Below are 144,179 nucleotides of genomic sequence, written 5' to 3' on the forward strand. Positions count from 1 at the left end.
TGTCCATTCAGTGATGGGTCCCTGTCAAATTGAGCAGTAACTGTGCAGGCCAGAGGGGCTCACACTGAGGTTAAACGTGGGCCATCAGAACAGTCACATGCATGTACAATATGAGAGGGCAAACAGTGCCTACACATGCGAGTCAGTACACAAAATGAAACAAATGGATGGGGGATGTTTCAGAAGTACAACAATCTGCTGTGTCATATGGGTATTTCCACCAAGAGTGTTAGCCTCTGGCATTTCACTCTTGTGCACAATGCTCACAGATCCAGGGTGTCAATGTCAAGTAAAAAATACTTCCATCTCCCTCTGGACGAAAGTCTTTGTAATGCCACAAATGAGCATGTGAAAACCTCATAGACTCAGACATCCATTCGCACAGGCAAAGTCTGGTCTGAGATACACTTTCAACACCAGCAGTGTCACTGTACGGCTGTAAAGACACTGCCTGCCCACCCATCCTGAAATGTAGCCTGGGATTTGTGGAAATTAGGCTACAAACCCCATTTACCCGAAGTCAGCATGCTAAGCAGTGTATCACACAAACCTACACTCTCAGGCACATACTACAGCAGATAAACGTCATGTGAGCCCTCCCTGCACTCTCCAACTTCCACTCTAAAACACTTACCATGACATCAGGAGCACCATATAGCCTCCCATACTGTGAGAGCACCTCGTCCACCAGGTCCTCCAGCTCCTCTGTGATGAAGGGACAGGCCCTGATGTTCTCAGTCCTCGACATCACTGGGTCCAGGAGACAGGAACACCAGCAGTTGGTGGTGAAGAGTGTCAGTCAGCAGTGTCTGGAAGCAGTGGAAATGTGTGTCTCTCTCCCACACATATATAGCCCCCTGGGGTTGTTTCAGTGGTACTCAGCTGCTGCAATTGGTGTTCCGGGTCATTTTTTTCAAATGTGACCAATGACCGGCCCGCAGTAGTGGAGCACGCCTACTGCGATTGTCAAAAGTGCATTTGTGTACCTCAAGTGCGTATCCCATTGGCTGTAAGGGCATGGGCATTGGCGCTGTCACACCGCAGGGGCTAGGCGGTTGCTACCACGATCCTGCATCTTTCAATTGCATTCAATGACCGGCCACACGGTAGTGGAGCATGCCTACTACGATTTTCAAAAGTGCATTTGTGTACCGCAATTACGGTTCCCATTGGATGAATGAGCATAGGCACTGGCGGTGACACACCGCAGGGGCCAGGCAGTCGCTACCACTATTGTGCATCTTTCAATTGCATCCAATGGCCGGCCCCTCGGTAGCGGAGCACGCCTACCGCAATTTTCAAAAGTGCATTTGTGTACCACAAGTGCGGATCCCATTGGCTGTAAGGGCATGGGCATTGGCGGTGTCACACCGCACGGGCCAGGCGGTTGCTACCGCGATTCTGCATCTTTCAATTGCATTCAATGACCGGCCACACGGTAGCGCAGCATGCCTACTACGATTTTCAAAAGTGCATTTGTGTACCGCAATTGCGGTTCCCATTGGTTGAATGAGCATAGGTACTGGAGGTGACACACCGCAGGGGCCAGCCAGTCGCTACCACAATCGTGTATCTTTCAATTGCATCCAATGACCGGCCCCTCGGTAGCGGAGCACGCCTACCGCAATTTTCAAAAGTGCATTTTTGTACCGCGATTGCGGTTCCCATTGGTTCAATGGGCATTGGCGCAGACACCGCAGGTGCCAGGCGGCCGCTACCACAATTTGACAGGTTAACATTAGTACCAATGGACGTGATTGCAGTGGCGGAGCACGCCTACCACAATTTTCAAATGTGTATATCACTTCCGTGATTGCGGTTCCCATTGGTTGAATGGGCATGGGCATTGACAGTAACACACCGCAGACGCCAGGCGGTCGCTACCGCAATTTGGCAGGTTAACATTGGTGCCAATGGCCGTGATTGCGGTGGCGGTGCACGCTTACGGCACCTATGGACACATCATGCTGTAGCCATGGCAATGGCCAGTTCTAAGCATTGAACAGTAAACACTTTCTGTGAATCATGCCACCAGATAGTGTAATTCAATGCTAGTGTGACATTGAACTCACTGATGACTACACGTGCCATGACAGTGCACAGGATTACATGCAATGGCATGTACTTCCTCACATGTCACTTATGATATTGTTGTGCATGTACACAGATCTGTGGTGTGATGGACTCTCAAATATGTTCACGTCAATGTGTGAGATGGCTAAGCAACACACAGTAATGAAGGTCTGACTACATAATGTGCCTATTTATTTATTCATTTCTAAAGCACCTGGTTACGCCAACCAGCGTGTCCCCGCGCTAATTGGACTAGTTACTAGAAGCTCGGTGCAAGCGCCTCCCAGTACTTACATGGGGGAGTTGGGCCTGTCTTTATTTGCATCACAGTACAGAGGATAAGAGCACGGTTTTCTGTATTTTTCTAAATGTGGTTTCACATTGTTCCACTCTTAGAGTTTCAGGGAGCTTATTCCACAATTTTGCCGCCATGTATCTAAAGGACCTTGACCCCATTCTAGTGGTCCGTATTCTAGGGATTTTTACCAGAGCCCTTCCTTCTGATCGCAACTTGCGGCCTGGGATGTAGTGTACTATTAAAGGGTGCGGGTATTGTGGTCCTTTTTTTCGCAAGAATTTTATGGCAGTAACACAGTGCCTTAAATTGTACTCTTTTTTCTACCGGCAGCCAGTGTAAGTCCTTCAAGGCTTTCTTTGCAGATGGTCTTTTAGGGAGATTCAGTACAAGCCAAGCTGCCGCATTTTGTACTACCTGTAGCTTGGTTAGCCCCTTTTTTGACGCTCCCAGGTATAGTACATTCCCATAATCTAATTGGGAGGTTACCAGGGCGTGCACTATGGTTTTCCTAGTGCTGGATGGCAGTAGGTCCAGTATCTTCCTCAACGTTTTTAGGGTACCGAAGCATTTACCCACTACCTTCCGTATCTGGGCATCAAAAGATAGTTTAGTGTCTAGCCATACACCCAAATTTTTTACCTCTGATTTTGGAGTGGGTACGGGACCCAATACTTCTGGCCACCACGCAGAGGACCATATGCTAGGGGTTTTACCCACTATCATCACCTCTATTTTAGTTCCGTTCTACTTCTGGCAATGATTGGACATCCATTTTGCCACATCCTCCAAGCATCTCGAGAAGTTGAGCGCTTTCTGATTGTTGTTTCCGGAGAGTGTTACAATCAGCTGAGTATCATCAGCATATGATACGCTGTTTACCTGATGCTTTACCACCAGTTTTACTAGAGGTCCCACATACAGGTTGAAGAGCGTGGGGCTCAAGATTGACCCCTGTGGGACTCCCTGGGATAGTGCCACACTTTTTGATGTTTGCGATTGTTGCAATACTTGGAAACTTCGCGATGATAAAAAGGAAGTCAGCCATCGTAAAGCAAGGTCTTCTACACCGCACTCTTCTAGTCTGTGCAAAAGCAGCTTGTGTGAGACGGTATCGAAAGCATCGCTTAGGTCCAGTAGGATTATTGCAGCTGTCTGCCCCTCATCCACCTATTGTCTCATTGTGTCTGTAGCCAATAGCAAAGCTGACTCTGTGGAGTGGGCAGTTCTAAAACCAGATTGAGAGTGGTGTAGTAAGCCATTTTCCTGTATATGTGCTGCTAACTGTTTGTTAACTAGTTTCTCCGCAATTTGTGCGACATACGGCAGCAGCGATATAGGTCTCAAGTTTCCTAGGACTACAGGGTCAATAGATGGTTTCTTTTTCAGTGGACGTACCATTGCTTGTTTCTATTTGTTAGGGACTTCACCATTCTGAAAGGAGGTGGTGATTAGTTCCGAGATGAATGGTATGATAACATCTGCTCCCATCAATAATTTATCTGGGCTAGCCGGATCTAATGGAGATCCTGATTTAATTTCTTTAGCAATTACTTTAAGTTCATTAAGTTCAGCCATTTTAAATTCCTCGAGTCTTTCTCCTGAAAACTCCTTCATGGGTCCTACATTATTCCCCTGTTGTGCTTCATTTGGGAAACTGCTGTATATTTTGGCTACCTTTCCTTCAAAGTATTCAGCAATTTTATTGCAGTTTTCCACTGAGGAAGTTACCTCCTTCTTATGGTTTTCATAGATTTTCATAGATTTTAGTATAGAAAACATTTCTTTTGAGGAGCTACTCGCGCTTTCTATCTTTGCTGTGTAGAATTTGCACCTTGTTTCCCTAATTAGTGCATGATACTTTTTTAGCTCTTTTTTGTAACAGACCTTGGCCATGTTGCAAAAATTTTCACGCCACTTTCGCTCTAGCTTCTTGCACTCTTTTTTTACTTTAGCAACGGTCTCATTAAACCCTGGTGCAGATGGCTTATGTCTCTTTGAATTCTTGGTACTCCATGGTGCTATCTTATTGATAGCATCTGTTATCCATTCCTCAAACTGAGCATTTCCCTAAAACAGGTTTATTTTTCTCCAGTGCTTGTGAAAAGGTGCTAGGGTTAAAATTTGACCATTTTCTATGTGTCGTTTTAATACTAGATCCCTCTGTCCTTACTCAGGCACAGCTATTGAGAAAGGGATTAGATAGTGGTCTGTCCAAGGGATCGGCCGGTGTGACTCTACTTCTATATCCTCTTGGTTGGTAAATATGGAATCAAGGGTGTGGCCCCCCTGGTGAGTTGCGCTCGTCACCTGTTGAAGTAGATTCATTGCCCCCAGATAATTACATAAAGATTGAACTTCTTTGTTTTCTTTCTTATCAAAGTATAAGTTTAGATCGCCAAGTATAAAAAACTTCTCATAGCGTAAGGCTGGTTGTATTGACTGTTCCCCTAGGCTTTCTATAAACTGTGTAGCTGGACCTGGTGGGCGGTATATTAAAAAGTTCGCTATTGTGACATCATCAGCTGCAGCGAGTTTGAATAGAAATGATTCACAGTCCTTTATCTTTGCTTCTGTTATATTGCACTTCAGGGAGACGTTATTAATTATAATTATAACGATTCCCCCACCTCTAAGTTCTCTGTCTTGCCTTTGAATCTCATAACCCTTAGGGAGTGTATCTATGATGTCCGGGTCTGAACTGTCATTTAACCAGGTTTCTGTAAGGAATAGTGTGTCTGGATTTCCTTCTTTTAAGATGTCATGGATTTCATATTTATGTTTTGACATAGACCGGCAGTTTAGTAACATTAATGACCATTTTCTGACTGACCGGCCTGTGAGGAAGATCTTGTAAGTGGGGTTGAAGTTACAGTGTTGGCATTTTAGAAACTTCCCATCAACATTTATATTATTTTTACAGTTATGTGTTCAGTAAGATTTTATTTCGATGATTAAAAACCATCATAAAAATACATATGTACATTTAAAATACAATTAAATCATATGTCTGAACAATTACTTTAAAACCAAGTACATTAGATAGACAGTTAAGAATTACAAAAACCATTGTAGTATACATATCCTCGTCATATTCACAAATTCATATTCATTAATGTTCACCTCTTGTGTTTCTTAGACTAACAGCTACTCCGAGAAAGTTAATAATAAAACATAAAGTTCTTGTGTCGCTTGCCCTTTGTAAGAAAAGTAAAGCAGCCTTCGCCTGACAGAACTTTTTCTCTTCTAAAATCTCCACCAAAAATTTCCACCTAGGATTCTGATAAAATGGGCATAAAAGTACAAAATGAAGGGTGTACTGCGGAGACCTATTGTCGCAGCCGCAGGCACCCTTCTTCTCAATTGTCGCAGTAAAACCAGATGGATAAGACAAAATGTTTGGCAACAAGTTGAGCCTAAAACGGCACATTAAAAAACTGTCTTGTGGGTTATACATCAAAAAAAGGTAAGGTTCCATGCCCTCACCATTAGTCACAAGGCGATGAGCAATTACAGATTTCTTTGACATCTCTAGCTCAACTCTACAGAGTGCAAAACAGCTGTTTCCTAGTCTGTGAGATACAAGAGATGGCAATGGTATCTGGGTTGTTAAAGAGGTCCTTCCTATCTATTGCCTCCAGAGTCATCTTGACATAATGTACCAACTGGATTTGGGACCACTTATCCCTTGATAGGCAGTCAGCAATGATTGTTCTACTAAGTTCTGCTCAGGGTTTTTCCAAATTCTAAGCCAGGCCATTATAGGTCTTAGCCTAACCTGATCAGTAATATGGGGGATTCCTAATTCATTGTGCACAATCTCCGCTGGGGTACTCTGTGCTAATTTTAATAACCTACGAAGATATTTATCTGTTTCCCGCTGCAGCTGGGAGGCATCCACAAAACCCCAGACGTCTGCTCCGTACAGGGCTTTTGCAGTACTTATAGAGGTGTATAGGTTTAGTACCTGTTCGGCTGACCAACGACCAAGCCTGTGGGCAGAATCCAGTATTGTACCATCAGAACGAACCAACTTAGAACAGTGTTCTTCAAACAAGGTTTTACATTTTAAATCCCCGTCAAAAACCAGGCCCAGGTATGTGAAGGTTTTTACGGTTCTCAAGCTGTGCATCCCTATGTTGTAGTTATACCTTCTGCTGGGTTTTTTGCCTGCCCACATTACAAAGGACTTGCTCAGATTTACAGACAGATCTAGACTGTCCATAAACTGAGCAAACCCTGTGATCAGACGCTGTAAGCACCTTGGGGTGCGGGCAAGCAGGACCGCGTCATCTGCACACAATAATACCGGAATATGACGGGATCCTGCTTTGGGACAATCCATGTTCAGGGCAATGAGAGCTTTCTCAAGATTATTTATATAGAGTGAGAAAAGAAAAGGGGCAAGTATGCACCCTTGTCTCACTCCGCTAGTACACGGAAAGGGTTCGGTGCTCCCCCCCTCCGTGTTATAGCGGACCCTGGCTGTCGTGTTCCAGTGCAATTCTCTAAGAATGTTAATTAAACCAGGGTCAATCCCGAGACTGAACATCATAGCCCATAGCTTATTTCTATTTACATTGTCAAAGGCCGCCGCCAGGTCCATAAACCCCAAATAAACAGTTTCCCGGCTAGCCTTTGTGTATTTGGCAATGAATAAATAAAGATTTAGGCATTGATCGCTAGTTGATTTCCCAGCCCTGAAGCCATACTGTGTGTCTGCTATGATGTGGTGCTCCTCGGTCCAGTCCATCAGTCGGCTCAATACAACACGGCCCAAAATTTTTGCAGAGACATCAATCAATGATATCGGCCTGTAGCATTGGGGATTGTCCCTACTTCCCTTCTTAAATATCGGGACAATCACGGCTGACGACCTTGAGCAGGGAAGCCCAGATTTCACGCCTGCATTGAGGACCCTTGTCAGGATTGGGGACCATAAGGTAACATTACTCAGAAACAGGTCTGGTGGGGTGCCATCCGGGCGCGGGGCTTTGTTTCGGGTGAGCCCTTGGATAGCTTTGGTGATTTCAGTAAGGGAGAAATCTATGTCAGTACTCCGTGTTCCATCCCAGCCCTCATCAAGAGCCCTCCCGTGGGTGTGATTATAGAGACCCTCAAAATGTAACACCCACTGTTCAGGCAATATATTAGTGCCAATTACTGGGGCTCTAGATTCCTGGAAGCATGGCCTGTTTATTATCCTCCAGAATTCACTTACATCCCTGTTTTCCCCCGCCTCCCTCAAGTCGTCCCAAACTTCTGCTTGGAGCGCATCCTTCTTTGTTTTAGCACTGACTTGTAGGTCTGTCTTGAGAGTGCAACCTGGAGTCTGTCTCTGGGCCTGGCTTTCAGACTCAGTTTTAGGTCCTTTAATGCACGAGAGCAGTTGGCGTCAAACCACTTTGGCTGTGATGTAGCTTTCCTAGGCTTTTTTGCCTTCAATAAGTCATCAACTAGACTGGTTAAGAACCCAAACGCCGTGACCAGGGAGGGCCCCTCTATCAGTGGGTCTGGGCATTTTTCAATCTGGGTTTTACCCTTTTCTATCAGAGACTTATAAAATACCTGTGCGTCAATTTTCTCCCATCTAAGCCGTCTCCCCTGGTCAGTAGGCCTAAGGAGAGCGTCTATCTCAATACATCTATTTGGACTGCCCCTATGCATAAGTTCCAGCGCTAGAGGGTTATGATCACTGAAGGCGCTCCAATTAATCGTGACCCCAGTAACCCAGGTCTTGGCAAATCTAGATATTATAATAAAATCTATAAAGGAAGAGCAGCCTCTGCCTTTAAATGTGGGGGTGAGAGTACCGTCTTCTTCAGGGGTGACAAGATCAATGGTGTGGTCAAGAGCATATGTGTGTAAAAGATTTCTTAACACCCGCCCTTCAGAGTTATGCTCAAAATGAGGGCCGTTTTCGACCGAACAGGACGACCAATCAGGACTAGCTGGGATCAAATTTGGGCATAGATGGCAATTCAAATCGCCCATTATCAGCACTATGGGATTTGTCGCCCCTTTCCAAGCCTCTAGCTCTTGTTGCAGTCTATGTTCAAGTTCGAGAAGGACTGCATTAGTTCCCCTGACCGGTCCTGTATTATAGACGTTAAATAACAGGAGCCGAGGACCATTCCCTGAGAGTCTTAAGGCCTGTAGTGTGTGTGAGGACCAAGAGGGTGTCGTCCAGACCCCTTTTATGCTTAGGTCTACATAAGTAGCTAGTCCCCCAATTGCCCTTCCGGATCTAGCGTCTTGTGCTGGCACAGCAAAACATTTAACACCCGAGATTTGAGGGGGGGTACAGTCAGCCACCCAAGTCTCTTGAAAGCTGAATATGTGAAAACCATTTAAGTGCTTTCTCCAATCTGTGTTAACAAATTTACCCGCTAGGCCTGCAATGTTCCAAGACATTATTTTTAGAGAGCCATCAGAATCTTGCTCTGCCTGAACGCCCCGGTTAGCACAGATAGGTCCTTCTTTGGTTATTAGCGACCCCTGGGGAATACCCTGGCCTTGTGATGAGAATGGTGCACCGCCCCCACCCAGGTCGTTATTTCCTAGGCTCTGAGGGATAGTTACATCTACCTCACCACTAGCCTTGTTATCTTGGGGGTCTCCTTCCCTAGGCAGTCAATCGTTTACATCAAGGGATAGTAGAGGGTTAAATCTATTTGACCATTCCTGTAGGGACCCTACGTTTGGGGCCAGGCCTTCTAGTGTGTGGCGCCTGGGTCTAAAAATTTCTGGAGCCCTTCCCCTTCTGACAAAAGTATATCCAGAGCTGAGTGGAGCACGCTGTGAGGGATAGAAATAGTTTAGTGGCAAAAGGCGGATCAAACTGCGTTGATTAGTTTTCCCGATCCTCAATATGAACTCCGCTAGGTTGGGTTTTCTGAAGTTCACTATAACACAGTTGCCCGCTATATCTTTGCGTTTATTTCCTATCCAGTCTACTCTTCTTACGTTTAAAATCTCCCCGCTTTCGTTGTCTGGCAGAGGGGTGTTCGTGTTTAGCCAATGGATAATTTTGTTTTTTAAATCAACATGCGACTCTTTCTGTTCTGGCTTAAGTTCCGGGACCCCTGCTAGAATAATCACATAAGGGCACGCCTCGGGGGGTAAATGTATTGCTGGGAGTGAATTAGATTTAATCACTCTCTCAGCTGTCTTTTTACCTATGTTTTGTGCCAAGGGGAATGTTGGGGGGTAGGTGTTTGTCAATTTGAATTTGCACCAAGTCCGATTGATTTTGACCCATGTCAGTGCTCTTTATCCCTGCTACCTGGGCAATCCCTGACTCTACCTGAACTGTGGGGTTTGGGGGCGTATGTAGTTGCACAATCATGCTTTGCTCCACGTTGGCACAGTTACTTTTAGTTTTGGGTGCCTGTTGGGCCACTTTACAAGCGGAGGTTTTATTCGTGGTGGCACACTTTATTTTCTCTTGTTTGAGTAATTCACTTGTCATTTTGTCAAGTCTCCTGACTAGAGGTTTAATTTGACTTGTAATGAAAAGTTCTAGGTGCCCCTGTAGGTCCACTAATACTTGAGCTATCCACCCTGGTGGGACAATCCGCTGTGCTGTTACTAAGTCAATGACTTCTACCTCTGTGGTTTCTGTACTCAACCTAGGGACTTTTGAATTTATACTCCTAGAATGGGGTTTCTTTACTCCCCTGATTTTCTTTCTATTGATCGGGATTTTCCCCCTGGGTATAACTGTTACTGGCTCTTGGTCTAATATTGGCTGTGCAAAGGGAACAGTATCAGCCGAGGTTTCCAGAGATTCGGATGAGGGGGCAATTCCTTTTGGGGAGTCTGTAATAAAGATGGGGGATCAATTATTGGAGTTAATGACAGACGTCTCTCTGTACATTGAATCTCCCCAGAGACTGCACTAATGACCTTGGTTAACATAAGATCAATTGCAGTAGGCTGAGTTTTTTGCGGTTGCATAACATTAGGCTGTACAACTGTTATTACTGGTGATAGGGGGGTGTGAGGTTTGCCTTTAGTAGAGCGAGTTTTAACTTTGCCAGCCATGACAAACAATGTTGACTAGCAGATCACTTCACCCCACTGTCAGTAAAGACACACAAAGGGTAGCCACCCTCAACCCACCTTAATAAATGCAGATTACCCAACAATAACCCACCGCTATAATCCAGTGTTCTAGTGGGGCCAGTTCAAAGGTCCGGTTTCCACTTGGTACCAAGAAAATTAAATGTTCTTTATGAAAGGATATCGAGAGCTGGCCCAGCCCAGCCTTGGCCAGCCATGGATGGCCACAGACGGCCCGCCCTTTGCCCGGGCTTAGCCCGGCGATGCCCGCCCGCGCGCGTCTGCGACGCGGAGAAAGCTTCCGTGCTTTAAGGAGAGGTGTGGCTCAGTGGTTAGAGGCGGCAGACCCGGAATCTGAGATCGACCGTGGACCAGGGTTCGATTCCCCGCCTCGGCGGGTCTCGGGCTCATAAATTCCACGGTCTCGACAATTCTCGCTCCGGTGCCTCCTCGACTCATGGGGTCACACTCTGCGACTCTGGGCAATAGCTTGCTTAATCTCCACATCGGCCCCTCGCGGCGGGATGCCTGGCTTTCACCTTGTGGATACCCTGCCGGGGTTTCTCACAGGGGAATACCAGGACGGGTTCCCTAAGCAAGCGCGGAGATGCCCCAGGGTAAGTCCTGCGCTATATAAGTTTCATACATTTACATTTAAGCGCCTTCAGGCGCGCTATGGGCGGAAGTGGGTGGTCCAGCAATGCAGCCTGGGAGCTGCAGTCTCCCCCAACTGCGGCCGTTCAACGATGGAAGAACGGCGGCAGAGGAGACCAGCAGCGTCAGGGCCCCAGGAGTGGTGCAACAGGTGAGGCGGTGATGTTAGGTCCGGTAATGCCCCCGATGTCCGAAGCGTCTCCAGGAGTTCTGCAGCAGCGTGAAAGGGCAGTGTTCCAGGTGGTAGCCCAGGTAGGAATGACCCACGCCGCGGGGGTTGAGGCAGAGGTAAAGAGCGCGATCACCATGCCTCCCCCAGCGGCAGCTGTATTCAATCAAGGTCCGATGCGCCCTAGGATAGCGAGTCACACCAGGGATCGAAGATCGCAGCCCGGCTGCAGTGATGGCGTGACAGGCAGCTTGGGAGTTTTGCAGCAGTATCAAAGGGCAGAGTTCCAGGTGGTAGCCAAGGTAAGAATGACCCTCGCCGCGTGGGTTGAGGCAGAGCTAAATAGCGCGATCACCACGCCTCCCTCAGCAGCAGCTGTATTCAATCGAGGTCCGATGCTCCCTGGGACAGTGAGTCCCACCAGGGATCGAAGATCGCAGCCCAGCTGCAGTGATGGCGTGACAGGCAGCCCAGGAGTTTTGCAGCAACGTCAAAGGGCAGAGTTCCAGGTGGTAGTCCAGGTAGGAATGACCTTATGTAAAATAGGCTTACTCAGTCTTGTAGTGTAGTTCCTATTATCCCAATAGGCTCTGCGCATTGGAATAATACCTTCAATAGTATAGGCCTAGACCAGACGTTAACTAGGTCTACTACTGTCGATATTAGACTTAAAGTTTTGGGTTTGCCAGCTAGCTCAGAGTTCACTAGAAACTTTCTCGAATAGGCAAGGAGGAGTTGAACCTCCCTGGATAGACAAGAAGGGATTTAGTTTCTGACAACCATAGAACATGACAACTTTGCTCTCCCCTAATCAAGAGTGTATCTCGAGAGTCGTGTGAACAAAAGGCAATTTATTTTACTCAGTCAGTACGTGCATTCTTAGTCTCATCAGTTTGTAGAGAAAAGGAATAGACGGGCGTGTTCAATAAAAGATGTTATTTATTGATCAGTCTCTTTTCTCATACAAGAGAAATGGATCGATATTATTGCAATACTTATGGTTAAGTAAAGTGCATACATTAAAAGCAGAAGTATAAAATAATACTGTAAAAACATTGATATGGTTTCTAAGCCATATGAAGGTTTAAAATGAATAAAATATATTACATACACATATACATTTGGTTAATCGTACTCAACTGGTGTTTCTAGCTACGCCTACCCCGTGTACCTGACCTAAGCCTAATACGTGGGCGGGAATAGAAAGTTACAGTTTAAGTTAAGTTTGTTTTGCCAAGTGACTGACTAAAGAATTCTCTGTGAGGGGTTATTCAGTTCTGTACCTGGAATCTAGGATGGATGAGGGATGGTATCTCTCGTCTCTGGTCTCGATATTCCAGGCTGCCTGCGAGGGCTACCCGGAAGCGCCGGAGCTGGATTTCTCGGCAGGAGAAAACAGCGTCTCGTTCTCAGCGCGTCAGGAAGGCGGGGCTGCGCCAGCGGGGTCTGCTCTGCTCTGGGCTTCGGCAAGTCTGGCTGCTCTGATCTCGTCACCACCGCGTGTGTTTGCATAGGGCAATATCGGTAATATTTATACCTTTAAGGTGCCGAGATTGACGTAAGGATGGACATAGATACGTCAATATGGATGTCATACGACCAGGTCGTTAGCACATTCTTTTGCTGAAGTTCTCGGTGAAATCAAAACAATGGCCGCAGGGTTTTTCCCAGGTTGTCATAGGTTTGATTTGTTATGAGAACTCCGTATGCCTTATCAGGGGCTGGAGGAATATCGCTTGTCTAATTAGATGGCAAGCGTTATGACCTAATCAGATAACACGTTCCTGTGCCGTAGTGTGGCTTTATCAGATAACGGTTCCTGCATCATGGGGGTTTTCTGCCTCATGGGATGGCTGCTAGTTAACTTGTTAGTTTGCTAACCAGAATAGGGTCAGGAATAGGGGGATCGATACAGAATCTATAGGAATACATCACACCCACTCCACGCTAACTATGGACATATTTACTAATCTATGCATAGTAAAACATACTATAGAGTATTGTGTATACCTTACCACCCCAAAATACATAAATGCATTTCGAAATTATCAAATATACGGAAAAAATGCAGTCATATGTATAGTATGCACTCAAGCTGTAGGAAAAATGCTAAAGTAATCACACATTTGTATACATTATTGCTATTTGGTATATGAAAATTTACACATGAAATGGCTCTTAATACAGAAAAAAAGTTCGAGACCATTTCATCACAGAATAAAATATTTATGAACATACCAGCGGGCAGCTAATGTCTATAAACCATCTAAAATTAGAAATTTTAGTTCTCTAAGAATAGTTCTTACTTTAAGCAGAAGATAGTGTCCCGAAAAATATGCAAAAATATTTTGGGGCTGCTGAAAAATATGCTGTCCGTGAACTGGAGGGAAAATTGTTCATGTGACTGTATTATTAAAGATGAAGGCCAAATTCAGGGAACGCCGTGTACGAGCTTGCTCAAAAGTCTCTATTTCTGCTCCGGTGAGAACATCATATCATTTAGACTCTCGAAAAAGTTGTCAACAGCTTCCTGGGAGAGTTCCACTAACTCGGAAATAGGTGTAACCATGCATTCGTGCGCATGATTGTCTCCATTGACATTCTGATTTGGATTGCTGACAGAAGGTCGTACCTGATCGATGCTGCTTTCATCTTGAACCTCACTACCCCTTAATCGTAGTGGTGAAGCTTCCACGAATGCCGTCATCAGGATTGGTAGCCGTTGAGGGCAGCACAAAGCATGAGCCTTTGTTGGACTCAACAATGTTTCTGCATCCATTGGCACATCCGATTGTAGCGTCAGACAGGTGTCTAACACGCATTCTTCTCCGCATAGCAGGCACCTTAATACAGGTAAAACACATCGTTGCCACATTGGTCGAAAGGATAGAAACCAAGTCATGTTCAGGTCTCTAAGCCGGGATAGTCCCAGGATTTTTGATATCCGGTCCCGGTATCCAATGGCTAGGATTGTTTCTTCCCTTGTCGCAGGTGTTTTGTCTGTGACATGGTTTGCCATAACGAAATATAAGGACTAGGAATAGGATTCCTGCAATTAGTCCCAAAATGAGGGGAAGTCCGCCAAAAATCGAATGGACGAAATCTGGAAAAATACCCAGTATGGCTTTGAATGGTGTTAATGCCATCGAAAATACTGTCTTAAATACCTTTGAGACTCCACTGGTATCAGAAATATTTAAGATTTCATTCAGGATTTCTGCGAAATGTATGGGGGAATTAGTTGATAACAATGAATGTATCTCTGCAGTCGTCCTTGCGACTTGGAGATCATACGTTTCTTTTGATGACGTGAGCCTTGTCGGCGTCTGAAGAAGCACTGTTTTCATTCTGCTTAAAGTATCTATTCGAATAGAAGTAATTTTCAAGTTGGGCCATGCCCTTGCCTCCCTGTCTGGAAAGGAGCTGGGGAACAATGAGTGTCCACAGCACTTGACCTTCGCAGTCGTAGTTACGAGATAAGGAGTCCCGGGCATAAGACTACAGCATCTGCGGTCTACAATTAGAATGTAACTCCCATTATAGAGTCTTTGAAAGAATGGTTCAATCTCTGTTGCAGGTGCGCCTTGCTGGTGACATGAAAGGTTATTTGAGTTCCCTTCACAGGCTCCATGCAAACTAATTCCGTTAAACAGAAGTGTACCGCTTAGTGACATTGCACAATTATTGCCACTAAGAAACACTTTCTGTCCTTTATTACTGACACATGCATGTGAATAGGGCAAGTTCCATGTTGTTTTAATGTACCCTTTTCCCAGCTTTTCGTACATGCCAGCCTGTATATATTTTTGGCAGTATTGAAACCTGAAGGTTGATATTGGAATATTAATTATCCCATGTATTATCCATTCACTGACAGGTCGTTCTGACATTGTCACTGGTAATCTCTCAAGTTTCTCAATGCTCAGGATTGTATAATCAGCACCCTTCTGGGCCATACTGATTTGTCTATCAGTAAGGTTAAAGATATTGAAAAGTGACGTTGTGTTGATTAAACGCCAAGGCACATAGCCTGAACGCAGATTTTGTAACGTCCAGCCAAGCTGTACAATAGAACGCAATTGGGACTGACCGTGTTGTAATAACAGTAAGTCTTGCGATAATATGTCGATTGCTGAAGACACAATGCTGTCCAAAGAAAAAATTCTGGAGGACAGAGTCATTAACCCATTGTCCACTACAGAAAGTGATTTTTCCAAATTAATACGGTCAATTTCCCGTATCCTTTCTGCTGTCTCAATTTGAGTAACCTTCCAGGCCTCGTTGTATGCTGCATATACAGAGGCTGCTATGAAACGTTTTTGACGCTGTTTGCGCGGTCCCCTAATGAAATCACGCAAGTCAGCACCATCAGTAAGTAAAGTTAGGTGTTGCTTAATTTCTGCAAGTGTGGAAGTTTGTAGCCATTGAAGGCATAATTTGCCCACACTGTAGGTGGTTATTATTCCTGGGTGATGTCTTTGGGAATATCTAGGGTCTGGCCTGGTCATTTTGAACCCCTGTGTTTTGTTCAGGAATCTGTCTTGACAGTTATTAGTATCTGTGGGCCAGATCAACCACTGTTTCCAATCTGGATGTGTTCTGTTTTGGTTTAATACATAATTTACGTCTATCTCTTCATCTGTAGAGCTATTGCTGTTCATTGTTGGTTTTGGAATAGACGGTTTATTTAAGTCTTTGATTTTGGCTAAGCCAAGACAGGTGGTTTGTTGAACAGTGTCATTTAAAAATATAATTTGTTCTGGGATCATGCAGGCTCTAAACAAAGATTCTATACCCTGTACTTGCCATTCTTTTGTGCCCCAAACACTTTTCAATTCAACATTTTTGTCCCAATAATCAAAACCAAAAGTATTCATTTGTTCAAAGAATGAGTCTGAATAGATCAATTTTGTGTTTGTTATCATGGTCTTCGTTCCTGTCTTATTTGACAATTTGAAATAAAATGTTTCAGCATTACTTATGTTAAAACCTGAAAAATATGAATATTTGTCGTAAACGGTTCTTGAGCTTCCTTTTGGAGGGGTTGCACAATGTTCCCATTGATTATAATTTAAAACATTTCTAGGTTGTGCAGATCTATGTAGAAAATGGTTACCATAGTGGTTATAACAGTACATACTATCATAATTTGTAGAACCCTGCAAATAATCATGTTTGGTAAATTTAGCAGATATCACTAAGTCAGACATCATATTGTTTATACTTTCGAAGTCCCAATCATCAGCAAATGAGCTTGGTTTTACAAAGTCACTCAATGAGATCTTAATTTGGTGTGGATATTTCAGGATTTCAACCGGACCATAGATTTCGTAGTCAGTGTTGTCCCATGCTACCCCACCCGGTATAGGATTGGCTGTGAAGTTGACTGAAGAAAGTTCTCTTTTCTCGACGTGTGAAGATGTGTGTGGTTTGAGGATCAAGTTGATTTTCTGACTTGCTGTGTCCATTTTAGCATATTTTCCCTCAATGAAGCGTCCCAAAGTAAGTATCATGATGAGCCAAAGTATGAGGATAAATGCACCAAAACCCACCCAAAATTCGATCCATGGAGAAATTAGATATGTTTCTTTCAGTTGTTTCAAAAGTACTTTAACTTTATCTTTAAAGGTTTTTGTTGATGGCTGTGTTTTTGATTCAGTGAAGCCTTCAGAGGAATCATCGAAGTTTATGAAGTAGCCGGATGCAGTTCTGTCAATTGTTCCAATAGCTTCAGGATTACTGTTTCTTGAATAGTCGTTTCTTACTTCATTATAGGTTGGTGTGTCTCTGCTAAATGTTTTTATTTGGGTTTTCAGAGGTCTAAGTTCCATTGCATTGTTGCATAGTCCTTGTTGTTCTTCTGTAGGCGTTTCGAATGTGATTAGCCTCTTTGTTAGTACCTCTGTACTGGTAGCAAACCTTGGTGTTCTGCTACTTATGGGGAGTCCACTTGGCCTACTATTTGTTATCGGCCACATGATTGTGGTTTTACCAGGTCGATGGATACAACTCGGTTCTCCTTTTTACCAGCAAGCGGCGGTAGTACAACTGATCTTGTTCCGTTGACAGACAAGACAGGAACTGCTTTTCTGTAAGAAGGCCCAAATTCCTTCTTTACCGCGATCTTTTCTCTGACTAGATCCCCGATTTTTGGAATCCAGACAGGTCTTGCTGGGACAGGTGGTGGTTCTTCAGTGGTTGTTGGCTGCTGTTTCAACTTTATGTTGCTCAGGTCTTTTCTTGTTTTGTTTAAGTCCTGTAAAATAGCCAAACGATCTTTGATATCAAAGCTTTTTTCCTTTACCACTGAAGTCTGACTGTCAAGGTCAGAGATTAACATCCTAGTTCCAAATAATAATTCGTACGGACTGAATCCCTTCAGAGAATTTCTTGGCAGGTTATTTAGACTACGTTGGACACTTATTAGATGTTTGACCCACCCAGCTCCCGAACCTAATATCCTTTCCGTTATAGATTGCTTTATGCCTTGGTTTTTTCTTTACACCATCCCGTATCCCTCAGGAAGGAAGTGAGAAGATTCCCGCTGTGCTATGCTCATTTGGCCATGTTTCCCCTCAGGCTGGAGGGCTAGAGTGAAAACTATGGTCAAACGTAGCATGCTCTTAGCGTATATGCCATTTAGACTCGCAAATCTTTGTATAACAGTCCAGACGTCAGCCGAGGGCTGGTGATCTACATTATAAGTGGAAACTAGCCTGTATATGTTATTCGCAAGCCTTGCTTTTTACTGTTGATTTTTTCTGGAGTGAAACGACACGGTATTACACCGTTTCTCTCACCACTGCGATTCCTGTTGCAGTTGGGGCACTTTTTTACAAACATGGTGTGATGCAGGCTCATGCCTGGCCACCAGTACCTTGATTGTAATTCTTCCAGAGAATCTTTCAGTTTGAGGTGTCTGAGACCCTCGCCCATATGTGCGTCTGCGATTAACAAGTTTCTCCTGTCCATGTTTGGAATCACTCTATCCCCCACTCCAGGGATTCGAGCAAAAGGGACGGAGTTTGCATCGATTATGTATGTATAATTGAGTGGATAGTGGATCGGTAGCGCTGAGCAGTCACCTTTTGATGACGTTTTCACTGCCAGCACTGTTTCACCGTCAATATACTTCACTGTACGCTTTTTCCGAACTACGGAAGCCGATTTAGTTGCTACCGCTGTGGCTGTTTCAGCCAATGAATTCCCTGCAACGTGAACGCAATCACGCTGATGACTCAGTGAATGTGTCACGTGAGTCTTTGGTAGTTCTTTTTGTAAAAGAGCTATTTGTTCCCAAAGCAGTTTCTGCTTTATTGTTGCATCTGTGTCATCTTTGTAACCGTTTTGAATCCATGTCTGCAAATCGTTGTTATATGATTTGACGCAGTAATATGAATCGGACACTATAAGTGTCGGGAATTCGCGATCCGCATTATCTAGCGCCATTTTCAATGCTATTATTTCAGTCTGTTGTTCTGAATTAGTTTCTACTGAGTGTGTTTTTGTTAATAGAGGTCTTAGTTTACCTCCGCGCCACACTTCTTTTGTGATCTCACATGTTGGGTTGTATGCTTGTTCTCCCCAAACGGAAGGTTGAGCATGTCCGTCTGTATAGATTACACAAGCGTATTGTCGTAAGGGCAGAATGTCGATAGGCAGAGGGAATGTTCTTTCATATTCTAGATTTTTCAATTCCTTTAGTTCTGGATCAAAGTAGTAGTATACTTTGTCCGTTGTAATTGAATTCACCCATTGTATCCATTCCGGATTCAATGTTGTTGTTGGTAAATTACACGGTGTTGTTAATGCCTCAAAGGCTGATTCTGCTGTTCTGACTGTGATGTGTCTACCGTCCGCTTGATATTTTTCTCTAGCTATTGCGGTTTGAACTGCATGAACAATGTTTTCTTTAATGCTGAATTTCTTTTCAGCTTCTGTGTACAAGTGTGATTTGAATGCAATTGGTACCTTTTCTCCCTCATTAGAGGTCAGGTATGTGAATCCGCATCTTCCTGGGATGACTCGAATCACAAGATTGCGTGTGTTATCACGTGTTTCTAATTTTGTTTTAATTAACATGTCTGTTTGTAAGGATCTCAGAATTTCTGTGTGTATATGAGTCCAATTGGTTCTTTTAAAATCTGGTTTTATTAGATCATAAAGGGGTTTGACCCTTTCTGCGTAATTTGCAATGTATGTTCTTCCGAAATTTTGGAAGCCTAGAATTGACTGTAGGTTTTTTAGTGTTCTAGGTGCTTGGAGTACGGCACATTTCTCTAGGAAATTGTCAGCCAGGCTTTTGCCTTCACTTGATAATTCATATCCTAAGAACAGGACTGTCAGATGGGCAATTCTGAATTTTTTAAAGTTGAATTTGTAACCCTCTGCTGCGAACCCAAGTATTATGGTGTTCACTCTCTTCAAGTGAGTCTCCAAGTCATCATCTGTTAAGTATATGTCGTCGACATACGATAATGCTTCGTCGTCATATGTTTGTAGTAATTCTGTTACTCTCGCTGAGAATACTCCTGGGCTGTTCTTGTACCCCTGGGCTAACCGACAGAATTGTTTTTGAGTGCCATTTATTGAGAATGCAGACAAATATCTGCTCTCTGGTGCTATGTTTTGACAAAAGAATCCATTAGAGATGTCTAATGTTGTTTTGTATTTTTTGCGCACTATGTTATTCATTAGTGCAGCACTATGCGAGTTTTGCACTGCAAAAGTTTTGCAACATGAGTTAAGGTGTCGGTAATCCAAAACTAGACGATATGAATTGTCTGGTTTGGAGACCGGAAACAAAGGGTTGTTCATTTGTGAGGTGCAAGTTTCAATCACCCCCTGGTATTCTAGCTGATCTAGGATTTCTTTTACCTGTTTGTTAGCTTCTTGCTTAATTGGGTACTGCCTCTGTGCAGTAGGTTGTGATTTTAACTGGATTTTGTGAGGAGGAGAGTCCTCATCCCATCCTACGTGATTTTTATATAAAGCAGGAGCTAGGGCTACTGCCCACTTTCTTGCAAGTGTGTATTTTTTATGAATTGGGATATGATTTGAGAAGGCAGGCATAATTATTTCTTCGCCATGAGGGCACTCCCTGACAAATTCTGGTGGCCAGTCCTTTTCAGCTAGAAGGATGTCATAGCCCTTGGAGAGATTATCCCAAAATAGTCCCCTTCTTTTTCTAGTCTTATCCCCCTCTATACGTAAAGTTATTTCATATATTTTGTGAGGTTTGCTAACTCTGGTGTCTGCAGTTTCCACTTGAAGATATTCATTCGTGTCCACTGTCTCCAGATGATTCATAAGGACTTTGCGAGCTATGCTCACTTCTGCTGCGCTGTCTAGCATTGTCTGAGCCCATTCTCCGTTTTTCAGTTGTGTCCTCAGTATTCTCGGCATTGTTAACTACCTTGATACTGGCTACCTTCTTTTTTGGAAATTGTAATTTCTTTTTTAGCTGAGCAGGTTCCTTGTCTTTGGACTTGGCGTGCTCTTCTCTTTGTTCTGATCGTCCTCTTCTTTCCGATTTCTGCGAGGAAGTCTGAAAAGATTGAGAGGGACGTGTATCAATGTCTTGATATCTCTCAGGTTTCTTTATATTATCCCTATTTCTAAGGTTATATCTTTTCCCAGAGGGGTCACTCTGGGGTGACCTGTGTCTTTGGTTCGGAGATTTTTCTCTTCGCCTAGGAGACCTTCCTCTGGACTGGAATTTCTTTTCTTTAGGATTGGATTGTTTGTTTCCATCCCAGCTCTTTTTTTGTGATGTTGAGTTATTATTAAAAAATATTTTTTCAGGACTTTCAATCAGTTGTGGTTTTACTGGTATTCCACCTAAACTATCTCTACCTAGTTCCTCATAGGATTTTTCTATGATTCTGGCAATTTCAGCTGGTTGGTCTGCTATATCTGTCTCTTTTAACCTCTGGCGGATCGCCACGTTCGCTGCTTCTCCCTTTATGTTGGCTAATAATATAGCCGAGACCTGCTTGAAGTCTTTTAGTAATTTCATACCAAGAGTTAAAGCGGGTTCTGGACCATATTCATCTTGAATTTGTTTTAGCACATCTGGTATTACCGAAATGGATGGAACACCGTGCGTTTTTGTGTAGATGGAAGCAAAGACTGTACCCCAAGTGTCACAGTCCTCAATGTGTGGTGCGATTCCCATTGGAAGACAGATAGTCAGAATCCTGTGTTTTTCTAACGGGGTGGTGTCTGGAAACACAGCCTCGATTTGGGTGATTTTTTTGTGCTAACCAGAATGGTATTTGTTCCCGTTTAGCTGGTACTTTACCTAGGCATGATTGAATGTTCTGTGGTGTAATTTTATTTGTGTTCCCCTGGTGAGGGGTCAGCTGTGGAATTTTAATTGCTGGCTGAATTGTTGAAGTCCGCATCACATATTGGACTAATTGTCTATGTATTTTTATTAATTGTTTTAGCTGTGTTAACAGCTCTGCTGCAGACATCCAATTGATGTCTGGATGTGGTGTGTATCCGGCTAGGACCGGCCACGTTGCTCCTGGTCTACCTAAAGGACCGAGCCTGGTGATGTGATTATTATGTTTTAGGGCGCCATTAAATAAGAGCAAATGCTCTTGAAATTTAAGTGGTACTTCCACCTCCTCGAAAGGAGTGTACTCTCCAGGAGGTTCCTCTACTTTGTAATAGTGGAAGTACTTTGTTACAGCATTTGCTGCTGGAAAATGTATCCAAGAATAGTATACCTCTGTCTGCCGATATTCGTGTGCCTCAATTACGAATATGACTGTACCACCTCTAGGTGTCAGTCCATTTTCTATAAGTTTTAAAGTTATAGATTTCCTTTTAATGACCGGGATGAGTATTATATCCGGGTCTGCTTCTTGTAGTGCAGTATCAGCTGCTGCTATTTCAGCTGCTAATCTAACTGCCTCTCTTTCTCCTTCACTGTCTGACATTGTACCGACAGAAGGTTATTTTGTTTGTTTGCAGATCAGGTTTCTTATGGAAACAAAGGTTAGATGCACAATATTTTGGAACGGTTTATCCTTCAACGTTGACTAAACCAAGTACCATACATAGAGTTTCCTCCTGCGAGGTTTGGCGGATATTACCTTTCACCCACTCCAGACGTCTTTGGAGTATTATGGCAAAAAAGGGGTCTGAGTGAGAAAGCACGACTGAGTCACTCTAAATGTCTTACGTTAGTTTTATCGCCCTTCCAAACGCGTTGGGCGCCATGTAGTGTAGTTCCTATTATCCCAATAGGCTCTGCGCATTGGAATAATACCTTCAATAGTATAGGCCTAGACCAGACGTTAACTAGGTCTACTACTGTCGATATTAGACTTAAAGTTTTGGGTTTGCCAGCTAGCTCAGAGTTCACTAGAAACTTTCTCGAATAGGCAAGGAGGAGTTGAACCTCCCTGGATAGACAAGAAGGGATTTAGTTTCTGACAACCATAGAACATGACAACTTTGCTCTCCCCTAATCAAGAGTGTATCTCGAGAGTCGTGTGAACAAAAGGCAATTTATTTTACTCAGTCAGTACGTGCATTCTTAGTCTCATCAGTTTGTAGAGAAAAGGAAGAGACGGGCGTGTTCAATAAAAGATGTTATTTATTGATCAGTCTCTTTTCTCATACAAGAGAAATGGATCGATATTATTGCAATACTTATGGTTAAGTAAAGTGCATACATTAAAAGCAGAAGTATAAAATAATACTGTAAAAACATTGATATGGTTTCTAAGCCATATGAAGGTTTAAAATGAATAAAATATATTACATACACATATACATTTGGTTAATCGTACTCAACTGGTGTTTCTAGCTACGCCTACCCCGTGTACCTGACCTAAGCCTAATATGTGGGCGGGAATAGAAAGTTACAGTTTAAGTTAAGTTTGTTTTGCCAAGTGACTGACTAAAGAATTCTCTGTGAGGGGTTATTCAGTTCTGTACCTGGAATCTAGGATGGATGAGGGATGGTATCTCTCGTCTCTGGTCTCGATATTCCAGGCTGCCTGCGAAGGCTACCCGGAAGCGCCGGAGCTGGATTTCTCGGCAGGAGAAAACAGCGTCTCGTTCTCAGCGCGTCAGGAAGGCGGGGCTGCGCCAGCGGGGTCTGCTCTGCTCTGGGCTTCGGCAAGTCTGGCTGCTCCGATCTCGTCACCACCGCGTGTGTTTGCATAGGGCAATATCGGTAATATTTATACCTTTAAGGTGCCGAGATTGACGTAAGGATGGACATAGATACGTCAATATGGATGTCATACGACCAGGTCGTTAGCACATTCTTTTGCTGAAGTTCTCGGTGAAATCAAAACAATGGCCGCAGGGTTTTTCCCAGGTTGTCATAGGTTTGATTTGTTATGAGAACTCCGTATGCCTTATCAGGGGCTGGAGGAATATCGCTTGTCTAATTAGATGGCAAGCGTTATGACCTAATCAGATAACACGTTCCTGTGCCGTAGTGTGGCTTTATCAGATAACGGTTCCTGCATCATGGGGGTTTTCTGCCTCATGGGATGGCTGCTAGTTAACTTGTTAGTTTGCTAACCAGAATAGGGTCAGGAATAGGGAGATCGATACAGAATCTATAGGAATACATCACAGTCTCATTAGGTCTATTATTTCACTGTGTAGATTGCTGAACTCATGTTTATACTTGATCTTTCTGCCCACACTGTGCTCATTGTGTTGTTAATGTGTGCCCTGTCTGACATACGCAAGAAGCAGCTATGTAGATGCCAGCAGTGCTGCTGTTTCACACATGTGCTGTGTGAACTACTCTCAGGGCTGGTGACACAAGATGTTGGAATGTATCTTTTGGCATTCACATAGTCTGAATCTGTTTTGGGGGTACTTACTGTGTAAATACTTGACAAGTGTATAACTACTTTAGATCAAGGTGTCCCTACATGTTACTTGTGCTGTAAGCTGTAGTTTCAGGCCAGTCATTGTTGGTGCTGTGTCAGTCAAAACGTAAGATGTTGGACACATCTCATAGGGGAATTGAAATTACATGTGCCCCCTTTCATCTCACCTAGGAGGTGAACAAATGCGCATCGTCCATTCACATTGCTTTTGGACATGGAGGAGGAGGACATCATTCATAAATTTGGTTTGGATCGACTTACTCTTCAAGACCTATGTGGTCAGTTGGAGTCCCAGCTGAGGCCTCGCTGAACCTATCCGACTGCTTTGACACCAACGTGTAAGGTGATGGCGGCCCAGCATTTTTTTGCAACTGGTTTGTTCCAGTACACGGTGTCCAGCACGGATCGGATGTCTCAACCAATGTTCAGCATGGTGCTACGTGATGTCCTGTCCACTAAGATGACTTGCAAGGACAGCTACATCCTTTTCCCCAGGAGGCATGAATAGGCAGCTGTGAAGGGTGATTTTTATGACCTTGCCCACATCCTAATGTTGTTGGTGCCATTGACTGCACACATGTTGGCCTGGTTCCACCACAGGGACATGAGCACATCTACGGGAACAGGAAGCATTTCCATTCCATCAATGTGCAAGTGGTATGCCAGGCGGATATGACAATCTCCCATATCTGTGTCAATTATCCAGGACCAGCCCATGACTCCTACATCCAACGTAACAGCATCGTACCACAGCTGACAGCAAATCTGCATCCAAAGCATGTGTGGATTGCGGGTGAGTACGCAGAGTCAAGTAGCATTCTGTATGTGTGACATGCTGTCCTCTGCCACAGTTATTGTACAAAATTGCTCTGTGTATCTCACACCTAGGAGACTCTACATATCCCAACCGGCCTTGGTTGCTGAGCCTACTGAGGAATCACAGAAATCCCTGGACCCGAGTGAAGTCTGATACAATGATGCCCATGGGAGGACATGTTGTGTGGTGGAGCGTACTTTTGGTCTTCTTAAGCCTAGATTTCATTGCCTGGACAGGACCAGAGGTGCACTGATGCACTCTCCCTAAAAAGTGTGTCAGATCGTAGTTGCAACCTGGCCCTGTATAAGAGATCCCCCTGATCCTGGACGATGATGAGCAGCAGATGCCCCAGCCTGCAAACCCACACATGTCCAGTGACGAGGATAGTGGAGAGGAGGAAGGTGTCGACCTGCGTCAACAGCTCATCAACCACTACTTCTCTTGAAGGTGAGTGACATTGCACAACAGTGCCATTGTGTGCTATTTTGGATGTTGTTGAAACGGCCTAGAGGAGCTTTTTTACTGCTGCCTTTTGTTGCCTCTGTGCTGATGGCTAATGTTTGTGGCACAGGGTAGTTATGCCCAGCTACATGATGTCTATGTCAATATTTTTCCCCATTGTAATATGTGCAGGTTTGAGTACCTTGATAACAAGGGTTGTATACTGGCTGTAATGCCATCACCTGACAAGTGAATGTTGTTCTCTTGTGTCTTTCTAGGTCCCTATAGCCTTTCAATTCCTCAAAACAATCAGTGCTTCTGGTACATTGGAATCAGAGTCAACATTGTACATCCTGTGATAAACATGGAGCTGACACAAAAACATAGGTGTGTAAAGTATTTATTTACAATGTATATTTGGGACAGTGAAGTGATTATTTACAAAAAGGTACAAAGTGAATCAATGAGTTGTCAGTGATGGTAGACGAGACAATTGAGTGGTCACCACATAGATGTGGTGACACAATCCAACAGACGCCTGCCATCAACATGGCAGTGTGGGTAAGGATAGTCAACAAAATCAATGTCAAGGTGAAGAGAGGTGCTCTCATGGCTTGCTCTTTGACTGGCATTTGGCAGGTGCTTTGCCACGTGATCCTCCCATGCTTTTCCTCGGATGGCCCCTTGAGCGTTTGGCAGGGGGGGCTCAGCGGTGTCTGAGGACTCATCCTGTTCCAGTTCACCCTTCTCTGTGGCCGCAGGTGAGATGGTGGGACTGTCATCCTGCGGGCCACTGGAGGGAGGTTGAGCTGTCCTTTGGGCCGCAGGCCTGTCCCTCAGAACACCCACAAGCTGACCCAAGAGGTCCACGATTTGGCCCAAATGCATGTCCATGGACCTCAGCAGCAGGCAGACTTCACAAACTTCTTCCATAGCCCATTTGTCCCTGGGTTTGTTTATATGCCCCAAGGACTCTGGCGATGTTGGCCAGGGCTTTGGTCGTAGTGTCCTGTTGCATTTGTTGCCCAGTTGCCCTCCCACCTTCCTTGCTGTCCTGTCACCACTCGACTTACCCGCTGACTCTCCCTGCCTACTTCAGATTGTGGGGTGGGGTGGGTATTCTCTGAGGCAGGGAGAGTGTTGCAGGCAGCATTGGTGGGGGTGGTTGGGGCCACACAGGTTGTTGTAGCAGGGGGTCAGCGCAGTTGTTATTGCTGAGATGGTGGTGGTGGGGACAGTGGGGGCCATGTTTTGGGGGACGGGGGGGAGACTGGCTCTGCAGGTTGGTGTTGTCATCTGCAGCAGTCAACTCTTGGTCACCTATTGGACAGAGAAGAAATGGTCATTGAAGTGCACCCCACAAGCTTGGTGTTCGATGTTTAGTTGTTACATGTTATGCATCACTCAGTTTGCATTGATATCACATTGTATGGCTGCACAGTACTGGGCATCATAACATTATGTGGAGATACATACATTACTTGTCCATGGTGTGACATGTTAATAGGGAACATGTTCCACGTTCAGATTGTGTGATACAAAGGACATGTCGTCATCTAACGACTAGCAGCACAACAACTTTATGTGAAGCGTCTTTGTTGTTTGCATGGAAGACTAGCATTCTGAGCATGTAGTAGCCATAATTATCTCATGCATCCCTCTGTGAAATCATGTGCTTTGCTTTCTTTTTACAACTGACCATGCTTTTTTGTTTTCATATGGGCCTTGATGCTCTGCCCCATGGCACTTAGAGAGACTGCTGTGCATGATTGTGCCCTGAATTTCTTCAACATGTGATTTGGTGAGTCTAACTTCGATTTCTGTGACAGTTACATACGCTTAGCTGTTTGCACACTGGAAGTGGCTTTTAGATCTATGCTAAGTTTGGTAGGATGTGATGGCTTTTGTGGTCATATAACTCCATGCTTTTTGAGAGGAATGGCAGGGTGTATGCATTGGCTACCTACTCGTACTGTGACACAGTTGAGGGGAATTGCTGATACATATTTCTGGGTGGGGGGAGTGTTCCATCCTGCTGAGCTGTGGGATAAGGATGCCTGGTGGGAGTTGTGGGGCAGTTGTCCCACCCACAAGCACCCTTACCTGTTAAGATGTCTACCTACCTGTTAGGTGAAGATGAGCAATGCATTGGCTGCCACTTGGTTCAGGGTGTGGGGAGTGCTCCATCCTGCTGAGCTATGGAACAAGGGGGCCTGGTGAGAGTTGTGGTGCAGTGTTCCCACCCACCAACACCCTTCCCTGTTAAGATGGCTACCTACCTGTTAGGTGAAGGTGAGCAATGCATTGGCTGCCACTTTGTTCAGTGTGTGAGGAGTGCTCCATCCTGTGGAGCTGGGGAACAAGGGGCCCTGGTGGTGAGTTGTGGTGCAGTCTTCCCACCCACCAACACCCCTCACTGTTAAGATGGCTACCTACCTGTTACTTTCAAGTGAACAATGCAATGGCTGACACATGCTTCTGGCTGGGGGGGAGTGCTCCAATCCGCTGAGCTGTGGGACAAAGGTGCCTGATGGGAGTTGTAGTGCAGGCTTCCCATCCACAAACACCCCTCCCTGTTAATATGGCTACCTACCTGTTAGTTTGAAGTGAGCAAAGCAATGTCTGCCACATGCTTCTGGCTGGGGGTGCTCCATCCTGCTGAGCTGTGGAACAAGGGGCCTGGTGGGAGTTGTGGTGCAGTCTTCCCACCCACAAACACCCTTCCCTATTAAGATGGCTACCTACCTGTTAGGTGAAGGTGATCAATGCATTGGCTGCCACTTGGTTCAGGGTGTGGGGAGTGCTCTATCCTGCTGAGCTGTGGAACACAGGGGCCTGGAGGGAGTTGTGGTGCAGTCTTCTCACCCACCAACACCCCTCCCTCTTAAGAGGGCTACCTACCTGTTACTTTGAAGAGAGCAATACAATGGCTGACACATACATCTGGCTGGACGGGGAGTGCTCCATCCTGCTCAGCTGTGGGACAAGGGTGCCTGATGGGAGTTGTAGTGCAGGCTTCCCACCCACAAACACCCCTCTCTGTTAAGATGGCTACCTACCTGTTAGTTTGAAGTGACCAATGCAATGTCTGCCACATGCTTCTGGATGGGGGGATACTCCATCCTGCTGAGCCGTGGAACAAGGGGGCCTGGTGGGAGTTGTGGTGCAGTCTTCCCACCCACCAACACCCCTCCCTGTTAAGATGGCTACCTACCTGTTACTTTGAAGTGAGCAATGCCATGGCTAACACATGCTTCTGGCTGGGGGGGGGGGTGTTCCTTCCTGTTCAGCTGTGGGACAAGGGTGCCTGATGGGAGTTGTAGTGCAGGATTACCACCCACAAACACTCCTCACTGTTAAGATGGCTACCTATCTGTTAGTTTGAAGTAAACAACACAATGTCTGCCACGTGCTTCTGGCTGGAAGGGAGTGCTCCATCCTGCTCAGCTGTGAGACAAGACTGCCTGGTGGGAGATGTAGTGCTAGCTGCCTGTGCACTTGCCCCCATGGTAATGTTGCTAGCTATCTTTGGGTTGAATCAGAGGGAGTGAATGTTGGATCTGTGAGACATGTGTTGGGGAGAGTGTGGTGCACATGAGTGCATTGGGACCTATAAGGTATCACTTTGTAGTTGTGCAAGCCAGTACATAGCAATGTGATGGTAGACCCTTGTTGGTACTTACCAGCCTCCACTCCCGCGGCTATTCCTGTGAGACTCTCTGGATGTGGTATGCCAAGTTCCTTGTCCTTCCATGCGGTGAATGTTCGTAGGGGAATGGGAGGGCCACCACCAATCCTCTGAGCCAGCTCATGATTCTTGTTGTTCTTCTCTTTCACCCTGTCTTGAGGTCATGCTACCGCTTCACAATCTCCTTCTTGGAATGCGGGGTGGTCCCTACTGCATTGACCTTGCTGACTATCCTTGCCCACATTTGCTTTCTGGTGGCTAATGATGTCTGTTGGACCAGGCTTCCAAACAAATGTGGTTCTACTCTGATTACCTCATCTACCATGACTGACAACTCATTGTCAGTAAAAGTGGGCATTTTCTTCTGTGACATGGTGTGTGATGTGCAAATGGGTTGAAGGTGCAGGTGTGAGAGTCATGGTGGTGATGTGTGTGTTTTGTTGTGCTGGTGAGATGTGTGGTGAATTGCCTTTCCTTTCTACTGTGAAGTTGGTTCCTTCATAGTGGAGTTGTGCAAAGGATTCTGGTCAGGGAAGGGGCTAGTTATATACTCAGCTATGTGGGTGTGTCAAAATGGAGTATTGGTGTCAGGTGTGTTGTGTGGGTTGACCTGGGATTTGTATTTTTTTTAGTTGACATGGGGATGTGTCCTTGGGGTGTGTTAGGTGTTTTTGAGGCTGAGCCAGGTCAATGTGTACACTTGGTAGCCTTGTTGTGTGTTTTTTTTGTCAACAGCCATTACTGTTCTGGAGCAACTGCGGCAGTGGGTATACAACCGCCCTTCCGCTGGATCTCCCATTCATCAATAGTTGCGATTGCTGTGGTCGGAAACAGCTTATCGTTCTGCTGTCACCTCAATGGTGTCCTAATTTCATGTGCTGTCAATCTGCTGACCGTGCAGTGGTTATTGGGTTTTTCCATAGCGAATCCGACTGCCGTGGACGGATTTTCACCTGCTCCACACACTACTGGCGGTCTTTCATGGCATCGTTCTGCCGCCGTCTGACTTTTCTGGCAGTTCATCCTAATCGGACAGCGGATTTTGCCGCGGTACCTGCGGACGGTTAATTTCCGCTACAAAGGCAGTCGGAATGGTTTTCCGAGCGCCATCCTAATCAACCCCTTTGTTATTTATATATTTCTAGTGTCTGTTTTTTTTACCTTAAACTGCCCCTGACTCTGCATTAGTCTTTACTTATTTTCTATATTTCAAGTTTCTCTACTTTATGTCAAACTGCCTCTAGTTATTAGTCTGTCTGTAGCTTGCTTTCTTCTTGTTCTTCAGTCAGCTTTCCCTCTCCCCTTGTATATTTTGTGAACTGCCTAGTGGTGGTACTGTAAGTCTCAGAAAACCGATTGGTCCTTACTATTACTAGTACTAGTACTCTGCTGTGCAGAATGCATGCTCAAGTAAGGTATTCTACGCATGTTTTTTGAGATGAGAAGGCTTCTTTTTACTTTCTCATGCTCAATCAGTAAATTTTGGTCACCTGAAAGTTGTGTCTTCTTCTCGTCTAGGCCTAGTATTATAAATCAATCAATCAGGGGGTTTATATAGCTCACTACTCATCCATGAGGGTCCCAAGGCGCCGGGGGAGGGAGAGTGGCTCCGGATCAGTCAAAGAGCCAGGTCTTGGGGTCCTTCCTGAACGTGTGCAAGGATGGGGAGCGCAGTTAATGGTGAACTGATTATCGTGCAACATGGCTGGAAGGAAATATGAGTGATGTGTTTGGTGTATTGTATTTTCAATCTTGCTAGTGTAAAAAAGGAATAGGGGAAGGCATATATGGCATTTTTTCTATGAATACCGATCACCAGTGCCGGGGCCAGCCGGGAAGGGGACGTCAGCCAGGAGGGAGCAGATGCAGCAGCTGCAGGGGGTGAGCCAGCAGCAGTGGCAGGCGGTGGTAAGTCACATTCTTTGCTTATTGACAATCTAATTTATACACTCGCTACAAGGGTGTACAGTCACTGTATACTGTACTTTTGAGACTAAAGGGATGATTCCAATCTTGCTTGGAAGGGCTGTGGATCGCACCCGTCAAGATCAAGTCCAGTTCGTAGCCCTTGTTTCCAAATGACTAGCGAGCAAGTTCGATGCGTAGATAGCCTCGTGCTCCGACCGACTCGACCCACAGCGTTTCCATCTGGATGAGTCTAACATGGCCGACTTTCACTATGCAATGGGGCAGATTTCTGATCGAGCAAGTACGAAGACCCTATCTGTCAGCGAGACAGATTCGGTCCTGGCGATACATCGCAGTTGTCGATGATGGATTTTGTTGGCCCATAGCAGGCCCCCTTTCACCCATAGCCATACAAATCGGTCACGGGGGAACCAAGGGTCCCCCCTGCACATGCATGTATGGTGTGGGGGCACCAAGGCGTCCCCGTGATACGGGGCCTCCTTTTCCACAACTTACCTTTTTCCTATATGGGAGCCTATGTACCTGACGTACAGCAGACTCCCTTAGACTTCAATGGGACTCCGAGCGACCCGAGTCCACCAGCACGCAGTTGCATCATACTCAGTCGCTCGGAGCCCCATAGCCCAAGTCGTTCGGAGAGCTCTACTGGTCTGAGTCGGCCGCAGGGCTTTCCAAGCGATATCAGAATCGGGCCGTAAGTTGTGAACAGTTGAAGAAGACACCCTTTACTAAGCATTAGCAGGAATGATAGCCTCTTCTCTTTAACTCAGCAGAGAAAGTTTTATGTAGAAGACTAAGGGGCTCATTATGATGACGGAAGGATCACCACCGCCGGGCTGGTGGTGAGGTCCGCTGGTCCTGTAGACCACGATTCACCCACGGTCAAATTACGATGGCGGTGGGATTCAGACTGCGACCGCGGCGGAGGTAATGCCCAACCACCACGGAACCACCACAGGTAATCATTCTGATTATATTATTTTGTATCCACAAAATGGTGGCGGTGCCTAGCAAGCACCGTCTGCCAAATTATGATGAGGTCTCCAGCCAGCCTTTCCACGGTGATGCAACAGCCATTGAAAGGCAGGTGGAGTTTGGTTTTGGGGTAGGTGAGGGTGCATGGGGCGGTACCCATGGTCCCCCCAAACATTTCACTGCACCAAGTGGCAGGCACAGTGTAGTGCCTGCCATGTAAAGCAGTGTAATGCACAACATGCTCTATTTGACACCGCAGCGGTGCTGCTGTCATCAGCCACCGCCACAATGTTAAGGGTGCGGAACAAGACCGCAGCAGTGGTGGTCCCATCATAACAGGGCATGCAGGACCGCGGCATGCATGGCGGACGGTCCCAGTTTACACCACCGTGGCGGACAGAGCCAGTACGTCCGCCATCGTAATGAGCCCCTTAGAGTCAGACCTTGATGGATTGATGGAAAAGAGAAAGAGGGATGGAAGGAGGAAGGACAGGTGACATGTATTATATGACTGGCAGAGAAGGATGCGTGGGTGAAGGGGGCCAGGGATGCATATAGGTGGTTGATAGGATGCATGGGTGGTTGAAGGATGGGTGAAAAGTGAAATAAAGGATGCCTGCCTGGGTGCGTGACTGTGTATGGGTGAAAGGAGCCCTCCGGGTGTTCGATGGGTCAAACTGAAGGACAAGCAGGGATGCATGGGTGGTTAATTGACAAATGTATGTCGGTGAAAGTTTTTTTGCGAATAATAGCCTTGTTTCGATAGATGGTTGCATGCCTGGATGGAATTCAATCATAGGTGAAGACTCGATGAAGAGAATGTAAAAGAAAATTAAAGCGTGCCAGAGTAGCAAAGCAAATGGTGAAGAATACAAATAATGCTAGAAGAACAATGCAATGATGAATGAAAAAATCGCTGAGGAGAAGAATAAACAAGGAATGTTTTTTTCCAAGGTTTTTGATTCAAAGGTTTGAGGTTGTATTTCAGACCTCTCCCTTGACTCATGATAGTTGGTAAGCACAACATATCTATTATGTATGTACCCACCCATCATCAATCGCCTCCCTCCGACTCTGAGGCCCACTCCCTCCCTATCCATGTCATCATTTCGACAGTGTCAGCCATGGGTGGCCTATCAGCTCCATTATTGCTTGCACTAGTAGTACCTCACATCAAGTCGTGTGACGTTGTGCCATATATCATCATTTGTATAGTCATATCATCTACCTTGTTGTCTTAGTCAGGGTGAAAGTGAAATTGAGCATTTGCCATTGATTTAAAAGAGTGGCCGGTAAGAAGATATAATATTGAGTTTTAAATATTGTTGTGCTATAATATCAAGTTTTAAATATCAAAAGTGCAAAATGTTGTTGTTTATAATATTGATGTCAAGAATATCGATTTAATTTGTTGTAAAAATATCGTTGTAAAAAATATCGATATTGAAAATATCGTTAGTAAAACATATTGATTATGGAAATCTGTAATTTTCATTATAGTATATATTTGTAAATGTATTAATCATTTTTATTACATTGGATACGTTTTATAAAAAAATTGTTTTAGGAGGGGATGTTGCGTTTTTTGTAAATAAGGGTGGGGAGTGTGTTAAAAAAATTACACTTCAAAAGTTTAAAAGTAATATTAAAGACATTTCTAAATATTTTTTAGGAGCAGGATGTTGGGGTAATAGGGGATAAGGGTAGCAAATGTTTTAAAAAAAATACATTTTTTAAATGTTACTTTTTTATTAATATTAAAGAAATTTAAAGTTGTATTTTAGGAGCAGGATGTGGAAGATATAGGGGATAAGGGTGGGGAGAGTTTTAATTTTGTTTATTTCAAATTAACAGTTTCATTAATAATTAAGAAATGTAAAAATGTTTTTTAGGATTGGGATGTTGGGTTTATAGGTGATGAGGGGGTTGTTTTTAAATTAAATAATTACAATTTAAAATGAAAAAACAATTACAAATATTCATACTTTTTTATTATGGTCAAATTTGGTCAAATTTGCAGATAATATAGTAATGTTTACATTTTTAATGAAATTGGAAAAATGTAAAATTTGGAATAAAAAATATAATTATGATTTGTTTTTTTTATATGGTATTACAGTAGTAAAAAATACAAATTCTAAAAATATTATTTAATGTAGAGGTGTTTTGTATTGAGATGGTATTATTGTGCTTTTTTTATAAAAAATGTGCGATTATATATTTTATCTTTGGTATTGTAATTGAAAAATTAATCAATAGTACATTTTGAAGATGTTTAATGATTCAGTTAGAAATTATTAATGTTATAAAATTGACAATTTAATTTTTTTAATGTTAAATAATTCTATATAAAATTAATAATTATATTTTATTTTTCATTAAAAAAAATAATTATCATGTAATTTATAAATGCAAGAACATTTATAAAAATCATTTTAAAAGTCTCATAACGTTATTCTGGATGTGTGTTTAGAATTGGGGCTAGTTTAATATATACGTATAATGTGTATTATTTTATATGTGTTTATATAATTTTTGGGGAAATATTCCATTTTATGATTATATTGTTTTGCACTTTCCTTGAGTTAATATAGTTTGCGGTGGGAATAGTAAATTATATATGTTTAAAATCAAGCACCTTCCCTGAGTTAATGCACTTTGACGTGGGAATAGTAAATGATACATGTTTAGTGTCCAGTACCTTCTCTGAGTTAATACAGTTTGGAGTGGGAATAGTAAATTATATATGTTTAGTGTACAACTCCTTCCCTTAGTTAATGTAGGGGTCTATTATAATAGGGGGCGGATCGCCACTGCCCGTATGGCTCTGGCGATCCGCCGCCTTTATCTACCTCCCGCCTCCCATTTCCTCCCCGCCATATTACGATGGCAGGGGGGACCCCAGCGGACGGTTTTCTGCCCGTTGACGAGTCAACCAGGTAGAAAAGAGGCTGAATATAATGGAGGTGTCTGCAAGACACCGCCTTCCATATTACAATTTAGGCAGGGATGTGCCTTTCCATGGCGGCAAAGGCGTGCGGTCCGTGATTTTGGGGGCTTGTTGCGGGCCCCCAGGGTGTTGGGGGGGTGGGAGTGCTCTTGGGGGTACCTATTGTAACCCCCTGCATTTGCATGCACAATGTGGCAGGCACAGCGTGGTGCCTGCCTTGTTGTGTATGCAAATGCACAAGGTGCACCCACAGCATTGTGGCGGGTGGTGCTGTGAGCACCCCCACCACAATGTTGTGGATGGGGGATGCCACCGTGGTGGTTGCATCCTAAATGCCGGTGGGGGACCGCTGCACCACTGGCCGCCGTCCCAGCACCGCTAGGATGTACGCCCACCATCCAAATAGTCCAGATAGTTTGGAGTGGGAATATCAAATTATATATATGTTTAGTGTCCAGCACATTCCCTGAGTTTTTACAGTTTGGAGTGGGAATAGTAAATGATATATGTTTAGTGTCCAGCACCTTCCCTGACTTTTTGTAGTTTGGAGTGGGTATAGTGAATTATATATGTTTAGAGTCCAGCACTTTCCCTGACTTAATATAGTTTGGAGTGGGAATAATACATTATATATGTTTAGTGTCCATCACCTTCTCTGACTTTTTCTAGTTTTGAGTGGGAATAGGAAATTATATATGTTCAGTGTCCAGCACCTTCCCTGACTTTTTCTGGTTTGGAGTGGGAATAGTAAACTGTATATGTTTAGTGTCCAGCACCTTCCCTGAGTGTTTCTAGTTTAGAGTGGAAATACTAAATTAAATATGTTTAGCATCTAGCACCTTCCCTGAATTAATATAGTTTGGAGTGGAAAAAGTAAATGGTATATTTTTAGTGTCCAGCAGTTTCCCTGAGTTGATATAGTGTCGAGTGGGAATAGTAAAATATGTAGGGCCTGATTCACAAAAGTAATCTGAGTGAGAATCCTGACTTTACGACTTTTGGTATTCACAGAAGGCATTTATTAGTACTAAAGTTAGGATTTTTTCTCAGTTAAATTTAAGTTTTGGTCTTAAGTTAAACTTAAGACAAAAAAAGTTAAACTGAGGCAAAATCCTAGTCGTAAAGTTAGGATTTTGTCTCAGTTAAACTTGTTTGTCTTAAGTTTAACTTAAGACAAAAACGTACGATTGACTGAGACAAAATCTTGACTATAGTACTCCTTAAATGCCTTTTGTGAATACTGAAAGTCGTAAAATTAGGATTATGTCTTATATTACTTTTGTGAATCGGGTCCTAGTTTTTTATTTTGGAGTAGGGTTAATGATAAAAATGTATGTTTAAGTGGTAATAGTATGTCATGTATGTGTATTAAAATATATATTTATGTCTGAAAATTCATTTAAGATAAATATTTTATTGTAAATACAGAAAAGAAAATTAATATAGGAATTGAATACAGAACAATTTTTAGTTTTTATTTATTTCTTTATTTTTATTCAAAGACATGCAAAGAAATAATATGCATTTTACTATATTAACATTGTTTTACATATATTTTTATACCGAGAAATAAAACTGCATTTTTTATTTTTGAATACATTACATATTTAGTGCATATTTAAACATACATATAATATTTAAGTATTGTCAGCATGAAACATTTTTTTTATAATAGAATATTTATATACATTGTAAATAAGCATGACATATTTACATATATCGTAAATTTTTAATAACATACAGTGTGTTACAAACTTTTTAAATATTTTTGCATATTTTCTAATAAATAATATTATAGTTTGTATAGTAATATTTAAATTGTAAATACAAAAAACTATAAAGGTAGGAGAGCATTTTGTAAAAGAAAAATATTTTTTAACATTAATAACTTTTTCCAATTTTTGTCCACATTTTTAGCAAGCAGGACAATTTTGTTTAATACATTGGTAAGTTCACATATTTTTTTAAGGATTAACAATAATTTTTTTTCTAATATTTACTATTATAATTGAACATTTTTAAACAGCAAGGAAAAAACATTTTGTATATTAGTAATATTAATGACCATTTTTTAAAACTTTTTTTGTAGTACATTTTTAACTCCTTAACCGCGGCACAAATTCTGCTGCGATGCGGGAGTTTAAATGAGTGAGCGGGGCCGCATCGGCCAATGGACATGCGCAGTACTACAAAGGTAGTGCTTGCCACGGCCATTGGCCGATGCGCGCACGCAAGGGGTTAATGTACATTTAGTTTAATGTAAAAAAGTATTTTTATTATTTCAATTAGATAGCCATTTTCTAAACTAAGCTGTATTTTCTAGGATATCTGTGTTGTTTTAGGTCATTTCTGAGGGGAGGAGCTCGTGGTTGGAAGCTGCGTCGCATCGGTTAAGGTAATTTTAATTCAGTTACTTTAAGACTTAATTTAGATGCAGGACGAAGGTAGTTAGGTAGTCTATAAGTTATGTAAAGTTTGCATTTTGTGTCTTTTGTGAGGTTTCATTTGTAGTTTTGCGGATGCAAAATGAGGTTAGTGAGTTGATAGGTAGGTGTTAGGGTTTGCTATATAGGTTTAAATATGTTTAGAATATGATGTTATTAGTATGTTTATGTGTGTTTTTTAATGATTTTATTGTATATTTGTGCAGGAGGGATTGTGTTGTTTTTCCACAGGTTTTTGTCGTTTGGAAGTTGGCATTGGGAAAAGTATGCTTTTTGTTTTAAGGAACAGAGTAAGAGTTTCTAGTAAACCAATAATTATTTTTCAGTTTCTTTATTTTTCGGGCTTTCCTGAAATGTTTCTTTTTTTAATTAAATTTTTCGGGTTTTAAATGGCTTCAAGTCTATGGATATTTTGTTGATAGATTATATTTTATACAGGTGTATTTTTCCAATTTTTGGGGGACTTTTAACTTAGGGACTCATTACGTACTGCTGTTTTCCCCCGCCATAACATGATGGCGGGGGGAATCGTTGGGTATGGGTTCTGACAGGTGGTGCTTTTCCGACTGCCTGTCGGAACGGTAACACAGCCCAACATTGCGACGGTGCTTGGATTAGGATATCCCCTTTCATCCATTTGTTTTGCGGCGGCCAAACCGCAGTAAAACATATGGCAGGAATGGATTTCCCTTGATCCTTGGGACTGGGTCACAGGCACTGGGAGGCACCTATGGTGCCCCCCTACATATCTCAGCACCATGTGCCAGGCACCGCATGGTGCCTGCCACGTTTTGCAGGGATATACAAGTGCCTTTAATTTTGCATTGTGGCGGGGCCTGCTGATCGCATCAATCAATCAGTCTCAAGGTGCTGGGGGTGGGGGCGGCTCTGGCTCAGTGGAAGAGCCAGGTCTTGAGGTTTTCCAGATCGCAACGCATCCCTGCCACAATGCAAAATATAGGTGATGCGACCGCCATTGTGGCGGTGGCATCGTAATTTTGATTGTGCGGACGCTTCCTCATGGGAGGCTGGTCCTAAATCCGAAACGATGGCAGACGGATAGAAGTCTGTCCGCCATCGTAATGAGCCCCTAAGTTTTTTAATTTTTCTACGTTTGGATTTATTTATGGCAGTTTGGATTCAATTCTTCAGCTACAAAAAAGTAACTTATTTTAAATTATTTACAATGGGAGGGAAATGTAAGTTTTGTAATTGTTTTTGATATGGTTTAATACATAAAATATATTTATTTTGTAAAATATTTTTTTTTTAAGTTCAAATTAATTGACAAAATATTTATATTTTAGATGTTTGTAAATAAATGCTTATTTAGGAATTCTGTTCACCATTACGAATTTTCTCTGTTTATCTGATTAAGGCTTCTGGATATTCTTGCCCTTTAGTGTTTGGGTAGAGCCTCGAACTTGTTTTAGTTTGTTTAGTGTGTTAGTTTTGGACCTAGCTGTGTTACAGTTTAAGGGCCCCATTAGTATGGCAGGCAGACTTTGTCTGCCCGCCATACCCTAGGGAACCGGGACTGCCCACTGAGGGTGCAGTGGTCCAGCACTCCCGACTAGCATGCACCCGCAGCGAGCACCGCCCGCCGTAATGCCACAGAGGCAGGTTGTGCGTTTCAATGCACAATGTGACAGGCACCGCGCGGTGCCTGCCACGTTGTTCATTGAAAGGCACAGGGGGTCCCATAGATACCCCCCATGTGCACCCCCCGGAGTCCCTGGAGGCCCGCAATGGGAACCCCAAGCAGAGTCCGCTTGCCTTTTGTTTCCATGGCGGCAATGCCACCATGGAAGGCATGTTCAAGGCCACATTCTAATATGGCTGGCGGTGTCTATCAGACACCGCCACCATATTGAACCCTTTTCCGCCGCGGACCCCCAGCCATTGTAATATGGCGGGGGTCTTTTCTGCAAGGATGGCGGGCAGATTGCCCACGCCGGGCTCGAGGTGACTACCGCCGGCCCGGCAGGGGCGATCCGCCCGCCATCCTAATGGAGCCCAAAGTCTTAGCTGTTGGTAGCTTTGTTCTTTTTGTATTGATTGTAGTAATATATGTAGGGTTGGTTGGGTTCTGCCTGTTGTGACTTGAAAAGCATTATGCCATCGCTCCACAGCAATTATTTTTGCTTCTTTTTTTAAGGTACTGTTATATACATTCCACCATGGAATGTGGTATTTGGGCTGTCTTCTGTGTCCAGATCTGCATAGCCTTCCCACCCTGGTATCTTCTAAATAGTCGAGTAGGGGACTTAGTTTATGTTAATTTGTTTGGTAGTAGGGGCTTTCTATTAATAGATTGTAGTGTTCTGCTACATCAGCTATTGGGACATATGCTAGTGCAATTAGCTTTTTAATTTCATATGCGTAATTGCTATTAGTTGCATATTCTACACAAAGGGCCCGATTCCAATGCCGCTCGGAAACCCTTCCGACTGACACAAACCAGGAATGTATTCCGACCGACACCTACGCGCGCTGTCTTACCGGCGGAGTACAATACGACATGTGTCAAATACCACCAACTCGCAGAGAGCACAACATGGAAGGCCAATACGTACGGAATCAATCCGTCCGAGTACATCGTCTGGAAAAGAGCCCAACGCGACTGACTCATTCGCGAACACTGCAACATAGCATAATGTGAATAGGACAGACTCGGACAACCCCTGCCAATGCTTAAAAAAGCTTCCATTGCGGTCAAATGAACGCCTCTGTCATGCTTAAATAAATACAACAGAAACAGACATAAGAAGTCCAAACAAGCATTGACAAAGGCAATAAAATATTTAAACACACTTGCAGCTCCACCTATATAAAGGGCCAAAATCATTACCATGATCCTTTGCAAATTCATCATACCTGCCAGCAGATATCACCACTACACTGCACTGAGACATACACTCACAACCCACCCACCACACAAGCAGTACACCAATAGCACCTATCAAATACCACACTCACAAACACACACCTTTACTCATAATCACTCACCCTCACTTTCACACTCACCCACACATCCATCTCCACTGCCACCCATCACCATGCCCCCAAAGAAGAATCCAAAGTTCACAAACAGTGAGATGGAAGTCATGGTAGATGAAATTCTCAGAGTAGAGCCACAGTTATTCGGCACATTGTTCCAACAGACCCCATGTCCCAGAAAACCAAGAAGTCAAGAGGATTGACAATAAGGTGAGCACCTTGCCTGCGCACAATGGGCGATATCAGTAACAGGTACTATGATGTGCGAAGGAGGGTCCAGAAGCAGATTAGCAGAGTCCATGCCCTGAGCCAGCGGACCAGCGGTGGCCCTCCTGCAAAACCTATGCACTTCACTTCCTGGCAAGAGAAGGTGCGGGCGATCCTTTAACCGAGGGCATCCATGGATTATCAGGAATACCAGAGCCTGATGAGTACATAACCAACTAGCCAATATTGTGCCCAATAAACACCCACAGACATCACTGTCAAGGGGACAGTTATACCAATCACTGTTAGCCAAGCCATATCAACATAAAGCAAATGATCCTGTGATGTGTAAATGTAAATGTAAGCGTATTTGTAAAGCGCACTGATACTCCGGAGTGTCCTGGCGCTGTACTCATACCGCTAGGGAACCCTTCCTGGTTTTTCCCCGTGAAATGTCCACTCCTGGGCATCCCCAGGGTGCAACCAGGCATCCCTAGCGCTGTAGGAGGCCGTTGTGGAGACTAAGCAAGCTATTGCCCAGAGTTGCAGCGTGGGACCCATGCTTAGAGTAGGCACCGAGACGAGAAATCAGGTCAGAGGAATTATGAGCCCAAGATCCGCCGAGACCAGCCGAGGCAGGAATTGAACCCTGGTCCCGGGCCAGACCTCTGCATCAGGGTCTGCCGCTCTAACCATTGAGCCACACTTCTCCACTTGAGCCACACTTCTCCACTGTGAGGTAGTGTAACAGTGCTGGCAAGATGGCTGACTGTGGTGGGTGGTGTATGCCAGTAAGACAAACAAAGTACCTGCAAGCTTAGAGTAATATGCAACTATGTCATAACATGTACAAACCTACTAACAAACACAGCAAGGCTTTGGCCTCAAAACACCACCCACCAGTCAGCCATCTTGCCAGCACTGTTACACTACCTCACAGGGAAGCCGAGTCACAGCAAGGAAGGTTGGGTTTGCTGGGAAGGTGAGTGCAGCCAAAAACACGATGGGAATTGTAGTCACAGCTAACAATCCTCCTCCCTCATGGCCCATCAAGCCCACCTTGAACTATGCACATCTCACAAGGAGTGGAAAAGTACTGCCAAGATGGCTGACACTGGGCGCTGCTGTGGGAAGCACAAGGCCCTGTTGGGTGTAGTGCTCAAGCCAGGCCAACACTGTCAGACATCTTGCCAGAACTGTTTCACTCACTCACAGGGAAGCTGAGTCACAGGAAGGAAAGTAGGGGTTGCTGGGAAGGTGGGTGCAGCCAAAAGCATGATGGGAGTCGTAGTCAGAGCTAACAAACCTCCTCCATCATGGCCCATCAACCCCACCTTGAACTATGCCCATCTCACAGGGAGTGGAAAAGTACTGCCAAGATGTCTGACACTGGGCTCTGCTGTGCGGAGCACAAGGCCCTGTTGGGAGTTGTGCACAAACAACACCATGCCACCACTGTCAGACATCTTGAAGGTAAACTTTTAATCACTGTCACGGAAGCTCGGTTCAGGGTGGCTTACTTGCCCGGGGGGAGGAGGAGGGGTAGCTCTGATTACATCTACCAGCAGGCCCTGTCACACATACACCCCTCCCAACAACACCAAACACCACACTTCGGACTATGCACAGCCCGAGAGTCAAGGTAAATCTACTTCCAAGATGCCTGTCACTGAACCCTGGTGTGAGTTGCACCAGTCCATGATGGAATATGTGACCAAATGTAAATTGAAACCAACAACATACCTAAAACGTAACAGGAAAGCTCACCATGTAAAAATATGTACAAACTTACCACTAACTCAAAGCAAGGCAATGGGATCCAAACTTCAGTCACATACAGCAGCCATCTTGTTTGTATACATTCACTCCCAGGAAATCTGAGTCACAGGAAGGGAGGTTGGGATTGCTGGGAAGGTGGGTGTCGCCAAAAGCATAATGGGAGTCGTAGTCACAGCTAACAATCCCCCTCCCACATGGCCCATCAATCCAACCTTGAAATATGCTCATCTCGCAGGGGTGGAAAAGTAATGCCAAGATGGCTGACACTGGGCTCTGTTGTGGGGAGCACAAGGCCCTGTTGGGAGTTGTGCACAAACAAACACCAGGCCACCACTGTCAGGCATCTTGAAGGTAAACTTTTAATCACTGTCATGGAAGCATGGTTCAGGTTGGCATACTTGATCGGGGGGGAGTAGGAGTTTCTTCAATGACTACAACTACTATCAAGGCCTACCCAACACACAGCTTCTCAGCCAGATCAAATAGCACTCTTGTGATTAGTCAGTCCATTAGAGTGAAAGGAAATGTACCGGTGAGATGGCCTTATGTATGAATTGGCCACAAGTCACACCTAGGCTCTGGTCCTCTCACACCAGTCCACACTCTAAATATTCTTCACTGTACATTTCCACTCACTGTCTGGGGATGCAGTGTCCCAGGGGTGCCCCATCGGCTGGCTGTGGCTGTGTGTGGAGTACAGGACATGTGGTGAGATGCAGACACAGCTTACATGAAAACACACACACAAAGCAACATATCCATCATTGACAAGGGATACCTGACAGTGAATGGAATGGCCACAGCAAGATAGCTGACACTGTTGCATGGTGTCATTTACACAAAGCACTGTTGTAAGCAGCATTCAACTTCTACATCATGCAGCATTGTCAGCATTCTTGACACTACACTCCCCTCACTGTCATTGACACTTTCAACACACGGAGTAATCTGGACTGGGTGGGAGGAGGGGTACAACTCACAACAGCATGACACAGCCACATAAACCTCTCTACCTCACAGTCCTGGGCATGGAAAAGCAAGAAAGCAGCCTTGGTTAACTAATCTGTCCATGAAGGACAAGGACAATATACATGATGTTATAATACACAAAACTAAGCAGCAACAACATTTGCTAATAAAACGCATTCACATATGTGCAATTAGATGAGAACTAGGAACATATATAACAAAATAGTAAATCACAAATGCTCACATACATACTGGACTGTGAGTGTGTTGGTAGCCACACCAATGTGACTCGAAAATACATGCACAAATTCCAGCACACATGCACAAATCTTGCAACACATCGTAAGAGGAAGAGTACGTATGTCATTGTAAAAGCACAAATGTGGGAAGTAACAACCACCTATGTCAGGCACAGCATGGCACATGACTTTCAATGTCTATGTACAGTCCAAGAAACAATACATGATCTATTTATGTACAAAACTCAACACGCTCAGCAAAAAAAATCTTATTAAAATTACAATGTTCTTTACTAATATAGGCCTGTGTCTGTGACAATTGAGGACAATGCAATGTACATACACTCATCATAATGTATAATAGCAAATGTAATGTGTAAGACACGTTGACCTGTGCAAAAACAAAACATACATTGAACGACCTGGCCCCTCCGGTGTGGATCACCATGCATCACCAGCACCTGTAAACGCAGCCGCCCTTGTGACCACTCCCGCAACATCTAGCAACCCCCAGATGACCTCTACCAACAAGGACACAACAAAGCATGTACACATTGATGGCACAGCAACACGGGGCACTCTGGAGTTAGCAGACAACAACACAACAAGTGTCAACAATGAAGGAGGCTCAGTGTTGTCGGTGTCTGCAACAACTGGTCCTGCTCATTTGGGTAGGGGTGGTGTGAGGGGCCCCGGGGTGAGGTCACGTCATGAAGATGGTGCTGTTGAACAAGCTGACCCACAGTTGGGACACATTCTAAATGCATATCGAAAATGCACCAGAGACTTTGGCTAGGTAGTTGGGATCCTCAAGGACATGCAACAGCAGCAGGCTACCCATCATGCCAAAATGGACTCACACATGTCCAGAATGGACTCACACATGTCCAGAATGGACACACACATGTCTAGAAATGAGTCCAAAATGAATACAAATTGCATAGGGACATGCTCACCCCCCTCCGCCAGATTGCTGACAACATAACCCTTACCTCCCTGTATGCCCACTACATCTGTTGCCACTACATCTGCAACTGCCACAGAGAGGGATGAGGACTCTGGTGTAGAGTCCCCTGCACCACAGCGGCCTCACTTGAGGGTCCCCCTCGAAAGAAGAAGCGGGGTCGTCGGAAGAAGGACAAATGAGAGACAGATTGCCATGCATCCCCCACAGGAAGTGAAAACCTGCTCCTGATATCCTCCATTGTGTGCAAGCATTCACTTTGCTGACGGTCACTGAACACTCCCGCATTTGTGATAGAGGGTCTAAGGTGGATCAATGACTCAAATTACTATGGACTTGGGTCTGAAAATCTCATCTACTACAACAACTACTCCTCTGTGAACTTTGGATTTCTAAACTTTGTACTGCACTATCACTTACTTGTACTTTTTCACATAGGCATCGTAATAAAGTCAGAATCATACAATACTTGCCTCGGTCGTGAATTAAACACTGTTTGTAACATAGAGATGATGCCCTAAAAACAATTATTTTGCAGGAAAACAAGTACAGTACAGCAATAAAAACAAAGTCTTGTGAGTAATTGTGATGTGACACATATGAGATACACACAATAAGGTCTACACAACACAAATAGCACATGACATACATCCCCATTGCCTCCACTGTTGTAAACTGAAAAGACATTTCAATGCACAAACACTAAACATGGTCAGATAAAGTGGAAATCAGGGAACAGATACAGTATGCAAAGGAATGTTGAATGTGTGCATACAGACGAGGCACACCTCAATGTGGAGCAGAGGTTTATTACACAGTCCATTGTGTCCAATGTCTCTTTATTGTTTGGTCAATTAAAACCAGAACAGGTTTATTACACAGTCACAACATGTTGTATTCACAACAGATGCAATCTAATCACACTGTGACAATAAGCACAAATTAACCGTGACGCTACAAAATCTTCTGAATTGAGTGTGTGGCACAGCTTCCTATTCCCAAGAAAAGGTGCACTCTTTGACAGCATTGTGTGTTTTGCCGGTCACATGTCACAATACAACAGTCGAAGAACCCTGTGAAGGAGAGACATAGAACAGTCTTTATATAACTAAAATTCTACATACATCTCCAATAGACATTTCATACACAAGTCTCATGAATTGTGAACACTAGCTAGAAGTCAAGTCAACACTGTACTGGTGAACATACTAACTCAATACTCACATAACAACTCCAAGGATCATGTCAAGTAGCAGGCACCCTCATGTATGCATATATATTGTACAATAGACACATATCATGCAAAGAAAAAGCTTAGTCAAGTCATCATTGTATACTTACAATCATGGGAAAAAGTTATTGATGAGCTGTCTCCGAACATCCTCCTCCCGCTCATCATCACTGGCAACATATCCCAGGGCTGGATCCTCCCCTGATGGAGGCTGCTGGTCTATGTCACCTGTGTCAGAAACCACAGCATGTTGGGGTACCGGAGTCACCTAAATTTAAACAAAAAAACATTTCATGTGTCTGAGAACAGGGTACAACCTGACATACAACCAAAACACAACATAAAATGACATTACACACCAACAAGCCAGGCACACTGATTTGGCAGCTGAGACATGATCTGTGGTATATAAACTCAGCCGCACTCCGCAAGCGGCCTAGTGCGGTAGAAAAACGCTGTTCGCTATAATTTTCAGTGCCAGATGCTTGTCCGCACTGTGCAATCATCGCGAACGGCACCATGCACAGTGCAAACGAGCGCTGCTTCCCTTTCTGCCGCTTGAGTAGATTTTTAATCGAGTGCCAGCTTTCTCAACACGAACAGGCAGTTTCTCAACGCGAGCGGTCGCGAGCATACGTGACCACTTGCAATGAGAAACCTGACCCCCGCGTTGAGAAATCTGGCCGGGAGGTTTATTTTCCACGCTCCCGCTTGCCAACTTGATGTTGATGATCGCAAATGAAGAAAAATCTCGCTGGGAGGTGTATTCTCCTCGCTTGCTCTTGCCAACTTGACGTTGGTGAACATAAACGAGGAACTCCGCGAGCTTTGCGTAACGCGGAGCGCGAAAAACTCTGCTAACTCTGCGAGCAGAGTGGAGTTCACCGCCCAGGTTAGTCATGGGCTGATCCTTGAAAACGTACAGAGAAATGTGAGATTATCCTGTCAGGCAGACATACCAGCAGGCCATTTATGGAGTGAAAGTGCTTCTGATTCCTGTATGTTTGTTCATTTGCCTGTGATGGGACCAAAGCCACATGTGTACCATCAATGGAGCCAATGACATGTGGCATTCTTCCTAAAGCATAAAAGTAAATTTTGATGTCCGCAAATTGTTGTGGTGTTGGGAATTTGATGTACCGGTTCAATAAATGTAACATTGCCTCCAACAAATCACGAAGCACACGGCTAAACATTGTCTGTGACATCCCACCAGCAGTAGCCACAGTATACTGGAAGGTTCCCGTGGCAAGGAAATGTAGGACTGCCATCACCTTCACCTTGGGGGTTAGCGCAGGTAGCAAATGTGGGCCCAACTGCTCTGCCAACTCCTCAATGTGTGGTCTGGTGTAGCGGTAACGTCTGATGCTGTCATGTTCTACCATGGTTTCTAGGTCGGGGAAGGGTCCTTGGACAGCTGGTCTCCTGCGGTACATAGGTGACAAAGAAACATTATCAATTCACGTTCAATTGCAGCAAGTAACATGCTAAATATCATATGCAACATCAAAGCAAGACTCAATTAACTCAGGTGTGTAATGTTGAGCATTGACACAAAGCCAGCTACGTTACCCTCACAGAAAATTTCATGTCATGATGGTTTTACAACAAGTGCAATGCTGTGCTGTGACTAATCAATGGTGTCTGTCACAGTCCATGTAAACAAACATTGCATACTAAAAAGACACACATATGAAACTATTAAAGATGCGTGGAACAACTGACACGTGGTGGAAAGGTACACACCAGGGATCATGTAATGCCACCTGGACACTGTCATGATGTACTGCACTATCACTTACTTGTACTTTTTCACATAGGCATTGTAATAAAATCATAATCACACAATACTTGCCTCGGTCGTGAATTATGTGTGTGATGTACCATCACACACATAAAAACAATGATGTGTATCACATTTTGTTTGCATAACAAACAGGTATGTCTGTGACACAAACACACAACAGCAACTCACATGCCAAATACTGACTGATGTTTAAAGTGAATATAATCAACAACTTAAACAATGGAGTGTGTGCGTTGTAGAAATACTCAGATACTGTGGATTCACTAAAAAATACTGCATCCAAAGCACTTTGTAACACACTGTCCAATACAGCTGTGATTCTGTGTGTAAGTAACTTGTGATAACACAATGGGCCCATGGAACTGTGTCCAGGTCTAGGAGGGTGATCCATAAAGTTGTCACTCATGTTATGATGTGCATTACAAACAATGTATTTGGTGCACATGAAGGTTGGCTCATCATGGGAGTGTGAGCTATGAAAAGCTCTGTCCAATATGACAAGTTAATCTATGTACCCACACATTTCATAAAGCAGGAAATGACGTTTCCTAAACTGTCTGACATGCTTATTGATTGGTGTAGGGCACCTGAGCCTCAGCCAAAACAGTTGGGTTTGCACCCTTTGGCTGTTGACTGTAATGGGGTCAGACGAGGGTGAGTATTCAAAAGACGTGTTGTACACTTCAAAACCAAGCCGATGCACACATTGGCTGTTCACTGAAATGGGGACTGACATGGGTGAGTATGCAAAAGATGCATTGTACACTTCAAAACCAGGCCGAACACACACATTGGCTGTTGGTCGTTCTGGGGACATAGGCGGGTGAGTATTTAAAAGACACGTTGTACACTTCAAAACCAAGCCGGACGCACACATTGGCTGTTGGTCATCATGGGGACAGACGCGGTGAGTATTCAAAAGACGCGTCGTGCACTTCAAAACCAAGCCGGACGCACACATTAGCTATTGGTCGTCATGGGGAGAGACGTGGTTTTGCTTTGTGTATGAATCGTGTGCAAACAAATTCTGTTGGATTACAACAACAATGTATCAAACACAATAGTTTTATGATGCGGAATATTTGACTGATGCGGTAGGCGTGTCGGATGCATGCAATGTTATGGATTGGACAAATTCAGATAATGCAAACGTCTCCGACCTATCACTTTGGACGCATGGAACAGAATCCGCCTCTGCAGCACAGATATAAGGCTGCCTGTTCCCAAGAGACTTCACTTGCCTGCCCTACATGCTACTTGCCTACATCTCAACCTACCACTACTGCTGTCTCTGCATTCTCTGGGATCTGCAATGGCATGTACTATGGAGAGGGCACCAGCTTTCACAGAGGAGGAGAACCAGTCCCTGCTGGACAGCCTCCTGCCACAGTACAGCAAGCTCTATGGAAAACCAGGGTGGCAGGTGAGCGTTGATTACACTGCCTTTTCAATTGACCATGTTTTAAAACAGGCACTACTAGCATTGTGATCCCCAAGGGCAAGCATGCACACATAGTTATTGTAAGTCTCACAGTGTGTAGATTCATGTTATGGACAGGTACAGTGATGTAAAGGTGTATTTTGTGGAATTGATTTTCATGCACTGTTCTCATGTTGTTAAGGCAGCCTTGCACACAGGACAACTGCCCCTGATGATACTTGTACAACCTTCATACATTATATGCCCTTCTAACAATGACCTATATTTCTAATTGTGTGATGAACAAACATGTAGCATTTGTATTAATGGTGTGTCACCATGTCATCCTTACAGGTCGACGCCCATGAGAACCAGAAAATTTGGCTGACCATCGTCCGGGCTGTGAGATCTGTTGGGCTCTTCAAACGCCAAACTCGCCACTGCCAGAAGAGGTGGCAGGACCTCCGTGGCTGGGCCCAGAGGATTGCAAGAGTCCAGCTGAAGCTGTCACTTCCTTGCAAAAGCGGGGGAAGATGGACCCTGACCCTCCACATGCTCTGGATACTGAGGGTGGTCTTCCCTGACCTGGATGGGCAGTTGAAGGCCAGACAGCAGGAAGGAGGGGGTGAGTTTGTGCCATTTTGCTGAACTATGTCTGACATGCATGTTGCACTCCCTCAGCCCGGTAACACTTACACAGGTCGTCTGTCTGCTGAGACAATACTTATGTGGCAAAATGTAATGATGCCCCATTCTCATTTGATGCCCAGGTGTGTCCCTTTCCATCTGTGACATGTGTCACTTGGATCCTGCGTATTTGCTGCAGTCCAAGGTTAACGTGAACAACACCATATACAACAGGTGCACTGAGTTGACCATCATGAGTGAGGGTATTGTCTGACATGTGTCAGCACATTGACTGAAACATGGCATGTACTTTGTGTGATACATACATGAATGTTCAAGTTGCTGATCTGGGTCAACACAGGTTTTTTGAGAAATATACTACACACCCATGCAGCAGGTAAGACCAATGTTGATGCCCCAGACAAATGAAATGGATAAGTGTTCAAAATGTGTATTCACCTGCCAAGTGCTCCGGGGTAATCCCATGTTTCACATGGACCAAGGACAGGTATGCCAACCCAGGCCATCTGAGGCACTGTCACATCCTAATTTTGGATGTCAGCCAACACTTTAACCATTGCAAAATTGAAATTCATGTGTCTGACTCTGTGTCAGTGTGTACAGGCAGCATTATGGAAGGAGCGGTACTGCGCTCCGATCCAGGTGCACAGCTGATATGGTAGTTTCAAATCCATTTCAATAACTCTTTCACTTTCGTCACAAATACTCCATGTAATCCAAAGTTTTTATCTTCAAACCATTTTATTTTCATAGATCTTATTGCATGTGATATGCGTCTGTTATATAGCTTCTCATGCATCGGATATGCCGATCCAGGCCTTTTTCCATTGCTCGTTTAACAAAACATCCTTGGTTGCAAATTCATAAATTACCCAATGCATTTCGGACTTATTTAAGTCCTTCGTCAGGGCTTCTCTGCAAAGTTAAAAAACGTGAATATTAAAATCTAGCTTCAAATCTTATAACAGTTTATGTGAACATTCAAACAACTTATGTGCTGTCTTTCTAATTAAAGCACTTTCCCTCTAAACCCAGAGGCACCTGCCTCCATAGAAAAACTTAAAGATTGCTCTAAAGCCCCACCACGCCGTATGTCTTAACCTTCCCTTGCTTTCAGTAACGTCACTATGCTTGCCCTCCAGTTCGCTCCTGCCTCGCCCTTCATATGTTCAGTTTTACTTGCCCCCGAAGTAATTTGTTAAACCTCGTACCTTCGCAACAAGTGATCATGTTCCTCCTCACTGCAGCATGTTACTCTCTCAATCGGCGGTTGACTGCACGCCGAGTTTTAAACTGCTATATCACCTGGTCAGTTACCCCGCCTGTTTACTCTAAACCTATCACAACCTTTCAATTAACGCTGTGGTTGACATTCCTAACTACATTACCCATAGTGCACCTATCCTTCAGCCTAACAACCCTCACGCAGATTGGAACTTTTACTTGATCACCTTTCCAGTTTCGTCATTCCTTAGTCAAAATTATACTATACCCCGCCCTCCCTTCTGATGTTAACTAATGGGCCATAAATCCAGTGATGAATAATCTATTCATGATATTACACTTCAAGTAACACATAATACATGCTGAATAAAAAATGTTCCCCAGAAGGTATTTCAAAACCTAATTTGTGTCCATCAACTAATTTGAAACCAAAAGTTCACACACACGAATCTTAAGGTCCTCGGATGTGCAAATCACGTGTTGAACATGTCCTTTTTTAATCCGTACTTTATTCTTTTCTGTGGGTGCTTCTGCAGGTAGGGCAGAAAATCAAATGTCACTGTTAGGGGTTGCAGAGCACTCCAGTTGTCTCTTGTTTAAACCCAAATGTTTCCAAATTGTAGGCTGTATGCGTGCCGCCTGGATTACGTGAACTGCCCTCTGTCAAGTCGGTAATGCAACATTATGGAAGGAGCGGTCCTGCGCTCCAATCCAGGTGCACAGCTGATATGGTAGTTTCAAATCCATTTCAATAACTCTTTCACTTTCGGCACAAATACTCCATGTAATCCAAAGTTTTTATCTTCAAACCATTTGCATATGCGATGCATGAGAAGCTATATAACAGACGCATATCACGTGCAATAAGATCTATGAAAATAAAATGGTTTGAAGATAAAAACTTTGGATTACATGGAGTATTTGTGACGAAAGTGAAAGAGTTATTGAAATGGATTTGAAACTACCATATCAGCTGTGCACCTGGATCGGAGCGCAGTACCGCTCCTTCCATAATGTTGCATTACCGACGTGACAGAAGGCAGTTCATGTAATCCAGGCGGCACGCATACAGCCTACAATTTGGAAACTTTTGGGTTTAATCAAGAGACAACTGGATTGCTCTGCAACCCTTTAACAGTGAGTACAGGCAGAACATTTATAATTACACATGTGGCAAATAAGTTAAGTATGGAAAGACATCTAGGGGCAGATTTATGTTAACTGGCGCATCCCCAGGGATGCGCCAGTTAATGTGCGCCACAGTGCGCCACAGCTCCGCCACCCATGGTGCGCCGCATTTACAATGCGGCGCACCATGGGGCAAAAACGGCACAGATGCGTGACGCATCTGTGCCGTAAAGGCGGCGCATTGCTGGAGTTGCGTCGCAAGCGCGACGCAGCTCGGGGGGTGCCCTATCTGACCAATGCTGCATCAAGACCTACGCCTGCTTCAAGCAGGCGCAGGCTTTTGACGCAGCATTGGCCTGAAAGTGACTGAGTGAAATCTTATAGATTTCACTCAGCCACTTTTGCGAGGCGCACCTGCCCCGGAACGCCCACCCTGCGCCGGAACGCCCACAAGCGGCGCAGGGCTTTACAACGTGACGCATCTGCCTAGATGCGTCACGTTGTAAATCGTTCGTAGGGATGCGCCACGTTTACGCCGCCTTGCGTGACGCAACAGCGGCGTAAACGTGGCGCAAGGGCCTCATAAATCTGCCCCCTAATGTATGGAAATTGGCTCAGATACGCAGGACAAAACGTGTGTGTTATCCCTTGACTCTGCATAATGGTATCTTCAACATATATGTGTATGCTGCATTACTTTGTTCTTGGGCGCTTGCAAAATGTTCATGTATACAGATTTGTTAATTCATATACTCCAATGTCTCAGTAGACCAACGTGAGCTTGTCAAAGTGTTTAATTTGTATGTAGCACGTAGGGGACATGTATTCTTGACCACTACAGATGATGCTTTGACAGCGAATACATTAGAGTGATATGGTGCTGACTGTACATTTGGAATTCATTGCCCCTGTAACAAGAGTCAGTACAGATTGTTTATCAAGACAGGCCTGTGGCATAGTGTGCCACATGATAAATCTTGAGGATGCAGCATTTGTACTTGGTGACTGGGGATGGAAGTATGTCCATCATGTCAACTTATGAATTTGTCCATCCCATTTGCTGTGCCACTTCCAGACTCCCTTGCATGAGGTGAGACATGTTTGTAATGACACATGACACTCAGGAGCATTACAGATCAGACAACAGGCAAAATAGTGCATTGTTGGCCATGTATTTAGTGGAATTTGAAATACATCTGGTTCCATTGCCCTCATGTGTTTGGGAACCATGATTCACTGGCAGACTGACAAGTGCCATGTTCAAATATGTGTAATGAATATAAAAAGTGCCATTAACATTATGCTAGGGCTTGCTCTGTGATGTGTTGTTAGCAAAACTAATGTGTCAAGTCTAAGCAGATGACTGATGTGAATCTGTTTCTCCTCCTTGTTCACAGCATCATCTACGGCTACTGGAGGAGTCAGTTCCATGGACCAAGATGAAGTGGCTAGCCAGACTCGGTCCACTGTGGAGGAGGAGGAGGAACTCAGTGGCTCAGAGGGTGAGGGGAGCCACACTGAGGGCCGCTCAGAAACATGAACATCAGCTGAGGACCAATCCAGCTCCAGTGATGACTCCTTTGTGGTGGTGGGTGTTACCAGAGCAGAGGCCACAACAACAGAGTAACAACAGAGTCTGTACCCACCACTACCATCATCTCCACCCTCCTAGCTGCTTGCATTCCAAAGGTCAGTGGACACTCCTGTGTTAGGGAGCATATCTCCTTTGGTCCTGGTACCACACCCCCTGCATCTGTCACCCCTGCTGCCCTGTGTGTGGAGTCTGTGGACTTGCTCAAACAGATGCATCTGGGGAAGACATCCATGATGAGTGTCCTCCATGCACACACCAGTCTATTGACACAATTGATGTCATACATGGAGGGCATGGCATCAGACATTTCTGCCCTACAGTGGGCTAATCAGTCCATGGCCTCCTCACTGATGGCAGCAGTGTCCCTCCTACAACAGTCCCTCACCCTTCCTACCTCTGCCCCATCCACAGTCCACACTAACCTGTCTGACCAAAGCACACTCACACAGGCACATGCATACACCCCAACAGACACAAACAGCACACAGCAACCTAAAACAAAGTCCAAACAAACAAGCATGCACACTCAGGGCACTGACATCACACACACAAGGGATAGGGCCAAAAACACACCCACCCATCCACAACCACTCCGCATTCCTAAGCTACCTCTCCCTCCAAACCCCCTACCTTTGACTCTCCTGCAAACCCCCCCTTTCCAGCGGGTCTTCCTCTGTTACCTTGGCCTCTTCCCTAATGATACATGAGACCAGACTCGCAAGGGGAAGAGGAAATCACCACGCACAGAGAGGAAATCACCACTGCACACACACCCTCCCCTAAGAGTAGTAACATTGAGGCCCCCACTTGTACATCCCCCAGGACAAAGAAAAGCAAAACCCCACAACCATTCCACACTTCCACCACGAAATCTACATCCTCCTGAGCTCAGGCCACCCCTCCCAAAGTGCACACATCACAAGCCATCCCAGGTTCATCCACACACCATTACGCCATCCCGAAGATGATAAGGCACCCCCACCACAAGGACTTCTACTCCCACAACACCACACCCTCAGTCAGTTCCAGACACTGCAGTGGAGACCCTGCCCCCCCAATCTGACCTGTCCACTGCAGTGGAGCCCCAACCCCCTCAATCAGACATGAGCACTGCAGTGGAGCCCACACCCCTCAACCCAACATGTCCACAGCAGTGGAGCCACAACACCCTCAATCCGACATGTCCACTGCAGCTGATACTGACACTCCAGTAGCTCCCATCCCTCCCATAACCCATACTGGTACACCCTAATCCTGTCCCTGCTGTGCCTGGCCTGCCCCTAAAGATGCCCCTCCAAGGGGAGATGTCCCCTACTAATTTCAATGCAGGCAAGCAATGGATGACAACGCATCATGTTTACCCCCTGAAGAACTCATTAACATGGACTGGCTTGCCATTGGCCTTATTGTTAGTCAAGCATGTTGATTTGTTATATGCAAATGCTGAATAAAGCTTATTTTTGATATTTTTGTTAATTTGCATTTCATGTACATAATGTTGCTTATGAGTGTACTCAAATTGCTGTTGAAATATTGTTTAGTGTCAAAAATGAAATAATGATGTAATGGACTGCATGTGGTCAATGGTATATGTGTCCTATTACCGTATGTATCAATTGCAGGTTGTCAGGATCCACATTGTTTTGGACAAGGAGTGTGACATTCTTTTCACAACCTCCCATCTTTGGCTTACACATTTGCACATATGTTGGGCTGACATTTGTACACATTGTAAAGGTTTTTAACAGAACGCCCGTCTCCAATGGACATGCAGAATAGTGCAGTGATGATGAACAAATCATCTGTCTCATCAGAGCAACTTGGTAAACATGTATTTTGACTACGTGCAGATGACTTTGGAGACACAACGGTACACAGGCTGATGGGACCAGAGAATTATGTTTGTTGTAATTGTTGGATGGATGTCTGAGTTTCATCCTGATATGGTAGACCTCTGCCAAGACCAAGCTTGACACAGCTGACCTTCCACAATAGTGAAATCACCCACCTTGAAGCTTTAAAACACAGGACATCTGTTAGTAGATTAAAAAAATATAATAGGGTTTATGGTGAAATGTCGGATAGACCAGTCCTACAAGCCTACATAGAAATTATTCCACCACAATTCCTATATGGTGCTGAACTGATCTATTTGAGTGGTAAAAACAGTTGGGACGTTGAGGAAGGTAAAACCTTAAAAAATGTATTCTCATTGCCCGAATCTTCAATGGTCTAGGCAGTGAGATTGGAATTGGGAACCACCTCATGAAGCATATTAGCTTAGTACGTTTCTGGCAGCGCCAGGGAATGGGAGAAGAGTTTAAAATCTCACAATGGTGCAGAAATTAAATCTTAAAGAGTGAATTAACATGGGCAAAAGACATAATAGCTATCATTAGTAAAGTGTGTCACATGTTGAGGGTTAAGTCGTGTCTCCAGACCCTCCAAATTGAGGTAGATAAGAGAAAACTTAAGGGCTCAGGGAAATTAGATTTCACGAGCACAGGACCACGATTATCTCCAACAGAAAAGCTCTGTACATTTTATGGCCACCGTGTGGCACAACGAACAACAGTTCCCCTATATTGATAGTTTACCCGGCCTCTGGCTAAGAAGGGAATTATTAAGATTAAGAATTGGGGTTAGCCCCTGCTATGCTAATAGCGAAGTAAAAAGATTGATGATTGATAATACGGATAAGTGTGGCTACTCTTTGGGAACAACTTGTGACATTTTACATACATTACAAGACTGTCTGAAGGTTTTAGATATACGAAAATAACTTTCAATCAATCAATCAATCAATCAATCAATCAATCAATCAATCAATCAATCAAAGACATTTATAGAGCGCACTACTCACCAGTAGGGTCTCAAGGTGCTTGGGGGGGGGGGAGGGTGCCGTTACTGCTCGAACAGCCAGGTCTTGAGCTTCTTCCTGAAGGAGAGGTGGTCTTGGGTCAGGCGCAGGTCGGTCGGGAGGGAGTTCCAGGTCTTGGCGGCCAGGTAGGAGAAGGACCTTCCTCCTGTTGTCGCTCTTCGGATGCGGGGGACGGCGGCTAGGGCGTGGCTGGTTGATCGGAGGTGGCGTTTGGGAGCGTAGAAGTTGATTCGGTTGTTGAGGTAGCTCGGGCCTTGATCGTGTAGGGCTTTGTGTGCGTGGGTGAGGAGACGGAAGGTGATTCTTTTGTTGACGGGGAGCCAATGCAGGTCTCTCAGATGTCCGGAGATGTGGCTGTTTCGTGGGATGTCGAGGATGAGTCTGGCTGAGGCGTTCTGGATCCGCTGGAGTCTCTTCTGGAGCTTGGCGGTGGTTCCGGCGTAGAGGGCGTTGCCGTAGTCCAGTCGGCTGGTGACGAGGGCCTGGGTGACAGTCTTCCTGGTCTCGGTGGGGATCCACCAGAAGATCTTCCGTAGCATGCGCAGGATGTTGAAGCATGACGAGGAGACGGCGTTGACTTGTCTGGTCATGGAGAGGGAGGAGTCCAGGATGAAGCCCAGGTTGCGTGCGTGGTCCGTCGGTTTGGGTGCGGTGCCCAGGGTGGGGGGCCACCAGGAGTCGTCCCAGGCGGAGGGCGAGGAGCCCAGGATGAGGACCTCCGTCTTGTCTGAGTTCAGTTTCAGGCGGCTGGTCGTCATCCACTCGGCTACATCTTTCATCCCTTCGTGCAGGTTGGCTCTGGCGGCGGCGGGGTCGTTGGTCAGGGAGAGGATCAGCTGGGTGTCGTCGGCATAGGAGATTATGTTGAGGTTATGTTGGCGTGCGATGGCCGCGAGGGGGCTCATGTAGACGTTGAAGAGGGTGGGACTCAGCGAGGATCCTTGAGGGACGCCGCAGATGACTTCGGTGGCCTCTGACTTGTACGGTGGTAGGCGGACTCTCTGTGTTCTTCCGTCGAGGAAGGAGGTGATCCATTCCAGTGCCTTCTCCTGGATTCCGACGTTGCTGAGGTGCTGCACTAGGGTGCGGTGGCAGACAGTGTCGAATGCCGCGGAGAGGTCTAGGAGGATGAGGGCCGCTGTTTCTCCGTTGTCCATCAGGGCTCGGATGTCATCGGTGGCAGCGATGAGGGCGGTCTCGGTGCTGTGGTTGGCTCGGAAGCCAGACTGTGAGGGGTCGAGGGATCCATTTGACTCGAGGAAGGCGGCCAGCTGTTTGTTGACGGTCTTCTCGATGACTTTGGCCAGGAACGGGAGGAGCGAGATGGGGCGCTAATTCTTGAGTTCGGTGGGGTCCGCTGTAGGTTTCTTGAGTAGGGCGCTGAGTTCGGCGTGCTTCCAGCTCTCAGGGAAGGTGGCGGTGTCGAAGGAGGTGTTGATAATGTCCCGCAGGTGGGGTGCGATGACAGCGTCGGCCTTGTTGAAGACGTGGTGAGGGCAGGGGTCGGTCGGAGATCCGGAGTGGACGGAGTTCATTGTGCGGACGGTGTCTTCGGTGCTGATCGGAGTCCAGGCGCGGAGAGTGGTGGTGGTTGGCGTTGCTGCGGTCGTGGCGTGCGTCGGTTGGATGCTGAAGCTGTTGTGTATGTCCGCGATCTTGTTGTGGAAGTAGGAGGCGAGGGAGTTGCAGAGGTCTTGCGATGGGGTGATGTCGTTGTTTCCGGCGTTGGGGTTGGAGAGCTCTTTCACGATGTTGAAGAGTTCCTTGCAGTTGTGTGCGTTGTTGTCCAGCCGGTCCTTGTATGCCGTTTTCTTGGTGGCGCGGATCAGTTGGTGGTGCTTCCGGGTGGCCAGCTTGAGGGTGGTCATGTTGCCCAGTGTTGGTTCCCTTCTCCAGACTTTCTCGAGGGCTCTGCAGTTCTTCTTGGAGCTCTTGAGTTCGTCGGTGAACCATGGGGCTTTTTTGCTGCCGGGTCTGCTGGGCGGGGTCCTCAGAGGGGCGAGTTCGTCCGCGCAGTTGCTGATCCACTTCGTGAGGTTGTCGGCGGCCTGGCTGGGGTTCGCTGAGCTGGCAGGAGGGTGCTGGCTCAGGGAAGCGGTGAGCTGGTCGGCTGTGATCTTGTTCCAGCTTCTTCGGGCAACCTGTTGCTGGTGGTGGTGGATCGTCGTTCTTTTGAAGGTGAAGTGGACACAGCTGTGGTCCGTCCAGTGGAGTCCTGTGGCGTGGCTGAAGGCGATGTCTTTGCTGGAAGAGAAGACGGCGTCGAGTGTGTGTCCGGCGAGGTGGGTGGGGGTGGACACCAGCTGCTTGAGTCCGAGGTTGGCGAGGTTGTCGAGCAGGGTGATGGTGTTTCGGTCGCTGTTGTTCTCCAGGTGGAAGTTGAGGTCCCCCAGGAGGATGTAGTCAGCGGAGGGGAGGGCGAGCGGGCTGATGAAGTCGGCGATGTCCTCGCTGAATTGTGTGCGTGGTCCCGGGGGTCGGTAGATCAGGGTGCCTCTGAGGGTGGTCTTCGGGTCGGTGTGGATCTGGAAGTGCAGGTGTTCGGCGGTGGTTAGGGTGTCGTCGGTGTTGGTCGTGATGCGGATGGTGTCCCTGTGGATAATGGCGATGCCTCCTCCCGTCTGGTTGGCGGTGCGGTCCCTCCGGGTGATCTTGTAGCCCTCTGGGATGGTGATGGCGATGTCGGGCGCTGAGGAGGCGTTCATCCAGGTCTCCGTGAGGAAGGCGACGTCAGGGGCTGTGGAGTCGAGGAGGTTCCAGAGTTCGATGGCGTGTCTGTGGACGGAGCGGGTGTTGAGCAGGATGCACTTGAGGTGGTTGCTGCTGGTGTTCGGCTTGGCGGGTGCTGGTGCAGGGCAGGTCCGGATGCAGGTGAACTTGCAGGCGTGGCAGCTGAAAGGTCCGTGGGTGTGCTTCGGGGTGGCTCGGTGACATGCAGGGATGCCGCCGGTGTTGAGTGCGATGAGTTCGGCGGCGTTGTAGGTCAGTCGGGTCGTCTTCTGTCGGTGGGGACCAGGGGTCCTGGCACTGGGCGCGGTCCAGGCGCGGACGGGCGCAGACGGGCTTACCTTTGGCGCGCCTTCGGCGCACAATCGGCGCGCCCGCTGCGCGTTCGCACGGTCGCCATATATGGCGAAGTGCGAGGGGGGGCGGAGCAGCTGGGAGGCGGGAGCGGGGAGGGCACAGAAGGAAAAAAGGGGCGGGGTTAGCGGTGGTGGCGGGAAGCGGGGAGGGAAGAGACGATGGGCAACTACAAAACAGGAAAACAGGCACTACAGAAAGCAAATGTACAATACTAAACAATTACAACAATAAAACAGGGGCACAGGGCAAGAAGCGGCGCCCAGGAGCCTGCAGGTCAGGCGAGCACGGGCAGCAAGGCAGTCAGGCGGGGAGGCACACGCAGCAGCTGGTGGCCGTGCGGCGCGGGGGTGTCCTAGACTAGGTCACCAACTTTTGCGTCCGATTTTCAAAAAGTATGATATTAAAAATAGAGTCCAGGCAGTAAACCTTTTAACGGAAAGGAGTACATTGGACATAGCCTGTGCCATGGGGAAGTTCATTCAAAAAGTTAAAGAATTCCTTAAAAGTGAATATAGTTGAAAGTTTGTTTTATAGTTTTAGGTGACCTGTGTATATGCATTGTGGATAGGACAATTGTGTGTTTTATATGGAATTTCTTATGATGTTTTAAGAATTGTGATTTTATCATTGGTCTAAATAAACTTGTTCTTGAATTGGATTGAAATGAGTAGTGAAATCACCTCATGGCAGTGTGTTAATCTGTGACATTTCCTCGGCACATGGTGTTTGTTCTGTGAGCATGACTCTCTGTGTTCCAAGCCCTTTTTCAACTAAGACTATAGTCCCTGCAAATGTTCCTGTTTGCAAAGCTTGCTGTGTTGTCCAGTGCTTTCTCAACCTTTGAGTGTCCGGGATGTTGGTACATGGGAAACATTGACTCATTATTGTGTCATCCCTGGTTAGGCTTGACATAAGGGCCTGTGCTGTGGGAAAACACACATTTGACATATTTTGGATTCCCCGAGTCACATTTGTGCTACCAACATCAGCATGTTTTAATCTGTCTTCTGTTTTTGAGAGTTTTGCACTTGTATGACTGATCACACTCAGCAGATTCTAACCTTCCCTGTCGTCTGATGGCAACATGTCTTCTTTGTAGGTCTCCTTGAGTGTTTCATTGTTCTGGGACAGAGTTAATTTTCCAAATGTGTCTGATACATTTCATATTATGCACATGTACTCCATCCTATATGGTGGGAAAAATGTCACCAAGTGTAATGACTAGCTATGTGTATTGTGTTTGTAAAACACAGATCTTACCACCAGCCCTGGGATTGTCATAGGTGCATGTGCAATGTCATTGCTTTTCTCTCAGTAAGTTGCCTCTGCTCTCCTTTTTCGGTGCCACTGAGGATCTTAAAGCGCCGGGACACTCTTCGGAGTAGCTGCGCGGTATAAAAATCCCCCCTATAACATAACATAACGTAACGTAACCAGTCAATGTAGGCTTAGCTGATGCACATTGATGCTGAGCAAGGTGGGTGGTGTTCAGACTGACCAAATTTGACTTGTCTCTTAGCAAGGCCCCTAACTACATTGTGGCCTTACATTTCAGGCCATGCCCTGTGAGTAATGTTTAGGTATGTGTGATGAAAGGTGTTCTGTCAACACACGTGACACATTGCGCAAGAGTGAGTGTGCTCCGAAGTAAGGGCCACATCCTAATTTATCATCGCAGTGGGTCATCAGACAGGATACTGTCACCACAGTGTAGTGGCCTTGAGGGTACTGCGGTAGAGAGTCAGTCTCTTGATGTATTGTTTGTTGTTCCACCAAGCTTGTTTCACATGTGACTGTTGTGAACCTGCTCATCAAACAATGCCTGATTGCCACACATATATGTCTCAGTGGAGTTCAGCCCCCCATTGTGTGTGTTGGCATAGCTTAGAGACACTTCCACACACACGCACATGTTGTGTTTGTTCTGTAGTGTGTGGCTGGCTGGTTGTCTTAATGCATCTTCATCCATGTATTTCTACTGGCTTCGAGGGGCATTGAGTGGATGTTTGTTTGAGTTTTTTATCAGCTGGCCCTGGGGCTTCTACATCTTCAGTCTACACATTCATCATGTTTAGAATGTGCCATTGCTGTCACAGTGTGGAACAGGATCTAGTCAAAACTGTGGCTTCCGAAGGGTTCCTTTGTATGTGTGTCTGTTTTTGAACAAATGTGTGTTTATGCATTTTTATGGTCACTTCTTACAATGTCTAATTGGACATTGGTGGCAGTGGTAGCCCCCAATGGCAATGACTGGCTGCACATGGCTGAGGGTATTTTTTAAAGCACAACAATGTTTGCTTCAACAGATATGTGTTTGTTTGGCACACAACCACTACTTTGTCACTACATTACTTGTGGTTTTAAGCCCAAAAATCATATATGATTGTTTGCACATGCTGCGATTTTGAACCCCACACTCACCTTTTGGTCACTACACTGATGGAGGGGTTATACCCATATCCCCTATGAGATTGACAATGCTGGGGCTTTGAATCTCACACTCACCTTTTGGTCACTGCAGTGAGGGGGGTTATACCCCATTTCCCCTATGTGCCTTACAATGTTCGGGGTTTAAACCCCACACTCACATTCTGGTCACTGCAGCGAAGGGGGGTTATACCCCATATCCCCTTTGTGCCTGACAATGCTGGGGGATGGAACCCCACACTCACCTTTTGGTCACTACAGTGATGGGGTTTTCTGTCATTTTTTCCTTTGTGTCTCACTATTGCAGGCAGTTTACACACAAATCAAAGTCTCGAGATGACAGTAGTGGGGGAGTGTTCGCCCTCCAGCCCCTATGAAGTGGACAGTGCTGGTAAGGCTAGACATCCACCCCCTATGGGATGGACAATGCTGGTAAGGATAGACATCCACCCCTTATGTGATGGACATTGCTGGTGGGGATAGACATCCAGCCCCTATGGGCTGGACGGTGCTGGTAAGGATAGACATCCACCCCTATGGGATGGACAATGCTGGTAAGGATAGACATCCACCCCTTATGTGATGGACATTGCTGGTGGGGATAGACATCCAGCCCCTATGGACTGGACAGTGCTGATAAGGATAGACATCCATCCCTATGAAGTGGCCAATGCTGGTGGGGATAGAGATCCACCCCCTACGGGGTGGACATTGCTGGTGGGGATGGACATCCGCCCCTATGGAGTAGGCAATGCTGGTAAGGATACACATCCACCCCCATGTGGTGGACAATGCTGGTAAGGATAGACATCCACTCCTCATGGGGTGGACATTGCTGGTGGGGATAGACCTACCCTTATGGGGTGGACAGTGCTGGTAAGGATAGACTTCCACCCCCTATGGGGTGAACAGTGCTGGTGGGGGTAGACATCCACCTACTATGGGTGTGTAGCCTTTTAAGGGATTGTAACGTTTTTGTTTGTGGTAGGTGGCTGACTTACCGTCTGTGATGAAAGCGTCAGTTCCGGTTGTTGATTCGACCATAGCCGTACAGTATAGGGATGACATGCGCGATCGGATACATCGCTGCTTTGTCTTGTACGCAGTGATTGTGTTGTGGCATGAATTGGAGCTGAAATACAGCTCTTCTGGATGCTGTGACGTGCTTGAGGTGGTGACCTGTTTGGCGCGCAGGAAATATGCATCGTTTACTGCCCAGACGGAAACTGCTTTAGAAATGGCTCCGGACGAGTCCATTTAGCGTATACGGAGCCGGCTCATACGGAAAATGACACTGGATTCAGGGCCTGGGTGTCGCTCGGGATTGGACACATGTGCACATCGTACTTTGTTGTTTGGAAAGACCGGTTCCGGGAATGAGTCAGTCGGATGGTAAGGCTACTGATGGGTCTGGGTGGGCCATGTAGACAAGATCGGAATTGGCCGATTTTTGAAGGTGTCTTCATATGCATTGAATAAAGTGGTAATAGCAACCTTGTATTGCTGTGTGAGGGTAGTTTTTTCAGGATGGCTTGTATCATTGACTGTTATGATAATTTTTTGATGATAGTAATTATTAGTTTCTTGCTTTATTTTGTTAATCGTTCTACCTAGGTAGTGGTTTATTTGTTTGGTAACAGGGCATATATAAAGGAGATGTTGGTAATGTGATATTGTCCGTGGATTGTGTATAATTGGTAAAATGGTTTGGGACATATTTTAAATGTTCCGTCCATCATCCATGTCTCACAATTCTGTAGTTTAAGAAAGTTTGTGGGAGTTGCATAAATTATAATACTTTTGTCGTTAGATTTATTGTCATAAAGTAGAAATTGCTCCTCATTATGAGTTACAGTGAGTTCTGGTGGTGTTTGAATTTCACTGAATGTTTTGGGGGTAGGTGGGGTGGTAGCAGTTTATTTTTTTGTTCTTCCTATTAGCCTTTTTAACGTTGAGACAGAGGGTAATTGGCAACTTACATGTTCTGGAACTCTGGGGAGCACGTCTTTTAGTATTTCAATAGTAGGTTTTTGAGAGCTAGTGCTAGCTTCTTTCAGAGTCTCTAAAGCGTCTCTCACTTCTATTTCACCTATGTTAGGAGGGTGGGTATGTTCCTTAACATTTAATACAGTAGTTTATTTTAGTGTAGGCCTCCCATATCATGCATTTGAAAAATATTCGCTGCATTTTCAATTAATTTTGTCGCCTGTGTCTTTTTCTTGGGTGTACACATATCCTATATATCATTATACAAATGTTCCTTTCTGGGAAGTTATGAATTTTGCACCTTCAGTCATTCTGATGTTTCAAATGCTATGAGATATGTATTTAAAAATATCAAATGTATTGTGATTGCTTTTATTGTAATACAGATTTTTAAATACAAAGTTATATTTACATGCTTGAATATGTTGAACTTTTTTTGACCCTGAGGTGTTTCTTTTGGTGCTTGGCTTTTTATTTCCTTCAGAAAATAAGTTATAATTTTAATAAATGTGTTTAACAGCATTTTCTGTATTTTGGGGTTTGTGGGGTTATTGGGCGCTTCGAGTTGCAATTTTTAGTTGTTTTATTAGTTTAATTGAGATTTAGACTTTTTTGGCAAGATGTTTTTTGATGATGTTAGTAGTTAGGTGAGTGTGTTTGGGAGTTTCTGTAGAGGAGATATAATTATAAACAATATACATTCATTATTTAATTTTTGTAAAAAGTTCTTTACGATTATTTTATACAGTTAAAGTACTTCAATTGATACATTACTTACTTTGTGAAGTTGAAATCTGAGTTTTCAATGAGGAAGTACAATGTTGTGGAAGTCATCCGGCAGAGATTCCCCTTATTCTTCATTTTATTGTTGGAGCATAAAATCCTGTTACATTTTCTTCAGTTTATATAGTGTTTGTTTAATTGTGCTTTCAATCTTATTGGTTTATTTAAGTTGTAGGCGTTTTTCATTGGTTGTTACTAATGTTTTCAATTAATTTGGCGGTTGTTTCCTTATATGGGAAACATGAATTAATGTTTAGTAAAACTTTTTTTATTCCTACTTTATTTAAAAGTATAATAGTATATAATTTGTAATTTAGATTGTATTGAATGTATAATAAAAAAAATTTATTTTATATATTCTGTTTGTACGGAGTAATTCATTTGGTGAATTTAATTATGTTAAAGGCATTTTTTTATTATAATTTATTTAACTTTAATTGTATTTATTTATTATGTTTGTGATATTGTTTATTTTTTTCTTATACATTGTGTTATTAAAAATGTTTTTAAGGTATCAATATTTAGTTTCTGGCAATAATTGTGTGGTCTATATTTTCATTATCGATTCGTGTCATTTTGTATGTTTATTTAATGTTTTCAATATTAGTTATACAATATTTTTTATTGATATTTGTGATATCGATGTTACTGTTTGACGATATTTTTGTGTCGATATTTATGTATTTTTAAAAAAAGTATAGAATATCGATATTTATGTTCTTGATATTTGTCGGTCGATAATTTTGTAGGTCGATATTATGAGTGGCGATGTTATGTCTGTGATCCAAGTGGCTATAATAGAAAAAGAGATAATTGTGTAGTACAGCTGCCGACCTGCAGACAGTAGTAAAGTAACGCAAGTCTGAGACACGAGTATCTCTGTCTAGGGCGCAAGCTAAGCTGGCATGCCTACAACTACAAGATTAATTTAGCTGACCAAGCTCGAGAAGAAGAATTCTTGTCTACTTCATAGTGCCTATTGCCTGAACTTCTAATCTCATCCAAATCTTAGGGGCAGATGAATCGAGGATACCACAAATGTTATGTACTGCTGGTGCTACTGTGCCACTATATAATCATTTTATGTGTTACTGTTTTGCTAAGAGTACTGGTTACAATGTATCTTTTTTTTTTCTTGATATATCGACTCCTACCACACATCTGACAGGAGGGAGAGAGCAGCCAGGACTAAGCAAAGAAAGCTGGAGGCCATAAGTGCCGAATATTGGCGGCTGGTAGTCCTGGAGGAGGAGGAGGCAGCACCTCCAGCCTCTAATGGCCAAGTCCCCAGCCAGGCCCCAGTAGTGCCTCTGGTGGTACGGCACCGTGATCCGGCAGCTGCCCGCTGCCACTCATCTTCTACTGCTGCTACCTCCTTGACAGGGAGAGTGAGACCATTTGAGTGCTGAATGTTCCGTAGGATGACGTGCCTTGAAAGCAGCATAGAAGAGCGTTTCGAAAGCCTAAAGAGGAAGATCTGACTCCTCCTAGCCCGCCACTAGGCTGCTTTTGTGCCCCTTTTTTAATGTTTTAGTGGTGGGTGGGACCTGTTGGGGAGAGGGTGAGATATGGGATTTGGAGAAATTGGATTGGGGTTACGAACATTTGGATTTTGGATTCTAGTTGGATATTGGTTTGCGTTAGGGAGGGGGTTGCTATAGGGATAAAGGATATAGGGTATCACACCAACAGATAGATGCAGTACCCTCACTTGGCCTACTACTCTCTCCTCCTAGTCTATGCAGTCTGCAATTAAATATTTTTATTTAACCCCTATGGACTTTGGAGGGGTGTGGGTGTGTGAATTAATTATTTTCCATAGTATAAAGATTAATATTGCATCTTCAATGAATCCCCTACACTTTTTCTCTTGCCTGTAATTAATTAGGTGACACACTGGCTGCATGGTGATGGTTTGGTCTTCCAAGGTGCAATGGTGGTGGTAGTAGTAGTATATACAGAAGCAGTTGCAAAAAAGAAAATGAGACAGTCACCTGAGGGAGATTAGGGAACGACTAGCAGAAGTATACAAGAAGAAGAGTGCCAAATGAGAAACCAAGATGATAAGCAATGCTAAAGTAAGATAAAACTGAATGGTGGGCTAGGCTAGTACAAATTACAACTGAAGTCGACTCAAGCTATGAAGTGGACAAGGGTTACCTTTAGAGCTGGAAGGATGATGATGCTAACAAATTTTACGGTGGATTCTGTTCCTTTGGAAAAAATTAGAATATCGAATACTGTGCAAGGGTGGGCAATCTATTCCATATATTGCCAGACTGGGCTATATATAGATACGTAGAGCAGAAGAAGATCTTTGCCCTGCCTTGAGTAGGGGTTGCTTTCACCAAATCCACCCCAACAAGCATAAGATCAATTAATGGAGTAAATTTAATATAGTCACACCTCAATAAATCAAAGATCTCGGAGGGAAGAGGGTTAGGGGTTCGATGAATGGATGGGAACGGGGATTAGAGGGAAAGTTTGGACAAACACCACACATGGACAACACATTCATCTTGGCAGCTGCCCATCATAAATCTGTTATGGGAGGAAAAGAGAATGCATGCATAATGATGAGTAGTACTAGACTAGTATGGGGCAGTAAATTAATTATCCAATTGTCTGTCTGCCCCCAGAGAGACAAAAATTACATACATTATGTTTTCTTGTACCGAGCTTTGAAAGATAGCAAATTTAACTGAAATATCTGTAGGAGTCAAATGAGCAAATATAAACAACACACAGACTTGTAATGATTGAAGAAGAGTAAAACAATTATACTGTTTACTAAATTGGAATTTGCACCTCTGCCTTCCTCTAGGACTGTCCGTCCATCAATCGTGGGTGCCTTGCAGATGTGGTTTGGTAAGATAAGTGTGAGGTTTTTTTCCCAGTATGGCGCAGGGTAAAGGGCCTGTAGATGGAAAAACAAAAAATATAATGAAATATCAAGGAGAAAACTTAAACTGCATAAGGAGTGCAACAAGAAGACTTTCAGAGGCAGCATGGCTAAATCATGTCTGTTTCCGGCAGTTACCTCCAACAACAGGCCCCTCACCCAACCTACACTTAGCTTCGAATTTGAGCCAGACAGCAGTGATCACACACACAGCAACATAGAATTTTATAAATGAAGTAAAAAATAAATGCAATACTTACAGTCACACCACAATCATCATCACCACCACCACTACACAGACATGTAGGTTGCCGTTAACCTTTAGGCCACTTCAGAGTCATCATCATCATGCACATCAGTTGGTTTCAGTAAATTTAAAGATGACCATCTTCTTCTGGCGGCATTTCTCAAAGTTGTCATGCTCACGCCCACGCCCTGAGTTATCCATTAATCATCTCTGATCTTCCCGACTCTGACTCCGAGTATGGTGTCCAACTCCAAACCAACAGTGTCCTGAGTGTGTCTGGACTCGTCCCAACTCAAAATGCAATGGATCGGCCCGTAGTAGTACAATTTTGTTACTGAACAACAAGAAAGGAAAGATTGACTTGAGTCACTTTTTTGTGTGTAGAATATAGAAGACATCATTCAAAACCAACAACAATCACTCAGTGTACAATGCATGCCATCATTTACCTGTTTGTTCTTCCGGAGCAGTCCCTCTAGGGTAGAAAAGGATAGATAGATAGTCAGGGCCCAGCGGTGGAGGCAGGCACACATATGTTTGTTTGCATTCTCCATCCAATGTCTGGCTGAAGGAAATAGCTTTAGGGTGAGTTTAGACTCTGGAGTCGGGACTTACTTCTTTACCGACTGCAGACAGTTACAACTCCAATCCAGCAATAAAAGAGTAAGACGGTGGGGATGGATTTAGGAATCAGAGACAGACAACAACAAATAATAAAGTAAATAATGTTCCTTAGCTATATCTTTTTTGGGGGGCGGTGGGTGTCAAAGAAAGAAAGAAAGTAACTAGAGAAACTAAAGCCTAGTTGTCAGGGACGTAGAGCTCATCCTCAAACTCTGGTTGTCCACCCAGAAGTAGGTTACCTAATACACTACTTCCATGACCCGAGTCATCATTATCATCTTTCTGCTGTGCTACTTCAGGTATGGTGTCATCCGGTGGTATAAAGTGCTGATTCATTTGGATCATGGTTAATCTCTCCATGTTTTGGGGTGAGAGACTGGTCCTTCTCACTGTCAGAACGGCACCAGCAGCACAGAAAAAACACTCAGCAGAGACGCTTGCTATGGGGCAAGCAAGAAAGTTTATCTCCAGCCTGCTGAGCACTGGCCATTGGCGCTTTTTCCCATACCAATTCAGCAATGGGTTTTGATCAAAGTAGACCTCTGTTGGGTCATCCAGATAGGTCTGGACCATCAGCTCAATGGTCATGGGTGCTCTGCTTTGCTAGGCCTCTTTTGCCTTTGTCTCAGCACTGGACTTAATCCTGCCTGTAGAAACCATTGTTTTGCCGATTTTGGTGCTGATGCTCCTGTTCTTGTAGTTGTTGATGTTGTTCTTGGTGTTGTTGGTAGTTTTGACAACTGTGAGCCACCAACTGCCGTCAGAGCCTGAAGTTGAACTTGAAGGCTGCCCTGCAGTACTTGTTGTGCCCTGGAGGAGTTGGCCTCTAATTACTGTCCATTCTTTTTCTAGCTCACTGCCTTGCACAGCTATCCAAATGTTGTAGTTGGCAACATTCCCTTCTGAAAAAGGAATGAAAGTCTCCAGTAATGGTGTGTAACGTGGATCAAGAATTGTGGCACAAATGTAATGGTTGGATGACACATTGTCTCTTTGCACCCTTGTATTTGCAGATAAGAGAAGGATTAAGCTCTCCACCAACTCATAAGCTTCTTGTTTTTCTTCACACCTGAGTACATTGCAGACAGCTCCTTTAGCTGGTCCTGTAGCATGTGCAACAATGGGATAGCGTGGCCCATGGTACAGTCCTCCTTGCTGACTTCATGTGTGAATACCTCGAAAGGAAGCAGCATCTCAGTCAGCCATTTAACTAGGCACCATTGGTCCATCTCAATGATCATGCCTTTCACAGTTGCATCCCCTCTTTGAATGACATATTCATTGGTTGGTCTGTACTGCTGAAACAGATGTTCAAGCATGTAATAAGTCAAGTTCCAATGTGTTGGCACCTCCTGGATGAGAGCTTTAACTGGCATTCTATTATCATGTTGAATGATCCTCAGCTGCTTCTGGGCTTTAAAAGAATGGCTGAAAAATGTACAGAATCTTCTGCATGTGGTCAGTAAGTTGCTCACTTGGTCTTCTTTTTTCAGAAAGTCTTGAACAATGATGTTAATGCAGTGCGCCAAACACAGGACCCTGACATAGCCACCATCGGCCATGGGCTTAAATATATTAAAGCCATTGTCCGTGGCAACAAAACCAATGTTAAGCCCTCTTGGTCGCAGCCATTCAAAGACCTTTGTGTTAAAGTCTTCCAAAATGTTTGCAGCAGTATGGGGTTTCTCCATGGCGAGCATAAATGTAAATAAATGTAAATGTCGGAATTTGTAAAGCGCACAGCTACCTCCACCGGAGGTGTCCCGGCGCTGTCCGTATACCGCTTAGGAACCCTTCCTGGCTTTCCTGGTAAATGTCCACTCCTGGGCACCCCCCAGGTGAAGCCAGGCATCCCAGCGCTTTTGGGGCCGTTGTGGAGACTAAGCAAGCTATTGCCCAGAGTTGCAGCGTGGGACCCATGATCAGAACAGGCACTGAGGCGAGAATATCCAGTCAGGGGAATTAATGAGCCGGAGACCCGCCGAGGCGGGAATCGAACCCTGGTCCCTGGCCAGAGCTCTGCATCAAGGTCTGCCTGCTCTAACCATTGAGCCACACTTCTCCACAACGTGCTCTTGGGTGGTTGCGTATCGTACTGGCCCTCCGGCCTAAACTTGATGAAAATGGTAGCCTGGATTTTTTTCTTTTCTGGTGCCACTGATACAGGTGACTTCTTGAGACCAGATATTGTTACGTTCAATGTGCGTTTTTTCGCTGTGGTACTATCTTGCTTCGGACCCCCTGGTGTCTCGGCCTGACTCTTGTGCTGTTGCAATGCTGCTGATGATGATGTGGTCGGTACCACTGCACTGCTGGGGATAGGGATGCTTTCTATACCAGAGAAAACGTCTCCCTGTTGTTCACCTCACCATGATTAGATCTTCATCCCTTCCACCAACAACACTTGCAGTTTTTGGGCTGCTAAGGTGTGCTTCCCACTGGATCGAGTAGTGTTTTCTCAGATGGGTTGTTTGGCCTCTGGTACCATAATTTATACCAAGCTTACCCAAACTAACACCTACTCGACAAATGAAGCATATAGCAATGTTCACCTCCTTCTCATCTAACCAAAAATAAGTCCCACACCAGGGAGGTCAACTTTCTGACACTACTGGTGCCACTTGTAATGTTGGATGAACTGGTAGGTGGGCGTGATCTTTGACTCTCTGCAGTACCTACTTCTACTGATGTGGTTATGGTGGATGTAGGTCACCGGGACTTTATAAATATGACAGCTAGAGGTGGTGTTCGTGGTATCTGTGTTCCTGGTATCCGTGCTGCTCCGAGCTTGCCCCCCGGACACCGCTGCTGCAGGCGCAACATTTTTGTTTCCCAAAAAAGGTCTTGGGTTACATATCGGTGGTGGTAAGTGGCAGTGCCTTCTTCTTCTCACTGGCAACTTTGACTTTATTGGTACTGGTACCATTCTTTGGGGCCATCTTGAAGCTGTCAGTTAGCACACAGGTGCACTTGTCTTAGATTCAAAAGTTGAAGAGATTTCTATGTAGTCACACATCACGTGATATCGTGCGGAGTGTGCAGGCCTTCTGTTTAGCAGTACAATGGGTGATGTTGTCTCCTCCTCTTTTGTGAACCTAAAAGCAAAGAAGCAAGAAGAACATCAGTTAAACGTGGTATTGTTATAGTTGAATTACTAGTAGAAACAAAAATAATAGCATTTAGTATGTGTGTGGTGACACTTTTTTATCAATTGGAAGGTGCACCAGGAAAAGAGTCCATAGTCAATTTGATTACTCCAGCATCCTCTTTATTATTGATATGCAAAATACAGTTTAAAATCCAGCCAACGCATATTGTTACATGTTACCAAGGAACTTCATCAGGTCTCAAAATCAATCCTGTCGCGTAGGCATCATATATGTCCTTTATGGTATACTCTCTCCATCATTTAGCCAGCATTCTCCTCCTCAAATGTTACACAAATCCTAGGTCATGAGCGGTATCAAGGAGCACTATCTCGTCCCAAAAGTGATACCCTCTCCACCTCTGCCCTTGTGGACTGCTCCTGTCTTCCCCACTCTCCTGCCATGGTCTTGTAGACTGCTCCACACTGCATGGTCACACTTGTTAGTACTATCACATCAGTTATTAAAACAATTAACAATACAGTTTGACCATGTGTGAGACTTTGACAACAACAAGGGCATTCATGGTATACTGTACAATGCACTCAGGAAGGATAACAAGAACAACAAAAATACAAATGTAACAGTTTGCCATTGTGCATCACGTGGGTTGCAGCACTCAGGGAGCTGCAGCTGACAAATGACAATGGAGTGGATAAGCCAAGGGTAACAAAGGGAAGACAGACATGCAGGCCTATACGGCAAAAGCACACTGCCATCACAACATGGCCCCCAGCCACATGGTCACAACAACAACAAGCAGGAGGCCTGGAATACAATGAACTCAGGTAGGCCTATATGGACACAGACTTTTCAAAATGCCCCTGGCCACATGGGAGGCTCAGCCAAGGCAAATGATGGCCTACTATTACAAATACACTCACACACTTACCAGACAAAGCAGGCATGCTAAACAACACATCTCTAATGTAAAAATGCCACCAAAAAAAAATCCACAGGGCTAAAAAGGTTTGCCAGTTACAACAACACACACCCAACAAAGGCATTTCATTTAACACACATGACAAAAATGTGAAATACCACAAAAAACACATTTTGTATTTTTAATACAATGCCATCCATTGCCAAAACGATGTTTAAATCTAACAGACACCACAGAAACAGTTGGTTCATGCACACATGAGTAGCTTTGGGCCTACTGGCTGAGAAAGGCCTACTTTTGGTACACTACTGGGCTACATAGCAAATTAAATAAATATTGCAAATAGTTTTCAAAACATGGAGAAGAAATTAGTGAACTGTGGACAGTACCAGGAATTTGGAGATTCTGGGGCATTTTCTTCCTCTTGAAACAAAAAAAAAAAAGGACTCCTTGCACTAAAAAGTGTAGCCAGATGTCAATTTGAGGAGTTTTTTTACTCCAAATCTGTATTCCGAGAAGGTTTTGATGCTGCTCAGGGAGAGATACTTTTCCTTATTGTAGTCGTAGTAGATCCTGCGAGTTTGGGATTGCGATCTTCACAAAACCCCCACCAGAACTCCGCTGGCGCGCTCGAATTATGTGTTTGCCATCGCAAACTGTTGTGGGACCATGCGACCGCCTTGCAAATCTCTTGGTGCTTGCGAAAGGCTTGGTAAATCTCGTCAGTGATCGCAGGCACTGGGTAAGTCACTCCTGCATAAAAACGCACTTTCGGGCGGTTGCAGGCAAAAAAAACTCAGCTCTTTTGCAATGTGTGGAGCTTTTTGGCAACTCTGTGTTCTAAGCAGACTGAGGAGTTGCCAAAAAGTCCACAAACTCCGCAAGTGGAGCAGATTTTTACGCCCAGGGTTTGTTCTAGGGTGCTCCATGTGGAGGAGCTGCTCTCCACCTAAATTCAAGAACCAACCAGAGTTCCCTGCTTCCTTTTTTGTTATGTTATGTTATGTTAATTTATTTCTTCTATAGCGCTCGGCTACTCCAAGGAGCATCCCGGCGCTTTGGTGAAGAAAGAACAGCAAGCAAAACAACCACATAACAACTAAAAGCAGACACAAGAGAAAGATCAAGTTTTATTTAGTAAAGAGCCACGTTTTTAGCTCTCTTCTAAAAGTAAGGAGATTGGGAGCCTGTCGGAGAGGGAGTGGTAGTTCATTCCACTCCTTCGGGGCTAAATAGCGAAAGGATCGACCTCCAATCCTTGCACGCCTGATCACTGGGACTGTCATTTGAGATAGATAGGATGATCTCAGAGATCTGCTGGGTACATATCGGGAGAGGCGTTTCCTTATGTACTTAGGGCCAGATCCATGTAAGGCTTTGAAGGCAAAAGTCAGACACTTGAAAAGAATTCTTTTAGCGATCGGCAGCCAGTGTAAAGAATTCAGTAAAACTGTGGCTCCTGCTCTTCTCGGAAGTCCGTAAATAGCATGGGCTGCCGAGTTCTGGACTACTTGCGAGGGGTTCAAAAGATATTTTGGTAAACCCAAAAAAAGAGCGTTTGCGTAGTCCAGTCGAGATCCAATCAAGGCCTGGACAATAATCTTCCTATGCTGGAAAGACACTAGAGGAAGAAACTTCCTCAGCATTCGTAAAATGCCAAAGCATTTGCCTGAGAGGCACGAAATATGTGGCCCAAAGGACAATTCACTGTCCACAATCACTCCCAAATTTTTTGCCTTGAAAGACACATTGTCAGGAGGGAACAAGTCTTGTGGCCACCAAGCTTTCCAATCTGGTTCACAGGTGCATCCAAAAAAGAGCAGCTCCGACTTATCGGAATTGCACTTTAGTCCATTACACCTGAACCACTCAAAGACCGCGCTAAGGCAATCTCTGATCTTTACGCCGTCGAATGACCCGCCCCTATCACAAGTGAATAGGAGCTGGGTGTCATCGGCATAAGATACGATCTGGGCGCCAAAGGATTCCGCGACTACCGCCAGAGGGGCCATAAAGATGTTAAATAGCATGGGGCTAAGAATGGAACCTTGCGGAACCCCTACCTCTAGCGGAGTCATATCAGCGGAAAAAGGGGGCGCCCAGATCGTTTGCCGGCGGTCGGCCAGAAAGGATTTAAGCCATTTCCACACCGTTCCCCGAATGCCGCTCTCCCAGAGTCTTATAAGGAGGCGATCATGAGGAACGGTGTCGAAAGCCGCCGACAAATCTAACATAACCAACATGGTCCTTCCCCCAGAGTCGAGTACTTCCCTGATGGCATCAGTGACCTCGAGAAGAGCCGACTCCGTGCTAAAATTTGCACGGAATCCCGATTGCGTGTCATGCAACAGGTTGTTTCCTTTGATGAAATTGGAAATCGTCTGATGTGCAAATCTCTCGGCCACTTTCGCCAGAGCAGGGAGAAGGGAAATAGGCCTATAGTTGGCATGGATGAGGGGGTCCAAGGTAGGCTTTTTGATCAATGGCAGGATCAGAGCATGTTTCCATGCCTGCGGGACCACTCCCGTTGACAATGAAGAGTTTAGAAGAGGGTTCAACAAGGCATTTAAGGCAGGTGCCACCTTCCCCAGATGTTTAGCCGGGCAGGGGTCAAGTGGAGAACCTGATTTCAAGCCTGACAGAAGCTCTAAGGAAGTGTCAAGGCATAGGTGTGGAAATTGTGAAAGAGAAGGGCCTACATCCTCCCTGAATGGGGAGGGGGATAAGGGACCCACAGCCGACTGAGAGCTGGAGTGGAAAAGAGAGGCCTGAATGGTTGAGATTTTATTAACAAAAAAGCAATTTGTTTTATCCATACTTCTGAATGAGTATGAGCTGGTGTAAAAGTAGCTGGAGAGGTGAAATCCAGCACAACTTTAAAGATTTCTTTGCATCCATTTTCAGCCTCATCGATCCGACGCTCGAAATAAGCCTTTTTTTCATTCCAGATTGACTGGTGATAGGCTTTAGTTGTTGCTCGAAATTTCAATTTCTCAGTCGGGTCATAGGCCCGTCTCCAGACTCTCTCAGCCCCTTTACAACCCTGCCGTTGCTCCCTTAATTGGGGAGTGAACCATGGGGCCGACGCTCTACGTTCACCTGATGTAAGCTTTTTTTCGGGGATTAGGATCTCGAATCTGGCTATCAGCCAATCATGAAAGAGGCTAAGGTTCTCTTTCAAATTGCCCAGAAGCTGACATGGAAAGGTGGTAAGGGCCTCAGATAACATATCCACTGAAATCAGATGGAAAGGGCGTGAAGTTCGCGTGGTCACAATTGATTCTCTCACCCGAGTCAGAGCAATGGCAGGTACGGAAAAGGAGATAAAAAAATGATCAGACCATAGTACTGGTTCCATAGCCGTTATCGTAATAGATTTTGTTGAGAAAATCTGGTCTAAAGTATGGCCTTTATTATGCGTCGGTTTCTGCAAAAATGGAGACAGTCCTAATGGAGCTGTGATGTCACTAAGTTTCATTGCATCGGGGTCCAACGTGTTGTCCATGTGGACATTGAGATCCCCAAGTAGCATACAATGTTCAGATCTGAGACAAGGGACTGCTTCCTTTTTTGCATACCTGCTCACCTCAAATGTCTGTTTCTCTAGCAGAATTGAAGTCTGACAGGGTATTTACATTATATATATGATGGATTAAAATGGAAATCAAATAGTTTTTCATTGAAAAACAATTAATCGATAGCTTTAAAAAATAAATTAAACATTTAAAAAAATCCTAATTATCTTCAATGAATAAAAAATTTATGTTTTTTATGTAAATTTTCTAAATGTTACATGCATATTACAATGCCAGTGAGGGTGGTTAGTTTACATTTTTTTTAATATAAATATTTATAACCTAATGAATATCTTTTAATTATTTAATTATGTAGTAAACATTACATTTGAAATATATGAAATAGTATCATTTGTAAAGCGAACAGCTACCTACAGAGAGGTATCCCGGTGCTGGGAGCCGTCGGGAAGATTAAGCAAACTATTGCCCAGAGTCACAAGTTGCTGGCCTAACCTGCCGCCGGCGCCAGGGATCAAACACTGAGTCCCCGTGTTCCGGAGTCAGCCTCCCTTGCCACTGCACCACAGCACCACAGCTTGAGTTATTATGCTGCAACATTTTACTTTATAAGTTCATGGTTATTAATTATGTTAAATGAATTTAGTTCTTTATTTTATATTAAATATGATTAGTGTTTTTTAAGAAGTAATAAATATAATTATTCTCCCATATACTTTACTAGTGGGAGATATCCTCCCTGGTGGCGGAGATCTCCTCCACATGTCTCCAGACCCATATTTCAGTGGGTGGAACATGTAAGCCTACACTCAGATTTAAATCAGAAGTGGTGAAGAAGGACAAAAGTGTAGACTTATACCTAGTTGCAGGTGGAGATTTATACATGAGTACATCTACACCTGTAATTATCTTTGTGATTAAGGCCCTCAGTTTTGTTTTGAATATGTCCCCAGAAAATTGCACAGCATGGGGTAATGCAAGCTGAAAGCCATCCAGAAAACCAATTTGATATGCAATTCCCCAGTTCCTATCGGCACTCTTTTAATAGTGCCTGCTGGACTGGGCCTTTTTGCATGGTTATCCCTCAACTTTCTGGCTTCCTCCTCCTATTTTTCTGACCCCCTTTTTGTTGGCTTTAGGACTTTGGCCACTTTACCACTTCTAATCAGTGCTAAAATGCATGTGCTCTCACCCATAAAACATGGTATGATTGGTTTACACTTGTTTAGCATATTAAATTTACTTTTAAGTCCCTTGTAAGGTGGTATCCCTTATACTTAGGGCCTGTAAATGAAATGCTACTAGTGGGCCTGCAGCACTCCTTGTGCCACACACTGACGCAGCCTTTCAAGCCTGTCTCAGGTCTGCCACTACAGAGCCTGTGTGCACAGTTTATTGCTAGTTTGAGTTGGCATTTAAAACTACTACTATCTCCTTTTACTACATATAGGGCACTCGTAAGGTAGACCCTAGTTAGCCCTATGGACAGGGTGCTGTGTAAATAAAAGGTAGGAGTAGCCATGTGCCTTGATTGTGTGGCATATCCTGGAGTTGACAAACAGCCTGTTTTGTTTCTCACTACTGTGAAACCTACTCCTCTCATAGACTTGCATTGGGAATTCCCTTATATGTGTCTAGGTGGTAATTCCTGATCTGAAAGGAGTGGCGTTGCCAAGTTTGGTATGTTTAGAATGGGAGTGAAAAATCTTGCTTACTGGTGCAGTTGGAGTTTACATTACTATTTTAGAAATGCCACCTTTGGGAAGTGGGTTTTCTCTGTGTGTCTACCTCTAGTGTTTTGCAGTCTGGCTCCAATACATGTCTTGGGCAGAGTGACTGTTACACTTGGTGCATACTTTCCAGGCAGCCACAGCACAAGAAGTGCTGGCTGTGACCAGAGAGGCATCTACATCCATCTACCTACTGATAGTCTTCCTGGCTGGGAGAGAGGGAGGCGGGTGCACTCACATTGCCTACTGATATCTGCAGCAGGGGCTGGGGTTGAAAGGGGTTGTTGCACACTTGAACTGGTTCTTTTAAAGTCACCTCCTGAACAAAGACATTTTGAGTATAAGTACAGGTGCTCTGACCCAATCTTTTCAGAAACTGCATCAGACTTGTAACCAGACGCTGCTGGCTCTACATGCTGCACCTTGCCAGAAGGAACTGCTGTGCTACCGGGAAGGACTGCCACTTTACTAAATGCTTTGCGGTGTTGGCCTGCAGCTTGCTGTGTGCTGAGCTCCAGGAGAGACTACCACTCTGCAAACTGTTTCTGTATGCTGGCCTGCTACTTTGCTGCTGGTAACCTCAAGTGTTCTCCAGGTATTGGGTGGCTTATTCACTCCTGAAGCTACTTCAGTGTGGGAGTGCTAGTTAAAGCACATCGTGAATCTGGTAACCTACCCACTGCTGGCTGCCGAGAACCTCTCTGGCAGGGCCGCTCCGGGACAGAGCAGTGCACCTCCAGAAAGAGGGAACCCTCTACATTGAAGATGCGGGCCCCATGTTTGCGGCCCGCCAGCCCTGCCGAAACTGCCTCTTTGCCCGGACTGCCCCAGGGAATTTCTGCGGTGCCCGGAGTCAGTGACCAGTGAATGGGGGCCCAGTGTATATGTGAAGCCATCCTATGCGGTCAGTCCCAGTTGCCTGAAGGCTGCAAGATACGGACTGCTGCATTGTTAGTGTAGTAGCTGCATTGTGCATTTGCGGGCAGCTGCCATGGAGCATTTCTCAACCTAGCAGCCAAGTCAGATGAAGAACAGATAGGTGACATCACCGGGGACCCCTAAACCAGCAAGTGGCTAAACAAGGAGCACCCTGCCTCGTATGTCCCTATAAGGTATACAGAAGTAAAACATAAGGCTTAAAGAAGGCAGATATATTAGTCCGCCACACGTTTTATGGACAGCAGACATGTGAGTAAAATACTTGTGAGTCAAGAGAAGAGACCAAGAATTATGGTCTCTATGTAAAATAATGTGACCCGCACAACATTACAACATATGGAAGAAGAGTGACATTTGTAACTTAAACTTCTATCTCCCTCTTTATGTTCAATCAATCAATCAATCATGCCATTTGTATAGCGCACTACTCACCCGGGAGGGTCTCAAGGCGCTTGGGGGGAGGGGTATGCTACTGCTCGAACAGCCAGGTCTTGAGTTGTTTCCTGAAGGCGAGATGGTCCTGGGTCAGCCGAAGGTGGATGGGGAGGGAGTTCCAAGTCTTGGCAGCCAGGTAAGAGAAGGATCTTCCTCCGGCGGTGGCTCTTCGGATGCGTGGTACGGCTGCGAGGGCGAGGCTGGTGGACCGTAGCTGGCGGGTGGGCGTGTAGAAGGTCAGGCGGTCGTTGAGGTACTTGGGGCCCAGGTCGTGGAGAGACTTGTGTGTGTGGGTGAGGAGCCAGAACGTGATCCTCTTGTCGACGGGGAGCCAGTGCAGGTTCCTCAGGTGGCTGGAGATGTGGCTGCGTCGGGGGACATCCAGGATGAGTCGGGCGGAGGCGTTCTGGATGCGCTGGAGTCTTTTCTGTAGCTTGGCTGTGGTTCCGGCGTAGAGGGCGTTTCCGTAGTCCAGTCGGCTGGTGACGAGTGCCTGGGTGACAGTCTTCCTGGGCTTGGTCGGGATCCAGCGGAAGATCTTGCGAAGCATACGCAGGGTGTTGAAGCACGATGAGGAGACGGCGTTGACTTGTCTGGTCATCGAGAGGGAGGGGTCCAGGATGAAGCCCAGGTTGCGTGCGTGGTCGGTTGGCTTGGGTGCGGTGCCCAGGGCTGGGGGCCACCAGGAGTCGTCCCAGGCGGAGGGCGAAGATCCCAGGATGAGGACTTCCGTCTTGTCCGAGTTCAGTTTTAGGCGGGTGTCCTTCATCCACTCGGTGACGTCTTTCATCCCTTCGTGTAGGCAGGTTCTGGCGGTGTCGGGGTCTCTGGTGAGGGAGAGGATCAGCTGGGTGTCGTCGGCGTAAGAGATGATGTTGAGGTTGTGCTGGCGTGCGATGGCTGCGAGAGGTTTCATGTAGATGTTGAAGAGGGTGGGGCTGAGTGAAGATCCTTGCGGGACGCCGCACATGACTTCGGTGGCCTCGGAGCGAAACGGGGGGAGGCGGACTCTTTGTGTTCTTCCGGCAAGGAACGAGATGATCCACTCCAGTGCCTTCTCTTGGATACCGATGTTGCTGAGGCGCTGGACTAGGGTGCGGTGGCAGACCGTGTCGAACGCAGCGGAGAGGTCCAGGAGGATGAGGGCCACTGTTTCCTCCTTGTCGAGCAGGGTCCGGATGTCGTCGGTGGCTGTGATGAGGGCGGTCTCGGTGCTGTGGTTGGCTCTGAAGCCGGACTGCGAGGGGTCGAGGGATCCGTTCGTCTCGAGGAAGGCGGTCAGCTGTCTGTTGACGATCTTCTCGATGACTTTAGCAGGAAAAGGGAGGAGCGAGATGGGTCGGAAGTTTTTGAGATCGGTGGGGTCCGCTGTAGGTTTCTTCAGGAGGGCGCTGATCTCGGCGTGCTTCCAGCTCTCCGGGAAGGTGGCGGTGTTGAAGGAGGCATTGAGGATGTTCCGGAGTTGGGGTGCGATGGTGGAGTCGGCCTTGTTGAAGACGTGGTGTGGGCAGGGGTCGGTCGGTGATCCGGAGTGGATGGTGTTCATCGTGCGGGCTGTGTCTTCGGTGGTCACCGTGGTCCAGGTACGAAGGGTGGCGGTGGGGGGCATTGGTTCGACGGTTGGGTGCGTGTGTGGGGCGCCGAAGCTGTTGTGGATGTCGGCGATCTTGCGGTGGAAGAACGAGGCGAGGGAGTGGCAGAGGTCTTGTGACAGAGTGATGTCGTTGGTGCCGGTGCTGGGGTTGGAGAACTCCTTAACGATAGTGAAGAGCTCTTTGCTGTCGTGGGCGTTGTTGTCCAGTCGTTCCTTCAGGGATTTCTTCTTGGTGGTGCGGATGAGCTGGTGGTGCTTGCGGGTAGCGTGTTTGAGGGCGGTCATGTTGTCGGTGGTCCGGTCGAGGAGCCAGGCTTTCTCGAGGGTGCGGCAGGTCTTCTTGGAGTCCTTGAGGTCGTCGGTGAACCAGGATGCCTTCGGGCTTCTGGGTCTGCTGGCAGGGTTCTTTAGTGGCGCGAGGTCGTCGGCGCAGGCGGTCAGCCACTGTGTGAAGTTGCGGGCTGCTTCGTTGGGGTCCGTTGTGTTGGCGGGTGGGCTCTGGCTGAGGGAGGTGGTGAGCTGGTCTGCGGTGATCTTGCTCCAATTCCTGTGAGGTACCTGTTGCGGGTGGTGGTGGGTCGTGGATCTTTTGAAGCTGAAGTGGACGCAGCTGTGGTCGGTAAAGTGGAGTCCGGTGGCGTGGCTGAAGGTGATGTACTTGCTGGAAGAGAAGACGGGATCAAGCGTGTGGCCGGCGTAGTGGGTGGGGGTGTTGACCAGTTGCTTGAGTCCGAGGTTGGCGAGGTTTTCCAGCAGGGCGGTGGTGTTGCGGTCCTTGTTGTTCTCCAGGTGGAAGTTGAGGTCCCCGAGGAGGATGTAGTCAGTGGAGGGGAGGGCGTGCGGGCTGATGAAGTCTGTGATGTCTTCGCTGAATTGTGTGCGTGGTCCCGGGGGTCTGTAGACGAGGGTGCCTCTGAGGGTCGTCTTAGGGTCGGTGTGAATCTGGAAGTGGAGATGTTCGGCTGCGGCAAAGGAGTCGTTGGCGTCGATCGTGATGTGGATGGTGTTCCTGTGGACGATGGCGATGCCACCTCCGGTCTGGTTGATGCGGTCCCTCCTGATGATCTTGTACCCGTCCGGGATGGTGATGGCGATGTCGGGTGCAGAGGAGGCGTTCATCCAGGTTTCCGTGAGGAAGGCGACGTCCGGTGATGTAGCGTCGAGGAGGTTCCAGAGTTCCACGGCGTGTCTGTGGACGGAGCGGGTGTTGATCAGGATGCACTTGAGGTGGTTGCTGCTGGTGTTTGTCTTGGCGGGTGCGGGGCAGGTTCGGAGGCAGGTGAACTTGCAGGTGCAGCAGGTGAAGGGTCCGTGGGTGCGTCTCGGGGTGGCTCGGCAGCAGGCGTGGGTCCGGCCGGCATTGAGTGCGTTGAGAGTGGCGGCGTCGTAGGTCAGTCGGGTCGTCTTTCCTCGGCGGGGAGGGCCAGGGGTCCTGGCGCTGGGCGCGGGCCAGGCACGGACGGGCGCAGACGGGCTTACCTTTGGCGCACCTTCGGCGCTCAATCGGCGCTCCCGCTGCGCGCATCAGCTGCGCGGTCGCTCTGGGGGCGTCATAAGTAAGGAGCCGGGAGGGAGAAGCAGCTGGGTGGCGGGAGCGGGGCGGCGAATGGAATCACAGGGGGGCGGGGCCGCAGGGAGGCAGCGGCGGGAAATTCCAAGAAGCAGCGGGCAGCGGGAAATTCCCAGGAGCAGCGGGAAATTCCCAGGAGCAGCGAGAAATTCCCCGGAGCAGCGGTCAGCGAGCGAAGGAATCTGCAGGCAGGAGGTGGCAAAGGCAGGCAGGAGCGGCAGCAGTGAGTGGGGCGACCAAGCCCTGTGGAGGGCTGAGCGGTCACACTCTGTGGTCCCCTTCAGTAAGGAGCCGGGAGGGAGGAGCAGCTGGGTGGCGGGAGCGGGGCGCGAATGGAATCACAGGGGGGCGGGCCGCAGGGAGGCAGCGGCGGGAAATTCCAAGAAGCAGCGGGCAGCGGGAAATTCCCAGGAGCAGCGGGAAATTCCCAGGAGCAGCGGGCAGCGAGCGAAGGAATCTGCAGGCAGGAGGCAGCAAAGGCAGGCAGGAGCGGCAGCAGTGAGTGGGGCGACCAAGCCCTGTGGAGGGCTGAGCGGTCATGTTGATTTCTATATCAATAACAATAGCCAACATCGTACATGAAAGATGGATTCCTTGTGATCCCATAATCTTATAATTACATTTCGTACTTTACTATACTTACTTTTGTAGGTCCAATAAAGAGCTCAACAGCTCACCAGGGTCTTTTCTTGGTTATCAATGTACAACTGAAATACTTGTGTTCCCTAGATCAAGACGCCAGCTCGAGATGTTGCAGTAGCTTGCCTAAATTATTCTTGTAAGAAATCCACTGTTTGTGGTCTCCATGGATTTTATGCAGATTTTATGCTTTTGCTGTCAAGGTGTAATTTAACTCTGGGCACTTGGAAGCTGCAAAGTAGTTTCCTGAGCATGTGTTCTGATCTATAACCATGATGAAAGACTGGCTATCCCTAGTGGCATAGTTGCAAAAGAGTAAAACATCACATGTGGGCTGCAGAGCAGTGTTGTAGCACTCATCGAGTGACTCTAAAAGCAGGACTTCAGCAGTGAGAAAAGATTTCTGTTAAATATGTTGCTAAAATGTATTTACTATAAGTTGATTTTTTGACCCTGAAAATTAGGAGAGTAAATAATTCAGTTGTACCTGACTCTCTCCTTTTTGTAAAAGCTTTTTAGGATATAATATTTCTGTCAGACAATATTTTTGTCAATGAGATTCCCATGTAGAACTACTTACTCTGGGAGGAGGGAGTGGGCTGGAAACTCAGTGTTAGAGCTGGCACTTCTTGGTGTGATTACCCCTGACTTTTTGCCTCTACCTCCTCTATTTTTGACTGGCTTAGATGCTTTGGACACTTTGTCAGTGCTAAACAGTGTCAAAGTGTAAGTATTCCCAATATAAAGTAATGGTAATTTGTTTTCCATGATTGGTATGTTTACCTTACTAAGTGAAGTCCCTAGTAAAGTGCACTATGTGTGCATGGGCTGGTAATGCAACTGCTACTAGTGGGCTTGCCTAAGGGATACTATTGACTTCATTATTAAACTCAATGAAATGACATTTGATTCAGAAACGCAATTGATGGTAACGCTAGACGTTACCTCTCTTTATACTCAAATTCCCCAAGAAGAGGCCCTTGAGGTGATGGAAATCTATTTGGAACAACGTGAAAGACCACATAGAGTTCCTACCGCGTTTATTCTATCTTTGGCCCAAATCACATTGAAAAGTAATTATTTCAAGTTTGAAAATGAATTTTTTGTCCAGGTCAAGGGCACAGCTATGGGTTGTCCCTACGCTCCGGAAATGGCAGTGCTGTACATGTCACAGTATGAGGAGAAATTCATTTATAAGGATAACCCCTACAGCACAAACATCAAACAATGGTTGAGGTATATTGACGACGTCTGGCTCCTGTGGCAGGGGAGCCAGACAGAGCTCATGGCCTTTCATGAATGGCTAAATCTAAGACATCCTGATATTAAATTTTCCATTGATTGCAGTAATCAAAGAATGACATTTCTCGACGTGGCGGTCTGCACTGAAGGGGGTAAGTTCACTACTACCCTATTCAAGAAGGCAACAGACAAAAACACAATCTTACACTATAAAAGTGCACATCCGCAGGGTTTAAAACAGAACCTTCCGTATGGTCAACTACTTAGGATTAGACGTAATTGTTCTGAACTCGATGAGTTCAATGCACACGCAGACACCTTCTGCGACGAATTAGCCAAAAGGGGCTACCCCAAAAAACTTTTGAAGCATTCTAAAAAAAGAGCACGCTTCACTCCACGAGAAGAATTGCTGAAAGTTAAAAACAAAAAGGAGTTGGAGAAACTTGTTTGTGTCACCACCTATGGGGTCCACACAAATACATTTCGACAAATCATACTGCGTAATTGGCACTTGTTGGAGGGATTGGAATTTCCCTTACAAAAGCCAATTTTTGCAATGAAGAAAAATCCAAGTGTTGGCCAACAGATCATTAGAGCTGACAGTCACATACAGAAACCAAAAAGTGATCTGTTGGCTAAATGGAACCTTAAACCAATCTCAGGCCACCATAAATGTGGCACTTGTGTGGCCTGCAATAATGTTGTGGAAGGAGATGAATTTTGCCATAATGGTAGGAAATGGAGACATAGCTTACACACAAACTGCAAAAGCAAAAATGTCATCTATGGGATTCTGTGTGGATGCAATAAACTGTATATAGGGAAAACATGCCAGCAAGTAAATGTCAGGATAACGCAACATCGTTCGCGGCTAAAGAAAAAAGTCCAAAATGCCCCAAGGGTCGAGCACTTTTTGTCCGCCAACCACAAAGATACGGATTTTAAATGGACAGTCTTAGCTGGGATGGACCCACAGCACAAATCGCCTAATGTTGAGAAGGCACTGTTGCGCAAAGAGGCCTACCTCATACTTCGCTTTGACACCATTAACACTGGCCTCAATTCAATTAGTGAAATCACCAGACTTTGAATAGTGAACAGACACCTAAACTACAAGTCCCATAATGCACCATTTTGGAAGACCAACACGGGCCATCCGTGATTGGTCAAGAAAACAGCGGACCTTTTAGATAGGCCGGTGCAATTGAATTCCCATTCACTCTGTGTAAAGGAATGAGGAAGTGAAACGCGCTGCCAAACTGACAGGTACGTGCAGACAGTCCGACTGACTAAGGAAATGCGAGCAGGCGCCATGCCACACAGCGTCTGTGCCTCAGCAACAGACAGGCAGCCTCCGCATCATTTTTCATCTAGAGAGTGCCCCCGTTTTTCATAAATCCAACCTTTGAATTTGGATGCGGAAATGCAGCCGCGCCGCTTGTAAACAATTATGCGCGCGCCCTTCACCGCAACGATTAAAAGCCAAGACTCGTGTACGGCGTTTAACGTTTGACAAGCCTTTCACAAGCACAATGTGTGATTGCATCACAAATAATCAGTGCCCGTGTTCCTTCATGTAGGATCACTGAAACTGGTGGCAGCCTAAAGGGAGACCGGACACACCCTGGTACCTTCAGGAAACGAAGACGCTCTTGAGGGGCCCGCGAGCCGCCCACACTCACAATTCCAGACGACTTTAAAAACAACGCAGTAAGTTACACTATGCTCCGGCATACAACATCTGGGAGCTAGGTGATATTTATTACTGAAAGTGGGTAATCCGCATTTTTTAAAAAAATGTCTTTCAGTGCTGTATGTGAAAAAAACGAGGAAAATAAACGAGTGGCAATATTCCTAAATAGGAAACGGCAGAAATACAACAGGCTCTCCCCTTACTTTAGATTCAGGTACGAGACAATTGGTTTTTGTCTTTTCTTTTTTCCAATTTGCATTTTAACTTGCTAAAATTACACACAATCAGTATCTGATGTAAAAACACGTTTTTTTAGAAAGGCGCACAGACTCTACGAATCCATGAAATTTGCTTTGGATCAACTGAACTTACCTCAAGTCCCCTGAGGTATGTTCCATTTTAAAAGTTGTACATATGAGAAGGATGGAGCAGGTTGAGGGGAGCAATTTATAACGAGTGTCCACAATTTGTTTATGTTTTCACTATTAGGTTTAAGAAACGAGGGAAAGAATTCATTTGGCCCTGATGAGAGTTTGTGAAGAACCCTCCCAAACTCGAAACGCGTAGGCGAACAGGATCAAGTCCTAAGTCTTGAAATATAGATAAACTGCTTAGGAATTTGAAGCCTACTAACACTTCTACCGAGCGGTGGTTGTGTTTTCAGCAGACTCATTGGAAGTCCGCTTATCGGTCAAATATTGTGATTAAGTGCTCATTATGTTGTGATTGAAAAATACTTTGACATTTTCTTCCCTTTTGTGTGATATGGTATCACTTTTTTGCACATTACTTATTAGTTATATGTTTCCACATTGTATATGTAATTTGATTCATGTTTCTGTGTTGTGTTGTAAAAATTAGACATCGCGACATTCATGGTTAGTACATGAAAGGCAATGGTATTTCTCTTGACTTAAAGAATACTCAGCAAAGGTTGCTTTTTATTGAATAAAACGGCACAATTAATTGCCAAGATAAACATATTAAGTTTTGTTTATCTTTTTTCATCCGAAATTGAATGGTGTTAAATGTGAAGTGTGGGTACCTTTCTTCTTTTTTACAAAGTATTTGGGCCCTTACCCCACTTCTGTCCACATGGGCCAAACTCTTTTTTCGAAAAACTAGTGGGCTTGCAGCACTATTTGTGCTACCCACGCAAGTAGCCTTTAAAAGGGAACTCAGACCTGCCATTGCAGGGCCTTCCCGCTGTATGTTAAACTGCCATGTTGTTCTGTCAAGTGCATTCACTTGCCAGACCTTACCCTTCCCTTTCTGTGTACATCAGACACTCCTATGGTAGATCTAGGGTACACCCTGGTCAGGGTGCAGTGCATGTGAACGGTAGGACATGTACTAAGGTGTGTGTCATGTCCTGACAGTGAAACAATCTCCATTTCGTTTTTCACTGTTGAAAGGCCATCTTGCCCATAGGATAGCATGAGAAGGCTGTGTTATATGTTTTCCAGCCTATCTTCCCAAGGGCTTAAGATGGAAAGATGAAGTTTAGTATGCCCAAACTCACAATGTAATAACCTATCTTTTTATGAAGGTGGCTGTTGCTTTGTGTGTTCAGAAGCCACTCTTTTAGAAGTGGCTGAGTTTTTGTGCTCTAACATTTCTGTGTGTCTCTGCCTGGCTATGGATTGAATGTCTGGATTTCTAAGTGACAGGATCTGGGGAATGTCTTGACCCAGGGGAGGAGGTGAGACAGATCTGGGGCTGGCCTACAGTTTGCTGTTTCAACCAAGGAAAGGTTAAAGGGACTTTGCTGTGTGCTATGTCCCCCTGCTTGAAGGACTTTGCTGTGTGCTGTGTCCTGAAATAACAATCCCCAAGGGCCTGAGGTGAGCTGGCTCCCTGTTTGGAAACACAGGAACACATACGTTTCCTGGAGAGTCTCAGTGGCACTGTGTGAGCATGCCTATTGCAGTCTGAGACCCTCGTAAGTACTGCCTGTGATCGTGGGCGTCTGGTGTCCAAGTGAGTCTCAGTGACGCTCTGTGCGTGTGCTTTGTGTAGCACTGAGACCTTCAGGAGGATTGGTCTGTGATCGGGGGCACTTGGAATCCAAGCAAGGATCAGCGATTCTGTGTGTGCTTTGTGCAACCTGAACCCCGTTGTGAGGATTATCCAGTAATTGTGTGCACTGGAATCCAAGTGAGTCTAATTGATGTTGTGAGCCTGTGTGTTTGACACTGTGAGACCTTCGTGAGGATTTGCCTTGTTATAGTGTGCACCGGAATCCAAGTGAGTCTCATCGACACTGTGAGCCTGTGTGTTGTGCACTGTGAGAACTTTGTGAGGATTTGGCTTATTATCGTGTGCACCGGAATCCAAGTGAGTCTCATCGCTGCTGTGTGCATGTGCGTTGTGCACCAGGGAGACTTTCATGAGGATTTGCCATGTTGTCGTGTGCACCGGAGTAAAGGGAGTCTCAGCAACGCTGTGCGTGTGATCTTCGTGCAGACTGAGACCTGTGTGTGGAGTGCCCAGTGATCGTGCACACGGTGTGAAGGAAGACTCAGCGACGCTGTGTGTGTGTGCTTTGTGATAGCCTGAGGTCTTCGTAAGAGAAGCGGCCTGGACCGGCAGTCCCAGAGAAGCTGTGTTGCCGGCCCGAGTCGCTGTTGCCATTTCACAAAGCTGCTTGGAGGCCCAGCCACTGGACGAGGAGAGGAGAGTGGGTTTGCACCACTCAGGTAATGTGGGTCAACTATTGGGGCGGGGCGCGGGCTCAGAGGGAGACGCTCTTGGCCTCTCTCTCATGTTGGCAGCGCAAGCCTCTGCTTCGGCTCGTATCACGGCCCGTATTGCCGAAGGGAGTGGTGGTACAGGGGCCGGAGTGCGAAGCTGTACTTTGGAATTACATCGTACTGTGTTGGGGGCAACTGTGAGAGGCTGACTGAAGGTCAGAAGAGGAGGCAGAGAGACCACCTAAGGCCCGGTGATCGGGGCCTGAGCGTACTACGTAGTATTCCATTTCTGAGAACGGAGTACCTGACTGATGTTTTACACATTACAACATTTCTGTATAACTAACTACTTGATTATTGTATGATGCATTGCCTTATCCCTGCATAACAAACTACCTGATTAGCGTATTGCGCATTGCATTATTCCTGCATAAAGAATTACCTGATTAGTGTATGCGCATTGCCTTATTATTGCAGAACGACATATCTAGTGGTTGGATTACGCATTGCATTGATTTACCTTGCAAAGTGCCTAATAGTTACATTACGCATTGCATTCTTTTCATTTCAGAGTATCTGATTGCTACGTTACGCATTACTGTATCTTTACATTGCAACAGTGCCTGACTCTAGAATTACCAACGTATGATATAATATTAGGAGTAGAGGAGAATGTTTAGAAGTGCACATTGACATCGCCAGAACTTACAAGGGCTGGCTGGCCTAACAACCGGCCAGGCGAAATATTACACAACCTCATATGTTGGTTTTACATTGGGTGGTCTTATCGTATATCTGTTTACATAAAGTTTATACTCGTTTTTATAAAACTCTTGTGAAGTCTATTTGTGGTGTCATCATTGGATTATTGTAAGCGTGGTTGCGAACACTTCACACATTTGCCTTGAAGATACGCCTGGCTGCTTGTGCCAAGCTACCGAGGGGGTGAGCGGGGCTATCTAAGACGGTGACCTTCCTTTCACTGACGTTGGAACGTGGGTCTCTACTTGGCCTAGGGTACCTACCTCAATCAAACAGGGATCCCGGGTCTAACACTCAGCACTCAGTGAAGAATGCAATAAAACTTAACAATTGCAACACAATAACACTTTTTTTTTTTAAATATATTTTTATTGCTGAAGCAGAAATAAACCTTCTCGATAAGCCAACCTATACACTGACGGCCCCCAACAGTCAATATGATAGCAATCCACTACACAGCCGATTAGCCCACATCCCGGAGGCTGGGCGGCGCTTTAATTAACCAGTCCGCTGAAGGTACCGCAGTGCATGCCCTGTTCGGGCCATAAGTCAGGTATAACATAACATATCTGCTTTTACCCTATAATAACTAACCCGTCCCTTCTCATCTAGCCCTAGGCCACTCCACTGCTACTGCTCACAAACCACCATGACGACTTCCCAGGGCCACCCCGTTCCGGGCGGCTGCCGCACGGCGGCAAACCACCCCCTCCTTCGACTCCCACCCAGTGCCCCCCCCCCGTCAACTGCTGCTAATGCGGGTTTCAGTATTCCCTTCCTGCTCTAAGTAAGGACAACTACCAGGAAGTTCAGGCAATCAAGTAGTCCTCATGGAATCCCTTCCTATACCTGATCGATCTCCTCGCCTTCAGCTATGTAGTCCCTTAAAGCCTGCACCACCAGCTCCTAGGACCGCGCCAGTTCCAAACTCTTCTCGTTACCAGTTCTAGTCGCCTGACGCATCCTAAGCACACTTTCACAGCCCGACCATTTCAACAATTCATTCCTCCATCTCCGTACAGACGGCCCCTCTTTAGATTTCCAATGCCAAGTGATTTCGCGCTGTGCCAGTATTAGTCCCAACCCAATGAATTTGCTCATCACCTTGGTCCTCTTGGTGTGCGAGAACCAAAGAAGCAAACATGCAGCCATGTCAAAGTCTACCTCCCTATCCGTGACAGTGTTCAGGAGTTCCCCCACCTCCGGCCAGTAGTCCCCTAACTTCGGGCACCCCCACAGCATGTGATCTAGATCTACCTCAGGCTCTAGACATCTCGGGCACATGGCATCAAGCACCTGGAAGTGTTGACGTAACCTCTCCGGGGTCAAATATGCCCGGTGGAGAACAAAAAAATGCACCTGCTGAAACCTTGCATTCCGCGTCCCTTTCCAGGTCCGGTGCAACACCTGACCCCACACAGTGTCCGGGATTTGTTTACCTATGCTGGCCTCCCATCGTGATTTCAACTTGTCCAAAGGCACCAGCCCTTCATGTAACATTCTGTTGTGGAGGCAAGTCACCGCCTTGACGGTGCCCGTGGCCATCACCACATACTGGCACACCATCGTGACCTCCGGTTCCACCAGTCCACCCCCCCAATGCCGCTGCATCGCTGTAACGACCGCCGCATGCAACAGGAAGGTACCACTCGGCAGGCCGAATTGTTCTTGCAAAGACTGGTATGGGGCCAGCGTCCCGTCCATATAAAGGTCTCCTACCATCTGCAGGCCCAGTTCTTCCCATGTTAACAATTGGGACCAATCACCCCCGTGCGGTAAGGCGGTCAACATTCCCAGTGGAATCTCCGGCGCATACGGCCGGCGCTTCCCAGCCCTCTTCAGGTTCCTATTCCAACACAATCTAAGTGTCCTTTCCTCCATCGTAAGATCCCTTCCAGCCAGTCCCTGTTGCATCACGATGGACGACAAGACATGTCTCCGAACGCCGACCCCTCGGTCGGTATCAGGCCCCCTAAATTCTCTGGCCACGTTCTGCGTCAGGACCTGGAGCTGCGCCGCCAGATAATATAGTTCAAAGTCGGGGACTGCCAACCCCCCCTCACACTTGGGTCTCATCAAGGTGGTCAATGCCACCCTTCGGCGACCCTGGCCCCAGAGAAAGCCAGTCACCAGCGTCTTCAGTTCCCTAAAGATTCCCTGCGGGATCCATACCGGCAACGTTCTAAAGTAATAGAGTAGCCGCGGGAGTGCCACCATTTTCAGCAGTGCCACTCGACCCAGCACGGACAGTGGGAGAGAGGCCCAGAAGTCCATATTGCCCCTCAGCGCCCGGATGCAGCGCCCCACATTCCCCTCAAGCAGGTCCGCTGCGTCATGGTAGATGCGCACTCCCAGGTAAACAAAACAAGAGGGTTCCCATACAACCGGTCTTGTGAGCTGTGGGCAGAGCGTGGTCTTCCGCAACGGAAACACACAGGTCTTAGACCAGTTCACCCTGAGGCCTGACAGCCTCCTGAACCTGCTCAACATGTCCACCGCGCCTTCCAATGCCCTCCCAGAGTCCGCCAGATATAATAACAGATCGTCGGCATATAACAATATATAGTGCGAGTCAGGTCCCTGTGCAATCCCGTCGTTGACAATGCCCGATCTTGCCTGCGCCGCCAGCGGCTCCATTGCAAAGGCAAAGAGCAGAGGGGACAGTGAGCAGCCCTGCCTCGTGCCCCTACAAACCGGATAAACCGGGGAGACCATGGTCCCCAGCCGCACCCGCGCCTTAGCCGAGGAGTATAGCACTCTCGTCCAACCCCGGAACCCTTCCCCAACTCCGAACTTCATCAGCACGCCATCCAGATAATCCCATTCTAAGCTGTCAAACGCCTTTTCAATATCAACCGACAGCACTACCGGGCCCTGTTCCGCCGCAGCGGCATCATCAATGACCCCGATCAACCGACGGACATTCATCGATGTGCTCCTAGAGGGGATGAATCCCGCTTGATCCCTATGCACTAAGGAGGTCATCAGCGGTAGGAGCCTGGTAGCCAGGACACGACTCAGGATCTTGTAATCCACAGTCAGCATAGACAATGGACGGTAAGAGGAGATATCCAACGCATCCCTGCCCGGCTTCAACAGCGGCACTACCAGCGCCTCCCTCATAGAGTCAGGCAACCGCCCTAATCGACTCGCTTCCGCATACACAATCTGCAGCCTGGGTGCCAACACTTCCATAAATTTAGCGTAGAACTCGATCGGTAGTCCATCCACCCCTGGGGTTTTGTTCCGTGCCATATGACTAATTGCCCCTCTTATTTCTGCTAGGGTGATGGGGCCCCCCAGGTCCCTGGCGTCCTCCACATCCATTAACGGTAAAGGGATCCGATCTAAGTAATCACCTATCTCCGGAACTGCTGCTTCGAGGTGGCTGGCATATAGTCCCGTATAGTAGGACTGAAAGCGTCCCAGGACCGCTGACTGTGAGTAGACCACCTCCCCGTCCTCCTGTCGCACACTCATGATCGGGCACCCTCTAGGGTTCGGATCAGCTAGCTTTGCAAGGAGCGTACCCACTTTATCCCGCTCCTCATGCACCCTCACAGCGTACAACTTATAATCATAACATCGCAATCTCTCCGTCTCAGTCGCCACAACCTCCTTAGCTTGCAACAATCGTTCCTGCAACTCCGGCCTTTCGGGTCTCTGCTGTTCTACCCCTCTCAGCTCCTCCTCCGCCTTCGCAAGGTCATTCAGCACAGTGCCTCTCACGGTCAGAAACCGTCCCATACACACCCCTCTCACCACCACTTTCATTGCATCCCATTCAATCGCTCTAGTCGCTGTCGACCCAGCATTGTCTGTAAAATAGCTGTCTATGCCCCGGCGGACCGTGTCGCAGAACGCCGGATCCTCCAGCGTCTCCGGACGAAGTCGCCACGTAGGGACCGCCGATCTCGCCGGCTGCCATTGCATAGAGAGCAACAGGGGATTATGGTCCGAAATGGTCCTGGACAAGTATTCAGAGTTAGTCACCACATTCGCCAGTGAGTCGCTGCACAGCACTGAATCCAGTCTAACATGCAGATCGTGCAGCGCGGAGAAGTAAGAGTAATCTCTAGTTTCGGGGTGTTGCGCCCTCCACACATCCACCAGGCCCCACTTTTCCTGCCAGTCCCGCCTATGGGTCGCCAGCCGGCGCACCGGGGAGTCCACTAGAGGCGGGTGCGATCTGTCCAGCAGCACATCAGAAATGGAGTTAAAATCCCCCGCCAGCAATATAGGGCCCGCCAAATAATATGCCAGTGAGCGTGACAAACCCTCGAAGAAATGTGCTTGATCAGCGTTGGGGGCATAGATGTTACACAGCACCACCTCCCTACCACATAGGCGTCCCTCCACAACCACATATCGACCCTCCGGATCTATTCTCTGACTCGTGACTTGGAATGGCGTGCCCGCCCTTATCCATATCAACACCCCTCTGGCGAATGCCGAGTACGTCGTACCAAACACCTGTCCTCGCCACCTCTTCTGTAATGCCCCGCACTCCTGTTGCGTCAGGTGGGTCTCCTGAAGCATCGCTATCTGAATGCCCCGCCTCACTAAGTAGGCATGTACCTTGTGGCGCTTCATCATAGTTCGAATACCCCGGACATTCCATGTGACACATTTCAGGTTAGGTAACGTCCCCATAAAGCATCAATCTCAACAGTGGCGCACGCCAATAAATGTGACCCGCATTGCAGCAATTGTACAGTCCCTTCAAAACAAATCCCTTAACTCCCCCCCACCCCCTCCCCAGGACAGGGCCTAATAACCCAGCTTCAGCCCCGTTCCAAACCTTAAACACCCAACACATCACACTAACCTGTGGTCGTCACCACAGAAGACCTTAAGGGACTGAAGAGGGCTATGGAGCCCCAAACCAGGACGACAGAGCGACCACCCCGCGCCCGTAGCCCCATACTGCTAAGGCAGCCCCATACCTGGCAGTCCAACAGAAAGTAGGAGTGTCCGCACCTCTGGGCCTCCCAAAAATGTGCAGTGGCCACGGGCCTCACCCATTAAATATACCATCTGATGTCTGTGGGGTGACCTCTGGCCCCTGCGCTCCTCCCGCCTCCGAGTCATCATCGCCGGTCTTTTCCCCTTCTCCTTCCGAAGCCGAGCCTCTGGAAGCGTCCTCTTGCTGCGATCCCGTGATGCTCGCCGTGGCGTCCAATGCACTCTGTCTGTCGGCCAGCATTTGTGCCTCTCGTGCGGCCTGTTGGCGCCTATTCCGGGAGCGGATGCGCTGTGATTTCCTGATCCTGACCGGTCGTTGCCGATCCCTGGTGGGCCTGTGTGCACGATCCGTCCCCGCTCGGTACAGTTCCAGCCAGGACCATGCCTCACCGAGTGTTTGGAAAAAGTGAGTTCTGTCGTCAACGATGACCCGCAGCTTGGCCGGAAAAAGCAAGGAGTATTGGATCCCTTCCTCTCTCAGCTCTTTCTTCACCGACAGAAAAGAAGCTCTGCTCCGCTGCACCTCCTGCGTGTAGTCCGGAAAAATTGTTACCTTGCTGTTATCCACCTGGAAGGGCCCTTGGGATCTCGCCCGTTGGATCAGCAGATCCCGGTCCTTATAGTGCAGCAGTGTGACCACCATTGGCCGGGGCGGTCGGCCCTCCAGGGGCGGTCTGGCGGGCACCCTGTGTGCTCTTTCCAGAGAGAAGAAGGGGGACAGGCCCTCCGGCGCCACCACTGTCCGGAACCAATCCTCCATGTAGGCCACCGCGTCACCCTTCTCGATTTTCTCTGGAAGCCCCACCACCCGCACTTTGTTCCGCCGGTTGCGTCCTTCCGCGTCCTCCGCCCGACGCTCCAGGATCGCCAGTCGGTCAATCACGTCCTCAAGTTTATGTTCCGCAGTGACCACTGCCGGTTTCAGCTCCTGGAGCAATTGTTCGTTGAATTTCACCCTGTCAGAGAGCTTGGCGTGGTCCGCTCTCAGTAGGCCAAGCCCCGTCGCCACCTGCGCTATGTCCTGGTGCAGCTCGTCCTTCGTAGCAGTGATCGCGGCCAATATTGCATCAAGGCGGAGGTTCAGCCTCAGTTCCTGTGGTGAGGGCCCTGTTGGGGAACCGCCATCCGTGTCCTCTGACTTCCCATCCCCCTGCTCAGGCGGCGCGGCGTTGCCATCTCCCTGCGCGGCCATCTTGATCGTGGGAAACTTGCCACTCGAGCAGCCCCCACCAATGACGGTCGGCTGTGGCAGATCCTCCAGTCGTACCCACCCTAGGTCCACCTGGTATCGCCCAACAGAATATCTAAAAGAGCGCGGCGCTCCGATCCCCAGGTCAGGCGTGAACACGCGGCGCCAGCCGTCATCCCTCCACGCTCAGCCGTCAGCCTCTTGATCAGAAGTGCACTCCGTGCTGCCCCATCGACACTCTCAGTGCACCCGCAAAGTCAACCAAGTCCAGGGGTGCAAGCCCTACCGAAAAGGCGGTCAGTTAGGAGTTCGTGTCCCCGGGTAGACCGCGCCCGATGCCCCCAGTAGCACTGTCCCTCGCCGGCCGCAGCGCACGTTGGGGCTTAAGCACCGTGTCGCCAGCCCAGCGCACCCCTGCCTTCCACCGGGTGGGCCCACCTCCAGTGACCGATCCGACGTTCGCCGCCCAGTCCGCCCGTTCCTCGGGGCGCCCAAGCGCCGTGGGTGGCCGCGCCCTCAGCGCTCCGCCAACGCGCTGCACTCCTCTGTGTCGGTACGGCCCCTGCTGCAACACACTCAGTGGCTGGGGAGCCCCACACGCCAGCAGCGCCTTCACTGGCGCAGCGCGAGCCAAGGTCCAGCTTTCCAGCCGTCCGGGGGATCAGGTGGGGGAGGGGCGCCGCTCTCACCAGGGCACTACCGCCGACCGCCTCCGCTGCTCAGGACCCGCTCCTACGGTCCCCTCCTCGGCTCACCGCCTCGCGAGGGCTCTCCAAGCGCCTTCAGCAGGTCCGGAACTCCTCCACGTCAGTCCCCGGGGCTCTCACTCCGTCGGCGCCGCCATCTTGCCTTTGTGTTCCGGCCAAGCCGGTCAGATCGCCAATTCTGCCCTCACGCGTCGCCCATGGTCTCGATGGGGGTCAGCTGCTCCCCACCAGGTCGGCGACACCTCCGGACCACGATCTCAGCCGCCAGGTGGTACGGGGCTAAGTATTCCAGGAGAAAAGACGGGACTCGGCGCGGAGCAACTCGCTCACGCAGCCATCCCGGTCGGCGCCGAAACCACGCCCCCGCAACACAATAACACTTAATAATTCAATGTCCTGTTAGTGCTTCTAAAAATACAATGTACTTTAACTATGACAAAACAAAATACTAAACATAAAATTAGAAATGTAAACAATGAAAGCTAGACCTCTCTAGCCCTTCCTTAACTATGAACAATGAAAAGCTCCTTTTATGGTGTACGTCACAGAGCTCACTACATTACACCACTATTTATTGTATTTGTCAGAGTTTGTGAAACTCAGAACTCTATAAAGCAAACAGTGATACTTAACAACTTGGGCGCTGATGACGAGCTCAGCTCGTCATCAGTTGCGCCGCTCGCACACTGATGACGAGCTGACCTCGTCATGTAACGCGGCTTTTTTTAAAAAGCCGCGCAGCGCGAAAAAAGCTGCCGCGCGCATGCAGTTAGTAAATCAATGGCCAGCTAATAAATTTTTAAACAAAAAAATATGCTAATGCACCTACATCTAATACCAAACATAAAATTACAAATATTTGCACTGAAATCCAGATGCTTCTAGCCGCTTCCTAAAACTGGACGTCTGTGTAAGTAGGTAAACACACAAGTTGGACAGTGGACCAAAAGCAACCAATAGGCACCAATCACACAAAAAATCACCAATTTAGTGTCAGGCAATAAGAAGTATTCCTGTGTGTACTTCTCCAAAAGTACCCCCTGTCCAAAAGCACTCCCCTAATACTAGGGGAAACAAAATAAAAGAACTATATCGGAGCTACACCACTTATTCAATTAAGGACGAAACGCGTTGGCTGTTTGTCGTAAAAGATTGAATTAATAAAGAAGAGCAAAACTAGTTCTTTACACCACTGCTTCATTGCTTCGTTGAACATTTACTATTCTTAGGAATTTGAACTCTTTTAAAAAGTGGTGCAGCTCCGATGTAGTTCTTTTAGTCTGTGTAAGTAAGTATGTCTATGTTAAACAATATAAATCCATTGCTATCGTGTTTGCCACAAAGCTCAAAATGTAAATCCCTTTCCCTTCGTATTTTTAATATGCAAAAAACACTTCTGTTGTGTATATCAGGAAGTGTACAGTGTGAAACCCCCTCTTGTTGTAGTTGGCATGTTGTGACACCATGGGAAGCCCCTTCCGAGTGTGTTTGATTAGGGATCTAACTTGAAAATGCCTCAACCGGTTATGAGCAATGAAACTGCTTGACAGGTGGGCTAACACAACTACTGCCCAGTCAAATGCCCACAAAGAGGATAGTCAGCATACTGTGAATCCAGAAACATTCTCTCTGTACTGCAAGTGTTGACCACAGTTTTGCTCCAATATTTGCACCGATATTTGGACCGAATGATGAATGTTGTTTTTGTACCGGTCAGTTGTTGCAACTAACACCTGTTGCACTTGTCAGGTATGGAAATGTCAGTGTAACACTTCTGCAGCCCCAGAACAATATATACCATCCCTAAAATGATGTCAGCGCAATCCATGTAGGTGGTGGCAGCAGTATCATCGTGTTTTCTCTGAATAGAAGAAGTCCATGGTCCCTTTTCCACCGTAAAAGCTCGATAGAAAGGAAACCAATGGAGCAGGCGAAAATTAGGACTACATTGTGATGCATGAAGCTGGCCCGGCGCTCTTCGGGGAGGCAGCCTGGCACTTGCAGGAGAGGGGAAATGAGGCCGTCTAATGATTTAGAAAAAGTTCAGGAGGTGAGAATGTATGGAATGATAGCAGGGAACAGGCACCGCAACGGCCTAATTGGGGATACCTCATTACAGCCCAGCCAGTGCAGAACGCTGATGAGGGCTGATGCTCGCAAAGACTCCACTGGGAAATCATTCATTAGAGGTGCCCGGGTAACAGCTGTGCGCGAGACACTGCACGTCAAACGCGCTCAGGGCCGTATAAACCCACGTGAAATGGATTTAAACTGCGTGCCACGCGTGCTCCGAAAGCAGTATGCGTTTCAGGGTTGGCTGTCTCTTGTGCCTGCTTCATCCAACTGGCGCGAGCACCGGCCGCGTGAGTGTCGAGGGGGAAAAGTCCATTCCACAACAATAACATTCGCTAATGAAAATGGCTGCTTTCTGTGATAACTGTGCACTCCTTAATGAGCGAACCATAGACGGGCAGCCTGCGAGGTTTCAGAAGCACCTTTTAGCCAGCTGTGTAAAATGAGCGGGAATTCATTCAGGTGCTAAAGGTTGAAAATAACAAGTTGCAGAGACAGTGTCACAGAGGTGAAATACGACCAAGAGAAACACGCGCTGAATTTGTTCAGCAATACCTACACTATTTTCTTCGGAGATGAAAGAGGAGAAGACCTACAGATTTAGAAATTTAAAATGACCTTTGCAAAATGTGTATTACATGACCTTACTCTCGATTATATCCCACATCTTGGATTGAGTTTAATTTTGTTGATTTTAATTACACAATTGACATAATATGCACTCACAGACGTCTTGGTTGGTGCAGTAAATGTCAGGTGGGAACTGGGAAACTGATGTGTGATCAGTCCGCACGTACTGCACTAGCAACATTTACTTGGTGGCTGTAGAAACAATGGATAACACATTGAGCTGGTTTCTCGCATGGTTTTTGTTCTCAAGGACATCCATTGCGCACAGTTGTCACATAGATGACCGCCAAAAATGATCGTGGTGGAGGTGTGGGGGATAGTAACGCATGATGGGAGAAGAGCTGAAGAGAACAGATTTTAAAGGGAAGGCGGGAGCAGAAAACTTTGGGTAGAAAAACCTGTCTACTAAACACGGGTGATTCTGGCAACAGCAAGACATAACGGCAAAATGACGGGAGTGGTTTCATGTGTTTAGTGTCAATGAGGTTACCGGAAATGCTACCTGACCTGGGTCAAAACTGCAGTACAATAAACAAATGGTCGCAGTAGCAACAATTTAACAATATGAAAGAAATCGCGACATTCACAACACCGATATTTGCAAATCTGCAATAACTGTGATTTAATTTCAAAGCATTGATAACTTCTTATAGACAATGCAGTTGTTCATACAGCTCTGGAATCGATGACTAAAGCACTGGAGAAAAGACCACGCCCAGTCGCTATCCCAACCAAATTCATAGTGTAACTACTGGAGAAGGCAATGATGAAGAATTTCTCCTTTTTTCAAAGCCAGTTCTTTTTACAGAACAAGGGAGTAGCGATGGGGGCGGCCTTTGCCCCGGATTTAGCTATCCTCTTCACGGATGATTTTGAGGACCAATTAATCTTTAGCAATAACAACCCATATAGGAATAACATGACACACTGGCAACATTATATAGATGATGTGCTCCTCATTTGGACAAGTGATGCAACCGAACTACAAGGCTTTTTCTAATGATTGAATGCCAGATCACAGGACATTAAGTTTACCATTCATTGGGGTAAGAACACAATAGACTTTCTGGACATCTCCATAAAACAGAGAATGATCACTTGTACACCACCCTATATAGAAAACCAGCAGAATGTAACATGTTACTAAGATACTACAACCACCACACAAGGGGCCTAAGCAACAACCTGTCTTTCGGCCAATTCCTTCAGATCCGGAGAAATTGTTCCAGGAGCGATGACTACTTCAAAGAATTTGAAGATCTTATCAATCCCCTTGGGGAATGCGGATATCCAAAAAGAATGGTTAAACGAGCAAGGAAGTGGGACTGGTACTACGACAGAGAGGCTCTGCTCACACCCAAACAATGCCCGACAGACGCCAAAAGGATGATATGTGTGACCACATACTGTACTCGCAGTAACGAGATCAAGAAGATTATTGATGGACATTGGAAACTAATTTCAGACGACCCTGTGATTCCAGATCCACCCATGCATTCCTTGAAAAAGGTGAGATACATCAGAGACCATGTTGTTTGATACCTTCTTGAAACTCCCCCCCATCCCATCATACAGACACTGTGGAAACTTCCAGAGATTCTGGGCCATTTCGAATGCGCCCAGTGCAAAGCGTGCAAACTGACCTTAGAAACAAAGCAGTTCGCCTATATAAGCAACACACCTTAGACCTTAAGGTACATACAAATTGCACCTCAACAGATGTAATTTATGCCATTTTATGCCCCTGTAATGAGATGTATATAGGTCAAACAAGACAAAAAGGCTTTTGCAACATTGTAGCAGGATACGATGTGGCATAGTGGGAGCACCCCTGGTTGAACACTTTATAGCCAAAGCACATAAACCAGAGTTGGTTAGGTGGTTGGTCCTTGAAAAGGTGTCTCTTGGAGTTAGGGGCAGGGATATCAACACTATTTTGAATATACGAGAATGTAAGTGGATGTATACTATGGATACAGTGAGTAATGGCCTGAACGAACTTGACGCCACTAATGCCCAACTTTCCATTTTGAACACCGAATAGTGCTTTTTCTTCTAACTGTTATTCAACTGTCTCCCTCAATGATTCATGGATACCACAATGCGCTTTATGTTGCTGTGTACTTAATATATTTTGCCACTTTATTTTGAGTGCTCTATTTATACTTTGCAGATAATGTTTGTTAGACTGTTTTCAGCACACCATATTGTGTCATCATAAGTGCTCACCTATGTGATGGACCGTGTTATATTTACCTGGACTTATTGAGTTCTAAATATTTGCCTTTTCATCGCAGGAATATGTCTCAGATATTCGTCATCTTGAAGATGCCCACAATTATGGCCCCATCGAGGCTGGGTCGTCTCTACCCTTGAGTAAAGTGTGGCCTATTCAGCCATTTCCACGCTTATAAGTACATGAGTAATGCAATGTTGAATACTCCTTATTAACAACATAGCTCATGTGAACATCTGTCAATATGTCCGACACGTACTATAGTACATTTAGAGATCCAAAGGATGTATACGTCACTCTTGAGTCATGACGCACGTACTCAACATTTTGGGTATACCACAAGCACGATTGACGGCCAGGAATGCTCTGGCACAGAGCGGCTGCACCCAACATGCGTGCAATTGCTCACGTCTTTAACTAGCTCCTTCGTCGTGCCCTGTCCCATTTACACTCCCGGTTTGGAGACGGCAGGTTGAGGTATGTGTACATCACACCCTTGTCTGTTTTCTAGCATATACTGCATCGGCTTTGAGTTAGAATGTTTCGTTGAACGTGCTGGACATCTCCACATTTAATGTTCACTAACATTGTACTGTATTGGTTTTGAGATAGAATGTTTCGGTGAACGCGCTGGACATCTCCACATTTAATGTTCACTAACATGGCTCTACTTAGTAACACCCCTTTGGGATGTAACCGCTGCAACATCTCTGATTGCCTATATTGGTTATTATGATTAGACTGTAGTGTAGTTCGTATTATCCCAATAGGCTCTGCGCATTGGAATAATACCTTCAATAGTATAGGCCTAGACCAGACGTTAACTAGGTCTACTACTGTCGATATTAGACTTAAAGTTTTGGGTTTGCCAGCTAGCTCAGAGTTCACTAGAAACTTTCTCGAATGTTCAGGAAGGAATTAACTTCCCTGATTAGACAAGAAGGGATTTAGTTTCTGACAACCATAGAACATGACAACTTTGCTCTCCCCTAATCAAGAGTGTATCTCGAGAGTCGTGTGAACAAAAGGCAATTTATTTTACTCAGTCAGTACGTGCATTCTTAGTCTCATCAGATTGTAGAGAAAAGGAAGAGACGGGCGTGTTCAATAAAAGATGTTATTTATTGATCAGTCTCTTTTCTCATACAAGAGAAATGGATCGATATTATTGCAATACTTATCGTTAAGTAAAGTGCATACATTAAAAGCAGAAGTATAAAATAATACTGTAAAAACATTGATATGGTTTCTAAGCCATATGAAGGTTTAAAATGAATAAAATATATTACATACACATATACATTTGACTAAACGTACTCAACTGGTGTTTCTAGATACGCCTACCCCGTGTACCTGACCTAAGCCTAATACGTGGGCGGGAATAGAAAGTTACAGTTTAAGTTAAGTTTGTTTTGCCAAGTGACTGACTAAAGAATTCTCTGTGAGGGGTTATTCAGTTCTGTACCTGGAAGTTAGGATGAATGAGGGATGGTATCTCTCTTCTCTGCTCTCGATATTCCAGGCTGCCTGCGAGGGCTACCCGGAAACGCCGGTGCTGGATTTCTCGGTAGGAGAAAGCAGCGAGTCTCGTTCTCAGCGCGTCAGGAAGGCGGGGCTGCGCCAGCGGGGTCTGCTCTGCTCTGGGCTTCGGCAAGTATGGCTGCTCCGTCTCGTCACCACCGCGTGTGTTTGCATAGGGCAATATCGGTAATATTTATACCTTTAAGGTGCCGAGATTGACGTAAGGATGGACATAGATACGTCAATAAGGATGTCATACGACCAGGTCGTTAGCACATTCTTTTGCTGAAGTTCTTGGTGAAATCAAAACAATGGCCGCAGGGTTTTTCCCAGGTTGTCATAGGTTTGATTTGTTATGAGAACTCTGTATGCCTTATCAGGGGCTGGAGGAATATCGCTTGTCTAATTAGATCGCAAGCGTTATGACCTAATCAGATAACATGTTCCTGTGCCGTAGTGTGGCTTCGTCAGATAACGGTATCTGCATCATGGGGGTTTGCTGCCTCATGGGCTGACTGCTAGTTAACTTGTTGGTTTGTTAACCAGAATAGGGTCAGGAATAGGGGATCGATTCAGAACCTATAGGAATACATCACACCCACTCCACGCTAACTATGGTCATATTTACTAATCTATGCATAGTAAAACATAGTACAATATATTATAGAGTATTGTGTATACCTTACCACCCCAAAATACATAAATGCATTTTGAAATTTTCAAATATACGGAAGAAATGCAGTCATATGTATATTATGCGCTCAAGCTGTAGAATAATGCTAAAGTAATAACGCATTTGTATACATTATTGCTATTTGGTATATGAGATTTACACATGAAATGGCTCTTAATACAGAAAAAAAGTTTGAGACCATTTCATCACAGAATATAATAACAATGAACATACCAGCGGGCAGCTAATGTCTATAAGCTGTCTAAAAATAGAAATCTTAGTTCTCTAGGAATAGTTTCTTACTTTAAGCAGAAGATAAGTGTCCCGAAAAATTGTAAAAAATAATTTGGGGCTGCTGAAAAAATTGCTGTCCGTGAACTGGAGGGAAAATTGTTCATGTGACTTTATTATTAAAGTTGAAGGCCAAATTCAGGGAACGCCGTGTACGAGTTTGTTCAAAAGTCCCTATTTCTGTTCTGGTGAGAACATCATATCATTTAGGCTTTCGAAAAAGTTGTCAACAGCTTCCTGGGAGAGTTCCACTAACTCGGAAATAGGTGTAACCATGCATTCATGCGCATGATTGTCTCCATTGACATTCTGATTTGGATTGCTGACAGAAGGTCGTACCTGATCGATGCTGCTTTCATCTTGTACTTCACTACCCCTTAATCGTAGTGGTGAAGCTTCCACGAATGCCGTCATCAGGATTGGTAGCCTTTGAGGGCAGCACAAAGCATGAGCCTTGATCGGACTCAACAATGTTTCTGCATCCATTGGCGCATCCGATTGTAGCGTCAGACAGGTGTTAACACGCATTCTTCTCCGCATAGCAGGCACCTTAATACAGGTAAAACACATCGTTGCCACATAGGTCGAAAGGATAGAAACCAAGTCATGTTCAGGTCTCTAAGCCGGGATAGTCCCAGGATTCTTGATATCCGGTCCCGGTATCCAATGGCTAGGATTGTTTCTTCCCTTGTCGCAGGTGTTTTGTCTGTGACATGGTTTGCCATAACGAAAAATAAGGACTAGGAATAGGATTCCTGCAATCAGTCCTAAAATGAGGGGAAGTCCGCCAAAAATCGAATGGACGAAGTCTGGAAAAATACCCAGTATGGCTTTGAATGGTGTTAATGCCATCGAAAATACTGTCTTAAATACTTGTGAGACCCCACTGGTATCAGAAATATTTAAGATTTCATTCAGGATTTCTGCGAAATGTATGGGGGAATTAGTTGATAACAATGAATGTATCTCTGCAGTCGTCCTTGCGACTTGTAGATCATATGTTTCTTTTGATGACGTGAGCCTGGTCGGCGTCTGAAGAAGCACTGTTTTCATTCTGCTTAAAGTATCAATTCGAATAGAAGTAATTTTCAAGTTGGGCCATGCCCTTGCCTCCCTGTCTGGAAAGGAGCTGGGGAACAATGAGTGTCCACAGCACTTGACCTTCGCAGTCGTAGTTACGAGATAAGGAGTCCCGGGCATAAGACTACAACATCTGCGATCTACAATTAGAATGTAACTCCCATTATAGAGTCTTTGAAAGAATGGTTCTATCTCTGTTGCAGGTGCGCCTTGCTGGTGACATGAAAGGTTATTTGAGTTCCCTTCACAGGCTCCGTGCAAACTGATTCCGTTACACAGAAGTGTACCGCTTAGTGACATTGCACAATTATTGCCACTAAGAAATACTTTCTGTCCTTTATTACTGACACATGCATGTGAATAGGGCAGGTCCCATGTTGTTTTAATGTACCCCTTTCCCAATTTCTCGTACATGCCAGCCTGTATATATTTTTGGCAGTATTGAAACCTGAAGGTTGAAATTGGAATATTTATTATCCCATGTATTATCCATTCACTGACAGGTCGTTCTGACATTGTCACTGGTAATCTCTCAAGTTTCTCAATGCTCAGGATTGTATAATCAGCTCCCTTTTGGGCCATACTGATTTGTCTATCAGTAAGGTTAAAGATATAGAATAGTGACGTTGTGTTGATTAAACGCCAAGGCACATAGCCTGAACGCAGATTTTGTAACGTCCAGCCAAGCTGTACAATAGAACGCAATTGGGACTGACCGTGTTGTAATAACAGTAAGTCTTGCGATAATATGTCGATTGCTGAAGACACAATGCTGTCCAAAGAAAAAATTCTGGAGGACAGAGTCATTAACCCATTGTCCACTACAGAAAGTGATTTTTCCAAATGAATACGGTCAATTTCCCGTATTCTCTCTGCTGTTTCAATTTGAGTAACCTTCCAGGCCTCATTGTATGCTGCATATACTGAGGCTGCTATGAAACGCTTTTGACGCTGTTTGCGTGGTCCCATAGTGAAATCACGCAAGTCAGCACCATCAGTAAGTAAAGTTAGGTGTTGCTTAATTTCTGCCAGTGTGGAAGTTTGTAGCCATTGAAGGCATAATTTGCCCACACTGTAGCTGGTTATTATCCCTGGGTGATGTCTTTGAGGATATCTAGGGTCTGGCCTGGTCATTTTGAACCCCTGTGTTTTGTTCAGGAATCTGTCTTGACAGTTATTAGTATCTGTGGGCCAGATCAACCATTGTTTCCAATCTGGATGTGTTCTGTTTTGGTTTAATACATAATTTATGTCTTTCTCTTCTTCTGTAGAACTATTGCTGTTCATTGTTGGTTTTGGAATAGACGGTTTATTTAAGTCTTTGATTTTGGCTAGGCCAAGACAGGTGGTTTGTTGAACAGTGTCATTTAAAAATATAATTTGTTCTGGGATCATGCAGGCTCTAAACAAAGATTCTATACCCTGTACTTGCCATTCTTTTGTGCCCCAAACACTTTTCAATTCAACATTTTTGTCCCAATAATCAAAACCAAAAGTATTCATTTGTTCAAAGAATGAGTCTGAATATATCAATTTCGTGTTGGTTATCATGGTCTTCATCCCTGTCTTATTTGACAATTTGAAATAAAATGTTTCAGCATTACTTATGTTAAAACCTGAAAAATATGAATATTTGTCGTAAACGGTTCTTGAGCTTCCTTTTGGAGGGGTTGCACAATGTTCCCATTGATTATAATTTAAAACATTTCTAGGTTGTGCAGATCTATGTAGAAAATGGTTACCATAGTGGTTATAACAGTACATACTATCATAATTTGTAGAACCCTGCAAATAATCATGTTTGGTAAATTTAGCAGACATTACTAAGTCAGACATCATATTATTAATGCTTTCGAAGTCCCAATCATCAGCAAATGAGCTTGGTTTTACAAAGTCACTCAATGAGATCTTAATTTGGTGTGGATATTTCAGGATTTCGACCGGACCATAAATTTCATAGTCAGTGTTATCCCATGCTACCCCACCCGGTATAGGATTGGCTGTGAAGTTGGCTGAAGAAAGTTCTCTTTTCTCGACGTGTGAAGATGTGTGTGGTTTGAGGATCAAGTTGATTTTCTGACTTGCTGTGTCCATTTTAGCATATTTTCCCTCAATGAAGCGTCCCAAAGTTAGTACCATGATGAGCCAAAGTATGAGGATAAATGCACCAAAACCCACCCAAAATTCAAGCCATGGAGAAACCAGATATGTTTCTTTCAGTTGTTTCAAAAGTTCTTTAGCTTTATCTTTAAAGGTTTTTGATGATGGCTGTGTCTTTGATTCACTGAAGCCTTCAGAGGAATCATCGAAGTTTATGAAGTAGCCGGATGCAGTTCTGTCAATTGTTCCAATTGGTTCAGGATTACTGTTTCTTGCATTTGCACTTGGTACTTCATTATAGATTGGTGTGTCTCTGCTAAATGTTTTTATTTGGGTTTTCAGAGGTCTAAGTTCCATTGCATTGTTGCATAGTCCTTGTTGTTCTTCTCTAGGCGTTTCGAATGTAATGAGCCTCTTAGTTAGGACCTCTGTATTGGTAGCAAACCTTGGTGTTCTGCTACTTATTGGGAGTCCACTTGGCCTACTATTTGTTATCGGCCACATGATTGTGGTTTTACCAGGTCGATGGATACAACTCGGTTCTCCTTTTTACCAGCAAGCGGCGGTAGTACAACTGATCTTGTCCCGTTGACAGACAAGACAGGAACTGCTTTTCTGTAAGAAGGCCCAAATTCCTTCTTTACCGCGATCTTTTCTCTGACCAGATCCCCGACTTTTGGAATCCAGACAGGTCTTGCTGGGACAGGTGGTGGTTCTTCAGTGGTTGTTGGCTGTTGTTTCAACTTTATGTTGCTCAGGTCTTTTCTTGTTTTGTTTAAGTCCTGCAAAATAGCCAAACGGTCTTTGATATCAAAGCTTTTTTCTTTCACCACTGAAGTCTGACTATCAAGGTCAGAGATCAACATCCTAGTTCCAAATAATAATTCGTACGGACTGAATCCCTTCAGAGAATTTCTTGGCAAGTTATTTAGACTACGTTGGACACTTATTAGATGTTTGACCCACCCAGCTCCCGAACCTAATACCTTTGCCGTTATAGATTGCTTTATGTCACGGTTTTTTCTTTCAACAATTCCGTTCCCCTCAGGGTGAAATGGACAAGAGTACCGCAATGTCACGCCCATGCTGACCATGGCCTCCTTATAAGCTCTAGAGCTAAAAGCAGGACCGTGGTCTGAATGCAGCATGCCAATCGCGTATGTGCCGATAAAGACTCGCAAATCTTTTATAACAGTTCTGGCGTCAGCCGTTCGCTGGGGCCACATCCATATGAATCTCGTACATGAGTCCACTGCAACCAAGATATATTTATAGTTACCATCCCTTTGTAAGGGACCACAGTGGTCTAGGTAAACACAGGCTAATGGTCTATCCGAGATTAGAAGGGGCGTCTGCGCTGGACGTCTCACCGTTGATACTTTCATTCTTTGACATATTTCACATTCTAGAACATAGTTCCTTGTTTGTCTTCTCATTTGTGGCCACCAGTATCTCTGTTTTAATAATGATACTGTGGCTGAGACGCCAGCATGTATAGAAGCAAGCCCTTCGTGTGCCGCTAATATTAGTCCTAACCTATGTTCCATGTTTGGAATTGCCCTATCGCCCACTCCAGGGATTCGAGCAAAAGGGACGGAGTTTGCATCGATTATGTATGTATAATTGAGTGGATAGTTGATCGGTAGCGCTGAGCAGTCGCCTTTTAATGACGTTTTCACCACCAGCACTGTTTCACCGTCAATGTATTTTAATGTACGCTTTTTTCGAACTACGGGAGCCGATTTAGTTGCTACCGCTGTGGCTGTGTCAGCCAATGAATTCCCTGCAACGTGAACGCCATCACGCTGATGACTCAGTGAGTGTGTCACGTGAGTCTTTGGTAGTTCTTTTTGTAAAAGAGCTATTTGTTCCCAGAGCAGTTTCTGCTTTATTGTTGCATCTGTGTCATCTTTGTAACCGTTTTGAATCCATGTCTGCAAATCGTTGTTATATGATTTGACGCAGTAATATGAATCTGACACTATAAGTGTCGGGAATTCGCGATCCGCATTATCTAGCGCCATTTTCAATGCTAATATTTCAGTTTGTTGTTCTGAATTAGTTTCTACTGAGTGTGTTTTTGTTAATAGAGGTCTTAGTTTACCTCCGCGCCACACTACTTTTGTAATCCCACATGTGGGGTTGTATGCTTGTTCTCCCCAAACGGGGGGTTGAGCATGTCCGTCTGTATAAATTACACAGGCGTAATGTCGTAAAGGCAGAATATCGATTGGCAGAGGGAATGTTCTTTCATATTCTAGATTTTTTAATTCCTCTAGTTCTGGATCAAAGTAGTAGTATACTTTGTCCGTTGTGATTGAATTCACCCATTGTATCCATTCCGGATTCAATGTTGTTGTTGGTAAATTACACGGCGTTGTTAATGCCTCAAAGGCTGATTCAGCTGTTCTGACAGTGATTTGTCTACCGTCCGCTTGATCTTTTTCTCTAGCTATTGTGGTTTGAACTGCATGAACAATTTTTTCTTTAATGCTGAATTTCTGTTCAGCTTCTGTGTACAAGTGTGATTTGAATGCAATTGGTACCTTTTCTCCCTCATTAGAGGTCAGGTATGTGAATCCGCATCTCCCTGGGATGACTCGGATCACAAGATTGCGTGTGTTATCACGTGTTTCTAATTTTGTTTTAATTAGCATGTCTGTTTGTAAGGATCTCAATATTTCTGTGTGTATTTGAGTCCAATTAGATCTTTTAAAATCTGGTTTTATTAGATCATAAAGGGGTTTGACCCTTTCTGCGTAATTTGCAATATATGTTCTTCCGAAATTTAGGAAGCCTAGAATTGACTGTAGGTTTTTTAGTGTTCTAGGTGCTTGGAGTACGGCACATTTTTCTAGAAAATTGTCAGCCGGGCTTTTGCCTTCACTTGATAATTCATATCCTAAGAACAGGACTGTCAGATGGGCAATTCTGGATTTTTTAAAGTTGAATTTGTAACCCTCTGCTGCGAACCCAAGTATTATGGTGTTCACTCTCTTCAAGTGAGTCTCCAAGTCATCATCTGTTAAGTATATGTCGTCGACATATGATAATGCTTCGTCGTCATATATTTGTAGTAATTCTGTTACTCTCGCTGAGAATACTCCCGGGCTGTTCTTGTACCCCTGGGCTAACCGACAGAATTGTTTTTGAGTGCCATTTATTGAGAACGCAGACAAATATCTGCTCTCTGGTGCTATGTTTTGACAAAAGAATCCATTAGAGATGTCTAAGGTTGTTTTGTATCTTTTGCGCACTATGTTATTCATTAGTGCAGCACTATGTGAGTTTTGCACTGCAAAAGTTTTGCAACATGAGTTAAGGTGTCGGTAATCCAAAACTAGACGGTATGAATTGTCTGGTTTGGAGACCGGAAACAAAGGGTTGTTCATTTGTGAGGTGCAAGTTTCAATCACCCCCTGGTATTCTAGCTGATCTAGAATTTCTTTTACCTGTTTTTTAGCTTCTTGCTTAATTGGGTACTGCCTTTGTGCAGTAGGTTGTGATTTTAACTGGATTTTGTGAGGAGGAGAGTCCTCATCCCATCCTACGTGATTTTTATATAAAGCAGGAGCTAGAGCTACTGCCCACTTTCTAGCAAGTGTGTATTTTTTATGAATTGGGATGTGATTTGAGAAGGCAGGCATAATTACTTCTTCACCATGAGGGCACTCCCTGACAAATTCTGGTGGCCAGTCTTTTTCAGCTAGAAGGATGTCATAGCCCCTGGAGAGATTATCCCAAAATAGTCCCCTTATTTTTCTAGTCTCATCTCCCTCTATACGTAATGTTATTTCGTATATTTTGTGAGGTTTGCTAACTCTGGTGTCTGCAGTTTCCACTTGAAGAAATTCATTCGTGTCCACTGTCTCCAGATGATTCATAAGGACTTTGCGAGCTATGCTCACTTCTGCTGCACTGTCTAGCATTGTCTGAGCCCACTCTCCGTTTTTCAGTTGTGTCCTCAGTATTTTCGGCATTGTTAACTACCTTGATACTGGCTACCTTCTTTTTTGGAAATTGTAATTTCTTTTTTAGCTGAGCAGGTTCCTTGTCTTTGGACTTGGCGTGCTCTTCTCTTTGTTCTGATCGTCCTCTTCTTTCCGATTTCTGCGAGGAAGTCTGAAAAGATTGAGAGGGACGTGTATCAATGTCTTGATATCTATCAGGCTTTTTTATATTATCCCTTTTATATCTTTTCCCAGAGGGGTCACTCTGGGGTGACCTGTGTCATTGGGTCGGAGATTTTTCTCTTCGCCTTGGAGACCTGCCTCTGGACTGGAATTTCTTTTCTTTAGGATTGGATTGTTTGTTTCCATCCCAGCTCTTTTTCTGTGATGTTGAATTATTATTAAAAAATATTTTTTCAGGACTTTCAATCAGTTGTGGTTTTACTGGTATTCCACCTAGACTATCTCTACCTAGTTCCTCATAGGATTTTTCTATGATTCTGGCAATTTCAGCTGGTTGGTCTGCTATGTCTGTCTCCTTTAACCTGTGGCGGATCGCCACGTTTGCTGCTTCTCCCTTTATGTTGGCTAATAATATAGCTGAGACCTGCTTGAAGTCTTTTAGTAATTTCATACCAAGAGTTAAAGCGGGTTCTGGACCATATTCGTCTTGAATTTGTTTTAGCACATCTGGTATTACCGAAATGGATGGAACACCGTGCGTTTTTGTGTAAATGGAAGCAAAGACTGTACCCCAAGTGTCACAGTCCTCAATGTGTGGTGCGATTCCCATTGGAAGACAGATAGTCAGAATCCTGTGTTTTTCTAACGGGGTGGTGTCAGGAAACACCGCCTCTATTTGGGTTATTTTCTGTGCCAACCAGAATGGTATTTGTTCCCGTTTAGCTGGTACTTTACCTAGGCAGGACTGTATGTTCTGTGGTGTAATTTTATTTGTGTTCCCCTGGTGAGGGGTCAGCTGTGGAATTTTAATTGCTGGCTGAATTGTAGAAGTCCGCATCACATACTGGACTAATTGTCTATGTATTTTTATTAATTGTTTTAGCTGTGTTAAAAGGTTTGCTGCAGACATCCCGTCGATGTCTGGATGTGGTGTGTATCCGGCTAGGACCGGCCACGTTGCTCCTGGTCTACCTAAGGGACCGAGCCTGGTGATGTGATTATTATGTTTTAGGGCGCCATCAAATAAGAGCAGGTGCTCTTGAAATTTGAGTGGTACTTCCACCTCCTCGAAAGGAGTGTACGTTTCAGGAGGTTCCTCTATTTTGTAATAGTGGAAGTACTTTGTTACAGCATTTGCTGCTGGAAAATTTATCCATGAATAGTATACCTCTGTCTGCCGATATTCGTGTGCCTCAATTACGAATATGACTGTACCACCTCTAGGTGTCAGTCCATTTTCTATAAGTTTTAAGGTTATAGATTTCCTTTTGATGACCGGGATGAGTATTATGTCCTGATCTGCATCTTGTATAGCAGCATCAGCGGCTGCGAGTTCAGTTGCTAATCTAACTGTCTCTCTTTCTTCATCACTGTCTACCATTTTACTGACAGGATGGTTACTTTGTTTGTTTGCAGATCAGGTTTCTTATGGAAACAAAGATTAGATGCACAATATTCTGGAACAGTATATCCTTCAACGTTGACTATACCAAGAACCATACATAGGAGTTCCCTCCTGCGAGGTCTGGCGGATATTACCTTTCACCCACTCCAGACGTCTTTGGAGTATTATGGGAAAAGGGGTCTGAGTGAGAAAGCACGACTGAGTTACTTTAAATGTCTTACGTTAGTTTTATCGCCCTTTCCAAACGCGTTGGGCGCCATGTAGTGTAGTTCCTATTATCCCAATAGGCTCTGCGCATTGGAATAATACCTTCAATAGTATAGGCCTAGACCAGACGTTAACTAGGTCTACTACTGTCGATATTAGACTTAAAGTTTTGGGTTTGCCAGCTAGCTCAGAGTTCACTAGAAACTTTCTTGAATGTTCAGGAAGGAATTAACTTCCCTGATTAGACAAGAAGGGATTTAGTTTCTGACAACCATAGAACATGACAACTTTGCTCTCCCCTAATCAAGAGTGTATCTCGAGAGTCGTGTGAACAAAAGGCAATTTATTTTACTCAGTCAGTACGTGCATTCTTAGTCTCATCAGATTGTAGAGAAAAGGAAGAGACGGGCGTGTTCAATAAAAGATGTTATTTATTGATCAGTCTCTTTTCTCATACAAGAGAAATGGATCGATATTATTGCAATACTTATCGTTAAGTAAAGTGCATACATTAAAAGCAGAAGTATAAAATAATACTGTAAAAACATTGATATGGTTTCTAAGCCATATGAAGGTTTAAAATGAATAAAATATATTACATACACATATACATTTGACTAAACGTACTCAACTGGTGTTTCTAGATACGCCTACCCCGTGTACCTGACCTAAGCCTAATACGTGGGCGGGAATAGAAAGTTACAGTTTAAGTTAAGTTTGTTTTGCCAAGTGACTGACTAAAGAATTCTCTGTGAGGGGTTATTCAGTTCTGTACCTGGAAGTTAGGATGAATGAGGGATGGTATCTCTCTTCTCTGCTCTCGATATTCCAGGCTGCCTGCGAGGGCTACCCGGAAACGCCGTGCTGGATTTCTCGGCAGGAGAAAGCAGCGCGTCTCGTTCTCAGTGCATCAGGAAGGCGGGGCTGCGCCAGCGGGGTCTGCTCTGCTCTGGGCTTCGGCAAGTATGGCTGCTCCGTCTCGTCACCACCGCGTGTGTTTGCATAGGGCAATATCGGTAATATTTATACCTTTAAGGTGCCGAGATTGACGTAAGGATGGACATAGATACGTCAATAAGGATGTCATACGACCAGGTCGTTAGCACATTCTTTTGCTGAAGTTCTTGGTGAAATCAAAACAATGGCCGCAGGGTTTTTCCCAGGTTGTCATAGGTTTGATTTGTTATGAGAACTCCGTATGCCTTATCAGGGGCTGGAGGAATATCGCTTGTCTAATTAGATCGCAAGCGTTATGACCTAATCAGATAACACGTTCCTGTGCCGTAGTGTGGCTTCGTCAGATAACGGTATCTGCATCATGGGGGTTTGCTGCCTCATGGGCTGACTGCTAGTTAACTTGTTGGTTTGTTAACCAGAATAGGGTCAGGAATAGGGGGATCGATTCAGAACCTATAGGAATACATCACAAGACACCCCCACGATTTTGAGATCGGTTCACGTGCTGGGGTCTTAACACAACTGTACAGGGTCAGACTTCAACCCACGTGTGACACCATTCTGGGCTAGAGGGATCACGGAAACACCGTTTTGATTTTAAGGATGACTGTGTGCTAGACTGTTTTGTGTCTGATGGATCACTCATACCATACCACTTTTCTTTTCTTTGGCTGTTAAGTTTGCCCTTCTGACTTGGTGGGATCTGCTGACCCACTGTCATCCTATGGATGGTCATACGTGTACACTTGACCGTACCTTTTTCCCGTTGTTCAGTAAGTTTTTGTTTTGCTCCAGGATAGGCATTCGCTGTCTCATTTTGACTAATAAGTTCATACCCTTATGTTCATCTTCTCTGACATAGGAGCTTTTTGGAGCCCACTCACCATGACCTCAAAGCTTGATTTCTCGTGTTGTTGCCAGATTAAGTATTTGATTTCTGTTTATTTTGAGCATTCACACCTTGTCATTAGGACACCCTTTTAATACAGAGTATTTAATTATTTGCAAGTGCTCTGTCCTGATGAATCCCCACACTAAGGATTGTACTATCTTGAATTTTAAAGGATCGACACATTGACTATTACCCATCATAATACAAGCCCTGATGATTGAAATTCACTATCAGTGTCTTCACAGTGCTATGTGTATATACTCGAATATTTGGCTTGTTATAGGCCGGACGGGTTACACTATGTAAATAAAATGTATATATGCCACATTACCTCTCCCTTATTGATTACCCTCACTCCCTCACTTTGATCCAGAACACTTCCACCCCCTATTTCCTGCATTAGAGCACCACTGTTGCAAATATAATCTTGTCCCACATGTATGAATAACTGCGTTGTCTAGAAGAAGTTACCAATGCTTTGAAATTAAATCGTAGTTATTGCGGATTTGCAAATTTCGGTGTTGTGAATTCCATGATTTCTTTCATATTGTTAAATTATTGCTACTGTGACTATTTGTTTATTGTTCTAAAGTGGTTTCAAGCATGGGACTACGTGATTTTGCTTTTAATGTCTGGACCGTGGTGTTGACTTTTTAGGTCTTTTAGTTAGGCAAGCTCTTTTGATTTTACTAAATATGTATATGTAAGATATTCAGTACTAGGGGCTTTCAGCCATCTCTCTTCACCCATTGTCTGTTGTTGAGTCTTTCCCATTTTTTGTCTGCCCCGACCGCATACAGCATGGATCATTGGGTCAACTGACTTGAACCATTGGCAAACTTCTCTGAGTGGGATTGTGCTCTTTAACAAGGAGCACACCACACACAAAGTAGTTCCTTTCAATGCCAGGGACTACTATATGGCATGTGTGCTTTTTGATACTAAAACAATTTCCCCTTTCACAATTGTTTTTTTAATAAACTTCACTGGCTACCTGTCAGACAAAGGGTCATTTGTAAAACTCTTTGAATTGTTTGCAAAACATTGCATGACCAAGGACCTGATTTTTTTTAGAAAGAGTTTGCCCTGGTATAACCCAGGTAGGTCGCTACGTTCTGCCTCTGCCAAACAGGTGGTTATTCACAATTGTAAGCACATGACTTGGGGAGGCAGAGGCTTTGTATTGGGAGCATCAAAAGCCTGCAATACTCTTCCCCTGAATATCAAAGCCATTCCAAACCTTATGGCTTTTAGGAAAGCCTTGCAAACATGGCTGTTTTACTTTTTTTTTGTTTAAGAAATTTTTATTAAGATTTTAAATAAATCTCTCTCCGTGGCCCCTTTTTCTGCTATCTCAGTCAGTACCAAGACGCCTTTTTGGCAATCAAGCGCTCTAGAAAACTAATTAAATAGTCATTTCTTTATATCTTTGAGGCCCTGCAGATTCCCCAACAATAACATCTTACAAAGACCATGACAAAACAAGACATGCTATGACAACGCCAGACCTCTTGCTTTTGCTAGTGCTTGTGATAACAAAGAATTTGATTCTGTCACACAAGATGCCCAGGTTCCTGGCATTTTCCACCAAAGAAAGAGGTTCACTGTCAAAGAGCTGAGGATGCAGAATATGGTCAAGAACACCCCCTCTGTCCCCGAGTATTAGAGGAGAAGAAACTGCACAGTATATCCTTGTGCACTTGTGTACCTCAGCAACTGTTTGTGACCGATAGAAAGTATAAGGCGACTGCATACTAAGAACAGTAGAGGTTTGTTGGCAGCTTCACATCACCTGTCATGGTTCAGCCATCCTTACCTTTGGGGCTAAATCTAGATAGAAGAGGTATCTCGGTCACATGGGGAAGCTAGAAAGGGAATTTTGGTAAAGCCTGAACTTTGTGTAGATCACTTCAAATTAGCCCTTGAGTTTATTTCCAAAATGCTGAGGGTGTGTTTACATGCTGACTCAGCATACAGATTAGGGCATTATTATTTGCCCAGTGAGGAGAAGTAGTGCAGTGGATAGCTCCTTGTTCATGTGCCACGAAGAAATTGGATCATTGTTGGCGCATGTGCGGTCTCTTTGGTGACTTAGAGGCACTCTGTGGAATGAATATCAGTTGAAGGGCTTTGCCCTACCAAAGGCCATGACAGGACCAAAATATATGTCGGAAAAGGCTCACAGTAGGTCCAAGGTTAACTTTCCCAAATAAAGGAAACCGAGTTACTATCTGACATATATTGCACCGAGACTGCAGAATGGTTTATGTCGTTATCTCTTTACTTCTTTTCCTCCTCCTACCCAGGTGACAATGACAGCGGTGTTTACAGCTGTGTCCATATGACTCTGGTGTGTACTTTTAAACAGAAACTGTTTCTATTACTCCTATCATTATATAAACTCTATACGTTGTAAATAATAGCACTGAAGTCAAAATCTAACGTTTCCTTGTTTGTCTAAAAAGTGAATTTTCTATATCAAATGACTATATTTCTAGTTAGTTCCAAGGCAGGGCCTAAACTATTTATCCCCCCCGTCGTTAATGTAATAAAATACGGATAAAGTAATATTTCAGGATTTAGTCTTCTTGAATGGAGCAGTAGACTACAGCTTTGCAATATTAATAGGCACTGTTTTACTGATGGTTCACTTGGTGGTATGCTATGTATCTGGTCTGGAGATATCAGCTTAAAGAACTGTTTATTTCATGTGAAAAGATACTTTCACTATGTTAGGGCCAGTTCAGATACTTTCACTATGTTAGGGCCAGTTCAGATACTTTCACTATGTTAGGGCCAGTTCAGGGGATAGATTGACCGCTTCTTTTCAACCAAACCGAGAATAAAACATAACGTTTATTTGCAATGCGCGTCTTCACCCGTGGGCATGTTGCTGCTGAATAACAGATGTTTATTGTTAACCAACTCAATGGTACTCATTGTATCGATCTCAGAAGGATGAAAGGCTGAGTAGACCCACAGTGATTTGAGCCTGTGATCATGAGGTTGAACACAATAAAGATAGACAACAATACGATGTCAGCAAATACTGAAGATACAGCGAAAGGTAGAAACAACTACTTTCCAATCGTTGAGAAAAAATCAACAATTGATCCAATACAATCAACGTGCCACCTAGTAAATGAAACACAATTGCCTAGGAGAAACGACAATGGAGTGCAGGAAGGACAAATGGGTAATGATTCCCTAGATAACCCGCAACAGACAACCAAACTGGATACAAAGCGAAAAGGAGAAGAAAGAGCGTCAAGTAATTGTAACCCACACAAAATGAATGGAAGCAGTCCAACTAAAACAACTCAAATAATGACTCCTCACCAAATTCATGGCACTGATGAGAAAATAAAAAAAGACTGGGCCCTCACAGTGTTGAACGCAGGGAAGGGTCCCAAAAACATCAGAATGGAACCACTTACAGATCACTAGCAGGGAAGGGAAAAAAACAATTAGCTACATACCCAAGCAATCTGAGAAAAAAAATGTCCCTACTGACCAAATCCCCATAAACAGTGAAAAACTCATATTTACTCCACAATTTCAATCCAGAGGTAGGCACGACATACTTAATAAGGGGAACTTACTTAGACTTTTTAAAACAATACCGGCACTGACCAATATCGACAGTGAGGACATTTAGCCACATGCATCATTCTCGGCATTTGCGATTCCTTAATTGCGATTTTTAAGGAATCACAATTAAGGAATCGCAAATGCCTATGCATTAAAAAATCGCATAATTATTAGCGAATCTGTATTTTTCCTTAATTGCGATTCACAATGTGCGAATCGCAATTAAGGAAAACCTTTCCATTGATTCCTATCGGCCAAAAGGCCCATAGGAATCAATGGGAAGGCATTTACAAATTGCGATTTTCTTTTTGCGAATCGCAATTTGTTAATGCATTTCAAGGGTGCCCCTGCACCCCTGAAATGTATTTGTAAGTACAAGTGACACACACACATGTCCTAAGGACATGTGTGTGTGTAACATGAAGGTTTCAAAAATGCATTTTTGTGCATTTTTGTAATTTTTCGCAATTTAACACGAGGTCCAACCTCGTGTTAATTTGCTCCCTCTAATTAAAAAATCGCAATTCTTTAAACATTCATGCATTGCATTTAAGGAATCGCAAAAATGCGATTCCTTAAATGCAATCGCATTTTAAGAAGTCGCAATAAATAGCGATTTCTATTGAAATAGATGATGCATCCCAAAAAGCGATTTAGGAATCGCAAACGGCCGATTTCTGCGAATCGCAACGTTTGCAATTCCTAAATCCTTTGATGCATGTACCTGATTATCTCTGTCGAGTTTTTGGAGGGGAAACATAATATTCAGACCTCAACGCTAGTAACATTAATGTCGCCAATAATAGTTGAACAGATTATGAATGAGCAAACGACATTTAAAACCTGGGGCATAGTACTTACCAAAAAATTACCAGAGGTTTACCCCACTCCCTTTATTGTGGAGGAAACAACATTAAAACACAAAAAGGTAGACACACAGACCACTTCAGTCTTAAAAAATGCACTCGCTAGGTCCCCGACAAAAAGCATATGTACTATGCCACAAAACACCATACATAGAAATTTAGAAATAAATGAAAAATGGGTAAATATGGCACTCCACAGTAACCAGAACCGATGATATGGTAGCTTATTACAAATAGGAGACAAAAGTAATGATAGTGAAATAGTGAGAGTATGCTCATGGAATATAAATGGATTGAGAGCTAAGATCCAAAACGCACAAATAGACTCCATACTGGGAAAACCCCACATTATAATATTACAAGAAACCTGGGAAAGTAACCCATTTATGTTGCATGGATACAACGGCTACTATGAACACGCAAAAAAAAGCGAAGTTTCGGACGAGCCAGTGGGGGCCAGGCAATATTTATCTCTAATACGCTACAGGTACAGCATGAACAAGTGAGTAGATAGCACTAATATCCTGATAGTTAAACTAACCTATAAAATAATCAACCAAACCTCTAAAACATTATATCTGATCACAGTATATATTTTACCTACCAATCGGAGCAGGGAGGAAACCTGTGGAACCCTGAACAATGTTCTTATTAATATAATGATAGAGGATCCCCTAGCAGATTTTCTGATTACCGGGGATTTTAACCTAAATCTCATGTCATCCCACATAAGAGACGACACAATACTCTCGCAAAACCATCAATGGTTAATTCCCGAGCAGGATCTAGGGATAGATAATAAATCCAATGAGAATAGAATGAGAAAAAACTTGTGAAGGACATGGAAGCAATGGGACTTCGAATTCTCAACGGTAGAATAAAAACAGACGTTCCACCATCAAACAGTTTCTTTGGGTATAACGGACACTCCAGGATCAATTACACTATGACTTCGTTATTTATGTTCCACAACATTACCTCATACCAATTAAAGAAAGTAAATGAAAGTGATCTTGCCCAGCAAATAATCATAATGAACATCGGAGTAAATAGAAATAAGGAGTATCAATCCCTTCAAGGGCATATTGGTACAACTAATTATAAAAAACTGTTTTGGAATGTTGAAAACAAAGAAATGATGAATGAAGAAGTGGAAAGGATCATGGAAGTGTGCTTTAAAGACACGGTAATAAATACAGTGATAGAGCAATGGGAATACTTCACTGGGATGCTGATCATAACGCAAAGTCAAACAAATACCAATAAGAAGCAAAAATATAAAGAACCAATCAGGGAGAACGAACACCACTTAAACCTGCCATATACAATAATGAAATTGAAGAAAGAACGAAACAGGATTATCAGGCTATTAAAGTAACCAGGGATAAAAGCGGAAAATCTGGGAAACTTAAAGCTACTAAATCAAAATCTGAAGAAGCTAATATGGGGTGAAAAAAATCAGGCAAAACAAGCAACGTGGGCAAAAGTATTCCACGCCAGCAAGCAGAAGAATCCAAGAGACTTCTGGAAGATTATCAATTGCCTTGCTAGACCTAACAAACAGGTAATCTCATCACCATTAACTGAGCAGGAATGGGAGAATTTTCTGAAGAGACATCTAAATCAGGACACTTCACAGTCAAGTCCCATCGAAAAGATATATGGGTGCAAAAACGACAATGATCCTGTATCTTCCTCTAAGGATAAGGATTTGGATACGTCTATACCCATAAAAAAAGAAGAGATAATCAAACTTATAAAAAAACAGAAAAACGGTGCTCCCGGACCAAATGGGATACCATTTGCTCTCTATAAAGAAAACCCAGAACTATGGGCGACCATCTTAGAGAAACTATACACAGAAGTCATTAGAACAGGAACTGTCCCGAAGTCATGGCGAGGATCTTTAATAACCCCAATTTTAAAAAAAGGAGACTGGACTCTTGCCGAAAACTATAGACTCATTACTTTACAAGACACGGATGCCAAGCTATTTGCAAGAAGTTTGCTGACAAAACTATCTGAATGGGTGAGGGAAACAAAGAAATTGCCCTTAAACCAGACAGGCTTTATACAAGGCCTAGGAACAACTACAAACGTAATGGTTCTTGCCCTACTAATGGATAAATCAATCAGACTCAACCAACCCCTGTATCTTTGTTTTATAGATTTTAAATCAGCATTTGACTGTGTCAAAAGAGACCTTCTTTGAAATAAACTTGAAAAAATGAATATCCCAGTTCCCCACCTCAAGCTGATTCGTCTCTTATATACAGGGACATGGGTAAGTGTGAGGGTGGGGGACGGCCGAACGCTATCAAAGGAGATCCCAGCAAAGGAGGGCCTAAAACAAGGATGTGTTTTAGCCTCCCTACTTTTTAACTTGTTTCTCGCTGACCTAACTGCAATACTGGACGATGAGAACGCGCACCCCCCGAAACTAGCTGAAAAGCGCCTCACAAATTTGATGTATGCGGATGACGTCATACTACTGAGCCATACTAAAGTGGGACTACAGCGTCTAATTAGGCAGACTCATACATACTCTAAGGAGAACGGGATGGTCATAAACGAGACAAAAACTAAGATCATGGTAGTGACCAAAAATAATAAGAGAAGATACAAAAGTAAATGGATTATGGATACAAATGAGCTGGAGCAAGTAGAGGTATATAAATACCTGGGTGTATTATTTGATGCGAAGGGTAACTACCACTTGCAAAAAAGTGACATTCAAAGAAAAGCGAACTCATTAACTGCAGCATTCAGAATCGTGCAAAAGTCACTTCCCAGCCTAACCTATGGTCCTCTTCTGAGTGTAATTGACGCAAAACTCCTACCGACTATCACATATGGTAGTGAAGTGGTAATGGGCAAGGTTAGCGAAACTCTGAACAAGATCATAACCAGAGCATATCGGGCCCTATTTCATCTCCCAGCGAACGCGTCCCCAGCCCAAGTAAGGTTGGCGTTTGGATTGATCAATCAGCAATATGCAAGGCAAGGCCACTTTATAAAAGTATGGAATCAAATAAAAAATGACCATCAAAATGAGATATCGCAACTGTTATGGAGAGAAATAAATAAGGACATAAACTACTGCGGGGATCTACCTTAGGGAAGCAATAAAAGATTTTGCGATCACGTCAATATGGGAAAACAATATAATCAAGACATCGTTTAAGAAAATAATTAATAAAACTGTAAACCATCTATCTATCTTAAATGATAAAGCTATCCTTACCAAAAGAAAACATGCATGGCGATAATTAACGGATATAAAAAAAAGGAAATCCAACAATATCTGGTAACACCCTGGACGGAAAAAAAACAAGCAGGTGCTCCTTAAAGCCAGATTTGGAACAATGCCAGGTCTGTGTCATCTTCCCCCGTGGGAGAGCCCGGAAACTCAAAGGAAATGCAGACTGTGTAATAATGGTGAGGAGGATATGCTTCATCTTCTTTGTACTTGCCCCGAACTTTTACAGGAGAGAAAATCATTATTAAAGTTGCCCTTCAAAGTATGTGGCATAAGGACATGTAGGCAGCCTTGATTAATTGCATGAACTCGAACGATATCATTTTAAATGCTATCTTTGTAAAGTTTTTAATGATAGTCAAAAGGAAACTAAGTGTTATATCTATTTCCAATATTTAATTACCTACAAACCGATGCAATGACATTTTAAGTGTTTTTACTCATGAATACAGTTTTTAGTCCTTGTTTGAGATGTGTAATATTGTAAGATTTTAAATAATCACCACAATAAACTATTTGATTTGATTTGATGAGGTTGAACACAGGACCTTCAGTGTATGCATTAGTCCACTGAGCTACCAGACCCAGCCTAAAAAGAATATTGGTATCACTCAGCAGCGGCCCGTGCTGGGAAGAGCAGTGGGGCCCGGTGGGGGGATTTCGGCAGACGATGACGAGGAAAAATGATATAAATAAATAATTTTCCCTCTTCATTTGCCATCAAACCCCTCCTCCCCCACTTACCTGTACAGGCCGCGGCTGGTATCACAATGAGGCCCTGAGTATTATATGGTTACTATTGGCCACAGTAAATAGTTTGCAGATTCCTGGGTAAGCAAAATCCTTGAAAAACATATTAATATCTACTTAACTAGGTTTTTCGAGAGTAACGATCTACTTGACGTTACCCAGACGGGCTTCCGTTCCAAACATGGGACGGAGACTGCTTTGATGGCGGTTACAGAGGAAGCCAGGCGGATCTTGGATCAGGGGGGTTCAGTGGCAGTGATCCTCCTTGATCTGAGCGCAGCGTTTGAAATGGTGAACCATAAAATCCATTTGTGCCGTCTCTATAGTGTGGGAGTTTCAGGAGAAGATTTGGCCTGGTTCAAGTCCTTTCAAAGTGACAGGACTTTTCAAGTCTTTGAAGGAGCCTCTGTTTCTTCAAGCAGGCCTCTGGGCTGTGGGGTACCACAGGGCTCATTCCTGAGCCCCACGCTATTTAATGCGTACATGAGACCGCTGGCTGAGATCGTTCGTCCATATGGTATTAAGATCATTACTTATGCCGGGAAACCTCCGGGTAGCTGCGCGCTCTATAAATATCAATATAATAATAATAATATAACCAATAGACTATTCTTTCCAGGCCCGAAGTCTCTTTACTGTGCCCTCCCTCATCCTGTCCTTAGCGCCGGGAAATCTCCGGGTAGCTGCGCGCTCTATAAATATAAATATAATAACTTATGCGGACGATACTCAGCTAGTGGTCTCTCTTGCGCAAAAAAGTTGCCACCAACCACAGACCAATCTGACAACTTGCTTGGAACAGGTCAAGAGTTGGATGACGAAGTCGTGCCTCAAGCTTAACGGTGATAAAACCGAGCTTATGCTCCTTGGTCCATCAGCTCCCTCCACCTTGGAGCTGTTATGGCCTGTTAGCTTGGTCTAGCCCCCCACACCCAGGGACAATATAAAAAGTCTTGGGGTGTGGTTGGACAAATCCCAGACCTTTAACATCCAAGCAACTAAGCTGTCTGCGACCTGCTTCGGTCTCATCAGGATGATGAAAAAAATCTTTTCGCTTCTACCTTTTGAGGCCAAGCAGGTAGTTATACAGGGTCTAAACCAGTCCCGCCTTGACTTCAGTAACGCCCTGTATCTAGGGGCGCCTGAATACTGTCTGCAAAAACTACAGCGGATTCAGAATTGTGCAGCACGCACATTGCTTGGTCTGCCACGCAGAACCTCGGTGAAGCCTGGGCTGAGAGCCCTGCATTGGCTCCCTGTCAGGGAGAGAATTGAGTTCAAGTCCATGTGCATTTCCCATCAAGCATACTGGAAATCTGGTCCAGCAATCAGTCACTCTCTGATTACCCCTCATCGGCCCAATAAACAGCTTCGTTCTTTCCACACCTTTTTGGCGGTAGTTCCCCAGATCCGGAGATCCAGAGCTGGAGGTCGGTCATTTTCCTACAACGCAGCCAAGTTATGGAACTCACTTCCTCTCCATTTAAGATCTAATCCTAACTTGATGACCTTCCGTTAGCAGCTCAAAACTTTTCTTTTCAATAAATCAGGCTAACCCCTGGGCCGATCTCATTGGAGGGTACTAATCTAGTTCTCTAGCGCCTGGACGCCTCAGGGCAGCAGCTGCGCTTAACAAAACCCTTTTTCATTTCATTTTCATTTCATTCCAATGTATTCCCTTATTCACTAAGGGTTGTACTGAAATCTGCACATGATAAGCCTCTCAGTGATCTATGGTTGATCTGAAGACGTGCAGGGGTGGTACAGGTGAAGTCACAAGGCAACATTGACATATATACAGCCCCACTGGACTTATGCGGCAGGAGAGGACCAAACTATGTGCCAGGGCTGACTAAATTGTGGAGGAAGAAAAGGCCAATCATGCAGCGTAACGAGGCACATTTTGTGATCTGCATTACTTCGTTATTTGGACATTTTTGCACATGGTAACATGGTCTGAGCAACTGATTCACCATATTATTATCAGTTTAATACCCACATGCAGCAATACGCAATTGGAAGAAGGCCAGTGAACCTTTGTGAAGGGCCTTCTACTGCGCAGGAACTTGTCAACACGTTTTTAGTCATTTGAGATCCGTTTGAGTTACAACCATTCTTTTTTGTTAAAATCTGCAGAGGATTACAGGTGATTTAGCAAAAGCCACAAATCCTTAATTTTGTGGAAAATGCCTCACTTAATTCCAGTAGCCCATCCCATCACATACAGACCTCTAAGACCTGTAAATATCAGTGTATTTTGTTCAAGGAAAGAAGAGCCTTTTCACACCAGCCAGCCCACTTCACCATGCTGACGTGGCCAAGGGGAGGCAATGCATACCAGAGCAGTGGGTGTGCTTTGTAATGCATGCAGGGCAGGCCTCTTAGAAAGCTGTGAGCAAAGTATTCGGGCCTCACTGCCTGGTCAGTCCCTTGGCCCCAGTTCCTGATTATGAATCCACCTTGCTGGGGCAGAAACTGAGATCAGGACCACATGCAAGGGGCATTTTGCTCCTTGAAAAACTGTTCCTGCGGTTTCATGAATCAGGTTGAGAGTGAATACAATATATATTTAGGTTTTTAAAAAATATATATAATTCTGATTTATTTGGCTTCTGCTTTTTATTTTACATTGTATGTGCTTCTGATAATTGTTATTTTCTTCAGAATTCGGCAGACCTGTCTGCAATGTCACGACTGTAGCCACTGCCAGCCTTGACACGGCGCCTTACTTGTAAATCTGCCAACCCTTTTACGACAAATCAGCCCTCTCAGGGCCAATACATCACGGGCAAAATATCCATTTTCAAGAATCTGAAATTACAGGCTTGAAATGCGCACCTTCTGCAATTGACATCTCTAAATTGATGTTTGACTTTCAACTTTTCTGTTTCCAAGACAACCAGCTTCCAAATGTGCGTTTTTGTTGTCAAGGACATTTCCTCCCAATCACATTTCGCTCATTCGTTACAATTGATTATTCATGTATATGTATGCAAGAGCTTTCTAAATATGCTCCCCTTCTTCCAGGCAGAGCCGTGAAATTCACAATACCTACTTTGTCCTTCAGAACTGCACTTGAATCAAACATTTTTCTTTGCCTAAATCATTGAGAATGTTTACACACTCTGTATATTTTATTTCAGAGCTACGGTAAACCCAATGACACTTCACATGCCCAGAAAGTGAGATGGCTGAGTTTGTTTGTAGACAGTTTATAAGTGCAGAATTGCAAAAAACGTTACATATTACATTTGAAAGCTACATCAGCAAGCACAAACATTCCAGCATCCAATATTTACCATGGTGATTTATTCATGGGAAATTCACGTAAGTTCCATTTACATAATTACGTGAAAATTCTGGAAAAGTATTCAATATTTTGTGAAAATTATGCGAAATGCAAAGCCAGCTTTTGGTGCTATATTTTAGAATAGTGCAAACATGAATGTCATTTATGGGTTATTGGGGGTTACAGTGCAAAGCCAGCTTTTGGTGCTATATTTTAGAATAGTGCAAACGTGAATGTCATGTATGGGTTATTGGGGGTTACAGCTGCAACCCCTGGCACTGACACCAGCAGCTAGAATTAGACTTCACTGACAAAAAAGACAAAGATATAGATGTACTCAAGAAATCTGGGAAAAGAAAGCGTGGGGGAGGCGCACAAAAGGGTAGATGCCCCAAAAATTTATAACCACCACGACCATTAATTTAGGGGGAAATAAGGGTAAGCCCACCCAAATGTCAGCTAATAACGTACCCCCCAACAAAGATCAAGGTAAACGAATATTTGAGCACCCACAACGCTCCCCACTGATGACTCAAATTCCTGATGGCCTTTTGGGACACATTTACATCTAATGAAGTCACTGATGTTACCCCTATTTGAAAGAATACAATTAATTAACGAAAATTTGGGGACACTAGAAAGAACTGTTACGGCCAACTTAAACACCTTCAGGAAAATATTGGGCACCATAGTGGATTCTGACTGTATGACACAAGATTGAAAAACCCCAGAACTTAATGGTACTCTAAATGGCAACCCACATAATCAACAATCTAGCTTGAAAGGGCAATCAAAAAACATTGACAATGGAGGTATTACTAAGATAAAAAATACAAAACAATCTAGTGGGGAGGGAGTAGGAGCATCTGGAAGGAAGGCCAGTAAGGAACAGACCACCCCAAAACTAGTTGGAGATGCAACCAATAAAGGGAAAAAGGATTTAGACCCAGAGTGTGGGAAAAAGAGGCACCCATGTATCAATTTACCCCCAGACTCTGCCCCATACACGGTGATATTGACAGGGGTGCCAGAGACCCAACAGGATAAATCAGAAACCCACAGGGAACTGAAAAACAAAGTCATCTTTTGGCTTAACAGCAATATATCGCTTCCGGGTTATATAAACGCAGACATTTTGCATGTAAGAAGAGTGAGCTGGTTGGGACGCAGACATAAGGACCAGGAGGGGGATTGTGTAATCGGGAACTTTAGGGATCCCAGGGTGGTAAGGTTTATATGTGAGGATAAAGCATATAGCGGGGAGGGTGGGATCCAAACCTTTGATTTGAGCTATTTCTATCCACGCTCAACATTTGGTACGCCGCTCTTTTCCCGAAACAGGACAGATATGCCACAAAGATGACCAAACATGGCATATAGACCAGAGTTCTGCCTTCCCTTATTCAATCGATTGGAGACACTACATCGATTGGAGGGAGTTGATTGACTGGGTAGTAGCACTTTGGGCACGATTTTAGAGTCGCCGATGGGTAATGATGGTGTAAACCAAGCTAAGGCAGCCAATAGAGTTAGTAATAGTGGGGAAGATTTTGGAACACATATAGAGGCCTTTGATAAAGTCTGTCATAGAATTAGGGTTTATTTACAATCATAACAACTTGAGTATTCTGACAGCAGATAATTCAGGCACTCCTGACCCCACTGTTACTGAGGAAGAAACATCTAAAGAAAGATCTTGGTTAATTATGTTTTGGAATGTCGCGGGCCTTATAACGAAACTTTCTAATCCTATGTGGTTGAATGAGATTCAAGACTATAAAATTGTAAGCCTACAAGAGACTTGGGTTACAGAAGCCCAGCACATATGCGGTTTTAAGACCTTTCACTCACCGGCAACTCCCTCTCTTCACGGTAGGGCAATAGGAGGTCAGTGTACCTATGTGTCTAACCTGTTAAGGTGTCGTAAGATTGAGATATAACAAAGGAAAATGCCTAAACTGATACAGTTAGTCACACATAAATTCAACTCACAAAGGAAGAAATCTCATTTCCGCCCGAGGTTTTGCTACTTAATAGCGATTTATTCATTCAATTTTTAGAAAAAGTTTTTCAAATTTTTTACAAGTTATATACAATTAGACACTACACCATTAAACTCAACACCATTATAACAATATAGATATTCATTCATACTAATCAGACATATCACAGTCGTTCAAAAGTACATACATCCATTCATACAAGATCTAACAATTCCCTCAATAACGGAAATGTCAGCGGAAAGAAATAAGAAAAACAAAGGTTGCTCAATAAGTCAATATATAAGGTATAATACATAAATGCTTATTAACCTAGAACACAGTACACTTGAAATTAAATACCAAATAGATTATTTGATGAGAAACTTATATGGCAATGTGTACAGAACTCGAGTGCAGTATTTTTCAACACTTGGGTTTTAACAGTAGAGCAACACTTGATACAAGGGCCCTTGTATGAATGGATGTATGTACTTTTGAACGACTAAGTGAGTGTCTAATTGTATATAACTTGTAAAAATTTTGAAAAACTTTTTCTAAAAATTTAATGAATAAATCGCTATTAAGTAGCAAAATCTCGGGCGGAAATGAGATTTCTTCCTTTGTGAGTTGAATTTATGTGTGACTAACTGTATCAGTTTAGGCATTTTCCTTTGTTATATAGATAGAAGTGCTCAGCCTAACTGATTAGAGCCAACTCTTCGTTGCTAATACGTAAGATTGAGATGGCGGTTAACAACCAATACTACCATATAATTAGGGTTGTGGTCGAAAAAGATTTACACTTGGTTATTGTACATTTTTACAATAATGTGTTGGTGGCTGCCCTTGAACAAACGTTCTTAAGTCTGGGTAAAGATATTAGAAGCCAGATGGAAGGTAGGGTAACATCGTTTTGTGTAATCTGGGGAGGGGACTTTAATTGCCACCTATGTAAATATGGGTAAAAGGGCACTTGTGGTTTAATGCTAGATAAGGCGATTAGCCTAAGCCATTTTGAACACTCTGCCTGCGGGAATTATTTAAACGAGATTATTTTTTCCTGCGAATTGGACTTCGCAAATAAAATTGGTAAGAGCGAGGCCCCGTTCTGCCCGACGTTTAACGGCAGAGATGCAAATTCCACCATTGATTTTGTATTAATGTCAACACGCTATGGTGGGGAGGTGCTAGAATTTAAAACTCTTGGAAATCCCTTGAGCGACCATTTCCCCTTAAGTCTGGAAATTGCCCAATTAGGTAAAGACCCCCGAAAATAAATGATCCGAATAAGGAAGTTAGGGATATAGCTCTCAATCGGCAGAATGGATATACCCTTAAATGGGATAAAATAGTACCTGAAGACCTTTTGAATAAGGTGTTTAAAGAATGTAATTTTAAAATTTTAGCATGTCTGGAGGACAATGCAGAGGATTCGGTTATCGTGTCCAAGTTTAAAATTATAACTGAAAATATCAAAAAGGCCCTATGAGTAGAGACAAAAAATTTCAAGGCTAAGCAATTGAGCTGGTGCGACACAGTCTGTACTAAGACTTGCTCTAAGCTGATGCGTGTTTTGAATGCTCCAATTCGTGATATGGATCATGTAAAAAAGCTAAGAAAGGAGTTTAAGAAAAATCTCAAACTAAGGAAAGACACCATAAAAAAGCAAGCGTGGGATGCGCTCTGTGAAGCATCGCAGAACAAAGACCCGGCAGCATTCTGGAAAGTGGTAAACTCCCCCCTCTTTGAAGATAAGACTAAAGCTAGGCTCGATATAGCCATCTCTGAAGTGGAGTGGGTCAAACACTACGAAGAACTTTATAGTGTTAAATCCACTGATGATCAGGCCCCTAGTCATGACACTGAGGGGCCCGAGTTGGCACAGAGTAGGGTTAAGCTAAAATTAGGAATTGCATTAAGTGAAGTAAACCAGAGTATAAGAGCCGGTGCTGGAGGTAAAGCGCCAGGCCCCGATGGCAGTCCAGCTTATCTTTATAAAAGCAACATGGATCTTTGGGGCCCGTTGCTTACGCAACTTTTCAATGCATCTTGTTCCTATGGGCTATTAGACTCGTGGTGCGAGTCAATAATAGTCCCCATTTTTAAAAAGGGCATTAGATCGAGCTGCCACTGTTATCGTCCCATTTCGCTTTTGGACTCTACCATCAAAATCTTGGGCAGGGTAATTTTAAATAGACTGCAATTATGGGCTGATGAACGGTCCATAATAAGCGACCTTCAATATGGCTTCAGGAAGGGGTTAGGTACCATTGACCAATGTCTTAACTTGCATCTTTTATTAGAAAAGTATGCTAAAGTAAAGGGTGGTCGAGTGTTTTTAACATTCGTTGACCTAACGTCAGGTTTTGACTGTGTAACCCATTCTAAGCTATGGCTGGTCCTTCGGAACCTAGGAGTGGAGGTAGGCATAGTTAACTTCCTCAGAGAGCTTTATATGGGGGCTACAGCGCGGGTCAGGCACGGAACGAGCGGAGAATGTACTGATCGTTTTTCTATATCAAGAGGAGTGCGGCAAGGCTGCGTCCTCGCTCCGTTTTTGGTTACAATCTACATTAACGGTCTTGAAAAAACTTTATTGGAGGAATGCAGGGACATGCCTCTTGTTGGGAGTAGGTCTGTCTCTGTGCGCCTGTATGCTGATGATGCAGTTTTAATTGCCAGGACACCGTTGGCCATGCAAACGGTGGTCAATTATTTTACAGCTTTTATGACAAATTTAGATCTAAAGATTAACTGCACCAAGGCCTTTAGTATGATATATGGCCCTAGAAAGTTTAAGAAGGATAAAACAATATTTGTCGGCTCCAAACCACTCGAACAGACACCGATGTTTACATATCTTGGAGTGCTGTTCGACGAAACAGGCAGGTGGAACGAGGCAATACAATCCAGGAGTTTACTGTTCATCAGATCTATTACAGCACTAAAAACATTTAGCAGAATGATGCGCAAAAAACCTGACAGGGAGCTTTTAACTGTATATAGAGCTACCTGCGTGGCAGTTGCTACATATGGCGCAGGGGTATGGGGTTATGTTAACACAAAAACGCTACAGGTAGTAGAGAATAACTTCCTAAAATTCCTGCTAGCTCTACCATATAGTGTATCAACCTATGTCAGTCATGCTGAGTTAGGGGTACCATACATAGAGGATATTATTAAGGTTGCCCCGGTATTATTGTGGCACAGGATTTGGTCAACTGAGGAATTTGTGTTTAATCGCTCTATTTTAAAGGATGTTATGGGCCTTGAGAACGCTGGGAGGGTAGCGTGGTTAACCTATGTAAGAACTTTCCTTATTAACATAGGGCATAGGGAATACTATGAGGACCCACCATCTGTGTGTGAAATATCAAGGAAACTATTGAAAGATGTATGCATGAGTCATTTGCACGACTATAGATTTAATTCAGAAATAGTGAAGAAAACTGTAGTCGCACATCAATAGACCATGATTTCTGATCACATGCAACCATACATTAAGTTAAAGATGAGCGATTTTGAAAGATTTTTACTGACTCGTTTTAAACTAAATCTCTTGCACCGCTCTCTTAGCTTCCCTGTAGTGAATATTTGAATTAAACAATTGATTAAATGTCCTTGCGATGATTCCTCAGAGCAGTCAGACATACACATCCTTTTTTTCTGTAGATTTTATACTATCCCAAGGAAAAAATTGATTGTGCCCCTGTTGAAAATCATGGAATGTACCCAGTGTCGCCCTGCATTTTTACAATTGCAAAAATTGGATAACATTTTAACTATTGCACACTTATCTGCATTTTTTTAAATCTGTTTTTAGATTTCGGAAGACAATAATTTAATGAATTAACTATGAGGGGTTATTTACATTTTTTGTTAAGATCCATGTATGAATATCTGTTTTATGATGAATTTTATGTACTTTTATGGTTGTTTTACTTGATAACCGAATAAAGTTAAACTTGACTTGACTTGACTTCACTGACAGCTGAGTGAGTGAAAAATGCTTTTAAATTCATGATGTGTGCATTCTTGTGAGTAAGAGTGTGTTTGTGTGACAGAGAACCTGTTTATGTGAGAGCAGGTGATGTGCCAGCATGTGTGTGAGTGAAAATGATTGAGTGAGAGTCAGTGACATGTAGTGAGTAAGAATAAGTGAGATTAATTGTGAGGTTGAGTGAATCAGAGTGAGTGAGAATGAGTGAGTGATAGTAAGAGACTCTTCAAGTAAGAGTGTGTGACAGCCAATGAATGAATAAGAATGTGTGAGCAGTGTTAGGGAAAATGAGTAAAACGAAGCATGCGTGAGAAAATGAGAGAGTGACAGTGAGTGTGTCAGTGAGAATGAGTGGGAATAAGTGAAAATGTGCAAGAGTGAGCGAAAGTGAGTGAGTAGGTATGAGTAAGTGAGAATAAGAATGGATGTAAGTGTAAGCAAGTATAATGAATGAGCGAGAATGAGTAAGTCAGAGTGAGTAAAAATGAGGTATTGAAAAGATGAGTGAGTGCAAATGTAAGACAATGAGAAAATATGTGTGAGTCCAAATATGAATGTGCGATAGTGATTGAATGAAAGTGAGTGAGTGACAACGAATGAGAGTGTAAGTGAGAATGTGTATGAGTGAGTGAATGTCAGGGAGTATATAAAACTATTCCTGTGAATACGCCAAAGTTCTTAGCATACTGAAGGTAATTCTTGGCTTATAGAGTCACCAGAGGCAAAATACTGATGCTGGCATACTGGACGCAGTTCTTGGCAAGAAGGCACCTCTGACAAAATACTGGTACTGATAAAGTGGGGGCAATTCTTGGCATAATGGACAGCATTGTAAAATAGTGGCACTGTCAGACTAGATCTAATTCTTAGCATATTGAAAACCTTTTGAAAATGCTGAAACTGGCAGGGTTCAAGAGTTGTCATGAGGCAACCATGACAAAATGCTGGTGTTAGCACATTGGAGGTAATTCCTGGAATAAGGAAGGATGACTATGGCAAACGGGAGGGAGCCATCATGACAAAATGCAGGCCCAGGTACTTCTGTGACATATAGTGTCACTCAAAGAATATTTGTAAAAACAATGAGGTAAACACCCGGGTGCATCTGGCTCCATTGGCTTGGAGCACCATAAAAGACTTGTGAGCACATTTATGCAAAAATTGTGCTTCAAAATGCAGTATGAGTCCCATTTAAAAAAACACGTTCTCGGAGGGAGAACTTTACTTGATCCCACCCCTCCACTCCCAGTAAAGGTCAGGCTCACTCAATTTGTTCATTCGCTACAGTTCAGGGAAAGTATTATGCCCCATGAAAACAGATATTTGTCTGTGTTATGGAATACAGTTATTATGGAACTTTAGCGATTTCAATTCCTGTAATTAGGAATAGAACTATTTGACCTCACTTCCTGGGAAGATTCAGTATCAAAGGTCATATGATGTCACTACCTGTGATGTTATTAAGGACAAAGGTTGTGCAATGTCACATCTGATACGCCTGGCATTTTTGTGAATCTGCAGACATGAGTGCAAAAATGCAGGTGACTCAAACAGTAGCCACCTGTGTTTTGCTGGTTGTTCTGTGCATTTGCACTGCATTTATACTGTAACTGGCTTGTAAATAAGTGTTGTGGATTAGTAGCACTATTTCAGGAATTTTGCATGACAAGCTTAATGCAAAATTACCAAAATTACACAAGATTACTTTGGAATACTGGAAATTTCAACTAAGTTTAAATAATATACATTCTTAGATACAAATCTGAATTGGCAATCAGATTAATGGTTATCTCACACTTCTTGCACTTTAGAAAATAACTGAAAACTCTTCTTCTTAAAGAAGCTCTACACCTTACTTCAATGGAAAGACACCCCTCCTTCAACCCTAAGCATTGCTTAATTTATGAAAAAATATTGATTCTAAATGGTATTCTATATAAACTTGGCCTGGCACCAACTTTCTCTTTTAAAGAAAGTCAAACTGTTTCTTCTGGAAAGTGACTACTGAACTGCTGATCGATCCTTCATACTCTCACACCTGCATGGTGGTAATGCACTACTCCATAGTCTCCCAGACTCCATACTGGCACCCGTTAAGGCATCCTACACACAAAACAATGTCTCATCCAGGGCCCAAAGTAATACGATCATTTCTCCAATGTTCCCTCTAATTTCTTTCCTCCGTTGTTTGGCAGTGCAAGATCTCTGTGTGCTGCAGCCAAGGCTGTGTGCGCCAAGTAGTCGAGTGCAGCCTGCGAGTATATAAATCCATGACAATTACCACTCAAAACTTGCGTTTGCAATGTAATAGAGAACAAGTGCATTTCACACATATAGTTCTAATTAACAGGGTCTTGTGATAGTTTTGCACTGTGAAGACAGATCATCATGACATTAATTGTTTATTCTAGTTGCACCTATACCCCAGGCTTAGAAAAAGACAAGACTCAGAAGGGAAATTTGGGCGCAGACGTTCTCCTGGGAGGGGCTTGTTGGGGGGAGGGGGAGGAGTTGGGTGCATGGGGGGAGCATAGGGGTAAAAAAAATCCTTATTCACCTTAATGTTCGTTTGTTTTGCCCTGGTTGTGCTGCAATTGGTCTGGTGTTGGCTCTTTCTGTGATCTATCTTGTATGTACCTCTAAACCCTCATGAAAACGATCCAGTTTTTGTCCTGGAATGTTAATGGCCTGCCTGTGAAAACCAGAAGGATAAAAATCCTGCAATACATAAAAGACTCTCCGACGCATGTCCCTATCCTTCAGGAAACTCATCTTTTGAAGGAAGGGATCTCTAAAGTATTTAAAAATCAAAAATGGGTGGATTATTTGATCTGCTCTAACCAGAGTGCCAATATAAGGGCCGTTGCTATATTAATTAGAAAACAAGCAAAAGCCCGCATTTTAGACTTTGTGGTTGATCCATGTGGCAGATGGGTCATTGTGAAGGTGATTATCTCAGGTCATCCACTTACCTTAGGGATCTAATATGGCCCAAACCAAGATGACCCCTCTTTTCTTAAAACATTTTTTAGAATCTTCTGGACTACCCAGACCCAGTGATCATGGCTGGGGATTTTAACATTGTCTTGAATCTGAAATTGGATAAGACGGCAAGTAGTAAAGCTGAGGTGCCCTCTAGATCTACAATGTACCTCCAACCCATGATGGCACAGACGGGACTCTGTGACATCTGGAGAGACAGATCGAGTTCTCGGCTGGGTGTCTCATACCGCAACAGTAAGTCTGGCCACAAGTCGAGAATCGACTATATTTTGGTTATTCATAGTTTGCGGGGTAAGATTAAGGGCGTCGTTTATCTAACTCCCCATCTGTCTGTCATAGAAGAGTATGGATGGATCTTGTCTTGACAGATGGTCAGCAGCCTAGTGGCTGGACATTTGATCAGGCCCTGCTTCTCGATGGTGAGGAGATGAAATATTTATCTCAGGAGGTTGAGGGCTTTTGGGATGTCAACATAGGCTCGGCTGCAACTTCGGTGGTTTGGGATTCCTTAAAGGCCTTTTTAAGGGCATGATCAAGAGCAGGGTCTGTTTTAGGAACAGACAATATAGAGAAGAGGTGGCTTGCAAGGAGACAGAGTTGAAAACAGTAGAGTTGGGCCTGAATAAGGAGACTAATCCTGAGAAACAGCAGGAGGATCTGGTTAAATTAAGAAAATTAAAAGATCAGCTGGATAGTGGATACCATCCCTCAGACTAGGGTTACACAAAGATGGGAGGTGAGTAAGCTTGCCCAATTTGAATATGGAGAAGGGGCAGGGAAGCTGCTGGTGTGTACGGTTAGGTCTGATAGGTTGCGTAATCTAGTCAAACAAATTGACAACACGGATGGGGCTACTGCTCTGTCCACAGACGAGGAGATAGGGGGTGCCTTTTTCAATGTTTTTCAGGATCTGTATGAAGATGATAGCCTGGTGGACAAAACCACGGCCATGGAGTGGCTGCATGGGAGCATGCTTACCCCCCGAATTTATTTCAGCAGGAAGACTTAGAGCAGGATATTTCTCAGGAAGAGGTGAGAATGGCTATTCTTGCCTGTGAAAGTGGAGAAGTGCCAGCCCAGATGGGCTACCAAATGAACTTAATAAATCCCTCGGACAGGTGGTAATTCCCATTCTGGGACAGCTCTTTAATGAAATCTTATCTGAAGGTGTGAGGCCTCCAGCCTCATGGTGTGAGGCTCCTATCACCTTGATCTTGAAACCGGGAACGAACCCAGCCTGTTGTGGGTCTTATAGGCCCATTTTGCTAATAAATGCAGATTATAAAATCTTTGCCAGGATTCCGGTGGACAGGCTGGGCTCGGTCGCGGGTGATATGCTCCACACCGATCTGAAAGGTTTTGTTAATGGTAGGAGCCATCATAGGTATTGGACCTGACCTATGATTCTATTGGGGCAACCTGGCCATAACCTATTCGCTCCCCCTTGCTGCAATAACATTGGATGTCACTAAGGCTTTCAACAGGGTCAACTGGGTGCACCTATCTGCAGTCATGGAGAAATTTAAACTGGGGGAAAAGTTCCGCCATGCAATCCACCTGATATACCAAGATCCGTCAGCTAGACTTCTGGTAAACAGGAGCCTGACAAGACCTTTTAAGATCACTAGGGGTACCAGGCAGGGCTGCCCTCTTTCTCCCCTCCTCTGTGACCTGTATATTGAGCCTTTTGCTTAGCGGTTAAGAGGGGAGGCCAGAATTTTACCATTTAAATATGGGGCTTGGGAGAGAAAGGTGGCCCTGTACGTTGATGATATTTTGGTCTTTTAAGCAGACCTCGCTAGGACCTTCCCTCCTGTTATAAGGTTGGCAGAGATTCGGTCAGGTGTCTGGGTACGAGGTGAATGCTGAGAAGATGGAGGGCATGACCTAGAATCTGACAGAGTGTTGGCGTCAGACCAAGTTCGATATGAGGTATTTGGGAGTCACAATTGTTCAATATATTGATAAGATCTCAGCCATTAACCTGGCAAAGTTTAACCTTTCTGGGGAGGATAAACTTGGTGAAAATGGTGGTGCTCCCAAAAATCACCTTCCTTTTTAACACCATTCCATTACACTTCAACAAACGGGATATAGTTAAACTTCAACAGGCTATCAACTCGTTTGTCTGGGCATATGGAGGTACTAGGATTGCCTGGAAGAAGTTGAGACACAGGGGGGAAAAGGGTGGTCTTGCACTGCCGGATTTGCAATATTACGCTGGGCCTTTCAACTATTGCATTCCATGATGCTTTTAAAAACGCCGAATAACACAGGGGTGGGTGCCATGTTTTCTGCAATGATAAAGGGGGTTAGTCTACCTATGGAGGGCTTCCTGTTCAAATTTGGAGAACAAAAATTCTTCAAAAAGATCAAGCCAAAAGTCCTGCAGGGAATGACTAGAACATGTGCCAGTATTAAAAGGCTCAAGGGCCTAAATTACTTTTCAAACCGGGCGCCCCTGTGGGACTCTCCTGGCGCACCAGATCGCCTGAAGGACAGGGTAGCTCTTCCACTTAGAGCAGCGGGTTGAAGATGTGGGGAGACCTGACTCATGAGGACATGTCTCCTAATCATCACTATACAACAGGGTGGAAGAGGGTTGGTCTAAATTTAAATACATTCAGTTATAGAGTTGGTTCCAAACTTGAAAAAATCCATAGGAATAGGTAGCACTCTTGAGGAGCAGCTAGTCACAAGACCAATTGGAAGGAAGGAGGTCTCCTACCTGTACTGGGCTATTGAGGAGGCAGTGGATGGAGATTTCAATTTGGCAGAAGAACTGTGGGGGGCTCTCATACCAAATAAACAGTGGTAACATCTGTGGCAAACATCCTTTAACATCTTGTTTGACACTGTTAAACCAGCCTGGCTTAGGAGGAATCATTTGTTCACGCTCCACAGGGTCTATTTATCTCCTTGAAGGTTGTCCAAAATGTCGAGGGGGCCTCCAGTTAGTTGTAAATAATGCTATATGGAGAGAGCCTCTGATGTACATATGTTTACGGAATGCCTGCCATAGCAGATTTTTGGGAAAGAGTGGGGAACACCATCACGGATATTCTAGGCTTCCCAATACAAATAAATCTTACTTTGATAATTTGTGGAATATCCAGTGAAATTGTAGGTCTTGCTAGATCTTTCCTTTTCTATGCTGTAATGCTGGCCAGGAGGGAAATAAGCAGGAGATAGGTAGAAGCTGTTCCTCCTCTGTACTCTGACTGGCTGTCGTCCTTGTTTTTGACATCTACGAGAGATCTGTGTAGAACTACTGGTAAGAAAAAGAGAGCACTATGGAATTTCTTACTAAATTGGTCCAATGCTTAGATTTGGGAGACCAGATAGACATCTTCTATCTTTCTTTATTTACTAATTTATTTATTTTTAAATCCTCATTTCCCAGGTTTACTGCCATTTGCTCCAAGATCACTTCCCGAAAGGCGCCTCTAGTGATCTGTTTAGAGACCTGGAATGGTACACTCTATACCTTGCTATCTGTACTCAACCATCAGTGCCAATTCCACCCTGTCTTCCACCAGCAACCACCAGAGTATATAGCAATGTGGTATAAAGGCCTAATCATTGGACTCATTGATTGATGACTGTACCCATTCCTCATAGGGAAGCCAAAAAGCATTCTGCTTACATTCATGTGATCTATCCAATGTGTTAGTGTACTTAATTGAGGCCAACCATTCTATTTTACTAGGGGGAGTAGCCTTAACCCATTTTTTACAGATTTCCCTGCGAGCAAGTAGTATTAAGTAAAATATCAGTTTTTTGTATTTTTTAACAAAGATTCATGATTATTTGTGAGCCCAAAATAGACCATCAGTTCACTTATCCGGGGTGCTTCACCAAGTATAGAGAATATTGTATTACTCACATCCAGCCAAAAGTCTTGGATCGCCGGACAATGCATGAACATGTGAGTATAATCACCTTTCTCCTTGTTGCATTTAGGACATCTAGGTGCTGCCTTACTCCCCAGTTTAGATAATTTTTATGGAGTCCAATAAACCCTATGGAGACAAAAGAGGTGGTTCCACCTTAAATTTGCGGGTCGGACTGTGGAGTATATCATGCCGCAAGAAACTTGCCATAAATCTTGAATCTGCTCTCCTAGCAAGCTCTTTCCGACAGCTCAGTTGGCAAATTAAAATCTCCGTCCGCCATCTCAATTAGCAGCCAATAGCCGATAGCCACCTCTTTTTTATGAGTTACTCCAGCTACCAAGCTTTCTTCTAGTTTGTTAGGCAGTCCTGCTCAGAGGCCATCAGTGAGACTTCAACTCAACATTTGCAGATACTTAAATCTCGAAAGTTGACCATTAAACAATATTTGTCTCTCTTCCCACGATACTAGGGCACTATTCATTATCAACTGGCTCCAGATAGTAATTCCTGCGTCTTTTAGTGGCTGCACCAGACAGTCCTTCGACCATTCTGGAGATCCAGGAGAGTCAAAAATTGGCGCCACCCCACTGTAATAGTTGTTTTTAACTCTCTCCTACCATGTTATTGCTAGACTCTGTAGGGTTTTTAGACGTATTTTTTTTAAACCGCGGGTCTCCATACTTATGAATGAAACCATATTCTCCCCCTTTTACATCTTTTAGCATTCCTGTATGCATCTTCCCTATTTCTGAGTCATCTGGTGCCTTAAACAACCCTTTCCCTCCTTTTATTAGGAAAACCCAGGCCTAATAAGATAGTCTGGCAACCTTAGGCCCCCTTTAACATGAAGTCTTCTCAATTTTTTCCACGAGATACGCACCCCTTTTAGAGGCCCAAATAAAACTGGTTATTTTAGACTGTGTTTTTTTAACCCACTCATCCTTAAAAGCCATTGAAATATTCAGAAATAGAAAAGTAATTTTAGGGAGAATTGTCATCTTGATGATGCTGACTCTCCCATAAATGGATAAAGGCAGGTGAGACCACTCCAACAATCATTTCCCTATCTCCTTATTGGTCTTTTGAAAATGGGTTTCAGGAATTTGTTCTATTTTCTCAGTAATTTTAATGCCCAAGTACCTCATTCCCTTTTTAACACATCTCTCTTGTGTGGTAATATTCCAGACCATTATAACCGTTTTCCCTTGGTTGATTTCATATCCTGAGATCCTCCCAAAACCTGCCGCCAGTTCATTGACTTTTGGTAGTGCAAGGCTAAGATTTGAGGTATACACCACCAAATCACCCGCGTATAACCCCGCTTTCTTTTGCCAACCCCTGGCCTGAAAAGGAGGTATCACCTCATGTTTCCTAATTTTCTCTGCCAAGGGTTCAATGTAAAGGTTAAACAGCAGTGGGGACAGCGGGCACCCCTGTCGCATTCCTCTGAGGATGTTAAATTCTTCAGATAGCCTCCCGTTTATTAGTAGTTTTTGCTGTTGGGTTTTTATATATCTGTTTTATTACCCTACAAAAGTTTCCTTCCAGGTTTGATAATCTCGAAACTTCATGCAGATAAGACCAATTTACTCGGTCAAACGCTTTATTCGCGTCAACTGTGATGACCGCTAATTGCTCCTTTTCTACAGAGGCTACGTCAATGGCAACTATAAGACTGTAGGTTAACTCCTTAATACTCCTTTCTCACACAAACCCTTTTTGATCTCCGTGAAGGCGTGCCCCCACCACCCCATTCAACCTGTCTGCTAATATCTTTGAGTAGATATTTTAGTCAGAGTTGAGCAGGGAAATAGGTCTGTATGAATCGCAACAATCTGTTTTTTTATCGGGTTTAAGGATCAAAGTCACAATGGCGTAATTCCACGAGGGAGGGATCTTTTCTCCATTTTCAAAAATAGCTGTAAATAGCTCGCTAATTGCCGGCATCAGGTATTTACTTAACTTCTTAAAAACTTCCATAGAAAGACCATCAGGACCTGCTGCCTTACTGGATTTCCCTGATTTAATGGCATTTTCTATTTCTTGCTCGGTAATAGTGTTGCTCGGTAATAGTGTTATTCATTGCAGCCTTTTAGGAGTTCGGATACTTTATGAGGTAGCTCTTGTCCTAGCAAATTTAGAACTCTCTCCCTTCTCGAACATAGGTCTTATGTATATACTTCCTCATAATATTTTAACAAAGGATCCTCTATACTAGCTCCCACTATAGTTGGACATCCAGCATTCCCATAGTTGAGTACCTTTATAAAATTCCTGGCCTGATCATTCTTTATCTTCCAGGCAAGTAACTTGCCACAGCCTTCCCCATAATTAAAGTGGGCCAGCTTGCTGGCTTGCCATCTTTCTTGCAGCCGCCTTTCTAATACCGCCAACAGATCCGTCTTAAGAGTTTGAATCCCTAATTGCCCCACCTCATACTCTACTTCATTACATTGTATTTTATGTTCCAAACTCAGCATTGTGTTTTCTATGCTTAGAATTTCTGCCTTCCGCTGTTTATTTTTGTACAGCTGGATTGATGTAATCCTACCCCTCAAGAAGGCCTTGTACGTGTCCCAAACAATCCCTATTTGGGCACTGCCCAGATTATTACAAAAAAATTCCTGAGACTCTAAGCCAAGTTTGTTTATCACCTCATCATCAGACAATATGGAGCGATCCATAGTCCATCTCCGTTGTGTCGCTGCGGTCAAAGGATATTTACTTATTAACGTATATGTATCAATATTGGCTTACAAGAAAACTTTGGTCAAATGATCACGCCTCCTTGAAACTGTTCAGGCTGTGTTGTTGGGCAGCCCTAGTTTTTTCCATCCGCTCTAATAAACTATATCAAGGTCAACTTTGCTATTTAAGAAATAGGCCTTTTTCACCATCAGCATAACCAAGTGATTCTCCTCCAGTCTAGTTCTAGATTAACACTTGATAGTGTTCAAGTGACTGGATCCTGGTTTACAGTCTGCACTTGATGACTGAAATGTTGGAACATGGCTGACAAGCCACATAATGCAAAGCATGCTATTGGTTGGACATTCAAGAACTGCAGGTGGTATATGTCAATATCACTCAGCAAACCTGAAAAAGGAAAGATAAAATGTAGTTCTTGTATACATTTATCAGGATTCTCAGTGAAAAAATATTGAGCATTATCTCACATCCATTTAATTTTTTATAGATCTACTCAGAGACATTTTAACCCATAGGCAAAGTGGGCTCTGGCCCAGTACCCCAGCTTTTCAGAGGGCCCCTGAGAGAGCCAGCTCGGTTCTGCATTGAGTCTTGTTCTAGTTACCCTGAATAATTCTTACACAGATGGTAATGGACTCTCACACATCACCCCTATTCAAAATAAATGAAAGGGAAACGGTATTTGAAACAGTTATTTTACAGAGAAATGATGTGTTTATGTTTCATTCTTTTAGATCAAAGCAGAACCTAACATATTCATATGTCACAGATATTATTTGCAGTACTATTATTGAACTGCTGCTGTGTTACAATATTGAAAACACACCTCACTATCCCAAAATATTAGATGTAAACACATTTAGAATATGGACCAGTGAGTCTGTCCCCTGTCAGTGGCCTGGCCAAAGAGGGCATGAAAGAGCTGAAAATGGAACCATATTTTAAAGGTGTTCCGAACAGCGACCCCCAAAATATGTTTGGCCCAGGACCCCCAGAATTTGTATGATGTCCCTGCTGCCGCCCTCTAACAAGACAGAAAGATGATGTACAGTGCTGTAGAAAACTAATGATTACTGCTCTACCATAACATCCTGTCTTTGTTTTAGCATCAAGAGTTACCACCAGGCAAGTAGAGCACCATGCCATTTGGATACGGATGCATGTTTCTTTAGAAAGGGCCTTGCCCCATGCTGTACCCTAGGACATCCTTATATGTTTTTATTTACTTTGTCTTGTGGCTGCTTCAAAATATCTGGGATGTATTATATATTAGTCTATTTATCATGTTCAAGCTCCCCATTACCCATCTTGTTCAAAGTATCCTGGTGAAAACAGGTCAACTATTTCCTGTAATTTAGTGGAGGTTCTTGTTCTTTGAGTGATGGTCTGAAGACTCCATCAGCTTGCGAATCCTATAAAAGTATCTAAGGTCCGTGTCTTGGTGTTTGAATGTGTTAGCAGCAACTGTCTCTTCGATCTTAGACTCTGCCAAAGCAACACAAATTGAAATAGCTACATTGAGACTTATAGTGTTAAAGACTGACTTGCATAGTTGCTATCTGTGCATGCTTCTGTTAAAACTAAGGCAGGAAAACACCAACTTTCTTAAAGTTGCATTTCCAAGACGGTAATTTAATATCCAACTTTACCATAGAATTTGTTTTTCATTACAATTCCAACGACACCAAACATGAGCTAGTTAACTGTTCTCATTTGGAAATTGCAGCTTATTAAATGTAATAAAGTAACACCAATGTTGTCCTTTGAGAAAGGTATGCTTTGCAGTAGTGAAGAAGAATTAAGAGTTTTTCACTACTAGGACATATACAACTTAAAATTACATGTACTACTTTTCAACTACACTGCACCCTGGCTTTTGGGTTGTCTGGGGCCTACCCTAGGGTGACTTAGCTGAAGTAAGGTTTGGGGAAGTGGATTCACACGGCGACAACTACTGAAGCAACAGGGACTTATCATGTTCAAAAAATGATAAATTCTCTAAATGCTACTAATTTTGGAACACAACTCCTTGAAGCCTTCTAAACAAAACAATTGCTGCTTGAGAGCCTCAAACTTTGTGGAATAGTTTCTTTACTATACCTGATTGATACTTCTACAATCATCCGAATCAATAGACAACAAATTTTCTCTGAAAATCAGTCAAAATTGACACAAAGAGGTTCTCAGGCCTGCCTATTTGTCTGTACGTCATATGTCTCATATGTCACAAGGTACAACCTCGTGATTGTACTCTGAAGCCTTGAAATAGTCACCTCAGTGACAAGAAACATGTTGGCTGTTATCTATCACAGGACATTGTTGTGTTAGTTGGACTCGGAAATATCATCATCATTAAAGTGTGTAGTATATTTTTTTCTTTTCTGTAAAATTTTAAATTAAT

This window comes from Lissotriton helveticus, chromosome 11 (genome assembly GCF_964261635.1).
Source record: "Lissotriton helveticus chromosome 11, aLisHel1.1, whole genome shotgun sequence".
NCBI classification, from domain to species: Eukaryota; Metazoa; Chordata; class Amphibia; order Caudata; family Salamandridae; genus Lissotriton; species Lissotriton helveticus.